The sequence below is a fragment of the Haemorhous mexicanus genome, chromosome 4 (assembly GCF_027477595.1).
Source record: "Haemorhous mexicanus isolate bHaeMex1 chromosome 4, bHaeMex1.pri, whole genome shotgun sequence".
NCBI lineage: Eukaryota > Metazoa > Chordata > Aves > Passeriformes > Fringillidae > Haemorhous > Haemorhous mexicanus.
In genome coordinates, this window is record NC_082344.1 from 6,658,379 (window position 1) to 6,799,606 (window position 141,228).

The 141,228-nt window shown below is 40.8% G+C and overlaps 6 protein-coding genes and 1 long non-coding RNA gene across 10 annotated transcripts; 4 read left to right on the plus strand and 3 right to left on the minus strand.

The window, feature by feature from the left end:
• The first annotated feature begins 8,624 nt into the window (after positions 1–8,624).
• On the plus strand, positions 8,625–27,896 carry HSPA4L (heat shock protein family A (Hsp70) member 4 like). The gene is made up of 19 exons (XM_059843758.1): positions 8,625–8,831; positions 12,142–12,199; positions 12,827–12,967; positions 13,924–14,046; positions 15,369–15,468; positions 16,401–16,534; positions 17,159–17,403; positions 17,489–17,565; positions 18,704–18,855; positions 19,353–19,459; positions 19,825–19,958; positions 21,182–21,384; positions 23,454–23,555; positions 24,044–24,181; positions 24,522–24,647; positions 25,258–25,365; positions 26,267–26,386; positions 26,739–26,900; positions 27,662–27,896. The coding sequence occupies exons 1-19, from the start codon at positions 8,725–8,727 to the stop codon at positions 27,854–27,856; spliced, it is 2,532 nt and encodes an 843-aa protein (XP_059699741.1). The 5' UTR covers positions 8,625–8,724; the 3' UTR covers positions 27,857–27,896.
• A 13,864-nt stretch (positions 27,897–41,760) lies between these two features.
• Positions 41,761–54,138, plus strand: PLK4 (polo like kinase 4). The gene is made up of 16 exons (XM_059843759.1): positions 41,761–41,918; positions 42,385–42,480; positions 42,932–43,027; positions 43,127–43,241; positions 44,039–45,071; positions 46,591–46,691; positions 47,903–48,294; positions 48,732–48,836; positions 49,201–49,303; positions 49,746–49,895; positions 50,216–50,346; positions 50,728–50,819; positions 51,051–51,189; positions 52,015–52,155; positions 53,025–53,131; positions 53,528–54,138. Exons 1-16 carry the CDS (start codon positions 41,889–41,891, stop codon positions 53,661–53,663), a joined length of 2,967 nt encoding a protein of 988 aa, XP_059699742.1. The 5' UTR covers positions 41,761–41,888; the 3' UTR covers positions 53,664–54,138.
• A 546-nt stretch (positions 54,139–54,684) lies between these two features.
• Positions 54,685–65,055, minus strand: MFSD8 (major facilitator superfamily domain containing 8). The gene is made up of 12 exons (XM_059843760.1): positions 64,935–65,055; positions 63,792–63,877; positions 62,812–62,855; positions 61,571–61,811; positions 60,957–61,070; positions 60,210–60,354; positions 59,541–59,599; positions 58,842–58,950; positions 57,658–57,792; positions 57,181–57,284; positions 56,832–57,091; positions 54,685–56,105 (listed from the first exon to the last, which is right to left on the minus strand). The coding sequence occupies exons 1-12, from the start codon at positions 65,027–65,029 to the stop codon at positions 55,890–55,892; spliced, it is 1,608 nt and encodes a 535-aa protein (XP_059699743.1). The 5' UTR covers positions 65,030–65,055; the 3' UTR covers positions 54,685–55,889.
• Positions 65,056–65,451: 396 nt separating this feature from the next.
• On the plus strand, positions 65,452–85,769 carry ABHD18 (abhydrolase domain containing 18). 2 transcript variants are annotated; one of them, XM_059843762.1, is made up of 14 exons: positions 65,452–65,584; positions 67,605–67,754; positions 68,547–68,655; positions 71,216–71,300; positions 71,808–71,908; positions 73,539–73,617; positions 73,708–73,792; positions 74,680–74,707; positions 76,562–76,700; positions 78,465–78,554; positions 78,836–78,937; positions 79,814–80,192; positions 82,200–82,362; positions 82,998–85,769. In XM_059843762.1, the coding sequence occupies exons 3-14, from the start codon at positions 68,564–68,566 to the stop codon at positions 83,047–83,049; spliced, it is 1,395 nt and encodes a 464-aa protein (XP_059699745.1). In that variant the 5' UTR covers positions 65,452–65,584; positions 67,605–67,754; positions 68,547–68,563; the 3' UTR covers positions 83,050–85,769. The 2 variants fall into 2 exon arrangements, with proteins under 2 accessions (XP_059699745.1, XP_059699744.1); XM_059843761.1 differs by lacking the exons at positions 65,452–65,584; positions 67,605–67,754; positions 68,547–68,655; ... (3 more) ...; positions 73,708–73,792; positions 74,680–74,707 and adding an exon at positions 74,749–76,157.
• A 2,212-nt stretch (positions 85,770–87,981) lies between these two features.
• Positions 87,982–114,137, plus strand: LARP1B (La ribonucleoprotein 1B). 3 transcript variants are annotated; one of them, XM_059843764.1, is made up of 19 exons: positions 87,982–88,478; positions 95,190–95,251; positions 95,961–96,020; positions 97,808–97,976; positions 99,377–99,520; positions 101,589–101,732; positions 101,838–102,006; positions 105,809–105,953; positions 106,102–106,276; positions 107,075–107,247; positions 107,415–107,786; positions 108,625–108,745; positions 109,263–109,468; positions 109,858–109,964; positions 110,426–110,583; positions 110,891–111,035; positions 111,528–111,637; positions 111,854–111,981; positions 112,185–114,137. In XM_059843764.1, the coding sequence occupies exons 1-19, from the start codon at positions 88,256–88,258 to the stop codon at positions 112,374–112,376; spliced, it is 3,003 nt and encodes a 1,000-aa protein (XP_059699747.1). In that variant the 5' UTR covers positions 87,982–88,255; the 3' UTR covers positions 112,377–114,137. The 3 variants fall into 3 exon arrangements, with proteins under 3 accessions (XP_059699747.1, XP_059699746.1, XP_059699748.1); XM_059843763.1 differs by having other exon boundaries at positions 110,429–110,583; XM_059843765.1 differs by lacking the exons at positions 87,982–88,478; positions 95,190–95,251; positions 95,961–96,020; ... (2 more) ...; positions 101,589–101,732; positions 101,838–102,006 and adding an exon at positions 102,821–103,027.
• A 3,842-nt stretch (positions 114,138–117,979) lies between these two features.
• On the minus strand, positions 117,980–130,435 carry PGRMC2 (progesterone receptor membrane component 2). Its single transcript, XM_059843766.1, has 3 exons — positions 130,081–130,435; positions 120,238–120,393; positions 117,980–119,204 (listed from the first exon to the last, which is right to left on the minus strand). The coding sequence occupies exons 1-3, from the start codon at positions 130,406–130,408 to the stop codon at positions 119,107–119,109; spliced, it is 582 nt and encodes a 193-aa protein (XP_059699749.1). The 5' UTR covers positions 130,409–130,435; the 3' UTR covers positions 117,980–119,106.
• LOC132326068 (uncharacterized) lies at positions 122,372–130,074 on the minus strand. Its single transcript, XR_009486120.1, has 2 exons — positions 129,537–130,074; positions 122,372–128,954 (listed from the first exon to the last, which is right to left on the minus strand). It is a non-coding gene; the product is annotated as an uncharacterized LOC132326068 (long non-coding RNA).
• Positions 130,436–141,228: the final 10,793 nt, after the last annotated feature.

A 141,228-nucleotide genomic window follows, 5' to 3' on the forward strand; every position in this document is an offset into this window, starting at 1 on the left:
TTGCTAATCAGCTTTCTCCAGGATTTATGGTTCCTAGCAGATGAGCAGCAGTATTTCAGTCTGAGGCCTGCAAATCACAGCAGCAGTGTGTTAGCTCTGTTCTCTGTGTATAAATCAGGTGATGTCAGAGTTACTCTGCTGCACCTCTCAAAAGTCTAAAACACCTGAGGTTTGGGCATTAGATTTCCTGGTGGATGGAAGAAGGAACGTGGAGGAAAGCAAGCAGTCCTTGCTGCAGTGCTTTCAGCTGTTTATCTTTGTGTCCAGGAGAACCTTTAATTTAGAAGAATAATTTACTTCTAAAAATGCCACCAAGTGTCTGATACCTGTGTTAGCTGTCAGGCACTGCTTTAAGATGGAGTGTGAGCACCTTCTCTGTCAGCCAAAATGAACAGGGAGGCTGCTGCAGGAGAGCCATGTCTGCACAGCCCTGTCAGTGCTCTGCTCTCCTGCACTTCCCATCAGTATCCCTAGTCCTAGAAATGGGTGAAGTAAGGAAATTGAAAAATCTAAGCTATTTCTCATATTACTGATGTTTCACTCATAGTTTGAGATCTTCTAGTGCTAACACCAAATTCATACACTGTTGGTAAGTTTCAAAATAAATCCGGTTCTCCAAAAAGAAGTGCTTGAAAAAGAAAGGACCTGAAAAGGAAGATTTTTGGCTTTTGTTGCAGCTCATGCCAAATAGAAGAAATACTGTATAATATCCTTTGTAAACTTCAAAACTTTGGAAATTTCAAAATCTCTAGTTGTTTTTAAAAATCCATTTCTTTCTCTGTAGAATCTCTGGCACTATTTGGCAAATGTGACACAGTATTTCCCAACACAGGCTCTAAAGGTTGCTTTTAAGGACAAATGCAAACATATTTTTATGTCCAAAGGGGATAAAGGAAAACAGGTAAAAATAATTTTGTGCATATTAATTTTAATAAAGAAAATATACTTGGTCAAGAGCTTTGCCCTTCTTTCCCTCAGCATGGCTGGTAATTAGTGGTGGTAGAAAGAGGCAGGTTTCCTGTGTAGCCTGTTGTTACAGCACTAAAATCTGGGGTTTGATCTTAAATGATTAATGACATTGTGAGGTGCCTGCAAATGCCCTTCCATTCAGGTGGATTCTTGAAAGGCACACAGGCCAATACCCGTGGAATTAATGACAAGAAATCTTGGTCTTGGAATATGAAATGTTGATACTGGCATTTGGCAAATTGCATAAAATTCATTCATATCAGCAGAATGGAAAATAAATTCTTCATATCTGGTTTGTTTAATGTGAAAATAGACGGAAAATCTGCTTCATTTGTCCCTGTCTTAAGTTATCTCTTTCAGGATTTCTTTGATTAGGTTTTGATAATGTAAACAAAAATCCAGTGTTCTGTGCTTTCTCTTGTTGACAGTTCTTTACTACAGTGCCAGAAAATTTCCTTGCCACAGGCTTTTCTGGTAGTGCTGACCAGGAGGAATTCTCTCAGTCACTAAAGTTTGATTAATCTCCTGATATCACATGCAAATTCTTAAGCAGTCCTTTTTCAATTACAGTATTTTTTTATATAAAGAGTTTAAGGTTGTTTTCTTTCTTTACTTACAGTGGAAAAAAGTGAAACAGGCATTGTGTAAATAACACTGTTTATAGTTCTTAAAATCTCCCTTCCATCTCCTGGAAGTGCTTCCAGATGGCTCACATGTGTATGAGCTCTTGACTCAAATTTTAGAAACATTCCATGAATAACACTCAAGATTAATTTCCTTAGAAGTACAATATTTAGCCAAGTGGCATATCCACTGTTGAAGCTCAGGGTCTTTGGATGCTGTCTTACATGTCCTGTTGAGGTCAGGAAATGGGATACTACAGCTGCAGAGTTGTTCCCAAACTGGCAAATAAAAAGTGATTTTGGGTACAACCACATGGTCTGCATTTACTGCACAAGATGTACCCCTGATGCAGTTAAAGGCAGCACAGCTCTGTCATAGCTATAAAAAGTTATGCAAAATGTTTCTTCTACTGTGATCTGTTCATACAAGAGAAAAGATAAAAAAACTCATTGTAGGAATTGGTCTGAGACTGCCACGTTTTCTGATTGTTTTGTAAATACGATGTTTTGGACAGATCTTGTTCTTAGTGTTCTGAAGTTTCATTTAGAACAAAGGTCAGTATTCTAATATTGTAATGCTGTGTTTTCATAGCTGTATGCAGCAATCTTTGTGTTTCAGTTTGGGAAGGGCATTCTGGCAAACCTGGCTACTGGCAGAGCAGCAGGATCTGCTGAGATCAGCTCAGATGTCAGTGTGCTGCTCCTGCTGGGGAAGGCAGTGAAACCTCTGCAGTGGCAGTGCCAGCTTTACCTGATGTGCCCCAGGTGTTCTATTTACTTCATTCTAGAGGCAGACCAATGCACAATAATAATAGAATCCTTCCTGTTCCCTAAAAATGTACCAATGTGCAATTACAAGCATAAAAATTATAAGAAATGCACAATCTTTAAAGAAGAGGATGAAGCAGAGTGAAATAAATTTCTCTGGAAGTTGTGCTGAGCACAGCTCTCAGCCTTGCATTTGTTTAGATTCTGTAGGGAAAAGTTTTAACTGGATTTTGCCAACTTTGTGTGCAGAAACCAGAGGAGTTTGGTTTTTCCTGACTTAAGGTGTTATAGGGTGTCACTTAAAGAATTAATGACCATCTTTGTTCTGTATCAAGAATATCAACTGAAGACGATTTCTGGGTAGTTTACATCTCTAGCTACATTTCATTCATTAGAATAGGTAAAATTAATTTCCTGAAATGTGTGTCTGGAAGGTTTTGCGGTACAGAGAGAAATCTCTGCTGTCTCTGGGGCTGCTTGCTTTCCTGATTTGCCTGCAATGGACAAGAGTTAACTTGTCTGTGCAACTGTTCTTGTCTGTGCAAGGTTATCCCAGGAATTGGCTGCTTTGCTTCACCTGTTGCTCCCTGTGCCTTTTACTTGGGCTGAATTAATAATTTTGTGATGCCTTTGGTATAAGAAGGTGCACAGTTTGGAGTTCTTCCTTCAAAGGCTGCTTTATTGCCTGCCATGTTTTCACCTGTAGAGAATCCCAAGAGCTGGAAAACAAAACTCCACACATGCAATTTTAACTTTTTTAACTTTGTCAGACGGATTTTTTAACTTTTGCTCCACTATAGGGAAAAGCTGAGATCTGAGCAAGAATATGTGGGGAGGAAATGAAAGCTTGGTATTCCATAGAAAAAAAATCTTTCCAGAGAAAGGGCAAGAGAATTTGATCCATAAGGATTCTGCTGACTGACAGCAGCATTGGAATGGCAGTTACTTGAGCTGGGAAGTGTTTCAGCAAATGGAAGTCACTACCTGTTTGAATGCTCTGTCTTCACCCCTCCCTCCAGGTCTCTGTGCTTTGTTAGAAATGAGACAAAGCAGTGATCTCCTCTGTTTAAATGTCTCAGCTCTGCAGGCAGTCTGTGCTGAAAAGCAGAGTGTCTGCATGCATAACAATGTGCATAAATTTATTTTCTATTAGGTGCTGCTGAGCAGCAGTTCCAGGAACTGGGGACTGGATTATTAAAATTATAAATACAGATGGGCTGCCTGGCCTGTACAGGGATTGGGTAGTTCAGTACAGGGAACTGCTGTGTGTCATGGACATATTTTATGAAAAATCATTTGTTAGGATTTTTTCTCAAGCTGAGAGGCCTCAGAAATAAAATGTAAGCAATAATTATCTGCTGCTGTAGAATGCAACAGGTGCATCTGTGATTGGTCTCATGTGGTTGTTTCTAATTAATGGCCAATCCCAGTCCAGCTGGCTCGGACTCTCTGGTCAGTCACAAGATTTTATTATCATTCCATTCTTTTCTTGGCTAGCCTTCTGATGAAATCCTCTCTTATTTTTTTAGTATAGTTTTAATATATCATTTTCTTTTAATATAATATATATGATAAAATAATAAATCAGCCTTCTGAAACATGGAGTCAAGATTCTCATCTCTTCCCTCGTCCTGGGACTCCTGGGAACAGCAGCACAACTGTGCACCAAGCCTTCAGTTTTGGATGTTATGGACACCTAAGGTAGCTTTTACAAATAGAAATGAAGACCTTTTAAATATTTATCATCACATTTATTAAGAATTCATGAGGGTGTTAGCAACAGCTTTTCCATTTACAGTTCTTTGTGCCTGACAGACTATTACTGAAGAGCCAAGCCATTCTACACTAGGAGAAATTGATCAAAATTACATTTCTTATCTACTGGATTTGAGCTGCATTTTACAGAACTTGTACAGGCTTCCACTTTGGTTTTGTAGAATTATATTCACTTCACAGCTTAGAGAAAGCTTTTGGTAGAAAACTAGGACTGGTTTTCCTACTCAGAGCCAGGTATTTGGGGTAGGGCAGGTTTGTGGGTAGAATAATTTTACTAGATTGTTCAGTAGCATTTGAAGTATATTTAATAATACTATTTGTTGCTGTGAAGATTATCTTCAAATAAATAATTCTTTAAGAAACCATGGAAATGCAGGAGTTTGTTCCCTGCATCCCTGAGGAAGTTTTGCCACCTGGTAACAAGAAGGAGTTGTTAGTTCCAAAGTGTTTTGTTTCAAGGATCTCCTCTCTTGGTATTCCAGGAAGTCAAAATAAAATCTGAATAAATGTTGGCATAGAACTTGCTTAGGTCATTTCAGAAAATACCAGGGATACTTAAATTCTTACATAATGCCCTGCATACCTCTGGTAATCTGTCCTAAATATCACAAACCTTGAGGTTTACCCCATTAGCACTACTGATGTCTTCCTTTCAGACTAAAGGTGATTTCACTGTTTTATGCTTTATCTGAGCAGCAGGCCTGCAGTTCATGCTGGTTTTATTTCAAAGTGCTGTGCCTCTTGAGGCTTTGCCAAAGAATTGCCTCTGCTTCTGGTCATATTTGCCACTAGGACACAGAAGAGTATCAAGATGACTAAAACCACCAATTATAATAGTTTAGAGTAAGATAATGGGTTTACTAGCATAAAATACAAGAATGAGAGGATGTATATGTGTTGTGGGTATATAAATGTGTTTTGTGAGTGATCCTTGTGTCATTGATGTTGTTCTGAAGGTACACATGAAGCTCATTGGTATGATTCTAACAATTTCTTGTCATGCTGCTTATTCTGATCCAAGTGGAGGCCTTGAATTAAATATATCACCTGTTACTTCTCCGGTTTAGGCTGTGTTTTCCAGATGGGATAACTTTCTGAAACAACAACCCTACAACAATTGCTGCTTTCAGCAAAACTGGTTTTCTGTCAGCTAAACAGCAACAACCATTATCAAATAGCCTCTCGTTTGCATATAATCAGGTTGATCCAAAACAAAATATGCTAAATGCTTTTTAGCTAGGTTAGGACAGTTATTTATATTGATGAACATAAGTATTATATTTATTGTGAACATATATTTCATATGTGTGTATCAGTGGCCTGAATTAGACAAGATTGTCTTTCTGCCATTATGGAGGACACCTAGAACCTTACCTTGACATTGCAAATGGATTTGATTTCAGATCTAGCTGAATTTTAATCAATATTATTTTTTTTGAAAGTGTCTTTTCTCCAATATAATTAGGGATTTGGATTTGTCTGTCCCTAAAAGGAGTGTGCATGTTTTTTGCTAATGAAGACAAAAAAAAAAAAACAGTGCTGGTTCCTAATACAGCCCTTAAAATGTTTTACAGGACTCTATTGATCACTAATCAACTGCAATCTACTTGGTAAAAAACTATTTCACTCATACTAAAGAAGGAAAAAAGTGAGCTGTGCAAGTTTTAACAGCACTGAAAGAATTCAGAGCACCCTTAGGATGGGAGTGACCTCATTTAATTCCTAAGCCTTCTTCTTGCCCAGTAGAGCTTAAAGAAAGCATCAGAAGAAGGATCACAGCTGTTCTAAATTTAGCCATTGGTACCAGCTAATAGAGTGTGACACCAGATAAATATCTAATGGTCAAAAGATCCTCCTTTGGAGTGAACCATTAGGAGAAAAATTCCTTAGTGTTCTTTACTACAGAAAGACCAAGGAATCCAAGAAAATACTTACTTGCTTCTTGTTTGAAATTCTCATTGTTTCCTTTTTTTTCATACTAAAACAACATTGAAAAGGCTTTTACCTGGCTGGCAGCATTTTTATCCAAAACATAGCCCAAAAATACAAAGAGCCAAGCATACAGAGGCCTAGAACACTTAGTAAAGTATTTCTTGAGAAAATTTAAAATGGCTCAGGATCCTTTTCAGTACTGAGGATAAAAATCTTAGCATGCATATTCAGAAAACTCTTATTTCTGAGGTAAAATTTTTCAAGAGGGAAAGACCAAACCTTGTGGAGTATTGATAACTTAGGATAAAAGAAGCATTGAGTAGGCATTTAAATGTCTGGTTTCAAAGAAATTAAGCCCAGCAGTGTTCCTAAGATTTCACCCCAGCCATTAAGTTTGACATGAAACCCTTGGCTCATGGAATTTGTACAAATATTTTTTTTTTGAGCTGCTAAAATACCAGATGTGATCCACAGGCCAAGAACTGGAAAGACTGGGGTAACCTCAGTCCCAAGACTGCACTAGTGGCAGTCCATGATGAGAAGGGGGCTGTGCTCAGGTCAGTCTGTGCCTTATCTGGCTGCAGAGTTTTGTTCACACTCCAGGGCTGGGCATCAGCATGACACTGGAGCACACTTGACTTTTAGGAAATGCCTCCAGGAGTTTGGCTCAGCCTGCTTGTACTCTCATCCCCAACTCTGCACAAAGCAAATAGAAAGTCCATTGGAACTTTCTGGTGGCTGTCAGGAATGTTCACACAAGTCTACTCCTCCCCAGGGCAGCTTCAAACCAGCTGGCTGGGGTTGCACAAGCACACAGGAGCATTTGCATTTAATCTCTTTGCCCCCGAGGTTTCTATCCAGTCAGAGTCAGCCTCAAGTGGTGCTGCCATACCCTGAACCACCTTTTTTCTAACTGGGATGGAAAGAGCAGAGCAGGGATTGGAGCTGGGCATCTGCCTCCCTAGCTACTGTCGATGGGACTGGACCTGGTTTGCCTTTCTGATCCTCATCCTAGCAAGTAAAAATGAGATAATCAAGGCAGGTGGAGTAGTTGTGTTACGAATAATTCTGCGTACCAGTGGTTTTTCTCTTGCCTCTGGAGGTTTTAGAGGAAAAGAACATGTTTTCATTAGGAAAATTCTGGTTGTTTAGTAGACCATTGAGACCGTGATAAATGGGAGAGATAATCAAGCCTCTTGACAGGGATGTTAAACTAGTTTAGTTGTTTTGTGCTTATTTTTAATCTCTCCAGTGGAACAAAGCCGTGCAGTGCAGTGTCACATGCTGTGTCACAAAGACGTCACATTGTTGTGTGAAACAGTGTCATTTTTAGAAGCAAATAAATACTTGGGGAACTTTTCCAGCCTGCAGGTTTATTTTATGGAGTTTCAAAACATAAATATCCAATACCCATAAAAGGCGGGGTAAGCAGAGACACTTGGGGTTCGAGTTGACTTTTTTCCCCAGGGAAAGAAAACAAACAAGGCTGTTTCTGGGAATAGACAGGGCCCAAGCCCAGGCAGGGATGTCTCTTCCATAGGTGTTGGCAATGGGTGGGATGAAGGAGCAGAGGGCTCAAACTCTGCCTGTCCCTGGCCCAGGAGGCACCCAGAGCCGTGCCCACCTCTGTGGGGAGCACAGCTGCCGGGGCCTAGCTGGGCTTCCACCTGTGAAAAACACCAATCGCTTGTTTTTAAAATTTTAAAAGTTTAATAGTAATAAAATGGTTATAAAAATAGTAACATAATTAGAGTAATAAAACTTGAACAATGGTGATTAGGACACTATGAGACAATAGAAACAAAGAGTTACGGATGGTCCGGGTACCTCTTTCTGGGCAACGTAAGCCCGAGAAAGGACCCACATTAACAGAGGATTAACCCTTAAAAGCAATAACCTGTTGCATATTCATACACCTCATCCATGATGCATAAATTCCACTCAAACACAGGATTCTGTCTGGTCAGCGTCACTTTCTTCCTCTTAATCCTAATGCCGTCTTCATGGCTGAGTGAGGCGGGAAGAAGTTAATTTCTTCTGGTAAGAGACTTTTAAAAAAATTAATACACCATAACTTTCTAACGTAACACATACGATATTCCTTTTAATATCTGCGAAAAGCCAATCACAAAACACTCATTTTTCACACACCGCGGGGCTCACCCCCCACCTCGGCCCTCTGGCGCTCTCCAGGAGGCGCCCCCCTCCCTCACGGCGGCTCCTCACGGCCGCTCGCTGCCAGCACGGCCGCGCCACTGGCCCCTATGGCCGCTCTGCACTAATTGCTGCGGATTGTTCTAATCTCATTAACTCGGCCCGTGTGGCACCCACAGCCGCGGACCAGCCGCGCTGCCCGGACCCTTTAAGGCGGCCGGGGCGGTCCCTGCGCAACGCTGACGCTCTGCCGCTCTGGGCGGCGCTGCTCCCTCCCCGCTCGCCCGCATCCCTCCCGTTCCAGATCCTTCTGGAAGGGCAGCGCCGCCCGAGCCCTTCCGGAAAGAGCCGAGGCGGCGCCGGGGCCGGGCGGGCTCCCCGCCGGCGGCGCCTGCGCACGGCGGGCCCGCTGCCGGTTGGTGCCGGCGCTCCGCAGTGGGGGAGCGGCGGGCGCGGAGCCCCAGTGCCGGTCCCAGCGGCAGAGCCAGCGCCAGGCGCAGCCATGTCCGTGGTGGGCATCGACCTCGGCTTCCTCAACTGCTACATCGGCGTGGCGCGGAGCGGCGGCATCGAGACCATCGCCAACGAGTACAGCGACCGCTGCACCCCGTGAGTAGCGGCGCGCCCGGGCCCCGCCCGCCGCGTCCCCCCGCGGGATCCCCGGCGCGGCGGTGCCGGCCGAGCCGGGAGGCGGCACGGAGCCTCTTGCCGGGAACGCGTGTGCCGGGAGGCAGCGGGGTGTGCGGGGTGCGCGCCGGCTCCCGGCCGTGCCGGCGTGCCCTTGAAATCCCGCGCTGCGCCGCCGGAGGAGCCTGGGGCGGCGCGCTGCTCGCTGGGCTCCGCTCTCGGGCAGCCGGAGATGCTGCTGCCCCTGGAGTGAGCGTGTTCGCCCAGCTCCCGAAGGGCTGCCAGGGCTGGGAGCGTTCCCATTAACAATTACACGAGTGGTGGCGAGACTGAGGAGGAGGAGGAGGTTGATTCAGCAGCGGGGAAGCGGCGCGATGAGTTCCCTTTCTTTCAACCTGTTCGTGCTTGCTCCGCAGCTGCTGGCCCTGGAATACCGAGGTCTGGCGGGGAAGGGGGGGCACTGGGCAACGTCCGTGATGATGGGAGACGCAAGAGTAGGTGGAGATATTGCTCCTCTGTTTCTATGGGATACGTCTAGGATTTTTAGAGCTCCATCTGTGCATAATTTTGAAGGAGGATTCAGGGATTCGTGTAACACTCATAAAAATCGGGGGTTGGATGGTGCTTCTTTTTTTACGAAGGGACTTGGAGCCAACAGAGAAAGCTGTTTCTGCTGTGCGAGACTGTAGTAAGTTCAGCACTGCTGCCCTGCTCTCGGGGAAATGCAGGTTTGCTTTCTAAAAAGTTGGTTTTTAAAAGTACAAAGAAGTTGATTGCCGAAGAGCATGCCGTCTGTTTTAATGGGAATACTCTTGGAAATTTTTTTTTGCTGTCTAGATAAATATGCTTCTCATATTAACTCTCAGGAAGTAATTATCCTTGTGCACTAGATATGCAGTGAGAACTGAAATTCTCTGGCCTTTCAAATGCAAAGTGTCCCATGAAATTGTTGCCCAGCGAATCCTCAGGCAGCTGCAGTTTCCTTCTCCCTTGTGATGAAGAGCACTTCCAATTTTTAGCTATTTTTGGAGTGTGTTCTTTGCAGGTAGGCTTACCTGCATTTGCTGTTTTTCACACCAATGTCTGATCACCTGTACTTCCAAGATACTTGCAAAGTGATTATGAAAGAGGTTCAAGTTAGCAATTACAGCATGTGGGGTGCCCATACACTTAAAGACAGTACCTGTCACACTTTAAGTGACATTTTCATTGACCTTTTCTGTCTCAAAATGTAGTAATACAGGGGACCTTGAGGAACATCTTTTCTAGCGTTACCGTCTTGAGAGAAATCAAACAAAGGTAAATAGAAATGTAACAGGTTATTATTGTTATGTAAGTTTCTCATAGAAGCTAAATCTTTACTTCAAGGTACAGATGTAATTCTTCAATTATCAGAACTTTCCTTATTGCACACTGCAGCACAGTAAATGAACTTTTTTGAATGTGGACTTGTTTAAATGGACTTATTCCTGTGGAGGTGCTCACATCATGCAGGTGCTTGAGTTAGCCATTAGTTAATTACATTCTGTAATCCAGTGTCACTATAACCATGTATCATCCTGGAAGCTTTAGCAGGAGCATTTTAAAAAGAAGGGGAAGAGATCCTGCCAATAAGCCATGCATTTCAGTAGAACTTGGATATTTCCTGGCTTTTGGCCCTGTATATCTTTGAAAACTGACACTTGATTTCTCCCTGAGCTGGAGAAAACTTCAGCAGGGCTGTTGAGCACATTTTCAGTGCTTCTGGCACGTTAGACTCATGACACATGGTGCTTTCAGGTGCTCTGCCTCACCACTGTGGTTTTGTGGGAAAACAGCACCGTTGCTGATAGCTCATAGCTTACTTCACACCAGGTGTGATTAATGTGATCACATGCTGTAATTAAGATGATGTAATAAGGAATCTTGGAAACGACTGGATTTTTTGAAGCCAAGGAGGGCACATTTATTTTTTTGGCATCCAAAAGAAGAGAAGCCATCCATCCCCCTGTGCTGGAAGTAATTGAAACAACCTGTGGCAGGAGCTGTGCTGGCTCTGAGCTGCTTCTGCATGGGGTAATGTGCAGGTTGTGCTGGCTGTGAGCAGAGGCAGATTCCTGCCCTGGCAAGGTGTGATGCAATAGCATTCGTTTGTAAATCATTCGCTTGCCTTGGAAATTGCTCGTTTATCTGACTTTCCCTAATTATCACAGGGAGGAATTGGGGAATCTAGCGTGGTGGTGGTGACGTCAAACATTGTAAAAGTTGTTTGTGCAAGCTGAAAATGAAAAGTTTGTGCCTCTTTGAAAATGTAGGGGAATGCCTCGTGTGTTTGCAGCCGCTACATCTGGAGAAGGTTTTGGATTTCACAGAGGAGAGGTTGCTAGAATATCCTGCCAAATTGCAGTGCCCTCATTGATGGAGGGGAAGCAGGAAGCAGTGTGCTGGAGTGACCTTTATGCATGCATTAAACAATTACATTTGAGCTGTGTGAAATCTGACTTTCTCTGTTGCTCCTGGATGGTCGTGGCCAGATCAGTTGCCTTTTGGGGCAGAGTTGTATTTCGGGTGATGTGAAGATGCAGTGTTAGTAACTTCCGGAACAGAAAAGAACATTTCCAAAGGCAGTGCTGAGAGGCCAGATGGTGGCTGGGGCTTGAGGCAGCCTTTCTGATCCAGGGGGGTGTCCTTGGTAACCAAGAAGCTGCAGGGAGCTGTGGCTTACAGTAGTGCCTGGGAGGGAGCTGTCCCCAGGTTCGCAGTAGGGACCTGGTAGTGCTCAGCTGTGGAAGCATTTCACAGCTCGTTCAGCTCCCGTGATTTGTGGGTTTTTAATTGTTGTCTTAGGGTTGTTGCTGAGGGCTCTTAGAGTGTGAATGTGGCCCTGTGAGACTCAAGGGTTGTTGAGTCGAGAGAGCCTGGCTGGTAAAGTTCAGGAGTTTGAATGAAATCTCACAGGCTTTAACCTGTGACCCAGAAGTAACTATCAGTGCCTTTCCATCGTGATAAGAACTGTGGAACATCTCAGCTTTCACAGGATTCCTTAAATGCAATTGAAATGGCAACAGTTGCAGTTCCTTGCTGTTTCTTAGCTAATTTACAAAGAACGAAATAACTAGAATTGCACTTCAGGTTCTGGTGCTTCATGCAGTAATGCTGTTATTTAACACACCATGTCCTGCTGCTTCAATTTTTGTGGGTGTTCTAAAGTACCACAGAAATATTTTATGATGTTTTCTTTTAAAGCTGAATTTTTCATTTTTTTCTTTTTTTTTCTTTTTTTTTTTCCTTTTTTTTTTTTTTTTTTCCTTAGAGCATGTATATCTTTAGGATCCAAGACCCGAGCCATCGGGAATGCAGCAAAGAGCCAGGTAAATGAATCCAAAACTTTTTTAACTGGTAAACAAGTTCATCTTGGAGAAGATTGTCCTGTAGTAGTTTATTTTGATAGCTCTAAGTATTGTGTTCGCTGGGATTTGTTTGTTTTGGTTCTTTCTTTGGTTAAAAGCCTGTCCTGCAAATGACTAGGTTAAAACACTGATGAGAGAATAGGTGTGGGGAGGCTTTACATCCAGATGGGATCAGAATTAGAGGAGAGCTTTAAAGGAAGGGAAATGTGTTAATTTGTTGAAGGTTCATTTAAGGTTAATGTAGGTAATAACTTCATTAGTTCCTGCAGGCAGCCACTGCAACAATATAGGATCTTATTTAAATATTTCATGCTGTATCAGAAAGCTACTCTAAAATAACAAGTACAGTGAAAAATTGATGGCAGCAAGTTAATGGTTATTACAGAGACAAATACATATGATTTTTTTCTAATAGGCCCATAGATTAAAAAGTAGGTGATTCTTTCACTCTTCTCACGCTTTGCTTTTCAGTGAATTTGTGGGGCTTGACAGAGGTCAGTGTGTGCATTAAGCCCAACATGAAAAATTGTTTTCTGCACAGTCCTCTGTATCAGAATGTCATGGGTAATGAAAATATCTTTGCCACAGATCATCACAAACGTAAAAAATGCAGTCCATGGCTTCAAAAAACTGCATGGAAGAGCATTTGAAGATCCTTACATCCAAGCTGAGAGGGCCAAACTTCCCTATGAACTTCAGAAGATGCCAAATGGCTCTGTAGGAGTAAAGGTGAGTGTGAGCTTTGGGTGGCATCTCTGGTGGTAGAGATGAGCACTTAGGGCCCTTGTCACTTAACTTCCTCTGTGGTCACTTGCCTTTTCCTTTAGAAAACTGAACCCATTCCTGTGTCTCTAAAGAAGTCTGTACTTTCTCCAAGATGTCCATTGAGGCTTCTCATCAATCATATTAGTTTTCCATAGTCACATTAGCTTTTCACTTGGCCTTACTAGATTTATCTTGAAATCTGTATAATTACAGTGTGAGATTATTAGTTCCCATCAGACATGCAGAGGCCAAGTGTCAGGAAAACAACATAATGCTCTGAATATCAAATTTGAACAAGTTATCTTTAATTTGCTTCCAAACTAAGTGGCAGGAGCGCTTGGGATTGCTGGAGAGATGATAGCTTGTTAGGAATTCAGGACACAGAACCTCCCATGGAGGCTGAGGATTCAACCACATTTCCTGAGCAGGGCAGGACTGTTGAAATTGCCTGGTTTACACCTTCCCTGCCTCCTGTGCTTGAGTGACTGTTGCAGGAAGCAAATGTTCCTTGGGCTTGCTCCAAAACTTTTATTTTTAGCCTGTGTTATAGCACAATGTGATCCTACTTATATTATGCTCTTTTTTTGCTGCTTTTTTTTTTTTTTAAATTCAAAAAACACAAGCAGCAGAAATACTGTATCATTGTGAATGGTCCCTTGAGATAACTGAGGTGTTAAGCTTCCCACAAAAAAAACCAAAACAAAACCCAAACTGAACTGTTGAAGATTTGTTGTAGGGAGCACAGATCAATAGGGAGTTACTTGTGTCTAGAGCCTGGTGTTCTGTGGGTCTCAAGGCTCAACATTATGAATAATAATTCACGATTATGAATTAATGATTCATAATAATTATGATGAAGTTGCACATCTTGAGAGCAAGGTTGGGATGATTGATCACAGAATCCCAATTCTCTGTCCCAGGTGAGGTACCTGGATGAAGAGAGACTGTTTGCAGTGGAACAGATCACAGGAATGCTGCTGGCCAAGCTGAAGGAGACTTCAGAAAGTGCTTTGAAGAAACCAGTGGCTGACTGTGTGATTTCAGTAAGTTGTGTATATTTATTGCAATCCATAGGCAGCTTTATGCAAGCTAGGATCATTTATACCATGGTAAGAGGTTCAAGTAGCAGATAAAAATCATATCCCCAAAAATGACACCCTTTGTGGCAGGTTTTCCAGATGAGAATCCTTCTTGAAGCATGTGTGAGGAGATGAAAAGGTTGTTAAATGCAGAAAGGACACAGTGCTTAAGCTGATGCAGTCTGTCTGTCTCCAAGGGCTACAGACACTATTTCTGATTCCTGTAGTTCTTGTTACAAATGGGAGCTGTCCTAGGTGTAAGCATTTCCTCCTTGCTTCCAAAGAACCTTCCTAAACTCCTGTCAAGTTTCTTTCTTGTTGCATGGGTGAATACTGTTGAAGTGCAGTTGAGAGTTGCCTGAATTTAGGGATCTGAGGGTCATGCTGATAACGTGACACACCCAAACCACTTGGCTTTGTTTGAAAAAGTCGTTTTATTTTGTTGGATCCACAGTCCTGTGTCTGCTTTTGACATGGTCTTTGTTTACTGGGAAGTTTGGGCATGAAGGATTGCAGTTATCCCTTCTCTGTCAGGCAGAGCCATGGGAACTGGAAAGCTGTGTACTTGAGCTGTTAAAAACCTGCTTTGATCTTTTTCCTTGCTTCCTTAAGCTGGGAGAATACCTCCCACACACCCAGGCATCCTTGGCAATGCCCCACAGTGGTAGCCAACAAAACACACAACAAAATGGAGCTCTACTCAAGAGTGTGCTGAAGAGGTGCCAGCTGATTGCAGCCAGATCCTAAATGGGCTCTGGTGGTGCTGTGGCTATTTTTGGTGGCACTGAACCTTGGAGCACACTGGAAGCTGGCACTGTGGTGGCAGTGATAGCTGAAAAAGGGATGCAGGTTCGAGCTGGATTCCAGCATGGCTGCAGTGCTTCTGCCAGTGAATTACTGTGGGGCTGTGTGGGAGTATTTGTTGGGTTGGCTTTATCCTGCACAAGTGTTTCCAGGAACTGGTGATGATTTTAAGAGGAAAGACTCATTCATACAATCTAGGAAAACATTTTCAGGATTTTTTTTTTGGCGTGTTAAAATCTGCTTTATTTAAAACAACCCTGGATGGAACTTCATTTTTGGCATATTTTGAATTTTTAATTAAAATATGCACTAAAATGAATTAGCTAGCTGTTTTATTCAGACAGCCTTAATAATTTGAGGTTAGCTTATAACAGTTTCTTGTGGTAATGACATTTTTAGGATAGCTTGATGGGCAAGTCTGACTACTCTAAATTAAAAAATCTATATCCTATAATATCCAATGTCATTATTTTTGGAAACAGGTCCCCAGTTTCTTCACTGATGCTGAAAGAAGGTCTGTAATGGCAGCTGCACAGATTGCAGGATTAAATTGTCTGAAGCTGATGAATGAAACTACAGCAGGTAAAGGGCCAGGACTTCTTTTTGTCCTTTGAGGCTGTTGAATGTGAGGGTGATGACACCCTGCTCTTACACAACTGGGAGCTTGGCAGAGAGCTGTCCAGGCTAGTACTGCCCATTCCAGTTTGGGAACTGGAAACACAGCAGTGGGGTGGTGTGCAGTGCTTGGGAGGCACCATGAGAGCTGAGGTTTGCTAACCTGAGCACAGTCACACTTGGGAATACCTTTGGAAATAAACCTGGGATCTGTGCTTAAAGTTGTGGCAGTCCAGTCTGCTGTAGCAATGGCACAACTGTTTCTATAAATTTACTCCCTATATATACTCCCTATATATTTAAATTTCTATAAATTTACTCCTTATATATTTACTCCCTGTCTATAATTTACTCCCCTCTTCTGGTTCTGGTGAATTCTAAGGTAGAGCATAGAACACATAACATTTCATGGAGACTAAAGTTGGAGCTGCTTAAATCAGTAATTTTTTATTTTTCTTGATTCTCTTTGCTTTTACAAAGTCTGAAAAAGCTTTCCAAATGAGTGCTAGTTGTGAAAGCATAGATTTGTGTAAATGAATCTTCCAAAACATTTCCTTTATCTCTTGGGCATGCTTGAATTTTTCAAAGCTAAGGCATTTCAAGGGAGAGGTGTGAGTCTTAATCTGTGCAGTTTCACAAATTGCAGTGTTAATTTGGCTACAAGCAGAATTGAAACACAGGGGGAGTCTTTATTAGTGCTAAACCTTCACTTGACATCTCTTTCTCTCTTGTCAATAAAACAAATGTGTTTTCAACATGGTTTTGACTTTTTAATAAGAGTTAGGAAGGTCTTGAGAAAGGGTGAATATGGGCAGTGTCCCTCTCTTGATGGTGCTTTTAATGCATGGTCTGCAGCTGTGTGTGCCTTCCCCTTACCTTTCATGGGTTGTGTTTTTCAGTTGCATTAGCCTATGGAATATACAAGCAAGATCTGCCAGCCTTGGAAGAGAAGCCAAGAAATGTGGTCTTTGTAGATATGGGGCATTCTGCATATCAGGTTTCCATCTGTGCTTTTAACAAGGGAAAACTGAAGGTAATCTTTTAAGTCATACATAAAAAGCCTGAAGTATTTGAAACTCAAAATACTACTCTGTGGAAAGATTCGTTTTATAAAAAATAAATGTCTATAGAAAATATTTTTAAAATGTGGAATACAGAACCTTTCTGTTACATTTTGGCTATTTCATCAAGTCAGTTTTTGTGAAATGCAGAAGTGTAGCATCCTAAAGTGTGTTCTGGAAAGTGCTTGATAATTAAGGACACTGCACAGTTTTTGTGTCATATCCCTGAAATATTTGCATATTCAGGGAGTTTCTTAAGTGTTGCAGTTTTGCAACTGACTGACTTATGGGAGACTTTTGAACTGTCTTGAGTCGCTCTGAGATGCTGGGGGGTGGGAGGGGAGTTTGTGCCATCCCTGACAGTTCAAAGTCTAAATCCAGTGGGATGTGAAGCAAAGCTGAACAGTCTTTGCTTCCTGGTTGGGAGACATTTTGTCTGTGACCTGCTAAAGGCTGAGTGCTTTTGTGAGCCTGTCTCTGGTAGCCAGATGCCATCTGAAGCTGTGTGGAAGGTGATGATGGCACTCCTTGCTGTGCTGAGTCAATGACACAGCACAAACCTTGTCTGATAACTTCTGATCTTGTTCTTCTGCCAGGTCTTGGCCACTACCTTTGACCCTTTCGTAGGTGGCAGGAATTTTGATGAGGCTTTGGTAGATTACTTCTCTGAAGAATTTAGGACAAAATACAAGCTGAATGTAAAAGAGAATCCCCGAGCCCTGCTGCGATTGTATCAGGAATGTGAGAAGCTCAAGAAGCTGATGAGCGCCAACGCATCCGACCTTCCCCTCAACATTGAGTGCTTCATGAACGACCTGGATGTCTCCAGTAAGATGAACAGGTACTGGGTGTTGTTCCCACTGAGGGCCAGGGGGTTGTGGCCTATGAGCAGCCTGGTAACACCAAGCACTCTCCCTGCCTTGCAGAGCTCAGTTCGAGCAGCTGTGTGCTGCCCTTCTGGCCAGAGTGGAGCCTCCTCTAAGAGCAGCCATGGATCAAGCCAGTAAGTAGAAGTTACTTGAGGTGCTGCTAGTAATCCAGTCATTCCTGATCTCTTTAATGATTATCTTTTCAATGTATTTTTGTATTTATTAGAATTGCAAAGCTAAATACTGAAAAGTTAAATGTAAGTTCCATTCATATGCTTGCCATGAATGCATGATCCCATTCCCGCCTCATTTAGTGCACATGCTACTCTGCAACCTTGGTTGTTGACCCTCATTCACCCTGTGTCATGGAAAAGGTTGGCACTCAATTTATTTAAAAAGAAAAAGAAAAAAAAAATAACCAAACCAAAATGATGATGGTAAAAGATATTATTCTCTACTGCAACCTTTTGGCCAGCCTGTTCCATGTGGTACTTACATGTCCTCACTGACCTGGTAATTTGGCAGTATATTCTTAAATTGAATTACCTAAAGCATGTGCCAATAACAAAGTAATTTTTTTTTTTTTGCCTATTGTAGTATCAAGAAGTGAAGTAGACTTTAACAGGAAAGGTTTTACCCCCACTTCTAGTACCTTCAACTAAATGGGAAGAATTCTGCTGATCTTGTGACTTGGCTCGTTAGCAAATACAGGAATTAAAAACCTTGAGTAACTGAGCAGAGCTGTTCAAGGACTAACAATTGTTTGAGATGCCTTCATACACATACCCTGATTCCAGAATCAAAAAGTTAACCTTCAAGCACAATGTGCTATTTTTTACATATATTGGCTTTAAAGGTTTTCTTTTCTCTTCTGGCAAGCAAAATTCAGCCAAATATAAAATGAGATCTGTTTGGGTTTCGTTTTGTTTGGGAGAGGTGAGATACTGTCCAGTAGTGCAGAAGGCCCAATTTCACCTTTCTGAGTTCATGCAGAGCAGAAAGGGGATGCACATGGACAGCACACTTTAAAGAACAGCTGTTCTCATTGATGCTTGGCTTCTGCATTTCCCAGGTTTATGCAACTAGAAAACTTTGTAGCCTACGGGAGGGACAAAGAGTTTTTAAGATCTTTTCAGCCATGAAATACATTCAGTGCTTGTCACAGTGTCTAGATAATAAGAGAACTTCTATCTTTTTTTCTCTTCTTTTTTGTCCAAAGATAGCTTTCTGATACCTTGATGATAACTTAAGGGCATGCACTCTCTTTTCTAGAACTTCAGCGTGAAGATATCTACAGTATAGAAATAGTAGGTGGGGCTACTAGAATTCCAGCAGTGAAGGAACAGATCTCTAACTTTTTCTGTAAAGAGATAAGCACCACGCTAAATGCTGATGAAGCTGTTGCAAGAGGCTGTGCCTTGCAGGTATAGTTCCTGAAATAAAACTATAGTATTGCTTCTTTAACAAAATGTACTAATGAAATACAGCTAACCACAAGCAAAAGGTACTGCAGCTGAGACAAGATGCAGAGTCTTACTTGTTCTTGCACTAATTGGTGACAGTGACCATATCAGAAATTATTCTGTTACATTCATTAATTTGCTGCTGTGTCATGTTAGAATGATGGGCTAGTTAAAAAAACCTGTTAAATTTGAGAACCCAAATTCTGCTGGTCTACTTCTGTGTTGTCACTACCCATACTTTGCTGGGTATCTTTACTGAAAATCACTGAGGAAATAACATTTATTACTTTAGTTAAGTCTTTCAGTTCAATTAACTCTAGGAAGTTTCTGTTAAAAAAAAAAAGTCTGTGGTTAGCAGGACCTCCATATGACCTATATGATAAGTATTAATTCTTGTACTTGCTATTTATTTGACTACATGGATGTAATGAATTTTTGGTCTCTTCTTTTCTGCCTAGTGTGCAATTCTTTCTCCAGCTTTTAAAGTGCGTGAGTTTTCCATCACAGACGTTGTTCCTTACTCTATAACATTGAGATGGAAATCATCTTATGAAGAAGGAACAGGGTAAGTTGTGCAGTGCCTACAAAACAGTGAGTGTGTGTTTGAATATAAAGAAAAATGTTGAAATTGTAATTTTCATTTTTAGTGTTTTACCTTTTGGGTTCCAGTTCCTGCTTAACAATTGGAAATAACAATTAATTAAAATGTTGGGGTGAAGTTGCCTTATTTTTAATAAGTGTGACATAAAATGCAGAATCCAGCTTTGAGACCTAGAGGCCTTCAACCTCTAACTCTTGTTAAAAACTGACTTAAACCAAATCACTCAGTTGCTTCTTCAGAAGGGCTGCTGATTGTTAACATAGTTTGACTTTGATTATCCATGAAGTTATGCTCAGAGGTTTAATGTTATCTAATGTTTGTTGCTGTAGGGAGTGTGAAGTCTTCAGTAAGAACCACGCTGCTCCATTCTCAAAAGTAATTACTTTCCACAAGAAGGAGCCTTTTGACTTGGAAGCTTATTATACCCATCCACATGAAGTGCCTTATCCGGATTCCAGAATAGGTAAGGACATGGGAATAAAACCTCCATCCCTGACTCCTATTGATACAGGAAAAAGTGGTTCTCCTTTCTTGTTAGATATGTTATTTCCATATTTTCTAGCTTAGAGAAAAGCTTAGGTTCTTTAGAAAGGCTCAGCACAGGCTTCTTGATTTAAGTGTCGTGAGCAAACCTTATTGACATCTCTGTTTGACATGCCTAAAAAAAAACCTCTGCATTCATCCTTCTGTCTGTCTTTACAGTTTCTGAATGCTTCAAAAGAAGTAGGCACCTAGAGTTTAGTGCTCAATTGTCTGGTTCTTTTAGTCTCTGTGAAATTGATTAGGATCTTACGTGCCTGCCAGCCTGTATTTCTCAAAGAAACTGGATCAAAGGAGCTGTGGCCTGTCTGGACAGATAACTTGTCTCATGCTGTCTATCATGTCTCTTTCTGTTAATCTGAGTATATAAAATACAGGTGTTTCCTCAGTTTAAGCATCTGTAGTAGAATCTAAAGAATTAGATGGCATAAATAAGTTTCTTGTTAGCTAATGCTACTTTTTTTGCAGTTATTAGTACAGTCCTCAGGGTCTTTAATTGATTGTTTTATTCACTGATTCATGAATCAGGTACAAATTTGCTGCTATCTGTTTGGCTGTCTATGCAGGAAGTCTGTGGTCCTGAGGAAGAAATAATTCTCCTTTACATATGCATATCATCTACACTTAAATTTTCAGCAAGTTGCAAAATAAACTTTCAACCCCACTGCTTTCAGAAACCTTGCTAAGCACTATTTGTTTTCCAGAAAGTGTAGTGCAGCCATGTTAGTTACCAAATTTGAGCACAATATTTTATCTCTGTTAACGTTTTATTTTTCAGTGTGAAGTTTGAGTTACGTGGACAAAAGAAACCATTTGAGATGAAATCAGAGTAGTTTCTCTAGTGTGGTGGTTTACAGAAGGCAACAGAGAAGTAGAACACCTAGTAAAGTACTGTCTTTTTTTTATGAATACAGATAAAGCAAAACCATCTTATTAATTATCAGTGAACTGATAATAATCGGGGAAGCAGCTTTTAGTTTATCTACCTGCAGCTTACATTGTAGGACTATCAGCTAAATAGAAAATTTCCAAACAGTAAAGTTGCTGTTTAAATGAACACCCTTAAAGGAATGTGTTTGGGGTTTTTTTTCCCCTCTTCCTCTGCATTCTGGCACAACGATTAAAGCCACCTCTGTCGTTCCCAAGGGCGTTTCACTATTCAGAACGTGGGTCCCCAGCACGACGGCGACAACTCCAAGGTGAAGGTGAAAGTGCGAGTCAACATCCACGGGCTCTTCAGCGTGGCCAGCGCGTCCATCATCGAGAAGCAGAGCGTCGAGGGGGAGCACAACGACACCCCCATGGACACCGAGTCAGCAAGTAAGAACCAAGGCAGAGATGAGGAGCTGGTATGTAAAGCTTGTAAACATCTTCACTGTCATTGTGGCAACAATGAGAGCCGATAATTGCAGGGTAAATGGCTGTGCTTGGCTTCTGATGGTTACTGCTTCTCCACCCTTAAATTACTTCTTTGGTTATGTAACACGTTTCTTCATGTTTAGTGCTTAAGTGTGGCAATAAGAACAAAGAATGGGAAAACGGATCCTAAAAAAAAAATAAAGTGGTTTTTTCATTGTTTTTATCATCTACTGGTCTAAGCATTATCTAGTGTTGCTCGCAAAAGGCAGTGTATTTAATGAGATCTGTTGACAAATGAATTCTAATTCTAAAGGTTTTTCCTCACAAAGTATGTTTTCAATGAGTAAAAAAATATATGGAATTTCTTTATACGTGGAAAACTGCACTGCCTCCTTGGAAGTAGCTCCCAGGGGGTTCAGCTGTGCCCCCTTGCAGTGCAGAGTTAAGGTCTGGGTGCCACTTTGGAGCTGGAAACAGCAACACCAGCACTGGCCCTGACAGCCTTTCTCCTAGGATTTGGCCTTAGCTTCTCCCACCTTAGTTGGATATTCTACAGGGATTAGAGCAAATGGTTACACAACTAGCATTACATAAATGCTATAAGCAACTTCTTAAACACTCTGCTGCTTTCCAGGAATGTGGGCATATTTGAAATGCTGAGCGTGGTGCAGATCCTTATGGGCAAGTGCTCCATACATGGTGTTGGTAATCAAATGAGCAAAGGTTGGAGGTGCTGGAGCTGGCATTTAGTGTAAGAGGCATGTGGAGCTTACTGGGAGTGCTGAATTGAGTGTGAGAGTAGCTGCTTCCATGCTCAGGCTTTCCATTTGTAGCACTTCATTCATCTAACACATCTTCTGTTTCACGATGGTGCTTTGTCAGCAATTACCTTTCAGTATTGAGGATGATCCCCTCGACTCTGAGGAGGAGGTTTGTCTTGTCTGTGTGTCCTGTTATCCCCTCTAGCTGTTTCCTGTAGGCAAAGCAGTTCCTTCCAGTTGTTGGCTTTTCTGTGTGAACAGTAAGAACAGCAAGTGAGGATTTAGATAATACTTTTTTCCTACTCTCAGGTGACAAACTTTAAATTTAGCTGAAGCAGTCTTCTTGTTTTCCACTTTAAACTACAGCATAGGCATCTGTGCCAGTTTGGAATCCTTAAACAATTGTTTTTATTATTTTGCAGAACTAGTAGTGAATTATTCTACATGCATATGTAGCTTGTGAATCCAGAAATACAAATTCCTTGTAAATGGAGGCAATCTTGGACCTTTCAGACCTTAGCTACAGCTTGTTGGTTATTAATGCTCTGGATCTCTGAGCATTAGAATCATCCTGAATACATCAGGCTTACCCATTACTGTGTCATTAAAAGTGTTTTTCAGTGATGACATGGAGCTGTATTACTTAAACCAAGTGATCTGCACTAGTAATTTACCAATCAGATAGTTTACCACTTATGCCTTATTCTAAATTTAACATACTGAAAAATTTAAGTGAGGCTTTCTTTATTTTGGGTGACAAGGGGGGAAGATAGTTGCTCATGTACTCCAAGAGGCTGCCACTACAGAAGCTAATTTTTATTGATATCACAGTCTGGTGAGACAGATGCAGGTAATAATTGCAGTGATTAAATTACTTCTGCTTTGGGTTGCACACTTTTAAAGTTTAGGTCAGAAATTATAAAGGTCAGAGTTCTGGCTGTTCCATAGAGAATCCATCGTTGTTTCCTGTGTTGGTGGTGTGTTGCTAGAATGTTCTTTGGTTTCATTTTATATATATTTGTTTCTAATTTAAAGTGAGTATTTCCCAAGGCTTAGTGTAATTGTGTTATGGGGACAGACAGCAACATCAAGCAGCAGAGTAGAATTTTCATTTAATTTGAAAGTTTTAAGTATAAATACTGCAAATACAAATAGTACATCAAAATGTTTAAACATGGTGAACCACAAGTTTTTAAGATTGATTATAAAGTTCATATGTTGTCTGGGATTTACTGTAATTGAGATCAGTCCTCAATCTTAGAGCAAACCTTTGCATTCAGTTATGTAACTCTCTGCAGGATAAAATGCAGGTTGATCAAGAAGAAGGTGTGCAGAAAGGTCAAGCTGAACAACAGAACCAGGCAGATGAGGAAACTGAAAATGCTGGAACTGAAACAAAGGTTTGTATTCAGTATTGGGCATTCAATGATAGGGCATTTTTAGCCCAGTACTCTCACACTTAAATGATTTTGCTAGTTGGAAGACATGGGGCTGTATTGAAATGGATAAGTAAGGAATCCTACCATAGCACTTTATTTTCAACAAAGCATGATCAAGATTTTGAAATAGGTTTCTGCTGTTTAACCTGGTTTTATGATGAAGATGGAATTTAGGGAGATTAGGAAACATTGTGAAGAACAATATGCAGTGCTTTAAGCTTTTGAACAAGTTTACTTAACAGTTCTTTAAAGAAATTAATTTCACCTGTTCAGTTCCAAACTAAGGTTAATAGTGATTTTTCAATACAGAGAAATAAGTAGGAGCTTAACTTACATAAGATTAATTTGCAGCTGTCTTAACTAGCTTCATTTGTCTTTCTTTTTTGATCATAAATGTATTAATACTTAAGATTCCTGGAAGTTTCTTAGTAGTGTCACTCTTTTCATAGGCTGCTTCTGGAGAAAAGCAAGATCATCCCTCCCAGCCAAAGGCTAAAACAAAAGTTAAGAGTATTGACCTCCCTATACAGGCAAGCCTCTGTAGGCAGCTGGGACAAGATCTGATCAATTCCTATATAGAAAATGAGGTAAGCAGCATAAAGAGGTGACTGCTCAAATTAATGTCACTGTAAATAACTATTTAAAAAATATTTGCAATCATTGACTTACCTAATTTAGAATTCTTTGGGAAGTTGCCCATAATTGTAGCAGGTTTCGGTTTTTGGTGAAATGATTCAATTTCTCTGGACTAAACTTAGCCCATTCTGGTTGTGCTTGTAGTGATGCCTTCTACAGAGGTGAACATTTTTACCAGTAATTGTGAATTATCAGGCCTTTGCCAGCTTCTCTGGTACAGTTTGAAGAGTAGTCACTAAGCTTGACACTTAAAAATGCTTTCAGTTTTCAGTGTGCCTTTCTCCACCCTAGGGGAAGATGATGATGCAAGACAAGCTTGAGAAGGAACGAAATGATGCTAAGAATGCTGTTGAAGAGTATGTGTATGAATTCAGAGACAAGCTGTGTGGGGCCTTTGAGAAATTCATCACTGAAGAAGTAAGACTTGCTGAGATGTTTCAGCTGCTGGGAAAAGTTCTTATGTTTTGATAAATTTTGAGTGTGTGTTCTGTGGAGGCTGCAGGGGTCTCTTGGACTAGTTTTGGAATAGGAGATGGCTTGACTTGCCAGCAGTGAAGCTCAGGCTAATGTTTACACCTGACATTTGACTTGTAGAGTTCTTTACTGCCTGAGAAGCTCCTCAGTGGCAAGGAAGGGCCAGGGATGCAGGCAGAAAGTGAAAACCCTATGGTCAGCATAGGAAAGTAGGACAGATCACCACGAGGCTCTGAAGGGCATGAGTGGGTAGGAATAAAAAGGAAACGAGCAGATAATATGGAACACTCTTCAGAGGTGCATGGACTGCCTTAAATAGCCTCAGGGCTGATTTTATAACTCTGGTAAACTTCACCTGCACATCATATGAGTAGGGTTGTCCTGCCTCTCTCATCACTGTAAAATCTTGGCTTTGAAGTCTGTTAATTACTGTTTTCCTTCACTCTCACTTGGAATATTTTAAGCTGATGCAGCAGTCCTTTTTTGAGTAGGGAGAGAAGTCTCATTTGATGTGTTCCTTTCTGACTTGGAGTGTCCATAATTTGCTTTGTAGGATTCAAACAAGCTGACCTTGATGTTGGAGGACACAGAAAACTGGCTTTATGAAGATGGAGAGGACCAGCCAAAACAAGTATACATGGATAAGCTTCAGGAATTAAAGGTAAGGTTTTAAGTTGTTTTCTAGAAAACTCACTCATATTTAGAACTAGAAGTTTAATGTGAGTTGTGTTCCTAATTTGAAGAAGGTTGAAATGAAGCAGACTGTCACTAATGATAATAGATTTAATTGCTATGGGAATTTTCTGTCAGACTTCTTATAGTCTGAGAGAGGCTTTTGAGTAGTCTGACTGCACTCCTGGGTAATGAGAATTGTGTTCCAGAATATATATTCTGTTTTCCCTGTTCTCAGTGATCTTCTTTAGCTGTATAGTAAGACCAATTTTTGAGTCTAATATCCAACAATGAAGGCTCTGGAGTGCTTTAACAGTAGCTTCCAGTGTTTCATTTGATTATTGATGACAAACATCCCCTAAATGCTTCAGATTTTAAGGATCTAATGGGGAAAATGTGAGTTCTGATGAATAACTGCCTAGTTTATTGGAAGTTGAAGTATGTGTCTAGCCCTTGGGTTCCAGCTGTTTTCTCTCCAGTCACATTTCCTCAAGGAGGGGAATAACTAATGGAAACAGCAGTGTAGATCCAGGCAACTGCCTGGATGCCAATATTCAAGAGAAGGAAAAAGACAACAGTGGATAGAATTAGATGTTTTCAAATTAACTTCTTAAAAATTAAAGCATCCCTTAAAGCCAAACTGGTTTCTGTTCCAAATGCTCTTCTTGCAGAATACAGCAAAATACCAACCCTAGAAAGCACAGTCACTATTCCTGTGTTTAAACTTCTGCTTTTTTGTTGTCGTTGGGCTAAAGCAATATGCAAAGACTTGGCTCTTTGAAGGGGTGAGAAAAGGAGTTAAAGGCCTTCCTTCCCATGCTGCATTGTATTCTTAGAGCAGACTAAAGGAAATGCGTGTTTTGTAAAGATCTTGGTGCTTATTATTCCAGAAATTTGGACAGCCTATCCAGGAAAGATGCATGGAACATGAAGAGAGACCAAAAGTTCTAAATGAACTGGGGAAGAAGATTCAACTCCTTATGAAAGCAGTAGAAGCATACAAAAATAAGGTGAAGCCAAATGCTTTAGCTTTTCAATTGATTGTAGGTGTTTTGAGTTTGGCTGTGGAGTGTTTTGTGTTTAAAGAAATCCTGTGAAGTTGCCTTTTACCCTGCTTTAGAAGGGCTGTTGTACTTCTGCTCCTGACAGCTTTAAACTTGTTCAGCATTGCTAGCAGGAAGAGCTGCTTCATAAGAACATAAATCAGACATTTATGTGTTTTTATGGTGGCTGGTACCACCTGAAATGGACCTCTGAACTTACAGCTGTTACTGGTGTTTCTGTAACTTCAAAGATTAATTTAATTGGGTGAGCAGCATATTTTAGTTGGTGATACAAATATACCTCTCTCACTCTCCTTAGGATGAAAAATACGACCACCTAGATCCTGCTGAGATGGAAAAAGTTGAAAAATACATTAATGAGGCTATGAATTGGTTGAACAGCAAAATGAATGCTCAGAACAAACTCAGTCTAACTCAGGATCCAGTTGTCAAAGTGGCAGAAATACTAGCAAAATCCAAGGTAAAAAAAAAAAAATTGTACTTGTTGCATTCTAATCAGTTTTTCCTGAACCAGATTTTAGCCTAGATCTGAGCTAGAATTACATCTGCAGAGATTTTAAAGCTATTAAAAGATCTATACAGAGGGGGCAACTCTTCAGTGCTGGCTCTTGATTTACAGTAGTATCTCTGCACGAGCCTTTTTAAAATACCCAGAGTTACAGCACCAGTTTTCTACAGAACGGGTTGTCATAGAGGTTTGTAACAAATCAGAAGCTCCTCTGGTAGTTAAAGGCATTTTTTGAAGTTTGTAGACTTTGCAGAATAGAGAAGTCTGGTCCTTGACAATGCCGTTCCAGGCCATTAGGTGTTGTGGTGTTGTGAGGTGAGAGATGAAAATTGACTCCAAATTCTTAGAAGGCTGATTTTTTTTAAAAGGAAATTATATAGTAAAACTATATTAAAGAAAGAGAAAGGAGACATCAGAAGGCTAAACAAGAATGATAATAAAAATCCGTGACTGACCAGAGAGTCTGACTCAGCTGGCTGTGATCGGCCATTAATTAAAAACAATTCACATGCTGGGTAAATACTTCTCCATATCACATTCCAGAGGAGCAAAACATGGAGAAGCTGAAGCTTCCCAGCTTCCCGGGAGAAGAAGTCCTGGCGAAAGGGATTTTTCATAAAATATCATGGTGACAATTAGGGACCATACAAGTCAGAGGCATTGTAGTTGAGTGCCACCAAATGACCTTTCTGTCTCACTTGTGTCACAACTAGGAACTGGACAGCTTCTGTAACCCCATTCTGTCCAAGCCCAAGCCGAAGATAGAACCTCCCAGTGACGGGCAGGCCAAAGCTAACGGGGAGCACAACGGGCCCGTGAACGGACAGAGCGCTGCTGAAACCAAGCCCGAAGCAGCCAAGGACAACCCTCAGCAGACCAAACCCCCCGGAGAAATGGAAGTGGACTAAACCTTGCATTTCTTTTACTTCATTAAAATAGTGCAAGTAACCACAGGGTCCATTCTTTTTGTCTGGTACACGCCTCAGATGTTCAGTTATTCTTAGCCAAACTTCTGTCATTCGTTGCTGAGTAGTTTTGGAAGTGTTTTATATTAAGTACACCTCTGATGTTCATTTCCACTGATGCTGCTTATGTGGAGCTTTAGCCAAATGTAGATTGTATAAGTCAGTTGAAGCTTTCCCAATATATTTTATATCAAACATACAGAATTGATATATAAATGGCAACAATCTACCTTATTTAAAGCTTTTATTGTGGATAAACCTCAGCTCCTTTATTCAGGAAAGGATACTGTATTGCACTACTGATGCTCAAGTGTAGATCTAATCGCATCTTTATTTTGGAAAAATATTGGAATCGAAGTGGCAAAACCTGTCACTTGAAGCACTGACCTTTTCTAGTTATTGTATTGTTCTAATTTAAATATTAAAATAGAGGTTAGTTGGCATACCAGTCCATCTTGTTGATGTACCATGAGAATTGTACGGTCTTTTTCATAGGAAATAATCCGAGATTAAGCATTTTTTGGGTTCCCATCCCACTACCAGTCTTCATTGCAGACTGTTCCAGCACCGTGGCTCTGCTGTGTGCTGGAGTCCCTGGTCTCTGCACATTGCTGTACATACCCTGCTGAGCTTAGGACAGGGTGATGCTGGGGAGAACAGGATGAGAGGGGAGAACATTCAAGGCCTGCTGCGTAGCTTTCCCTTGAAAATGTCTTATTGCACATGGAACTATTAATGCTTCTTTTGTTTTGAACTCAATTTACATCTGATTGTATCTCATCCTGGGGAGGAGAAACAACAGAAACAGTGCTGTGCAAACTGGGTATCACCACCTGATTTTTAGGTGGCTTAAATGCTGTTTGGTGCAAACTCGAAAGAAATGCTGAGAGCTTATTTAAGCCTTGATGCTCAGCACGTAAATTTTTTGGTCAAGGACCAAAACAAAAGAGCTTTAAAACTGGATATTATTACCCCAGAGGTGGAATCTACCTGATGAACTTGCGTAGCTTACCACTTAGCTTTGGTCATTTAGCTGTCTGATGAAAGTGTCTACAATGTATTACACAGTAGAATCACCGTTTTCTTTGATACATCTTAAATGTTGTCAAGGTCCAATGTATGTCCCAAATATATTCCAAATGCTTCTGTCAGTCACTGAGGTGCTGCAGCACTTCCTAAGCCAGTCATTACTGACTTCAAAACTCTTCTCTTGTCAGAGTGGCAATGGGCTAGTCTAACTATGAAAAGTGGTTTCTTTACCTAGCATAAGAAACTAAAATAAGTTTCCTTGTAATGCTTCAGTGACTTGAACTCTGTCCCAGAAACAAAATTCACATGTTAACCAGGCACTCCTGCAGCAGTTCTCTCATAGGAGGTGTTGCTGTTGTAAACAAGTGAAGAACCAGGATCTTGTTTCTGGCTTTGGCAGCCATTTTATCTTCAGCCGTGCCCTTCATCTTCTACCACTGTTCATGCTATGAAAAGTAACTCATGACCCCGGGGAGAGGTGAATTCAACTCTCTCATACCTTCACAGAAAAGGGAAGCATCATTCATGGCTGTACAGAAATCTGCCAGACTAGTTCAAGTGCTGGAATTGTATCTTCATGACTGACATCAAGTGACTGAGATGCATCTGCTTTGCTCTCTTCCTCTTCCATGCAATCATTGTGGATGGTCTGACACTGTAAGTTTTACCTGTTTAATGTCCTTGAACAAAAACTGGGTGACTTTGAGGAGAGCTGTTCTGCAGCTCCTCTGTGACCTCAGTCTCGAGTTCTGCCACGGTAGTCACACCTCTGGTGCTGAGGGGTGACTGTACTGCAGCATCAGCTGTCCTTTCAGTCAGCCTGGGCTGGCTTGGGTCTTGTAGGCTCTAACACCATTTATATCCTAATGGCTTTTACCACAGCAGTGTAATGAGCAGCATTCTCAAGTACTGGCTTCCTAAAATCCAGCTGCACAATAATTTGTCTAGGTAGACTTCTTGGTACCTGTGGCAGAAGAGCACAAAACTGCAGAAATCTCCAGTGTCAGCTCTCCAGTAGCTAAAGGGCCATGTGCAAGAGTGTCTTCTGCTCATGGCCATCAGATGCTTATACCACATCACAGATGTTTGAGGCAGTGCTTAGGATAAAAGCTAGAATAATTCTGCACGCTTAAAAGCAGATACTGTTCAGACAAACAGTTATAGTCAAGTTTTCTTACTAGAATAGGAAGTTTTTTTTGCTGTGCATCTGGTCTGTCTCTAGATCCCTGCTGAAGAGGAATGCTGCCCACAGAAGCTGGCTCTGAGGTCTGTGCTAGGAATCCCATTTGGGATGGCAGAGTTGATCTTTCCAAAGTGAGATTGACATTAATAAATTACTTGCTCGTATGTAATCTGGTTCCTGTTACAAAGAGGAGATTTTACCAGGACAGATTTAAGTACTTACACACTATGCACAACTTGAGGTTCTGTTTGTCAGACTCAATGAGCAATGTCCCTCTGCCTCCCCTGACAGCCCCAGAGTGAGTGTCTTTGCAACACAAGGTTTTGGTAGGGAACCAGCAGCAGTCTGCTGCTCTGCATCTTCTGTATTATAACAGCAGGTGTTTGTTGATAATGTCTTACTTGGAACTTTCTGCTGAGGGCAAGATATATTTCTAATATTTGAAAATGTTCCCCTCATGTCCCACAGAAAGAAAAAAAAGGAAGCAACACTATCTTTGTAAAGGCAGTAGAGTTTGTTTAAAACATGAAAGTTTAGTAAATCAGTTACTGAAGTGTCATGTAAAGATCTAGCTACAAACCAGCATAGATATATTGGTTCATTTTACCAGTAAGAGCTTCCTTCTTTCCTTTAAAGAGGACTCATTCTCTCCTGACTGGAGCTTTAATGGACTTGCTCAAGACAGGACTTCAAAATTAATTTGTTTTAATTTTCTTGACTAAACCAAGTTTGGTCTAGAACTGATTCATTCGTTCCTTTCCAGTTTTTTTATTATGGTACTTCAGACTCCAAGGAGTTTCTTTGAACTTCAGATGTAACATAAACAGATTTGTAACACTCAAGTTAGGGTTTTATGCTCTTCTTTCTCGAAGCTGCTGCTTCATGACAAAATACCCCTTGATTTTGAATGAAGGATTTGATTTTGTATGTCTGAATTTGAACTAAGACTCCCTTGCTGGCTTCTGGCAGTGTCCTTGCACTGCTTAAATACTGCCTTTGGGGCATGCTTGCAGAGCAGTGAGCAGCTGGTCCTGACTGCTCAGAGGCATTTGGGAAACACCCAGCCTGTATTCCACAGGCTGTATTCCCTCCCCAGGCCCCGGGGCAGAGCAAGGGGAGGACAGTGCAGCGTCTGCAGGGCAGCTCCAGCATTCTGGACACCTTGTGCTGTGAGGGATGGAGGTTTTGCTTCTTCCACGTACAAGTGGAAGCTGTTAAGGTAAAGCATCCAATCTGTGTGTTGATGAGATTTCTTTGTACCTTCAACATTTGAAATTCCTTAGTATTTGGCAACATTTCTGTGTGCTGAACTCCAGTCTCTCCTACAGATTGCTAATAACAGTCCTCAAATAATCCATATTTAAGGGGGGGGTTTCCTGTAAGGATTGTGTAAACATAATTTCAGGAAACAAGCAAGGAGCTGGCAGAAGGGTTTTCCTCCCAATTATTTTTTGACACCAGTGTGAAAAATGAACAGCCTTAACAAAAGTTGGAATCTGCACTTGTCAGAGCTCTGGTTTTCCATGCCTGTCAGTTAACCAATGCTAGCATCCAAGACATGAAGCCATGTTGCAAACATGCTGCGTTTGCTGCTTCAAAGTAGCTGCCCAGCTGCTGTAGGAAAAGAAGCTAAAATTTAATTCCCATAGATCAGTGCCATCATGAAGCTCATTCCTCAAAATAGGACTTCTCATTGCTGTGTAATCACACTGTAATACTTCCACACTTCTGGGAGCCCTTCTCAAGTGAAGCTCAGATGCCCAAACTTGAGTTGTGGGCTGGTATAAGGTCTTGCCTGCTCTAAGGATGTTTATATTAATTGCCACTAGCTGTGAATTTATTAACTGGATGGAGGAATATTTTGTTGCCTCTTACACTTCTGCTACTCTTAGGTTTTCTCATCTTCTAGGCACCAGGAGACAGAAACTCTCAAAAGAGGTGGTAAAGAACATGTTGCTTAACAAAAGGCGTTAATGCCTCAGAAATTATAATTTCAGCTCCCAAGATAGCAGTTGGAGAATAAACACAAGCTCTTAAAAGTGTGTGGTGGCTGACTCTTAGCTGAATTTTTCATTTTCTGTAGTTGAAATTTGAAGACTTCAGCCACTTACTACACATGTAAATAACAGTGAAAACAGCTAAATCTGACTGTTAGCATTGCAGAATACTAAACCAGGAATGTGCTTGATGTGACTTACTTGATACAGCTGTTAAATTTGGTTTCCTTCTTTCCTGGTCAGAAGGAAAAGCATCAAGCAATGAAAACCAGGGATCTTTGCAATTAAATCCATCAAGAATAATTTTAAACAAAAAGGCAATGAAGAGCTATACCCACCAGCCACCTCTACCAATGTTGAAATAGTTCAATTAAGTTGATCAAAAAAGGTGGTAGTCCCTGAATGTTGCAGTGCTTGGAAAAGTTTCTTTCCATAGTTGATAACCATAACTCCAGGGGATGAGGGGGGAGGAGATGGGAGCATCAGAATTTAAAGCAGTGTTTAAGTATGGAAAATGTTTACCATGTATGTAAATGGGATCCTTAGTAGTGACAGATCATGTGCAAATTGACAAGACTTGGATTTATTTTTGAATGGCAATACAGATTGTCAAGGTTGTGTATAATTATAATAAATATATAAACCGCTACTTGAACCAGAAATGACCACCCAAGACCTCATTTTTGTATCAGTGTTCTTAAAAGCAGCTTTGTCTGATGTTGTGGGTTGATACGATTGGAGTTTGTCCAAAAGGCCACAGGTAAGATAAAGACATTTTTGGTGCCTCACCTGTCCTGCTGTGGTTTCTCTCACCTTCTCTGGCCCAGGCTGCTGCAGCCCAAACACAGCACTGCTTTGCCTCTGGGGAACTGCAGTTATTTTCACAGCTGCCATCACATCTCTGCGTTAGGATGAACACAAATTCCCACGTTCCCAGTAATTCTTCTTTCGTGAATGACTTACTGCAACATACAAGTTCCAGGCAGTTTTCCTGTGCCTTGAACTGCAGGGGGAAATTGATGGCTTTGGGCACAGTTGATTCTCTGAGCAGATGCAGAGCAGCAAACTGTGGGATTTCTCCAGGAATTTCCCTACATGCTAGCAGTGTGACAGGAATCCCTGTGTCCTCCACCAGGATGCAATGACTGTAGAATTCTGCATAACCAACCCAAAAGCACCAAAACAACACGATTGAACATTTTTATATCCATCTTCCTTGGTACACTTTAAAAGCTCCTCAAAGTCTGCATTTCATCCAGGCTTGGCATTCTTAGATCTCAATAAAAAATTAAATATTTCAGCTATATTCATTTCACAGGAAAGGTTTGGAATTTTGGGGTGGGGAAAGGTCCTTCCTATTGAAAGAACAATATACATTTACATGTATATACATGTTCATATACAGTGCATATGTCAAAATGTACACTAGAAATCAAATTCCCCTTATCAGTACAGGGGGAAAATGCTGTCCCCTTAACCTACTCTGCTGTCTCAGCATCTCAGACCACTCAGCTCCTTCACACCCCAGTCTTTACCAGATGTGCAAGGATGTTGTATCCCATTGTCACACAGCAAAAGGACTGTTACAGCAAAATAAGGTGAATGTTGAAAGAATCACAGACTATCCTGAGTTGAAAAGGATCATCCAAGGATCATCCAAGTCCAGCTCCTGGCCCTGAACAGGACACCCCAGCACTCCTGCCAAGAGCATTGTCCAAATGCTTCTTGAACTCTGTCAGGCTTGGTGCTGTGGCCACTTCCATGGGGAGCTTGTTCAGTGTCCAGACACCCACTGGGTGAAGAACCTTTTCCTATGATCCAACCTAACCCTCCCCTGACACAGCTTCAAGCCATTCCCTCAGGTCCTGTCAGCTGAAGGTAGCCAGCTCAAACTCTGAAGGAATTAAAAACACAGCCACAATGTAAGGCTGATAGTATTTCCATCCAAATGCTTAAGTACATTGTGAGGCCCTAGATTCCACATTTTGCCTGAAAACCAGCTTCTCTGAACTGTGATATCCTAACACTGCCTCAAGGGGCTGGCTGGGTGCAGTTTCAGGGAGAAAGGAGCTGCCTGCAGAATAAAAACAATTTATTCACAGGGATGGTGTTTGTCACAGAGCTTCTGAAACAAGAGAATCCCCGTGATCATTACCATGGCTGCAACTAAATATTATCCTTTACTTTCTCAGCTTAACTCTGTCCTACATATTTCATTCTCCCTGCAAATATCAGTGTGCTCTTCCTTTCATAAGGTTAATTAGATTTTCAGTGGTGCTGAGGCATTTACAATTACAAAGAAGAAAATGACACCTTCCACAGCACACACAATGTTTAAAAACTACTGGTCAAGAGCATTTTACTTGCAAATTTCTTCAGAAAATAGCCTTATCCTCACATGAGAGAACTCTCCAGGAATAAAACTGAGCATTTCATAAGCATTGAACAGACAGAAGTAAATGTGGGTTACTAATTATGCCTTTGAAGGACAGTGAAATTAAGTGATCCATTCAAGTCACAAAATATCTACTGCAGGGGGAAAACTTCATACATTCCCAGAAAAGGAGCCAACACCACCAGGAAGGCAACACACACCAGCACAAAAATCCTAGCCAGAGCTTTGAGTTCCTCCTATGAAGCATGGCAGCAACCAGCAGAACTACTCCTGGAAAACAAAATGACAAAACAAAACAAGAAACATTTGTCTTGATAATACTACAGGAGGATGTGGCCCAAGAAGTTTCCTTTCTCAACCAAAAATAACCTTTCCCATTTTATTTACTCTTTTCACATCTTTCAAATGCTCCTGTTGCAATAAATATTCCCCACCTACTCCATCATCTACTTGCACTGCCTTGTCTACAATATCAAGCCAGGACAAAATACTCTTCTGTGGTGATTTTAGCATAGAGAGGGGAGATGGAAAATGTGCAGAGTGTGTGATGGATTTAATGATAATTCCAGACCAAGCTAGGTCTTCTTAATAAACAGGTCAAATACTGAGACCACCCTTTTTCATGGAATTTATTTTGACTTGCAAAAGTTTTCTCTATTAGAAACTATCACTTTGTGCTCACAAGTGTAGTACAATCAAAAGAATCACAGAAAAGGCATCTGGAAAAACCTGCAGAGTGGTTCATGTCCTGCTCAGGAACAGGGCACAATCTGGGGCTGTGTTCCATACAGCAACAAACACAGACACCTTCAAGAGAGGCATCAGCCAAATGAGCAAATCATTCCAACGACCTCATTGTTTCCATAACACAGGCATGATGTCAGCCTGGCTCTGGTGCTGAATCACTGACTAAGCTCACCCTTGGTATCCACAGAGACAGGCTCAACTGTACCACCCAGTCACAAATTCTCTAGCTTCACTAAGATGGAGAGAGGATCTGAGGGGGCAGAAATGGTAAAGTCCCACTGGGCTACCAAATGCTGCCAGTATAGTCCAACACAACCAGTAAAAACAAAATAACCACCTGTCTTTGACAGCACTAACACAAGCAACACAATAGTCCTGTAGCATAGGCTTAAGGCCAGTAACTTCATAGGAGGGTTCAAAGTTGGAATGTCCATAAAAATGTGTCAGTCAGTGCAACAAAGCCTTCTGCCACACCAAGGATTTTACTCAAAACAGATTATATTTAATAACCAGCTTCTTAGAATCATTCTTTCAACAAACTGTTTTTTTCTTCACTTATATTACAATTGACTTCCCTTCATCCAAGGATTAAACATGTTGTCATTTTTACAGATGAGTAAATTAAATCACATGGCTAACAAGTTTGACTTGTTTCTTAAAGATACAGATTTAAATAAAAAATTCCTTCTCTGAAATAAATTGAATTTCACTACCAAAGAAGTAGGGGAGGTGAGGAAACAATTTTTCCACATCTTTTTTCTTGATCAGCACAGTAGTGGCACAGTCAGTTCCAGGATGAAGAAGTTTCCAGTTATTTTCTTCTGCCTGGAACATGTTCCCTCTGGAGAACTCGCCGTCATACAGACAGAGAGCTGCAGCCCTTTCCTGTGTGAGGCAAAGCATCAAAAGTGATCCAGGTCTCAAGATATTTGTTCAGCTCCCAGCCTGTCTCAACACAAAGATTCTGCCATCTGAATTCACGTTTCCTCTGAACATGCTGAAGAGAGAAATGTCATTCTCTTGAGCAGCTATGGTAAATTAGGGCAGCCCCAACGATTGAGTGGAATGACAAGGAGGACTCTATGGATATTAGAAGGTTAATTAATTACTTTATTATATTATTCTATACTATATTACACTACATTTAAACTGAATTTGTACAAGCACTCAATCTCACTCCACTGCTCAGAATTTTGTGACTGTCAGCTGATAGTCCCAACACACACGCATGGATTCAATTGGTTAATGAATCAAAACACTCACACTAGAATCTAGTTACTAATTTCCTTTAGGTAAACAATCTTCTAAAATGTATTCCACTTGTGAACAACAAGAGGAGCAGCCATTGAGATAAGAATTGTTTTTTCTCTGAGTTTCAAATAATGTGAACCTCAGAAAATACCCTTGGGAAGTTGTGCTTTGCTTTTCTCTGTGAAGAGAAATGCGGCTACAAGCAGATGCATGAGGAGTCTGAAGTGGAGAAAGTTAAAAACAAAACAAAACAAAAACCAACCAAAACCTGGGCTACTGGAAGTGAAAACAGAGACTGTACTGCACTGTAGCTATGCTACTGTTAGTCAGACATAAGCAATAAACATGTCATGGAAAGTTCTCAAGGAAACCAGTCCGGTCTCGCTGGTAGGAGAGAATATCAGGGAGGAGAACTAAGAGCTCAATAATTAAAGCTGAGCACAGGCTTTTGGTTAAGGAAGGAGTTTCAAAGCCAAGCTTTGAACACTGCTTCATGTACCTCCATACTCCAGGCACATTGCAAATGTACCCCTGGCCTTTTGAAACCACCTTGTTTGAGTCCTGGTGCAGTCACAGCAGCACAAAGCTCAGCACAGGCTACTTAATCCTCAAACACAGGCCCAGCCTCTGGCTCCAGTAAAACCAGGCACACGTGGTTGTAATGGAAGTGACACAGATGTGAAGCAATTAACTCAAAGTACTTCTGAGAATGGAGAATGTGGGAAAACAAACAAACAAACAAACAAACCAAATGTCAATTTCACTGGGAGGAAAAACCCCATTATTCTGATTTTCCCTTCTATTCAATACGAGCAAGGCTGTTCACTATTGAGGTGCAAATGTCACAGAAGAAATATAACATACCCCCACTTTTGAAAAATTTAAATCCCAACCTAGGAATCAAATTCCACCTTTGTACAAAGCTATGCAACTTCTCCAATTTCAATGGAACTACAGCTGCTTATGTTTAGAGCTGAAAATAGTCCACTACAGTTTCTGTCCTTGGAAAATGCTGTCCTATGATTGCTTCAGAGGAGTTCCATGGTCTAAGCAGGCACTTCAAATTTATTTTCAGCCAAAATGATGGGAAATAACCACATTCATTTAGTTAGTGATTGGTTCTATTGCTAAAACTGACAGAAATCTTATTCTCTTTTCCAAAGCTCCTCTTATTTTAGAGGAAGAGGAAGCTGAGGTACAGCTTCTACAGCAGCTACATGAAAGTCACAGGATGTCTGGGATCCCAGGAATACAGCAATGGTTATTTCAGCTTGTTCACTGCCACAACAGAGCTCCTGTGCTTCATGTGACACAAGGTAATGCCTGGTGGCTGAGTGAATCATCCTATATATTCACAGCACACCTCATACTGTGCTGCCTGTGACAGGTACGGATGATTCCTCCTTTGCTGCTTGTGTGAAGCACAAAGAGTAAATCCATTCATTCTCTTCTGAGAGAAGAGTGAATAAACAGTTCTACTGAGGCAGATTAACTCAATCTTTTTACTCAGGATGTCTTAAAAGAAGATCTGTACTCAATAGGATGTGGGCTTTTTAACTCTAAAAGACTGTTGAGATATGAATGCTCCATTTATTTAATATAAAAACTGTTTCTTACTGTGTCTTCCTGCATGGAGGCAATAAAGTGCCATTCAAAATCCAGTGGTTTTTTTATTCAGAGGTCTTTTTGCATTCTGTGGAATACAGACAAAACTTCATGTGCTCACAGTAAGCTTAGTGCACAGGTAAGTGCTAATCCCTAGTTCTGAAAACAAATCTAAGAAGAAATGCTAATTAAAAAAAGGATTAAAATATAAGACAGTAATTGCTCTCATGACTGTTGCATAGTTTGATATAGCTTGGAAACACCATTACAAAGGAATTGTGCCATAGGGAGCAGTCCACCTTTGCAGGTAAGACTAGCTGTCAACACTGGCAGCTACACCCACTGCTGGCAATTGAATATTCATCAAAGGAGACCAAGGAAAACTCCAGCCAACACCTAAATAAACTCTTAGGAAGGTGGAAAAAATGCTGGCATTGGGCAAGGATAAAAACAGCAGACCAGCAAATCCTCAGACACCAAACCACTCTGAGTGCACCCTTCACCCAATGCCTATCTGCAGGGCTGCATTTCCAGTGACCGTGGCTCTCAGCTGCCACGAGAAAAGGCAAAGAAACACAGGAGGAAAGGTTTACAGAGCAGGAGACAAACACGTAACATTCCACCTGAGGAGAAACTGGAGACCAGCATCACCTCTGGATATTGTATTGCTCAAGATGGAAAGAGAAATAGTAGACTGAAGCCTTAACATGAATAAAATGCATTGGCAATAAATTCATGCTGCAATCTTCTCATTTTTCCAGGCTGGATTCAGCTCAGATTAAGTCTGAGGTGGAATGTGCCTTGCACAAGCCAAAAACAAAGCATTTTTTGGTTTGGTTTGGTTTTTTTCCCATGTTATCTTCTGAGTCATAGAAGAACACTAAATTATTTGGCTAGATTGTAACTTAGAGCACAAAATAAATTTACAGACAGTGAAGGTGTGGATAATACCCGTAAGGAATAGGTCATATACTCCTAACGGAGCACAGTCAGAGCCGAAACTTTTAATGGGTTTTACTCCAAGCTTCAGCATAATCAAGACAGAGAGGTTTTGTTCTCACAAATTTTGGCCCAGTGCATTTTAAGATAAAGTATGTGAGTGGAAACCCCTTTTTCTGCTCATCTGTAAAATGTACTTATTGCAATTATGACATTACTACATTTAACTTAAGGAGGAGGGTATGAAGACTGCAGACCACTGTAAACAGTGAACATCCAGCAAGTATGTTCCAAAATTCATGATCAAACTGCTGAAATACCAGACTGAAACAAGTGCCTGGAAATGAATTGTTGCTGACAGAAATTTTGCTTTTCACAACTCAAGTTTTAATCAGACAGGTGGTTCTAAATGACAAGAGCAGGGTTTCTCATCTCTGAAAGCAAAGCTGAAAGGTGAGCTCCTAGAGCATCTGTGTGGGTGGGCACAAAATAAAAGCAAATTCTCATTTGATAAAATTTTCTATTCTTTGTAGAAACACAGAATTCAATTTAGTGAAAAAGAGACAGAAGCAGCCAAGTCTCCATGATCACGTATTTTCCCTTGAATAAAGTAATTTAACAAAAAATACACAACAAACATAATCTGGATTTGATTCAGTTTTGGTTTGGGTAAATCACTCCTTCCCTGACTAAGTTTTCTAGCATTACCTTCCAGAATGAAGAATATGGAAGAAAACAATCCATAACAGCACCTGGAATGGGCTCCTCTTCCACAGGGTGGTCATGATAAATAGGAAAACAAAACATGCATTTTAATGTTGTTAGGCGTGAAAATACCCCACTGAAATTGTGTGACTACAAAGTTCAATTTTAAAAAATAAATTGCTCTTGACATGAGGAGTTGGCAACAATTGCAGAGCATCTCGCGTTGCTGACACACCTCGGCAGCCTCGGAGGACTGCTGGGTGCTCGTCCTGCTGTGCTGCCCCAGCCCCAGTGCCACTGAAACATGTGCCCTGTCACTGCCATCTCTTGGGCAGATGCTGGAGAAGGCAAAGCACCATTTATTTGAATATTTAGAATACAAGGTTAACACATCAAAGCAAATATGTTTGATGTATTAATTGGTTTTTTTAAGTCTTAGTGGTCAAACAGAAGCCAGGACTGATGGATCAGTACATGCTCACAATTCATCATCTACCCAGGACACACCAGCGATGTTTCCAAGATTCAACTTCTGTTGTCTAGACTGGCACTACCAGATACATCTGAGATAGCTGCCCTGTGTCTCTGAAAAGCAGCAATAAAAAGAAATATAGCTATGGGAAATATGTGAAACTACCAGTGTCATGAACCTTGTGGCCAAGATGTGAGCAAAGCTGTAGAGCAACCAATGATGATTCATTACAATTTATAAAATGTAACTTTATGCTGCCTTTTGCTTTTCATTATCCTTCCTACTCGGTTCCTTTTACTTTTTTTGCCAATCAGACTTCTTCACTTGATGAAGTATGTCCTAAATCTTTACATTTTGGTCATGCAATAAAGTTGAAGGAAGGCCTGCATGCCCTATTTTAAGGGAGTCCTTTTACTCTTAAAACTCTTTTAAAGAAGACTTTATGATAGCATTTCTTTCAATGCTTATGCCTTGAGAACAAGATTAGGTGTGTGTGTTCTCCGATAAAAAGAGATTTGTTACATGGCTGGCCCCACAAGCTCCGCTCACAGCAGATGCTGACCCCTGCAGTCATAAATGCAAAGCAGCAACTGAAGAGTGATTCGAGTTCCTTTGTAACGAGACAGAGGAAAGCATCATTTCACTGCATGGGGCAGGCAGGACAATCAGCGGAGGTGCACCTTCGCTATTCTCCCGGTCAATAATCTAGCCTTGAAATGAAATTAAAAGTCTCTTTTTTACTAATCTTCCACCCTAGTTACTCAAGCCAGTAATGACTGTTCATTCACACAGCTCCTGGTTTATCCGTAAGGATTCTCAGCGACCGACACAAACGCTTATCCACAATCCATTTTACACCCATGAAGGAGAAAGTGCAGCTTGATCACAAGCCCCCTCTGTATTTTATTTCAATGAAATTTGGCAGGTCGTGGGGGAACTGCTTGAGTTTACAGCCACAGGCTGGCAAACAGCGGAGAAGCCGAAGTGTTAAATCACTGCATCTCCTCCTTCCATCCTGGATTCCTCCCGTGGCGAAAATAACTTCGGGAGCATTCCCGGGCTACAGAAGGAGCCAGCGAGATGTTTACGAGGTGGGATCATTCAGGGGGCAGCCTAAACAAATAGAAATCAATAAAAATAAAGATATTTTCCCCAGCCCAAACCAACTCCAATAACTTGATCTAGGGGGTGTCTCCCTGCCCCTGGCAGCTGTGACCAGAGGATCTCCAGGAAAGCCCCCCGATATTCCAGGACTCCGCCACTGAGGAACACCCCCGGGCTGAGGCGCCACGCGCGCCCCTCAAGGCGCACGCGCCCTAACGGCTGCCTGGGCACGCTCCGCCCCGCCCCGCGCGCTCGCGGCGGCTCCTCCCCCTCCCCGCCCGGCCGCGGGGGCCGCGCGCGCGCGCGCGCGCGCCCCTGCGTGACGCGATTGCGTCAGACGCAGCCTCGTCCCGGGTCGGGGCGGGGCCGGGGGGTAACGGCGCGACTTTTCAAAATGTCGGCGGGGGGGGCGCGGAGCGGCCGCCCCCGGGCCCGGGAGCGAGCGGGGCTGCGCCGCGGCGGGCGGCCCGGGGCGCCCTGATGGGTTAACCGCGCCCCAGGCTCTCGGCACGACCGGTAGCGGGACCCGAGGGAGAACGGCCGGCGCCATGGCGACCTGCATCGGCGAGAGGATAGAGGTGCGGCGCGCAGCCCCTCGGGGCGCGGAGGGGCCGGGCGCGGGCTCGTCCCGCTCCCGGCGGGTGTTGGTGGGAGCGCGATTCCTCCCGCGCTTTCCCCCCGTCTCCACGTGTTGGCGGGGAGCGACCGCTGCCATGGCAGCCGCGGGCGGGTGTATCCCGCGTCCCGGGAGCCGCGGCGGGAGCGGCGGCGGGAAGGCGGCCCGGCCGCACCGCCCCGGGCAGCGGCAGCGCCAGTGCGGTGCCGGCAGGAGGATGCGGCGGGGGTGGCTGTGCGGCCCGGCCGGGCCCCGCCGCCGCGACCCGGAGAGCTCCCTCCAGGTAGCCCCGGGCCGCCTCGGGGTTTGTCCGCACCTCGGGGGTGCGCGGGCTCCCCAGCGCTGGTGGGAGGGTCCGCATCGGGAGTGGCGCTGCGAAGCTAGTGACAAAGCCCCAGGCTAACGAGGCCGGTTTGTTGGTCTTGCAGGATTTCAAGGTGGGGAACCTCCTGGGGAAGGGCTCCTTCGCGGGGGTCTACAGAGCAGTATCCCTGAAAACCGGCCTGGAAGTGGCCATCAAAATGGTAAGGCAGGCGGCCGAGAAAGTATCCGTCTCCCTAGAGACCAAATGCAAAGTTGCAACTGGTTGGAGTTTTGTCGTTTGGCACCGATGTTTGGGTTGAATGTTTGTAAATAACGGACACTGAGATCGCGACTCGATCTTACAAGATGCATCACAACCAAAAAGACTTAGTAACTAATTGAAATGCTTTTTAGTGTTGACTCTGTTTAGCGTATCTGCATAGCAAAATGACATTTAGGTTTCTTTGCTTAAGTATTTCAGCAAAAGTATTAATAAATGTCGGTATTGATAATGTTATTGCTTGACTGCTTTCACTTGTGGTGTTCCTCCAATTATCTATTATACTTTCATTAAAAGAGTACATTAAGTTAAACCATGTGAAAACTTTATATTTAAAAATTGTCAGGCAAACATGCCCTGAACATCTAAGTTATGCTGTGATCTACTTACAGATAGACAAAAAAGCCATGCACAAAGTTGGAATGGTACAGAGGGTTCAGAATGAGGTGAAAATACATTGTCAGCTAAAGCATCCATCTATACTTGAGGTAAGAACCATGGGGTTTGTAGAGAGGGCTGTATATGTGACTTGCTGCAGGGTCTACAAAATGGAATTTCATTTTTCCTTGTTTTGTTTTTTTTCCCAGCTTTATAACTATTTTGAAGATAGCAACTATGTGTACTTGATACTTGAGATATGTCACAATGGCGAAATGAGCAGATACATAAAGAACAGAAAGAAACCCTTTTCAGAAGATGAAGGTGAGAATTTTTTTTGGTCTGTGGAGCCCTCTGCATTAATACTCAATAAGTATTTAATTCTAGAGGAAGAGTGTTTAAAGCTGACATCACAGTTTCTATACCTTAAAATCTTGTGGTAAGTGATAATCTAGAGATGGGTTATTATTGTGCATATATTCACTTGCATTTCTATGTACATTTGTTTCTGTTTGAGCTATTTGGAGTATAAAAAGATGGTGGTCTTAGAAGGCAGAGACAGAGAGAAAGTAGAGCTTACTTAGAATTGTGTTTAAATGTGGGTAAAGACTTGGAAGAGGAAAGAAGAAGAACAGGAAAACTGGCAACTTCTGCCTTTACTGCTTCCAGACTCAATTCACTGCTCACCTCTTGCTCAGTTCTTCCAGCTTTCCTGCTTCTCTATCAGTTTCTAATTTAATTCCATGATTCTGCTACAGATAAGGATTTTTTGGGACCCAAGCCACAGGGCTGGATTAATAGGGTATTGCTATAAAGGCATCATTAGTTTAACTTGTATCTGTTTCCAACAGCGATGAGCAACTTTAGCTTTAATTCTTAAGAACCTAATTTGAGAAAGTTTGGGCCAATTGAAAATATTTCCAGTCCTTTTTCCTGTGTTACATAAAGAACAATGTTGTGCCATTTTGCTTAAAGCAGAAAGTTAATTCTAGTTTCACTAGTCTGACACCTAAACAGCTTTGTAAGAAAAAATAGAAGATAAATAGCAGGCTTAAAGCTGAGTTATCTTGAGAGCTAGGATTTCAAATCTAAAGCTGCAACATCTGGTTCTGTTTTGACAGCACGACACTTCCTGCACCAGATTATCACAGGTATGCTGTACCTTCATTCCCACGGAATATTGCACCGGGACCTCACCCTCTCCAATATCTTACTCACCAGCAACATGAATGTCAAGATTGCTGATTTTGGGTTGGCCACTCAGCTGAAGATGCCTCATGAGAAGCATTACACCATGTGTGGAACTCCCAATTACATCTCTCCGGAGATAGCCACGAGGAGCCCGCACGGGCTGGAGTCGGACGTGTGGTCTCTGGGCTGCATGTTTTACACTCTGCTCATTGGCAAGCCGCCTTTTGACACGGACACGGTCAGGAACACGCTGAACAAAGTGGTGCTGGCAGACTATGAAATGCCAGCCTTCTTGTCCAGAGAGGCCCAGGACCTCATTCACAGGCTACTGCGCAAAAACCCCGCCGATCGCTTGAGCCTTTCCTCCGTCTTGGATCATCCTTTTATGGCCAGGGGTGGCTCTGCACGGAGCAGAGATCTGGGAACCTCAGAAGATTCCATGGACAGTGGAAATGCCACCATCTCTACGACCTTCATGGGTTCTTCCAGCATCAGCACCAGTGGTAGCTTAAAGGAAAAGAAGAAGCTGTTAGTTGGACAGCCGCTCCCAAATAAAATTACTTTTTTTCCTACAAACAAGAATTCCAGTAATAATTCATCAGGAGATGGAAGTGGTTCTTTCCAGCAGTGGGGAATTCAGGGAAAGGAAAGTGGAGTAAGTGGCAGGGGAAGAACCACTCAGCCTGCTGAGGAGAGGCCACATTCCCGCTACCTCCGAAGAGCCCACTCCTCAGACAGGTCTGGCACATCCCACAGCCACTCTCAAGGCATATCCAATGTCATGGATCGATGTCACTCCTTGGAAGTGCTTTCCAATCCTAAAATAGGAACAAGGAAAAACACAGAATACTTTTCACCTGCCAACAGCTATACTGATATAGGAGAAATATTTAAGGAGAAGACTTCTAGTACTTCTGGTTCTTTTGAAGAGCAGATATCTCCACCTGTAAAAGATCAACCACAGTAAGAATCAGTTTTTTATTCAGATGAAATTTAGAGCTCCTTTATTGTCTTTTTTCTGCTTGCAGCAAGTTGATTATTTCTTTGCCCACAGTAATTGTAGTAGAGAGCTTGCTGATTGTTTTTTGTAGAAGAGACAGATGAGGGGAGAAGACATTCAAAGTGCAGTTATCAACATTTTTACTTGCTGATCTCTTGGGGTGATTTTTTCTTGTGCTTAGAGAGGAAAAAACCCAAAATTTAGTAAACATTAGGCAATAGATTATAAAGATGGTGTACCAGAAGGAAAGTGTCAATCATAGATAATTATCTGAAATTGAGTCTTGTACTTATGTGTAACTTCTTTGTGAAAATCCTGGCTCCTTTTCTATAGACTTGCTATGAGCAGAATATCAGAAGAATAATTTTCTGGTTTAATATAAGGTCTTCCATATCTTGATTTCTGCATTTCTCTCCACATTAAGAACTGGCATCATTTCCTATGTTTTCTCTTTGAAATCAGTTCAAGGAAAAGACAAACAAGAAACTGTAAAAAAAGTAAATGGAGTAAGAAGTTTTTCTTGACTGTTCTCAGGTGTTTGACATAAGCAAAGTCCAGTGGGCTTGTGCATTCTTTCTACTTTGAGACATGTTTGATAAATCAAAAATTTTTACAAATGTTACTGTAATGCTTACTTTTGTTCCCCATGACTTAACAAAGCCATGCTGAATGTAAACATGAGAGAATATTCATGTGAATGTAGGGATTAACTTAATGGTTACAACTTTTTTTTATGCTGTTGATTATTGGAAAGCCTCTTACACCTGGAGTTAGCTTGCACAGCAATCTTAAATGCAAGTCCTAAGACTTGGATTAGATGGTTTGTAGTCTGTGGTTTTGGGGTGGTTTTGGTGATAAGTGAGCCCTTGCCAATAGCGAAGTGTAGTAGTCATCATCACTACAAGAAAGTGCAGACGAGTTGAGGCTATGGAGATAAAAAAACCTCACAGGAGCTTAGTGTGAATTTAGAGCAGATCAGTGACTCTGCAGTGACTGGTTTTGTGTGTATTCTTTATCCTTCAACACATGGATTCCATCACCTGTGGCTACATATATGTGATCATCTAAAAAGCTAGTAAAAAATCATAATTTTTGGGATTGACTGTATTTTATACAAATTCAAATTATTTTGGGTGGTAGGATTGGCATCTTTCAGCTGCATGTTTGTTTTGCTGAGTGAGATACACAGGGCTCAAGGGTGTCATGTCATCACTGGGTCCTCTCCAAGGCTGTGAATTAAGAGCTAGATACAAGAACTGCTACTGCTGGCAGCATCATCATCATTTTCATTCCATTTGGAAACGATTTTATTTGAAAATAAAACAAAAAGAAGCACTTTCTATACTGCCTGGAGCTACAAAATGCCACCTGCATTTCCTAAATGTTCTAAGTGTTGTGTTTCTGCAGCCGTAGCAGTTTAACTTTTGTTGTGCAAGTGTCTTTGATGCAAACTTGATTAAGTGTGTAACTTTTATTTTGTAGCTCAAATTATCTGTGCCCAGTGAAGCCCCAGGTTGGTTTGTTAGAGCAGAAGTCCCAGGCTGAGACGATGCAGCAGTGGCTTGGAAGCATGCAAACAAATGGTGTGTTACTCATCACTTCTGTATTTTTGCAGTCAAGTTAGAGACTTGTAACAGTTTCAGTGGGATTTTCTATTCTTCTTTTCTTTCTTTGTACATTGAATTCAATATATAGTTTCCTAAAACAAGCTTGGTATTTTCTACTACTATTTAGCAGAAAAAAAAAAAAAACCCAATCCAAACCAAAGAGGAAGCCAGAAAATTTTAGACCCTGACATAGTTACTCAGTTGTGTAAATATGTCAGAGTAAATATATGACAAAATATAAGTGGGTGACTTGGAAGCCCTGTTAATGTAGTTGTGCAATTACAACTAAATAAGAGAACATGAGGCACCTCAATGAATGAGAAAGATAATAAGGCTGCAGAAGGATGGGTGGAGGAAAGGACAAAGACACAGAAGGGAAGGAGGTGTTCTTTGTTGTGCATCATATTACATAATTTGCAAATTAAGTAATTTAATCATAAGAATAAACCATAAATCCATTCTGGCCTTTTTTGGTTGGATATTACTGGACTCCTTCCCTTCCTGTCTACAGGGATTTGGAATCAGAGAACATATGGTCTGAATAATCCTATTTAATTTTTGGTCCCTTCTCAACTGTTCAGCCACACAGCAGAAGGAGCACAATAGTGATGTGGGTGAGGTGAAAGTTGATCAAGTGCTTAAATATCAAAACTAGGGAAGGAGTAATAGGAAGGTTAAATATAAAAACAGGTGTTTAAAAGAAATAAATACAAGGATTTTAAAAATAAAACAAGGGACTTGGAGTATGCATTTAACATTTTGAGTACTAAAACCTCTGGCAGATGGTAAAACACCAGTTAGATCAACAGGAACTTATGAAATTTGCTACTAGTGGTTATCTGAATGGCAAATTAGCTGTTTTTCAACAGATTAAACTAATTCTTATGTAGGAATCTATTTGAAGTCCTAGTATTTTGTTTATAAATTATTCTTAAAAATTATTTGATGTATAAAAACTGAAGACCATCATAACTGCAATGTAGGAACGGCTTAAAGTAGCACTGGAATTTTGCTAGCATTGGTATTGATGGTACTAAAAGGCCTGATGATTTGGACTGAGAGTTAAAGAAATCCCATTCTTCCCTTAAATAAGCCTTCTAAGACAATCCCTTGAAAAGCTATATTAGAATTTTTTCCTTCTGGCTATCACTCTTTGAATCTCCAGTGTCCCTTTGTGGTGCTTTCAGATCCTCTGGGACCACCTGCAGACCTGAGTGGCAAGAGTAACACACAGGGAGGTTTTCGGTACCATCTGGATGTGCAGCAGGAGGCACCAAGGAATGCATGGAACACCTTAAAAGACATAAGGAATCATGGAGCATCTGGGGACTGTCCACATTCTTTAAACCAGAGAAACCCAAAGCAGTGCATCCCTGGAGTTGTCTGCAAAAATGAGAAAGTTCAGCCTGGCCTCTGGCTGAGCTCCAGAATGACATGTGGCCTTTGGTCAACTCCAGAGCAAAACCAAACTTGTGGCCAAGAACCATCAGCACACCAGAAACCTACACTGAGAAGTGTTGTGTCACCTCTCAGTGCTCACAGGCTGAAACCCATCAGGCAGAAAACCAAAAATGCAGTGGTAAATATCAGTTCTAAAAATGGGAACAATTGAAGTGCTTAATAAGGTGTGATTGCCTCTTAAAAAATCACTTGGTGAAATAGAAATATATGTTTTTAGCAAACCGAATCTAGAATAATTTAATTTAAATTCACAGTAATAAGATGCATCTTAGCTTTTGTATAGAGAATACTTAAAGCATAATAGAGCAGATCTGTCTGTGTTTGATTTGTCACTTAAAAAGCTTCACCCTCAGTTACCAGGCTGATACCCTTCAGTCATCTTGAAGTGCTCTGCTTTAAAAAAAATAGCACTAATAACAAAAGTTTTTGTAAGAAGCATTTAACTGTTTGAAGTGCATTTAAGGAAAAAGAAAAGCATTCATTAAAACATTTGTGTGGAAGAAAAAGTGGTATCTACCTTTTGCAGCAAGTACATTCATGTTTAATATATTTTAGGTGAGCATTCTAGATACTGGGGAAGTGTGTATGGAGTTTCTGAAAGAACACCGCTCACAGGAACTTGTGAAAGAAGTTCTCAGAATATCTTGTGATGGAAATGTGGTGAGTACATTTTTGATTTCTTCACTGTTTTATGAAGCTTGGAGCTAGTTTTTTCTTTTTAAGTGATTGTTTCTTTTGAAATCCACTGTTTATATATGCACAGCTGTAAACTCCGCCCCTCCATAATAAAGCCATATAAATATAGGGAGCAAGCAATTATTTCAGAGAAAAAATTGGACTTGACTTTTGGAATAGGTGAAGTATTGGTGAAGAAGTGCTGCTGTTAAATAATTACTTAGAGGAAGAGAGCTTTCATGTTAGATCATAGTAATTAATTAAAATGTGAGTTATTTCCATACCTGTTAAAAGTGCACAGTGCTGTAATAAGTTGCAACTGCACACAATTTTTGTTCCCTTTCTGTAGATTGCAGCTTATCATCCAAATGAAGGAAGAGGTTTCCTTCTTGATGACAGACCTCCTCCTCCTCCTGAAGGCATCTGCACATATAATTTTGACAATTTGCCAGGTAACCTGAAATTTACTTAAAAATTATCATGATTAAAGTGATATTTTAAGTGAATCTTGTGACTTTATAGCTTTTATCTTTTACTTTCCAGATAACTCTGAAGTAAAACTCCTTTCAGAATTAGATTCAAACTACAGTTTAACTGGGAAATGTTTTGAAACTTCATAAGGAAGTGTAACCCACAGGTTTTGATTCCTTTTATATGGGAGCTTTAAGGAGTCTCCCCTTTACAATGTAGTGTACTAAAATTAAAACTCTTGTAATCTTTTCCTCGTTCATACTGGGAGCTGTTGGTGGAAATAAGTCAGTTTCTCTAAACATGCCTGTCAAGTACTTAAATACTACTCACAACTTTCAGCTATCAAATATATAATTTAAATTACTTCTCTTCAAGCTGGTACATGAGTGTTTAATCTGCTAAATTCTAAATTTTCTTTTTTAGAAAAGTACTGGAAAAAATACCAGTATGCAGCTAAGTTTGTGCAGTTGGTGAGAACAAAAACTCCCAAAGTGACGTTTTATACAAGATATGCCAAGTGCATGTTGATGGAAAATTCACCCCCTGCAGATGTTGAAATTTGTTTTTATGATGGTATGTATTCATTTTTGCAGTTATGCAAATAGCTAAATCATGAATTTAGGGCTGCACTAAAATATTACCTAACACTAAACGGCCACCACTCCAGTTTGAAGAAAATACTGCACTGTAAGCAGTTTTTGGACACCCTGCCTTTTTTCTAGCACTTGTAGATTAGTTGATTCTTTAATTCCTTACTGATATTTTCTTCAGGAAGTACATGTTGCAAAAGCGTTATTTGAATTATACTTTGGTTTTATTCGTGAGCTCTTCTTTCCACGGTTGAACTGTTATTTTATACAGCTCCCACTGAAAGTGTTCACATTTTCTTGCAGGAGCAAAGATCCATAAGACAGCTGGTATAACTCGTGTGATTGAAAAGTCAGGGAAATCCTTCACTTTGAAAGGAGAAAGCGAAGCAGGGTTGAAGAAGGAAATCCAGGCTTACATGGATCATGCAAATGAGGTAAGCTGTTTTACACAGACCTTTTCCAAACAATTTCCTGAAAATTCAGCTTCCCTTTCACAAATGTGCTTCCTGTGTTGATTTCCATGTTTTTCATTACACTGTTAAGGAGGGAGGATGGTGTTTTTTGGAAGAGCAAATATCAGAGCAGAGGTAATGATTACAATCCCTCACAAGCAAGACTGAAGGGAAATTTTTATTAGTGTATGAAGCAGGTTTGCCTGTCTGGTGAAAGGATTAAACACAACAAATGAACCTGCTTTATACAACTTGAAAAATTCAGTACTGTTGAAGTTTCCTTGTGTGGCCTTGCCACAGTAAATGTGTATGAAATAGTTATACAAGTCTCAGTTTAAAACTTTAATAAACTCCTCATTTCAGGGACATCGTATATGCCTTGCACTGGAATGTGCTGTTTTGGAAGAAGAAAAAAGGAGTGGAAGTGCTCCATTTTTTCCAATAATTGTTGGAAGGTAATATCTTTCAGTTCAAAATACTGATTCTTTGAATATTTATGTATTTATTGAGTATTTATTGCATACTTATGTATTTGAACTGAAAAACAGTTCTAACAGTTCTGTAGAAGGCTCCTGCCACCAGGTGCTTTGGACAGTCCATGGTAAAATGAAGGAAGAGCTATATCACTTGTTTCTTTAATCCCTTTTGGACAGCCCTTTTCCCTGTTTTTCTCATTATTTTTTCAGAAAACCTGGTAATACCGAATCACCACTGGCTGTAGCACCTCCACTGCTGGACAAGACAAACTATTCAAAAGAAGTTGTGGCATTGGATAGAAATCAAACTGCCAGTTCTACTCCAGTTCAGACTCCAAACTCTGCTCCTGTAAGTACAGAAGGATGTACCATGGAGACCAGTCTCCCATGTTGCTGTTTTGCTTGAATTAATGGAATTACATTTGTATGGCCACAGGCTTTTATTAGCCATTTGTGAGCATACTGACTAGAAATGTTAGCTTTGATTTCAGCTAACTTTTGATATCTGGATTTAAGAGCATCTGAAAAATCAGAACACTCCAAAACTTTACCACAAACGCCTCCTGGAAACAGAGTTTGAAAATTGCTTATTTGCGTTAGGCAGCACAGTGTTTACTTTGAAAGCTCTGATGTGCCATCAGTGCTGTATAACAAATGGTGTCACAGAGGGTATTGGCACTTGTTGTTGTTGTTCTGAAATAATCAAGTTTTAGTGTGTATATAAGAAAAGGGTAAGTGAGAATATATGTGTAGCTAACAAGGCTTTGTGAGCAATTTTATCTGGTTTGTTTAAAAGGCCCAGCAAGCCTTTTAAACAAACCAGTTCCTCATAAAACTTCCTCAGCTGACTGAATTATACTGGGGTCTTGGCAGACTGAGTTTGTATTGTGAGCTTCCTTGAATATACCTCAATCTACATTTGTAGGATCTGCATCTGTTTGATTGTGTAGTTCATGTCCCTAGTACAGAATCTGACCATTTCCACCTGACTGAAGTGAATTGACAACAAAAACTTGTGTCCCTGTGGGGTTTTTATACTGTAATGCTGTGAAATGAAGCATAGAGGCTAAATCTGCATACATGAACAGGTGGCAACTGACCACTACAGCTCATCAGAAGGATAAATGCCAGGGCTGTTATAATTCTGTTAATTCTGTGCCTCTCTGGATTTTAGGTGGTGCCTTGTGAAAAGCCTACATTTCTGACTAACACTGTTGAAAAGACCTGCTCCTCTGTTCATCAAACTGAATGCAGCCCAAATTCAGCCCAACTTGTCAAATCTGTTTTTGTGAAAAATGTTGGTTGGGCTTCTCAGGTGAGAAATTAATAAAGGAGGCATGTCTATTCTTTTTCCTGCTAATTTGAGATATGTATTTTTAAGTCATTAACTTGAAACTTGATTTGTGAGGAATCATTTAGTTGTGCACTACAGCTTAAGTCTAAAATTTGTATGCATAAAATACTTTTAAAAAATGCCTTAGATAAAAACCATGGTGAACTACATAAGTAGAAGAAACCAAAATAGTTATCTCAGTTACCACAGTTTTCCTATTGCTATTACTGCCTATTTCAGTGTCCTTTGTCATTTAAATTTGAAACTGTTTAACTTCTCTGTTCACTAATACAGATGCAAAGGTGTCATGACCAAGTTTTTAATAGCTACGCACCAAATCTGTACAAGAGAAATGGATCTTCCTCTACAGCAGGAAAAGCTGTTCCCTCGCAAAGCCATCTTCCCTCTGTTTTTCTGCTGGATAAGCTTTAGATTTAAAACATTGTTCTTGGCTATCCAGATAAAGAAAGCTTCTTACCCTAACAGAAAAAGTTCTCTTGATGAATATAAACTTTAAATTGTGTATAGCTGTGAACTCTCACAAATGGGCCTCCTTTTAGAGTTTGGCCCTTCATAAAATTTCTTTAGGAGTGGTAAAGCTAAAGGTTATTCTTAATTTACCTGACATTGACAAGGATAACTAAAGCCAAGCCTCTGAAACCTGAGGAAGTCAGCATGAGACTGCTTCCTCCAAAGTAATACCCATGTAATCTTTATCTTTAAAAGACTGACAAAATACCTAAGTGCCTTCAGCAGTTTTGAAAAGCTTTCAGCTTCCATTATTAGAAGAGTTCTAGGTTTGTAATTCTGTATTTCATATGCTCAAACCACAATCTAACTTCCCTCATCAGCTGACCAGTGGAGCAGTATGGGTTCAGTTCAATGATGGTTCCCAGCTGGTGGCCCAAGCAGGTGTCTCTTCAATCACTTACACTTCTCCAGATGGCCAGACAACCAGGTGAGTCTGTTCCTGCCATAAAAACATCCAGCTAACTCAGTACAAGGCTGCTGTACATCAGGTAATTTCATAGCTGCTACTGACTTTGGTTTGTAAATTTTAAACCTTAGCACTGCCATCACTTCACAGCTGGTTAGCTTATGTAAGCTTATTAAATAAAGAGAAGCACCCATAGCCAACTGATAACAAATAAATATTCATTTGTTATCTGGGTAACAAATGACTAAAACAAGCTGGGAATGCATCTACTTAGTCTCCAGAGTACAGCCACTGTTCATGTGTAGTATTAAAAACAGGGAGCTTGAGGAAAGTAGTGTTTTGAAATAACTATATTGTCATGAAATAAAACGAATTATTTAAGCATCTCAGTTTTTCTATGCTGCTTTGCCACTTTAGGTATGGAGAAGATGATAAGTTGCCAGAATACATCAAAGAGAAGCTGCACTGTCTGTCTTCTATTCTTGTAATGTTTACCAATCCAGCTGGTCCTCAGTGTGTAAAGGAAACCGGGTGTCATGGCACAAGAGCTTAATAAACTCACTCACTGACTTCCCAGTTAAGTGACTGATCTTACTCAGCTTATGCAGAGATTGTTCCAAAATCTGGTAAAAAGCTAGGAAGGGGAGGGTTATGTGTAGCAAATTGTGTGTGAAGTCTCATACAAAACATATTTTTCATTAAAGTGATGGATAAACTCACTCAAGCCAAGCTTTGAGAAACTTAGTGTTCTTGACTGTGTTAAGTCTTCGGAAATAATCTGAATCTGTTGTATTTTTTTTTCTTACTCCACTGCTTACTCAGTGCCAACAATCAAGGAAAATGCATCTGTGCTGTTCAAGTATTTGTATTTGTAAATAACTTATATTTTTATGTCTTACAAGTAATATATGTAAATATGTATATGTTTTATAAGTCTGTTTTTATTTTTTGTAGCAGCAGCTTAAAACTTCCCTGCACAAGCATGTTATACAAAAAAAAATAAATGCAGTGGTAATTGCCTGGATCTATTTATTTGTTTCATGGTCAAGTAATGGTTAAAGAAGAAGAACTAATAACTTTAGGTGGTTTTACCTTGCTTTACACATTGAGTAATACTTACAGCAACTGAAGTAGCATTAACTTGAAGCATTTGGCTTCAAGTGTGCTAACAGTCCTGACTGTGCTTGTATCTGTATTTAAATACTCTATGACCTCCTTATCAGGCAGGGAGAAATCTTAAATGGAGTGGGATCTAAAATCATGTTGAAGGGGGGGAGGATGAAGAGTTTCAGAGGAGCTGGTGCTGGCTGTGTGCAAGCACAGCTCAGCTGAACTGATTCAAGCCAGTTCTGCTTGTTCAGGTGCTGTTTAAAAGACAGAACTTCGGTTGCTTTGTCATGTCCTAATCAAGGAAATAGCTTGCAAATAAAGAATTTAGTACTAGGAACATCAAGAACAACATACAAGTAGCACTTACTCTGAATCAGCTTATAAAATTGAAGTCCTTCTTCACAACATTTTGTGATTCTGTAGCAGTAAAGCCCATGAGAATAAAACTTCTGTATCCCCTTCAGTTAGTATTGAAAAAATCATCTTTTAATTCAGTAGTCTCTTAGTGTTTGAACAATTGAGTACATAGGAATAATAATTACATTTATTAAATTCAAATAGTAGAGACATTAGACAGCAGCCACAACTCTCATACTGGAGTTACTCCAGAGGTTTTTTTCCCCAGTAGCATTAAAACAGCGAAACAAACCCGTTCAGATGAGCTTAGGCTCATTATGAAGGAAAATTAGAGTCTCACTTTTTAAAATAAAGCCTGAATGACTGAAACAGTTTAAATTCCTGCTTCTATTACCCTAATATCAGAAGAAATAGAAGTCTGCAGATAATAATGAACACCCAGGAGCCGGTTTTCTCCTTCCACTTAATTAACCACCACTGCTCACACAGTGCATTCATTCTCACCAAGCACAAAAGTGTAAATTATTGTGCTTAGACTTTTTTTCTTGTAGTTAAGGAAAACTGCCTATTTCAATGCTGCAGGTTATCCTTGCTACAAAAAGGCATTCAGCAAAATAGTAGAGGAAAAATTGCACATTTGGTTCACTGTAGTTCAAGTAACAGCTGCTGAAACTGATTTTCAATGGCTCTTGGTCAACTTAAAGACCCAAATCCCAAATCAAGTACCTGTATGGAGGGCACCTCCCTTCCTCTATGTTTCTGTCATCTGTCATTAGGAATCCTGGAGGAGATTAAACAGGTTCCAGTACCAGGTGGTCTCTATTAACCAGTGCTTACAAGCCAACAAAATCAACACCAGAAGGTTTGCCCAAGTAGTGGCATCTCCATACAAAGTGCATGCAGGTCAACTAATCTTGTAGTTACAAAAGAGTTACTAATCCTGATTCACAGAATCAAGATAATATTTCATTTACTTCTTTCTGGAAAGGATGCACATAACCTGTGACCTTCACAGCTTCACTCAGTGCACATGTACACCACATAAACTGTACACACTTCAAATGTGCCATGGTATTGCTTTGACCCCTCACATTCCTTCCTCTGCTGCTAGAAAAGCAGGACACAGAAGCCAACTGCAGCAGGTATTGGGGTATGACCAAGTTAAATGTTCTGTCAATGTGTAAGTACAGGTGTACAGTTGTTAGCACACATCCAGCATGGTCAGTGGTTAGGTACTCCTCATTCAAAAGCAGTAATAAACTAAGTATTACTTCTGCTTGGTTTTACTGTTTGGGTTTTTTTAAATAGGTATTTAGCAATTCTCTTCCTGCATCCTCCCATATCTGACAGAAAAGGCAATTAGTCTCTTGTATACTATCTCCAAGAGTAAGAGAGAGACTACAACTACTCCACAGATCAAGCTGAATGCCCAGCGTGGCCCCAGGTGAGTGTAGATTTGGCTCACAAAAACAGGCCCAAGGATCCGTGCTCCACTTCCAGAGGCAGTCAACCATCCCATGTAGACACCCTACAGCAGATCAAAAGCTTCTGTAAGTGATACAGGCATTATTTAGCTTGCCATTAATTCCAACCCATTAGCCTAACTACAAAATGTAGAAGTATTTAAACAACCACTTATTTTTCTTAACTCATTTAAACACTGATTACTCTGTTTCCAAGAGTACTGCTCAGCCTCTCCAAGCTTTAATTCCAAGGCTCCACTCATAGGTACTCGACTGCTTTCTAACAAAACATGTTCTGGCTCAGAGCATTTAGTCTCTTTCACCAAAATATAACAGGAAAAAATGGGCAAAGGGGGAATAAAAATTTTTGCTAAGCAATAATGTAAGTTTGCTAAAGTGTTTCACCACTAAAAAATGCCCATACTGGGGGTCTAGTAGTAGTCTTTATAGTAGTCTATTTGTAGTCTTTATATAATAAACTTACTAGGAGACATTATTCCATGCTGGTATTGCAAATATGTAATTGGTAGTTACAAAAAGGACTCTGCCAGAACAGTCATGAAATTTTTATGTTGTAAGATTTGCATAAAAAGCATAAGCCTTGTTTTCTAATTCCCCTAGAGACTTGCCTTGGATTTTGAAAAAGATTGGAGCTCTTGCAAAGTTCTGCCCTGCTTAAAGCACAGTATTATTTGACTGATGACAGAAGAAATTTTACCTAGACCCCTCATTCTAATAGAGTGTGAGTCTTGCACAGCAAATGACATAAGCTGTTTAGGGATGGTGCTTACCTGAGGCTTTGGTCCTAGGACTTTTGAGTATAAAGTGTAGGACATGACATTGCAAACAGGATAGCCCAAGCCTATGAGCACATCAGAGCTGATGTACTGGGCCAGGTAGATCATGGGAGTGTTCAGGCACCAGGACTGTGTGACAGGGCAGCCCACGGGTTCTGCTGTGTGGTTGGATGGCAGCTGCAGCTCTGGCAAACTCCAGAAAGGTGCTAACATTTCACTGGGGGCTGTTCTGGGAATGGAATTGTTCTTTATTTCTGTAAAAATAAATTATTCATCTCATTAAGAACAAAAGTGCAATGACAAGCTTTCAAAAGAGGGTGGTCTAGTAAGACTTGAACTATACCTTGCCACTGGATATTTGGTAGTTTCTTCCCCCAAGGCAGTAAGATAAAGAATCCAACCAAGACAATCAGTAAGCCTGCATGGAGGATGGCACGCTCACCAGTCCTACCAAACAATGAAATTGCAATTAAATGTATCGTTTAATTAATGTAAAATTTAGGCAGCTGCTAATGACATAACCCATTAGTTTGTGGAAGTGATATCTGACCAAAACACTGGCAAGAAAAGTTACAAAATCACAGTAACTTAAAACCAGCATTTCTTGTGATTCATGGGTAAAAGACAGTCAAATAGGAGGGGGTTATGTTAACAGAATAAAGGACAACCACAACATCAAGGCTGTGCCAAAACTGGAAGTATTTCATTGTCATAGTAAACCCAGACTCATTTCTAATTAAAGACTTGAGTAAGGGATTTGGCCTTGCCATAAAGCTTTTTACATTTAGCCAACATAAGAAACAAAATCCCAAAAACTTACTTTTTTGATAGTGTTTTAACCACCATGAAAACAATAACTGATTCAATGCCTATCACACTAAGGATTATTCCATTATAAAACACAGCTTCTTTCCTGGTCCAGGAATACATATCCATTGTCAGTGGAGTAGCTATACTGGAATGACAGAACAAAAATACAGTAATCATAAAAAGCTTCTTCCATACATTAGTGTCCATACATGCATCATCCCAAACACCAATGCACTACACCAGACATACTCAGAGGCATCATTAATCTATTTCTGATAGTTCATGAAAAGATGATGGAGTGAAAGCCAAGCCAGGGTAATATAGACACAAAAAATATCAGACCCTGTGAGAACAAAAATAATAAACTTTTGATAATGTTTAAGTTTTAGCAACTAACCAGACTCTAAAACCTCAAGTTTTCTAAAAATAACGCAACTCATGACAGAGCCAAATTGTAAAATAAATTTTAACTACATTAGAGCTCAAAAAACATGCAGAATAAATCATATATATTCAAAGTATTTTCTAAGTTAAAAAAATGAAGTACACTTGAGCCTGAGATAATGATGCTATGTTTTACTTTTTTTCTTATAGACAGAAAATTGGGAGTAAATGACATAGCTCTTTAAGCTAAAAAAACTCCACTCATATAAAAGAGTGTATTTCAGAATACAGCTGCATTAACTCTATCAAACAATTGCTTTAATCATTACTGAAATAAAAGATGCACTGAAACTTTTGGAGATAATCAGAATCATACTAAGAAACCACACAAAGCTAAAACAAAAAATAAAGAACAAGGTCCTCAACTGAAAACATGTTTTCTCTGAAGATTTTAGGCAGCCTAAGTTAAGCTTTTTTTTTTTTTTCTTGATACTTAAAAAGCTGAGGATATGGATTTGCCTCCATTCAAAAGCTTTTACATTAATGATTTCTCTACCACAAATGTGGTAGACATGGTAAAGATATGCACTATTCTGTACATATTTTTAGTTATTGCTGACCTTTAATTCCCTCCTTTAGTTATCACTGACCTTTGATACATTATCAGCACACATCAGCTTGATTGGCTGTGGTTTTGGACTTGTACTTAGGAAGTCAGGAAGATGAGTAGAACAGAAAAGCCTTTAAATGCACCCCCTCTCTAATTACTCTACATGTCTGAATATTTTGAGAGAAAATAGACAAACTTACGTTTCAAAGACAGCAAACACAAACAGGATGACAAAGAAGAGAACGTTGAGTGCCACCACAGCAACGTGGTCAATGCTTCCTTCTGTGTTCTGATCCAGAACATCACTTCCTGCAGCAACACAAAAGAATTACCTGAACTGCACACTGAGCTTTTGCTTATACCATCACAAAGTACAAACAATAATGATTCCTTTACTCTTCCAAATATTTAGCATGGAAGTTGGTGGGCAGCTAGGCAGTTATACTTTGACAGGTATAAAAGTGTAAAGGTTTTACATCAAAATGGAGTTGTTCAAATTTCTATTCCACTGTCAATTAGAGAAAATTATTTCCAAACTGATTACATGGCCTGTTTTCCCAATGAATCTGGAGTGACAGCAAAATAAGCAAACTTCTTGAAATATCTGAACAATGGAAACCAAAAAATTCTCTTCAAAGGTCAAAATTACATAGCAGAATTCTCAGGGTGAAAATATGGAAGGATCCACACTTGTTTGTTTGGGTTTTTTTTCCTTCTTTGCAACCAGACAGCACTATGGGCACAAAATGACAAATGAAGCAATTTCTGGAGATGCAGCCCATTTTCCACATCACCTTCCCAGAGCATCAGACTTTAAAATACTTTTAAATGTTTCTAAGTAATAAGAGAGCACTTGAAAATTATAATCACAGAATAAGTTTTCAAGGAAACACTGGTACCTTCTCCATCAGAATTGATACTTTTGTACTGGCGTCCCATGTCATCCACTCGATGCTCCCTAGAAATGTAGAACTTTTTTCATTAATACACATATTTATTTAATCTATTATTGAGTCAAGTTTCTATTAAAATAATTGCAAATGGTATCATCTATAGGAGAATTATTTGCAGCTCCATTAAACATCATCTACAAAGCTGGTACCTGACTGCAGTGAACACTATTCAAGAAAGGAAATATTCTAGTGGGAGCATATCATATATCCATATGCATTTGCCCCAGTGGGATAATGAGTAAAAATGCCCCTTGGGAATCTTAAAGGAAAGACACAGACAGTGAGATTCCTACAGACAAGCAAACCTTATTCCTCCTTAGAGAAAAAACATGGACAGCAACATTAAACTATATCAAGCCTAATAGTCTAATATCTTTAACTTTTTAAATTAGTTTACATTCTAACCATAACATCACCAAGATTCACTTATGAGCTTCAGAAAAATACAGGTATTAAAGAAGGTCAAAACACTGAAAAAATGAATAACAATTTATAGCTTTAGCACTCTAGATTTCACGTTTATTACTCCTCCTGCAGAGCAGCATTTATTTGCTACAAGTCACCCACAAAAACAAGGTAAGGTATTTATAAGGTGTTTTTTTTTTACTTGATTACCTGAATATGGCAAAGATGAGAATAATATTAATAACTCCTAAGAGAGCTCCAAATAACACAGGTGTTGTGTACATGTTCAGCTGAAGACAAAGGAATTTCCACGTTACTCCTTCTTCTCCAATAAGCGTAAAACATGTCTGAAAAACTTAAAAACATCAATGTTCTGTGAAAATCTTGAGAATCATTAAGAAAACATTAGAAAACATAAGAAAAGTTGTTTTAACTGCCATGTAAAATTTAAGTATTGTACCTGGCAAACCTTTTAAATTTTGAGACTTCTACTCTAAATAAACAAATGGATACCAGTGGGATCTCAGTTAGCCAGGAAAGTACTTGATTACATAAAATAAACCGTATAAACAGCATCATGACACTTATAGAACTGAATTCTGAGTGTACCAATAGTTCATTTTCTTGGCAGACAGATAATTTTTTTTTTTCCTCTTGCTCTTAATGGAAAACATTGGTCCTGGGACTGGATTATCCCTTGTGTTAAGGGCAAACTAGAGAAAAGATGCAGTAGGGGGTGTTTAAATTAAATTTTAAATTGGTGCAGAGCAATTGGGTAAGAATTTTTCATTTCTACTGGCTTACAGAAGTATAGATTTGTAGACTCCATGTATTCAAATGTGATATCACTGACATACTATGCCTTAAAATCCCACGCAAACAGCTGCTGAGGATTCCTACTTCCAATGCCCAATTTCAACCTAGTAAGAGGAGTGAGGAAAGAAGATTTTGCTTTACCTGGGCCTAATATGAAGCCAACTGCTTGGCAGGCACTGGTATTGGCCATGGCACTCGTTCTTTCCGTCAGAGAAGTGGCACCCGCAATATACGATCGAACTACAGCCACGTTTCCTTCAAAAAAACCAAAACCAAGCAAGTGTTCATGTAATTATCAAGTTCATACTGTTAAACTGCTGAGTGACATTTATTGCAGGGATTTGTTTGCTTGGCAGGCACTGGTATTGGCCATGGCACTCGTTCTTTCCATCAGAGAAGTGGCACCCACAATATACGATCGAACTACAGCCACATTTCCTTCAAAAAAAACAAAACCAAGCAAGTGTTCATGTAAATATAAAGTTCATATTGTTAAACTGTTGAGTGACATTTATTTTATGGGTTGGTTTCTGATTTTGCAAGGTAATAAAAGCCAGCACTCCCTCCGGTATTTTTACACAACAGCACAATTACACAATTTTGTTATAAACCACTGTGGGCCCACCCTTTGCTTTGTTAAATATTAAGTTCTCATTCACATAATGGTATATCAGGTATTAAAACTTAATGTTAACCATCTTACACAAGACATGGAATGCAATAATTTCCAGAAATGTAAATCCTGCTGTGTTTACCTGCTCCAAACCCCACGAGAGCACGGGCAGTCAGCATGTAGTACTTGTTGTGGGCATGGGGCACGTGGACGTAGGCATAGAGACAATTAGCAGCTACTGAAATAGCAGTGGAAATGACCAGAGGCTCTCTCCTGGGCCTGTAGTTGGACCACAGGCCAAAGAGGGGAGAGGCAACCATTTGGCCAATGCTGTATGAAGCTATAATCCAGCCCAGGAAACTGGCATCTGCTGTTGGATCAATCTGCAGGAACACATGAGTCAGATCTGTGGGTAAAGCACTGCAGTGTCTGATACTACCTGCAACACCCTTATAGAATCAGTACCTGGGACACCAAGGACTCTGTACTGTCATGCTTTCTCTGGGGTAATAAACCTTGTCTCACTCCCTCCAGCAATGCACCCAACCAATAAAACCCTCCTTGCTTCCAAGCCTGGGAATGGCTCACTTGCAGCAAACTCCAGGAGTTTTTGTACAGCACTGCTGATGTTCTGGGCTAGAGACAGAACTTGAGCAGCAAGGCAGGCACCTTCGGTGCCAGGAGCAAGGAGTCACTTCCACTGTCTCTGCACATGCCTCAATCTGTCCTGATTTACAGGGCTGGCAATGCATTTTCTTGTCTTCTGCAAGAATTCAGCATCAGCCTCACCTTCAATGACACCTCTAGGTCCCTGCCCAGGTTATACTCTTCCAAATTTGCATTTGAAAACTGCCTTCTACAGTTCCAGGGGCACTAAAATCCTAGCACAGATTAAACTGAAGTCTTAGGGACTTTTGTGCTGCTTTTAAGCTCTAAGAGGTGAAAACCCCAAATAAACTATAATCACAGAAACTATAGCTATCCCCTGTGAGGAATACCAAGATCTACGTGCAACAATGTGACATCTACAGAGCAAAGTCTACCTTCAGTTTCCTCTTTTTTTTTTTTTTTCAAAACACAGACAAGTCTTGTCTACTATGTTTTAATAACAAGACTTCTATTGATCTGCTGTCCAGAAAATCTGATATTGGAAAACCAAACATTTCTGGATTATGATGTACCTTTATCAATTCTACCTTTATCAATTTTGCAAGAAATAATAAAAGCTATCCAAGTGGATGGTGGAATAAAAGTCTCTTAAAGCCACACACCTCCCTCTACTTTTTATTTTCCTAAATAAAATGTCAGGTTTTGTATTATCTACTTTCTGAGCAGGAGTTTTCTGTTCTTAATTATTTTAAAAAATACCCCATATTTACAAACCTTTTGGAGATACGGCCACACAGACATAATTACAATTGAGAAACCTGTAACACAATAAAAAATGAAGTTATTTTATTTCCCATTTTTATCAGTAATTTTCTTTCCTGAAACTGTTATTACAAGTCCATTTTTCTGCCTCTAAATATATTGCAGTATTAACCTGTGCACTTCCTGTTTTTTTAAGGAGTGCTAATTCCTCCTATCAGGAGGAACTATCTTCAAAAGATCATTTTAGAGGTGCATGCACACTAAACAAAAAACTTATTATGTTGTCCTCCCAATGGAAAGACAACAAGGTCTCCAAAGTAAAAAGCATTTCTTGATATACTGACATATATGTATTCACTAGTCACAGAGATTTTAATTAATAATAATAAAAAAAAGAGTTACTGAAGTATCCTATCAAATTCAAGATAATTTTTAGGCCCACAGAAAATCATCATATGTCAAAACTTAACCTCAGTGATTGGTCAAAAATCAATTCTTGTTTCTGGGGGGAGTTATTTAGGAATAAAATTTCTATTTGTCCTGCAATGGAGATGCAAAGTCCAGTAGGAAGAAACAAGTTTTGAAATAGACAGCATACATTCCCATAAAGATTTTACCTCTTAAGAATGCCATGTTATTTCTGTTTTCATTCCCTAGAAGTTTCACTCTGGATGATAGAAGTGCAACCTTTGTTTTGTTGGGTTCTGAGCAATACCCTTACCTTGCCACTACCAAACTATTAGGGAGTCACAAGCCACAGACTTATGTAATCCATCACTTTGTGTAAAAGCAGTTTTATTACTTCTCTCATCAGGTGTAACTTTCTGTTTGATTTGCTAAGATTCATACATTCTCTTTTGAAGAATCAAACAATGCACCTTTCTGAGGTTAGAACAGTAGCTCTCTAGTTGGAATTTAGAAAGCTCTGTCATTTTCAAACCAAAGTATATTAATTAAACAAATAACATCAAATTCCACATGCATTTACTCACCTACACTACTGAGAAACATTGTCAGGTACATGATCCAGATGGATCGCCACCTGCTCTTATAATGCTCCTGTGATTCCACAACATCCCTGGTTTTCAAACAAAAAGCAAGAGGGAGAAAGAAATCATTATCAGATCCTCCTCTAGTTGCTCCCACATGACACTGAAAACATTTTTCACCAATCACTCAATGCAATTGTGTAACTTGTTAAGCAGGAGTGGATTTCCACTTTATAGCAAAGACTATAAAGAATTTATTTTTTGCTGGAAAAATTCTAGATTCACAAATGAAACAAAATAACAGAAATTCTACCACACACCAAATGTCACACAGAGAGATCTTGATCTAGGCAGGTCTTCAATTCTGTAAAGTCTTTGTATAGACACTTTGGAGCATCACAGATCATATAAAACCTTTAAAAAGTGGGTGTTATACCCCTCACAGCTGTAACCTTAAAAGGTTAACCACAAACCTGAACAACTCTTGATTTGACTAAAAGCTACACCCAGTCTGTTTTTATGATGAGAAAATAACAACGTACAACGTAAAAGTTGTGCGTAAAAGATACTGCTGTAGATTGCAAGGGCTGGGAAAAAAATTAAAATAGAAGTTACAAACAAAGTTACAAAGTAATGTTTATTCAGATGATGCAGACTCGGGTTATAGATGTAGATGCCTAAACATAGTTTACAAACGCTGTTTATGCAACTTGGGCATAACTGCGATTTTAAGTTCAAGACACTTGTTTTGCTGTCAGAAGGGGGGAAAAAACCCCAAGCGACGAACAGCTGCCCACACATGAAGGCTGCTATTAAACACCCAGACTTCTGCCGCACATTAATCCCGTTCGGCGTTCTTTAGGCACTTCCCAAGCCAGTGCGTTTGTGTTTTCCCGCAGAGGGAAGGAGCCCCCGGCCCGCTCCCGCAGCCGGGCCCGGAGCGGTCCGAGACACGGGTTCCGAGCCCCGGAGCGCTGGGGACGGCGGCTGGGGCGGGACCCCCGGCCGGGCAGCGCCCCCAGGCCCGGGCTGCCCGTGAGGGGCGGGGAAGGACCCGGCACCCACAGAGGGCTCCTCGGCTCACCCGCGGCGGCTGCGGCGGCGCCCCACCTCCCGGCGCCGCCTCACCGCGGAACCAGCCCCTACCTGCTCTCTTCCTCCTCCTCCTCATCCCCCGCGGACCCCAGCAGGGGCTCCCTCCCGTCGGGAAGCGCCTCCGGAGCGGAGCCCGCCGCCGCCATGGCCCCGCAGCGCCGGGCCCCGCCCGCGCCCGCCTCACGCACGCCACCAGGGGGCGCCCGAGCGCGCGCGCTGCCGCCTGCCCGCCGCTGGGGGGCGCTGCCGGCCGGGGCCGAGCCGCTGATGGGCGGGGCGGGGCGGGGCGGGGGGCGGGGCGGGGGGGCGGGGCGGGGCGGGGGGGGGCGGGGCGGGGCGGGGGGGCGGGGCGGGGCGGGGGGGCGGGGCGGGGCGGGGGGGCGGGGCGGGGCGGGGGGCGGGGCGGGGCGGGGGGCGGGGCGGGGCGGGGGGCGGGGCGGGTGACGCGCGCGACGGGGCGGGGCGGGGCCGGCCACCTCCCGCGCGCGCGCGCTCCCCCCACGCCTGAGTGCTCCGCGCGCGCGCGCACGCGCGTTCCCCAAGCCCGAGCGCGTGAGCCGCGTCCCGTCCCGCCCGTCCCGTCCCGCCCTTCGCCCTCCCCACCTCCTCCTCCTCCTCCTCCTCTTCTTCTTCTTATTCTTCCTCCTCTACTTCCCGCTCCCGCCCTCCCATGTGGTGCCTCAGCACCGGCAGCGCTTCGGGTGAGCAGCGGGTGACCTTCGCGGGTCGGGCCGGGGGAGCGGCGCCAGAGCGGCTCCTGCGGAGAGCAGGCGGGAGCTGCCCGAGCGGCTCCCCCTCACGGCTCCCCCTCACGGCATTGCCCGGCCCCGGGGAGCTGAGGCGGGCGGGCGGAAGGGTCGCGGTGGCCGTGTCCTGCCTCCCACCGCCCCTTCCTGAGGGCGCTGGGGCAGCGCCGGGTCCCGCCCGGGCGGGCTCGGAGGGAGGGATGGCGGAGGTTTGGGATCGGGGGGATGGCGGAGGTTTGGGATCGGGGTCGCACCTGCCCCCTTGGAGTGCTCGGGTCCTGCTCGCAGCCCTGCTTTAGGCCCCGTTGTTTATCCTGCGGCTCCTGTGTGCCCGTCCCGTTTTGTGGAGTTCTTGTGGGGCTTGTGTCTGCCTTGGCGTGAATTCCGTGTGATTTCTTTCATTCCTAAGCAGTCGTTTCTTCAATCAGAAAAGGACCTGGCGTTAATTGTAGGAGAGGTTTTTTTTAAATAGGGAGGGGAGAGTAGGGAAGTTGGCCACTCCGCCTTCTAAAACAGCCGCGGTGGTTTTTTCAGGTTGGCTGCTGGGTGGGAGCTTTTTCACATCCATGTATAGAATAGAAACTACACTGTGGGCCTTGTACTTTCCAGGGCTGATTTTCTTGTAACTGAAGCTCTTTGCACGGATAAAAAGCCAAGAGCTGACCTTTTACGTGTTGGATTTTGGATGAATTTATGTGTCTGTTTTTGTGTTTCTTCTTAGCGTGCTTTTGTATCTGCTGCCGTTTCCATTCACAGATCACAGTTATGTAAAGCTTTCTGTGTTAACAGTATATTCATTACAGATTCATAACACAGATCCTGTATCTCGGGCCACACAACTCCACAGCATCGTTATCAGGTCACTGCTTCCAGCTGACCTGTCTCACAGTGGGATCGGGATGTGGCGTGTGAGCTGTCAGGTGGAGGAAATCAAGTTGAATTCTGAAACAGCCTTTCCTGATTCTCGCATTCATTTCAAATCCTCACTGCCTAAATACTCCTGTTAACGTGAAATTATAAAACTTCAGCCTCCTGCAGATGGATTTGCCTTTCCTGGCACTAAAAGTGTTTGTAATTGTCTTGCCATGCAGGCATGGATGGGCAGTGACTGGAGCATGTCCTGCCCTTTTGTTACAGAGATACAGTAGGGGCCATCCTCCCAAATTTTTTATCTCAGTGGTATTTCTGAAAAGCTCTATGCAGCATGCTTCACATACTAGGAACAATTTTTTTATTTGATTTCATGTTTCCTGTACTCTTTCCAGTAGTGCTTTTATCTTGATTCTGATTAATTGAAATATCCTGAGTTACTTCAGAGTCTCCATTCCATCAATGAAACAGAAGAGAGGATGAGACAATGCTTTTGCCTCAATCAATATTTGATTTAAATGTAATGTGCTTGCCTAGAAAGTTGTTTTGGCACTCCCTTGGTGCAGCAGAGGGCTTGTCAGACCAGACTTTGGACTCAAAGCAAAATCTACATCTTCATGTTTTTAAAACAAAGCATCCCCACTATGACTTTCTGCTCATTTCATGTATTTATTTTTACCCTGGAGTGATTGAACCATCCTGGAGCCATTGTGGCTTTCTAGCATGCATTTTCTAAAATTCAGATGCCTATAATTTCTCTAATGATAGTAATTTATTCTAGGTTTTCTCTAGAAAGAGAGTTCTCCTCTTTATTCTGCATATTGATTCTTAAATGTTGGCTTTCTAGAAGTGCAGGGGAATGTTTTTGTTAATCTGACCACAATTTTGACTTGTTATAGTCAAACAAGTTTATTTTTAAAAGTGACCATATTGGAGTGTGGCAGAATAAGTGCTTTTGGATGAAAATAAAATTTCAAAAACCCCATAAATTAAGTTACACTGTTATGGAATACATTTAGTATGGAGGGATCTGGAAATACTAGAAAATGCCTGAAGTGAACTCACTAGCCAAAGTGTTTGATTATTAAATCTGTTGTTTTCTTAGGTGCACACAGATCCTGGACTTTAATTGAGTAACCTGTATCCTGCTGACCAAGAAACCAGATTTAAATTCTTTTTAGTAGTGTTTGGGTTGGTTTTTTTTTTTTTTTCTTCCTCCTTGGAAGAGCTCAGCAGTGGCTCCCTGTTCACTTCAGTAAGTATTGCTTTGAAAATAATACTCAGCTTGCCTAAAATCACATTAGATTTAGCTCTGTTTGAGCTGGTGTATTTGTAGAAAGAGAAATGATCCTGGCAAGGACTTTGAGGGTGTGATATCTTCCCAGAAAGGAGTGGGAGGAGCAGCAGTTTGAAACCTGTAAGAAAAATCAAAATTGGAAAGGAACAGATAAAATAAGGATTAGGATATATGTTTACCACACCAAGGAAGGCAAGATTACAAAAATGAGCTTTCTGTGCAGCAGTGACTGGAATTACATTCTTTACCTCCTTCTCTCTCTCCCTTCTTCCTCTTTCTCTCTCCTTCTCTCCTTCTCTCCATTAAGAAGACAAAGTCTTCTGGTGGTTTAAACCCAACCATTGTTTCAAGCTCCCATTCTGAGATGTGTTTATGACAGCCCACATTGGCTGAAGAGTTTTGCCATTGTAGCTCTACTGAGAGGACAGAGATCAGTGCTACTCTTGGTTTCATCAGTTCAAGTACAGCACAGTTAGGACTGCTTGAAGATGTAGTTTTCATGTAGTTCAGATGTGCCTCTTCAGCTGGCTTGTCATCAGTGGTGTAATGAGTATCTGGTTTTAATTAGCATTTAAAATTCCTACATGTTGTATCAAAAATTCAACATCGAGGTTAGCTTTCTTGGCATACATTAGATGGCTTTTCCTAAATGCAGAAACCAGAATAAGAAACCATTTTGTGTTACAATCAGTGAATTTGCCACTCATGTAGACTTTAACTGCCTTGTTTTTACCTCTGCTTTTTCCCTAGATGACAGTGTGCTGCTAATGGGTGTAAGTAAATTAGATGTCTTGTACCGAAAGCTTCTCCTCACTAAACTTTTCATCAGAGGATGGGGAAAGCCAGAGGATCTGAAAAGGTGACTTGTTAAAAAGTAACAGCATAAATGATATGTTACATTAAAAGAAAAGAACCCAACCCTTGAAGTAGCAACAGTAATTGCTATCCTGTATTTAAAATACCAAAAGTGTTTAAGTTGGCTCTGTTCCAGAAATCATGGGTTTCTATACCAAGGGAGGAACTGGATTTAAAAGAAGCCTTTAAAGGTTTTGCAATTTTTTTCCTGTTTAAAGAGGCTCTTCTTGAGAGACTGTCTGTACAACTATGTTTTTACTTGTGTTTTATCTGATGACATACTTGAAACAGCATCTCTGAAGTGTTTTCCAAAAGCAAAACTTGATGAATTTCTGCAGAAGAATTGTTTCTGTTTAACATTAAAGTGATTCTTGCTATCTCTTTGTTACTTCCTAATTAGTTTTAAAAGTGTAAGATTTAATCAGAAGTTTCTCTCACAGCCCAAAGTAGTAAAGCCTTTCTTTTTAGTTGTCTTGAAAATAAGAAAAAATATTGGAGTATCTCTTAATTTTTAAGCATTTTATTGTTTTTATTAATTACTATTAACAGTTTGAAGTTGAGCACTTGGTGTTTCTTAAGTATAAAAATGAAGTGACAGTATATACATTCTGCACTGTGCAGTATTTAAATAGGAAATGATAAACCTGCATTTAATAAGCTCACTCTTATGTATATGAAAATCAATAAAGAAACATTTGAAAACTACTGAAATAAAATTTTGTGCACTGGATAGCAGTGGAGTTTTATGGGAGCTTGTTATTTTTTTTTCCAAGTCCATGTGCAAGATCTGATGTGGAAATGGCTCTTGGATTGCTTTGTGTGTCTGTCTTTAATTGATATTTCTCTTAAGAAGCAGCCTTCCCTGCAAAATGGGAATGTTGGCTTTGGTTGGAATACCCAAAAACAGTGGGGTTTTTTTGATTGCAGCATTTCTGTTTTCTATTCCACGTATAAATCCAAAATGGGATGCTTTAATGTTATCAAACCCCTCTCTTTTGAAGACCTTTGGGTTCTTGGTGAGACACAGGGAAGTTTCAGTGCCCCCATCTCCCTCCAGTCCAAATGTATCCCTATACAGGGAGCCTCTGACTGATGCTGCTGCTCCCCAGTTTAAGGCTTGGCCTGGGCTCTGAAGGGTGATCACATCCACACCAAACAGCAAGAGGGGAGTATTGCTGGTGGTAACAGTGATATCAGCTACAGTTCCTCCTTCATTCAGGGGAAAAACCCTCTCCCACCAGATGAAAAGTGGGAGGGAGGAAGGAGGAATCAAGCTTGCTGGTCTGAAAATGGGAAGAAAGTTTTGTTCTATTTTGCCCCTGACTGGGATGAAGATGAGCTCTTCCCCAGCAGCCTGGCTTCACCTGCATGAAGAAGGAAGAATGCTACCTCCTCCTGACCCCTCACACTGCCTCATGGGAGGAGGGGTTTTATTTTCACATATTAACTCATGACTGTGATGATGAGTGATCATTATTCAATCTTATCCAAGACTGAATGACAGACTACTCTGCCTAATCTGAAATTTTGTGTGCACACCCTTGATGTGATGAATGGTAATATCCAACCTCTTTCTCCTCAACTCATTAGGAAGTTGAGGACCTCACGTCAGTAGAGGTGAGATTTAGCCTTCAGTATGCTGAAGTAACCTAACTCTAGAAAAAAGACATAAATGCAGTCTTTTTAGAAGTTTTATTGTCAAACCAACATCTCTTCATTTAGCTTACCCTCCACATCTCGCATCTTTACCCTTGCTTTCTCAGAAATACTTAATGCAAAAACTTGCAGTTTTCCATACGAAAAGCAAAAGTTAAAAAGTAGAGCTATTTTTTGTGTGCTGATAAACTGGGTTTTCTTTCCATTCTTTGGGTTTTCTGTAGTGTTGGAGAGGTGAACAGGTCCTTCCTCTGTACTTGTCACTCAAAACTTCTAGCTTGTCAGGTCAAGTGTGTATTTATGAGCATGGGAATGAGCAAGTTATGGAGTATTTAAGGTTGAAAGGGCCAATGTGAGGACATCGAGTCAAAATCCCTGTTCCAAACAAAGCTGCCTTCTTTGTTTCTTCAAGTCACTTGGCAGTTCATCCCTTGAAGGATGAAGATCATTTATAGTTTCCCTGGGCTATTTTTTCATGTGCTTAACTGTGAAAGCAATCTTTCACTTTGCTCCAGGAGGGATTTCTTACACTGCAGCACACAACCATTGCCTCTTCAGTGTTCATGTCCTTCAGTAATCTTGTCCTCTCACTGTAGACCTCTGAGAAGAATTTTCTCTCATTTACTCTGTGTGGCTCTGCAGCCCATTTAACTAGCAGAAGAAAGCAACCAGATTTGCCCCTTAATTTTCTGTTTCCCAGCAAGGTACCTGAGACTTTTTTTTAACCTAAAAGCATCCTGTGGCAGCTACCTACCCTATGGTGGCCTGATTAATCTGTAAATGCAATGCTGGCTTCATAACTTTAATTTGTTTGTGGCTTACTTTAGCTCCTGAAATTTTATATAAATGTGTCTCTTCTTTTTTTTAGATTAAAAGTTGAATCTTCTCTACTTGTTTCCTTTCAACAGAATATTTGAATTCAGAAAGATTATTGGAAACAGGGAAAAATGCCAGAAGCTGGTTTCCAAAGATTACCCAGTGTTCATTGACAAGGTACATCAAAGCAAGAGATTATGTGATTTAACTACATTTATTTTCCTAAGGGTATATAAAGGTGAAGTAACTTGGTACTTAACACCAGGCTACTTTTATAGGCTACTAGAAGAGAATGAAAGGAAATAGAGACTAAAGCAGTGCCTGTACAGATTTTTTTTTTCTCCTTTTTTCCCCAGTAGTACAATAGTTGGGCAGTGAGTTGTCAAATGTTAAAACTCAAAAAGTGTTCAAAATTTACTTTGTGTTATCAAATGTATTTAAAATGGGACAGCATTACACCTTTGTTTGATTCCTGTAAAAGGTTATTTAATAAAAGCAAAGTTGGAAACAAGTGTTTTGACCCTGTTGATGACATGTATCCCTATTTTTAGGAGTAGAACTCAGCTTTGGTTTTTTTTAAACAAGTTTTTTATGCTATAACAAATTCTACTGTAAGAGATTTGCTTTTAGAGCAAAGTTGAAGACTGATATAATATTTATTGGATTGTCCCATTCTTTCTGCAGGTTGAAGGGCAATCAGACTGTAAAATACTTGAGGGGCACTTCATTTCTCCCTTGGCTCATTGTGTCCCAGGTATCCTGCCAGTTGAATCTCTTGTAGCAAGGTAAGAGAAACCAAGAGGTATTGCTGAAATTAGTGCTGCAGAGAAATAATGGCCTGTAAGTAGTTTTATTGTGCAACTAATTGATTGCAACGCAAACAATCTGTAAAAATCTTATTCATGTGATAGTTCAATCTATATATTAAAAAAATATATCCACTAGCAAAGTATTAATTTTTTTTGTTTGGTGGTTTGTTTTGGTTTTTTTAGTGTAGAAATTATACTGCATAAAGCTGTGGAATACCCTGAGTTTTTTGAATTATTGGTTTGTTTTTTTTGCAAATGAGGGAGATTCTGGAAATGAAGAACAGTAGTTATTGTTTTATATGTAGCAGGAGAAGCTGTTTATATCAAAGCATATTATGTTGTAATTGAAGGAGCCTTTCAGCCTTTCCATTTCCATTGAATACAAAAATTTTGTATGTGTGATAAAGTAACAAGCCAGAGAATCTGATTCCTTTAGCCAGAGAATCTGGTTCCTTTCTTACTTGGCAGAAAAAAAACAAAAAAAGATTTTAAAAAGCATTCTTACAGAAAACTGGAGGCTCCCTAACAGTACTGGTTTCACACTAACACTTCTTTGCAGATGAGGAGTGGGTTTGCAAATGGAGCATAATTTCTATTTGCTTTTAGTTTGGAGCTGAAGTGTCATGATGAATCTTTTTTCCCAGACTTTGTTTGTTTAATAACATAAACATAAAAGTTGGGTTTAAACATGATACTGATGCTGTAAATTTCATCAGTAATGCTGGTTGGTGTTTTTTTATGTGTGCTTAAGCATGTAACGTTAAGGAATGTGAGGAAAAAGTTGATTCAAGAAATCAATTCTGTTCTACCTCTGCTGGTTAGAGAAAGAAACTGTTTGTTAATATTTTATCAAACTAATTAGTGCCACACTGGACAATGCAATATGCTCATTGTTTCCTTATCTCTATCCTCTTGTGCTTTGTAGCCAAGTTATGATAGTTGTTACTTTGGCCGGTATTGTGACAGTTTGGAAAGTTGTACAAATTTCCCTCAAGATGGTATGAATGTATTTCCTGTAGTGTAACACTTGTAGGGAACAGTGCTCCATCTTGTGGGGAAAACAGTGGTGGCTCAGAAGGGATTTTTTTTTTCAGTAGTTTAAACTGTAAATAAGTAGCAGCAGAAGACATTAATTGATTGATGTTGAGTGTATAGAATAATTTCATGGTTTGTATGCTGAGGTTTTGATATTTTTTTTAATTTATTACTCATCTTAATCTTCAATTTCAGCTGTTGTGCCTTCAGGAGAAAAATAGCAATGATGCCTAGGAGATCTGGACATGCTTGTTTAGGCTGCTCTTTATCTGAAGTTGCATTTCTCCACTCTGCAAAGTTTAAATTGTGATGATGAGGTAGTAGTCTTTTTTAGGAACATGATCTTTCATCTTGGCTCCTTTTCTTGTTTGGCCTTTCTTCTGTCCTACTTTCAGATTCCTTTGTTTGCTGAATGTGTTCATGAAAAATGATGTTGCTGAATTGCTGGCAGTTTGCCTGCATGGGTTACAAATACTTATGTTGTTTTGATTTTGCTTTTTAATTAATTTCTCTTGATGCAGCTTGTTACTAGATATTCTTACTCTGCTAAAATAGATGTTTTTTCTCACAGATTTCAGTTCATCATACCCAGAAGATGGAATGGCAAGCACAGACCTGTGTGCATTCATTTAGCAGGCACTGGAGACCATGTGAGTGTGTAAAATGTAAAATTGATTGTTACTGAGAACTGAAATCATAAATTTTGCCTTATCTCTGTTCTTTGTGCATCTTGTCTTTAGCACTTCTGGAGGAGACGCACATTAATGGCACGGCCAATGATTAAAGAAGCCTGTATGGCTTCCCTGCTGCTAGAAAATCCTTACTATATCCTTTTGTGGAAAACACAGTAGTTACTCCTAATGTCCTTTCTGGAAACTGGAAGAGTTACCACACTCATCAAATATCAACTTTTTGGTACCCAGTGGGTAGAAGCAAAGAAACTCTGGCCATTATGTGAAACACAATTCTTTGTTAGCTCAGGTAACTTCTGAGAAACTTGCTGTTACCACTTCAGATTTGGGTGGGTTTTTTTAAAAACAGTGAAATTTTGTTCTGTCATCTTGTATAGCAGTATTATTCTGTTTCATTAAATAGGATCTCAAGTTACACTTTTTTCCTACCTATATATCTGACAATAGTAAAATGTTGCAAATTGCATCATTGAAATAGATTGTGATGATGTTCCCAGGGGTCCCAGGGCAAGGGAAGAGATGAGAATCTTGACTCCATGTTTCAGAAGGCTGATTTATTATTTTATGATATATATTATATTAAAAGAAAATTATATATTAAAACTACACTAAATAATAGAAAAAAAGGATTTCATCAGAAGGCTAACAAGGAAAGGAAAAGAATGATAATAAAATCTTGTGACTGCCCACAGCCTCGACACAGGTGGCTGTTATTGGTCATCAAGTAATAACAATTTCACATGCTTGGTAAACAGTTCTCCAAATCACATTCCAAAGCAGCAAATCATGGAGAAGCTGAAACTTCCCAGCTTCTCAGAAGAAAAGATCCTAATGAAAGGATTTTTCATAAAATATGTCTGTGACATTAGATTGAATTTAATTTAGTGGCAATTAAACACTGGGAGTTTAAATTCCAAATTTCAATTAATTCGTGCTATTTATGCATATTATTTATCTATTTTTTTTAAATGACCAGTTTTGATAAAGTCTTTTTTACTTTCTTTAACTGGAGTCTTTTACATGGCTGTAGAAAACCTAAGGATCAATTGTAAGTATTCCTATTACAATTATAGATACTGTGTTTTTAAAATACTGCTTTTCTTCTCTTTTGAGCCAAAAGTTGTTTAAACTTTGATAGCTTATTAAGAAAAAAACATTTCAAAAACCACTTGTAACCTGCCAATGTGAAATTATCTGCTCTTTGCTAAACTGCTTTGGGTGTTGTGTTAGGAGATCTCAGGGATCAGGAAAGTTTGCACAAGATGAACTTGCAGTATGGAGTGAGATGCAAACATTTTGTGTGAGTACTAGCCAGGGCCATTTTATTTTCCTGACTCACAACTGCAGTACAAGTGCTGCTGTTATATTTCAGTCAGCTCTGAATAATCTTTGCTCAGACAGCATATTTCCATTATAATAAATTATAATTTATATAATAAATTATAATTGCTAGGATTTTGCTTTTCCAAGATCTTTTAGCAATTTACAGGCGTATGAATAAACCTGGTGTTGATTGGTTGTTAGTCAGGACACTATGCAATATTCAGTATTTTTTACAGGATTTATTTCTTCAGCCAGTTTCTTAAATTGGGATTGGCATTTGGCAGCCTTGGTTTTTTAGTTTTTACATTTTCCAAACCACAGAAGTATTATCAGAATTCAACAGGATACGTGTCCGAGGCAAAGCTTTGTCTCCCAATATTTCTGAAAGTTCAAATATAAGTTGATGTTTTAATCCTTTTTAATCCTAACTCAGACATTTAACATGACTAGAAGACACAGAGAAGGTGTTTTTTGTAAGATTATAGGAAAATGACAGGAGAAAGCGTGTGCTGGAATACATCCATTGTTAGGTTAATTTCCAGTTATGGGAAATCTGATGCAGAGGAATCAATTAAATAACTCTGTTCTCAGTTGTCCAGTGTGTCAGGATTGTTTCAAGGGGGTGCTCAGTCTAATGCCACAGTAGGTGATTGTCACTCTCCAATACAGGGTTCCACAGCACCAGTGTAACAGGTGACAGTGTTCAGTAAATACAGCAGCTGCAGAGGGCTGAGGAATCTCACTGAGCTGTAGGAAAGAATTGCATTAGGCTGTAAATGCTGCTCTGCAGCAGCTCTGTTCATTTCTGTGTGACTTCACAGTGAGCTTTGTCCTTGTGCTTCAGAGTGTCGCAAATGTGACGCTGGCATGCTGGCAGGAGAGGCCAGGAGCCCTTTGTAACCTGGCTGTGGTACTGAAAATATTCAGCCCCCCTCCCCAAGGTAGAGGTCTATTATTTTTAGAGTCCCTCTGATGGCTCAGCCAAATAGATTTCTACTTGTTTTGTGTCTTCTGTGTTTTAGTGCTTTGCAGTACACTGCCTGAATTTCTCAATACCGTGACAAACTTCCCACTTTACAGTTTCAGTCTTACAGTGACACTGATGAGTGCTTCCAAAGCTGACATACTGATTGCTCTTCAAATGTTGTGTGCAATTTTTCAATGATGTAAAACAGGTAAATAAGAAAAAAAAAAAACTTGTTTCTGCAAACAAGCTAGTGTATGCCTAGGACTGTATTACTTTGATTCTATTTCTAAAATATCTGTTACAACTTCACAGGACAGAATATTGCTGCTAGTGAGATGCTAATGTTGGTAATTGTTTACAAAAGACCAAGCTGTCAGTGATATTTTATTAAAAGCATAGGCAGGTGTCTATTTCTAGTCCTTATTTAGACAAAAATTTACAGGTGTCAGAAAATCTGGGCTTGCTTTTTCCTCCTGTTGATTCAACAGGAGTTCAGCTCCAAAATTCTCTGGGATTGTGCTGAAGCTGTGTATAAATGTATAGAATGATAAGAACTGTCAGAGTCTAATCTTAGAAAATAAACCCTCTATTTTCCTTTTCTGGGGAGAAAAGACGGTCATGTTTAAAAAATGTCTCGGACCTGTTTGTGATGGGAGGAGCTCTAATTCTAGAATCGGCAGCTCTTTTGCACTGGCTAGAGAGAGAAGGCTATGGACCACTAGGGATGACTGGAATATCCATGGGAGGACATGTAAGCTTTTATATCTCCTCTTCAGTAATTTTTGTTTTAACTTCTCATTTGATCGTGTAGCATACGGAAATAATTTTTTTTACAGTGTTGATCTCAGAAGTGCTTTAAAATAAACACTTACAGTCATGAGAAACAAATTGTTGGCAATTCTCCTGTTCTGTGGTGCTGAATTAGTATAATCCTTAATATGTACTGACAAATCATAGAGCCCTTTGTCAGCCATCTCCAGCAGGCTTAATAAGAATATAAACTTCCCACATAATTGTTTTTTTTTCCACAAGGGTGGGGGGCAGAAATGTTTGCTGAAAGAAAGTCTGCACTGATCGATTGCTAATTCTCCCTCTTTTCCTCCTTTCTTCTTGTTTAAACCTGTGTGTTTTAATGCATTGTGTGAAATACCCCCTCTTTGTAGGCATGTTGTAATTGAGGTGACTTTTGGTGTTAGTGATCATTGGTACTGATCAGAGATTTCTGTGGTGAGGTGGATAACATTTTCTGTGTGACACTGTGCATGCTCAAACTAAACCAGCAGTGTATCACTAAGGAAAGAATAATACACAGTTAAAATGTTACTGCTTGTGTCTCTGCAGATTATCACAGCTCTGTGAGACACAGGTGCCAAGCTGATTAAATCAACATACCTTTCTTTGTTTGTCAGGAGCTCAGTAAATAATGTTGGTAATGGTAGTGTTTCCCAAAAGGAAAATATTCCCCTAAAGCACCATTTTATAACTGTAAATGTCATAAATGTACAGATCACCTTTGGTTTGCATCAACATCACCCTGCTGAATCAGAAACTTCTGTGAAATAAGTGATATTTGGTGTTGATCCTCTCTAGAGTGTGTTTTACAATGGAAGGTTGTCAGCATTGATTCAGTTCCACTAAAGGGGAGAGATTTCTACTGCTGGAGAGAATCAGAACATAGATGTGTGGTTTTCTTGTAAATTTTTATTAATAAAAATAATTAGAATAGAATAATTAGAATAGTTCAGTTGCATAAATCCACTTATTGGAACATCTAGAACAGACATGAGGTGTTTCATATTAATAAAATAAAATTTGTCAAGAACATATCCTATGGGGAACTTCTGTACATTGAACTTACTTGCTCTGGCTTTTTCTGGGACAAAACAGAATAGTCACAAAAACATGTTCTGAGAACTAATGCAAAAGTAAGTAATAATAAAAAAAAGTAATAATTCAAACTTAAAGGACAGAAAAAGAGTGCTCTTAACATGTTGAATTACTCATCCCTCAAATTTTGTTTCCTGTGTACAAATTTTGAAAGTATAGAATTTTAAATAGTCCTTCTCATAGATTGCCTGTGTTTTGCCTAGAAGTAAACTGGCAAGAGCTTGGTGGAAAATTTTATAGAAGTTTTTTATGGTTTTAAACAACTAATGGCTTGTATTAGTTTTTATAATTATAATGTAATTAATGGATTAGGAATATAATTCATTGAATTTTAATTGTAATAAATGGAATATTTAGTAAATATTCCATTGGGAATTCTTATAACCAAATCACATTCAGCCTTGGAATGAGTCCTTTCCAGAGCAACATTTATTTTTAAAAATATCGTTGGAGACTAGATAGTAACTTCTAAGTAGGTGAAAGTATATCCAGCTGCTACAGTCCTTAACTCTTTGGCACCACATGTTTCATAAATACCATGTCAACAGAGAAATAGAAGATGAGAGAGTTCTTCTTACTATATTGTGAATTCAATATTAAAATGTGTAATAAGTGCCTTTGATTCTAGATGGCTTCACTGGCTGTGACAAACTGGCCTAAACCATTGCCGTTGATTCCATGTCTTTCCTGGTCAACAGCCTCTGCAGTCTTCACTACGGTAATTAGCAAATTACAAAATACATTTTTTGTTAATATGTTAAATTATGATCAGAAATGTAAATTAAAGTATTTGGGCTGGCCACAAGGGAGCTGGGATTCCATGTCTGGTGTTATAATATGTGCTTGTGCTTTGATTGCATTAATTCTGAGGGCTGTCTGGGAGCAGAATTCCACTGAAAAAATCAGGAGAGGAACAAGTCAATTTCCTGCATGTATCATTATTTTAGAATGACCTCTGGGTTTTATTTGTGTACTGAGTGCTTTTGTTTGTCGTCTCAGGGTGTGCTGAGTAAGGCAGTGAACTGGAGAGAGCTGGAGAAACAGTATTTCACACAAACTGTGTATGAAGAAGAAATCATTCAAATGCTTGAATATTGTGGAGTAAGTATGGTTTATTTTACCCAGCTGCTAATATTTACATGTGAAAATCTAGCAAATAATGCAACTTCTTTTTACTTCCACTAAAAGCAGAAAATTCTTAGCTAGAATGTGTTGTTTCTTTATGCTTTGATGAATTTAGTCCTGGAAGGAAAAACCTGAGAAACAAAACGAATATTTTGGTTGTATAACGAGTTTAAAGTGTAGCCCTTGCTACAAGTTTTTCCTTTGATCACACTTAATGTAATATACAACATAAAATATATTCTATCAAAATTCAGATAAATGCCTTTTTTTTTTCTTTTTCCCCTAAGACTCTTTCCTTTGTGATAGTTCTTTTTCTAATACCTCACAGCAGGAGAAGAGGAGCTGGGGTGCAGATAGTTGTTACTTGGGCACTTGCCATTTTTAAGTCAAATATATTCCAACAACACTGATGGAGAAGACAAAATGAAAAGAAGAAATGTTTTTCAAGATGTTCAGCTTGTGTCACCCTAGTATTTAGAGACTGTCAAATTTTCAGTCTTAACATTAGACCTGGTTGCATATGTTAATTTTTCTATAATTATTATTATTAGGTCATTTAAGCTTCAATGACTGTACTTACAAATTCAGAGTTTAATATAGAAAGAAAAACAATTGTTTATATCACAAGCTTCTGTATATGTAAGTACCTGATAGAAATGTACAATGATATTATCAAGAGGTTATGATATTCAGGATTTAATTGAATGACCTGCAAGCTGAAAATAGAAGTGAGGAGTGCTGGTAGTGTCTTTTTAAAATTTTAAAAAAAATTTTTAGATTATGAGTTCATCTTAAAAATAAAATTAGCCAACTGGTTTAAGGGAGAAACCCTTAACTGCTGTCTTTCTTTAGACGGATTCTTTCAAGATGGGACAAGACTTTGTGAAGAACTTCCCTGACAGTGTGGACAGTCTGGCAGACATGGACATGACTTCCAGAATATTCAGCTTTGAGTCCTTGAATGACACTGTATCTAAGGAACCTGTTCACAGCTTTGCCACAAATAGAAGTGCTCTAAGTGCCTCTTCAGAAGGACTCTTAATGCAAGATGCTCCTAAAATGCAGTGCATAAATCAAACCTTTTCCACCAGTAGCAGTAGCAATAAAAACTTAACCAGCCCACAAGGACACAGGATAAATACAAGGAGAAGGAGTGACACTTTACAGAGAGAATCCTTAATGTTCATGAAGGGAGTAATGGATGAATGTACCCACGTAGCTAACTTCCCAGGTATGTATCTCTTTGTTTCAATGTGGAAAACTGAATAAAATACAGTGGGAAGAAAAGTATTTTCTTCATTCTCCAAGTGTAAACCTGCTGGCACCTTTGCTGACATATGGAAATATTGTGAGCATTATTCTGTGGTGTCTATTTACCACTCCATTTCCTAATTGTTTTTCTGTTCCTTCTTGATGGCCAACTAATGAGAAAGTTAATTAAAAATTTGCCTCTCGGTATCTTTGCACATTTTTCTCCTCTGCCTTGCTGTGGCTTTTTTTCGGACATGAGTTAGAGCAAATTTGTATTCTCTAAAGGAAGAAAACACCTGTGTGATGTGAGTAATACCTAGGTGTAATTAATCTTAATTAATAAGGGTTTTCAAGCAGAAATCTCATCCTGACTTCGGATAGGAAGAAGCCTGCATAGCTGAGCCCCAAGCTTGAATGATATTGCCAGTAAAAGCATTTTGGGGGTCCTTCTGCAGGCTGGTGAATGCTGTTTCCCAGGACAGGCATAGCATCTAGGGGGAGCTGTAGTCCAGCATTCCTTGGCATTCAGGACAAACCCTTTGCAGCAATGCTAGCAAGTGATTGCTTCCTAGAGCCGCCTTAAAAGGTTCTGCTGGAGTGGGGGCTCGGGATTCCTTTTGTGGCAGCTCGTGGTTTGGCTGTGCATGAACCTGCTGCTTAAGGCATCTCCTACAACGTGCTTTGACTTCAGACACAGTTGTCTTTTAGTGTCAAAGCTTTCTTGATACTGAGCCTCTGTGCCACCTCATTTCTTAATCCTGGCGTTCTGTACTCCATTGTACAAGTGTTTAGATTTAAATAAATGTTAGAAATAAATAAAAGGAAACACACAATAAAAGGAATCTACACCAGTGTAGATTCTTTCACTGCTAGCCAGAGATGTTTTGTGATGGATACCAGTCAAGTGCTTTCCTTAAAGCTTTTAAAGTTACTTCAGTAGACAGAAAAAGCCCTGTAAGTTTTATTCCATGTGCAGACTTTCTTGTTTATCTAGACTTGTCCAGGTATCTCTTAGCTAAGCACTGACCTTTCTTGGAACTTTAAAGGATCTGTGACCCTGATGCACTTGTCGAAGTGATGGAGTCCATTGTGTCAGTAGTCTCCCAGGTTTTGTCATTCTCTGGGAGACTTTGCATTCCCTGCCAGGGTATCCTTGGAGTGAGGCCAGAGAGGAGCTTCAGAAAATCTGCCTAATGCTCAGATTTCATGGAAAATTGAATGGAAGACTTGAATTTATCTTAGCATTGCATATTCACTATATATGATTTAGTATGAAAGAAGGAAGGGTTTAAATTATTTGTGACACCCCACTGCCAGACATCTTGGCTGGTCACCCTGTAACTTATCATATATTTTCTTTTTGAAGGGAGAAATGTTCTGTATTCAGCATAATTTTGGTGTTACTTTTCTCAACATCATATTGATGTTATTCCTGCTAGTAATCTGGTTGGTGCAGTTCTGCTTATGAGTAATAAATATGTATAACAATATGTTGGGGTTTTTATATTGCAAGTAAACGGTGTAGGAAAGAGAAGAGAAAGTGAACATAGGCTGTACTTTCTGACCTCTTGTATGAAAATTTGTCTTTTTTCCTCCTTGAGGGGAAAAAATATATGAAACTTCTACTCTGTTGAGTTTCATAGTTCTTTTTGCCAGTAAAAAGGGATCTTAAAGAACTGACATGAATGGTAGAGAGTTTTGTTGAAAAGAGGAAAGAGAATTCTCCTGTCAATTTCTCAAGTCTTTGAGGAATTTCTGCTCTAGGGGTAGGAAGGGTAAGGGCTAATTTGTTTTTCCACTGATGGCCTCACCACTGTAACATCAAAAACCAGATAAATTCTGCTGGACACTTTAGAACATGTGGTTTTATTAAAGCTTTGAATAATTTAATTTTTTGTAAAAATAGCATTTTGACCACAGAAATCTCAGCTGTTGTGTTTCTATTTCCTAGCACAGATGAATTCAGCTGTGCTTTGTTTTCCTTTAGTTCCAGTTGACCCGAGTTTAATCATAGTAGTACAAGCCAAGGAGGATGCGTACATTCCTCGCACCGGCGTGCGCAGCCTCCAGGAGATCTGGCCAGGCTGTGAAATCAGGTATCTGGATGGAGGTCATGTCAGTGCCTACCTCTTTAAACAAGGACTCTTCAGGTAAGGTGAACAGAAAGGTTTAAAATTAAATTTTAGATTTAATCAAAATTAAGTAAGTATTATTTGCATGAATTTGCGCCTTAGCAATATCAGGCGTTGATTTCCTAAAGAGAGTTATGTAAATCAGTTTTATGAGTGCAGTTCTGTAGTTTTCAAAAAGTTAAATACTTGTGCTGGTAATTTTAAAATACAAGGAATTACAAAGACTATACACACAATTTAGGATGTCTAAGCAAGAACAAAAAAGAATAGCACTATATCAGGTTGATGTATGCTAAGCAGTAGTTTATTGTTATTTAAAACTTCAGCCTCATTTTTATGATAGTTGCTCAAAAATTTCAATGCATGTCTCTCATGTGTTTGAGTAGAAAACTCCTCATTCATCTTTCCACTTGCAATAAACTTGGAAAATAGTCCCACTCATTCCTGAAACATAAATGTATTACTAGATTGAAGTGAGAGATCCCAGAAGTAAAGGAAGGAGAAAATACCACCTGATACCACATTTTTACTGAACACTGTTTTGAAATTGTGGTGATAGCTTTGTAAATATATTTGTAAATATATGGAAAAATGCCACTTCTGTCTGCCTTTTCCCAGATTATACAAATTCTGTTCTATTTTCCTCGTTTCAGACAAGCGATTTACGACGCGTTTGACCGCTTCCTCCAGAAATACACCATGTGATCTTTCTAATGCATTCAGACTGATCTCATTTGTAATTCGGCTTACTGGAACTCATGTTTGGAAAACAAGCCTCTTGTAGTGTTGAGCAGATGGTCACTGACTGTTGTAGGTAACAATTACCAGAAGTGGTAAAGTACCAGCATTGCTTTCATTTCAACTCAGTGCCATTCTGACACAGCTGCTTCAGCGTTACCTGTGAAGAAACAACAGCAGCTTTTGTCAGTGCATGAATGGTTCATGTACTCCATGTCTAATCAGATGGTGTGTTCCTTCAATTCTGAATAAATTCTGAATCGTGTGTCAGTAGAAAACAGAACAATCAAGTATGGGAAGAATGTAAAATGTGCTGTGGGGCTAAGCTGCTCTCTTGTGTTTGGTGTAGTTTTGGTTTGTTCCAGATACCTCGGTTACCTCTCGCTTCCTCATGGCCTTGCTGTTCTTATTGTGTTGTACCGTGGCTTTGCCAGCACTCAGCCTCTTGTGTTTGTCACTGCTTTTCTCTTCAATTATGAATTGAAAATGAGTCTTAGCAGAAGGCTCAGCACCACATCTTGCAAAGAGAGACTTTGACAATCCAAGGAAAAGTGAGAGAGAGATGTTTTCATTCAGTACGTCTGTGAAGTTTTCCTGCCACTGAATTAAACCGTGCCATTATAGAAGGATCATGTAGCAACTCATCAACCGGGTTCACAAAACTGGAATAAGTGAAAATCAAGTGTCTGGTAATTAATTGTTTACATTAATTCATTTGGATAACATAAGCTTTCAGGTTTATTTTCTTTTTTTGTATTGATAGATGAAATAGAAATATCATTTTACTTTCTAAGCACTGGCTGATTCTAAGCAGTTAAATTGACAGCAGATTATATGGTGCTATAAAGACCTGTGGAAATACTTCAACAGATGTCCTTTCTAAAGTGCACTCAGTGCTGATATGCAAAATACACTTGCACTGTATAATTTAAAAGAAACGTGAGACTAAAGGTTATTGAAACAGTTAGGTTTGCTCCTTATTTTTCAACACTTGTCTTTTTTAATTGGATGGAAAATAAAGAAACTTGGATTTTGAACACATTTAAGAAAATCCAAAGTCTGTTGTTTCCTCTTTGGGGATCAAAAATGCCGACAAATTACAGCAGAATAAAAGGTTGTGATGTACCAACTGTGTGGGTATCTCTCCACAGCTTTTTTTTTTTTTTTTTTTTTTTGTGGTAATCTCCTATAACATTCTTTTAAAACCAATCTGCAGAGAAATTGAAAACTGAAACACTTCAGTATTTAGTTCAGTTACAACCAGGATTATTCTGAAACAAACAGAAAAATCCAGCCATTTCTCAGGATGTGTGACTTCTGCACCTTTCCAATCAAGCACTTTTCATCTCCATGGTTACTGTAAAGGTTTTTAGTAGGCAGAGTATGGAGCAAACAAAGCTCAGCTTATATATTCTCTTGGATTTTAGTCAGGTAGATAGGACTAGTAACTGTGAGGAAATCATTGTTCATTTGAAAATCAGGTGTGTTCAGATAAAACTGAAGAGAAACAATTGTGAATAAACCAAATGATGTAACGTACAAATTTACTGAAAATGTAGAAGAGGCTCTAGTCTGTTGGAAGTTAAATTGCTTCTTTCAAGTGGTTTTTCATTATTTCTTTGGAGAGTGTTGGTTTTATATGTGGGGAGCAAGTGTAAAGTGACTAGCACATTTAAACACCAAATATTTGGAGGGTTTGAAATTAAATATTAGTAAGCTTACACATTTAAAACTGAAGTCTTGACTAGTGTACTCAAAGATTCACAGGGTTTACAATCATATGCATCAACTAAGAGTGCTTTACCAGAGCACTGTCTGCTGTTCAGCAGCTTTTGGAGCTCTGACATTTTAAATGTAATTGTGTGCTTTGTGTCCTGCTTCTGTTGCAGCTATGAGAAAGGGAGATAACTGGTGGCAAGGGAAAGGGCTTGAATAAATGCAAGAGAGAAAAGACAGATTTTGTAAAGGCCAGGAGTAAGCACAAAAAAAAATCAACTCTGCTACAAAGTATAACATGCCAAAGTAAATATTTTCAAAGCGCACAATACTGGGAATTACACAACTGATGGGAACTCTGCATCCTGAGGTTAGTGTCCCAATGGTATTACTAACAAGGTTTAACCTACCAAAAGGGCACAGAAGGAGGTTTGGGCTAATACCACTCCTGCTGTGAGAGTGTCTTTTGGGACAAATGCTACTCCTGGTTCTGAGAGTGTCTTCTGGGACAAGCACTGAAAGACTGGTTTCTGACAAGAATAAGGAATTGCACTTTGCTCTATACTGAAGTCGTGTTGCCAAATATGAAAGCCCAGTAAGCATTATTTAGGAAATTTCTCAGGTTAGAATAACAAAAAAAGCAAAAATGACCTCAGTGGTCTATTTCTGCCAGTTATCAGACATAGGGAGATGGTCTGGGAAGAAGGGAATCTTGCTGTGTACGTGTTTTTAACCCTTGGAAAATCGACTTTTTAAATCATATTTTAAGGTTAAATCCTAAGAAAGTATAAATAATCCATTTTGATGTTAAATGAGAATGTGGTTTTAATCCAGGAGTTGCATGAGAGAAATATTGTAATAAGGTTTCTTCTGTGTAGCAGGCAAACCATTCTGTATGTCTTAAATTTATTGTAAAACTGGCCTTGGTAATTTTTTGGTTTTAAATTTTTTCAATAAAAGTCCTAAAAACATTTAGGTGTGAGGGGGTTTTTGTTCTCTCTTGTTAACAGGTGTTCCAAATGCATCCTGTAATCCTTTCTGTCCCTACTAGGGCTGTAGCACGAGGAGAGCAGGTAATCTACAGGGCATGATAAAAGCTTCTCACAACAAACACTGGTGCTGCTTTGATGTTTGCCTACATGCCTAGAAACCTAGCAAAGAAAATCAGCTTGTATCAGCTAATTAAGATACCATTGTGATTCCAGTTTTACACTTGCCTGTACAGAACTTATCTAATAATTGTCAGATGGGTCAGATGGAGCATTTTCTAATTTTTTTCCCCAAGGCAAATAAACCCCCCCAAACAACTCAAAATGAACCACTCAGGATATTTATATTTTTTTTAGCAAGGATAGATCACTTGTGTTTTATTACTCCAGAAAGGAAACACTATATGAAGAAATGGAGTCTTGCTGCTTTTTCTTTTTACTGGAATGTCAAGTGCCTCTCATTGAGATACTTTCTAAACAATAGAAAAGTGAAAATCCTTGGATCCTCGGGATACTATTTCTGCTTGGTAGCTGCTAACACTTTGAGGCAGGTTTTTTTTTTTTATTATTTCTCTTAATTGTTTCTGTCTTGTGTTGGTTTTTTTTTTTGAAATGTTGATCTGAACTACTGTTGGTTGGGCAGGGAAGTTTCTTTATCTCAGCCTGTCAGGTTCTCTGCCAGCTTGGTAGTAGTGATAAGTTACACAGCATGGAAAGGAGCTTGGGGGTGGTCTGTAACCCTGTAATTCCTCCTGAATTTTTACCCTATACAAGTAAAATACTGCTATTCCATGCAACCCTGGAATTTGCAGTGTTCCTTGGTAGGCTTGGATGCTTCCACACAAGATAAAACATAAAAATTAAAACATAAACAAGAATTGTTATTCTCTTGGTTTCATTTGGTGTAAATCAGCCCCTTTTCCAAACTGGAGCATTTTAAGGAAGGTGTTCTGGAAGGAAAGAGAGGTTTGCCCGAGAAGTCTGACTTGCAGTGCTAGAAAGTGACAAGGAGGATGATACAAGTGGACAAAATGTGAAGGATGAGTCCTAGCAACTGTAACAGCTTTTTATATCCTCTTCAGCCCCAGTCCATCCAACAAAGTCTGCAGGAGGCTCCATCCTACAGAGCAAAGCAAGTATGGACGAAACCTTCTCAAGTACCACATAACTGATCAACTTTAGTGTCCCCAAGTAATTAGCCCTTAATTCGTTTCCTGCTCTCTTTAGGTTCCTGAGCTGTAGAATTCCTCAAGTCCCAGCTGGCCTGGGACTGATCTGCTACTACTGGACACACAGTTCCAGAATAATCCTAAAAATGTTTCAGTGCCTGAAGTGTCAGCTGTAGTGGGAATTGATTGAGGTTTTGGTTGATTTGTGGTGGATTTTTTATTTTTTTCTGATGAAGGTAAAACTCCACACAATCTCATTAGAGCGGAAAACAGCATTACCGCAACCAGAACATATTTTAGTGCTGCAAAACCCAGCAGGAAATTTGTTTATTTGTGACACTACCTCAAAAATATTTGACTAGCTGTAATAGAGGCCTATTTGGGAATTTGCTTAGTTAACTAAAGAAGCATTGGAAGTGAAAAGTGTTATTTTTTGGAAGACGTTTTGCAAGAAAGGGAGTAAAATATGGCTGAGAGATGAATGAAAGAAATGGGAGAGGAGCAGGTGTCTTAAGGTGTAATCAAGGAGAATTGTGAGAGCACCAGGAGCTGGCAAAGAGGGAAAGGAGTGATTAATGTCGTGCTGCGATGGCTTTCCTCATCCTGTGACTGGAGTAAGGCTATAACCAGTGAGAGCGGAATGAGTGCATGTGCTACTGTGAGGTGATTTTCTGGGAGATTTTTGGCAGAGGACACCTGGTGTGATGGCAGAGGTACCTGTCTGTTGGAATGCTTAGATGACACGGGATTCCCTGGCTGCTGGGACCTCAAGTACGTTCTCCTGCGCCTGCTGAGCGTGTTCTCGAGGCTGTGCCCCGGGGAGCCCCCTTCGCACCAACGAGACGCGCTCATCCTCCTGCCCACATTATCCAGACCCTCCTCGCGCCGTGCAGGTGCGGGCGAGGCCTGCGGAGCCGAAATGTCCGAAAGGGCCTGGAAAGCCTCCCGGCCGCGTGAGGTCACGGCGCACGGGAGAGCCCCGGGTCCCTCCCCCGCGCGGGCGGGGCCGGGGCGGCCGAGGCAGCGCGCCCGGAGCGCCGCCCGTCCCTCCGCAGGCGGCGGCGGCGGCCCCGGCGGGTCGCGGTCGCTGTCCCTCGCTCCGCGCGTCGCCCCCCACGGCAGCAAGCGAGCGGCCGCAGCGGCAGCAGGGAGCCGGCGGCGCTCGGCCCGGCCGGGGGGCGCTGGCAGCGGCTCCGGGGCGGGGCGGCGAGGACAGGAGGCGGGTTCCCCTTCCCCCGCCGCGGGCTCCTCGCCTCGGCCGCCCCGGCTGCGGCCCCTCCGGGGGGCGCACGGCCGGGCATGTCCGCGGCGCAGGTGTCGGAGCGGCGGGGCTGGGGGGCGGCCCAGGAGCCCCGGCAGCCCGAGCCCGGCTCGCCCCGCGGGGAGGAGGTGGCGGAGGAGGGCGGCCGGAGCAGGGAAGCCCCGGCGCCCAAGGAGAACGCGTGGACGCGGCGCAGAGCCCGGCGGGACAGCCCTTCCCCGCCCGCGGGGCCGGACGGGCGGCTCGGAGCGCAGGAACCAGGTGCGGGGCCGGGAGCGTGTGCGCGGCGCCTCGATGGCACCGGGGCGGTTTTGGTTTTGGGGTTTTTTTGGCGTTTTTAGGAAGCAAAAGCGCGTGTTTGCCGGCGGCCGCGGAGCCGGGCCCGTGCGCAGCGCAGCGCGGCCGGAGCCGGGCCGGGCGCGCTGGGTTTGACATACATGGGCACGGGAGGCAGCGCTCGGGGCGGGGGACACGGCCGGGGACAGCAGCGCCGGGCTGGCTGCAGGTCCCGGGGCTTGCGAGCGGCCACCCCGGGCCGGCGGTGACCTCCGGCCGGCCCCTGGCGCTCGCAGAGAGCGCTGCTCGCCCACTCGTCTCGTTCAGCCTCCTTTAGAAACGCCGCTTTGCCGCAGCTCTTTTTTGGCTAATTGTGCGGCAAGGCCCTGGGAAGGATCCGTTAGCTGGGTTTGGTTTGCAGGATGGGCTTGCGGAGGCTCTAAGCACTGACCAAAGCAGACAGTTCGCTCGCTGTTGGGATTTGGTGTGTTTACATAGGGAGAGGAGCCACGGGATAATTTCCTGGCCTTAAATCACTACATGGGAGATAAAGCTGCTTTATGGGCACCACGCTGACTGAACGGGCATATGGCTTTACAAAGCTGGTCGTCAAGGACCTAACTTGAAATTGCTAGGCTTTGTGCTTAGGCCAGCAAAGAGTTCCTAGAAGTTTGAAGCTTCTTGGAGTATTGTTCTTGGCTGCAAGTAAACTGCTGACCTCAAAATAAATACTTCAACCGGCGCTTCCCGAGAATTTCAATCTCAGCACTTGCTCCCGAGGGCACCTGACAAACCTTTTTTGTGATCTCACAGTCACTTTTATCCTTGAATTAAACACGTACTTCCTTGACAAAGAGAAATATATAATTTACAGTTTCAAGTATACAGGTCATACAAACGGAGACCACATTCCAGACCACAAAATCTCTACTTGGCTGCAGAGCAGAACTTTTGGCAGCATATATATACCCATCTTTATTATCTGCACTGTTTTGTTTAGGTGTATTGACGCTCTCCTAAGTACCTGTTTGTGCCCAGCTCCCGAAATCCAGCTGGCTGGGCAGAAGCTTGTGGTCTGCTTCATGCATGAAAGGGGACTTGTCACTCGTTTGCCTTGCTGTGGCAGCAATAGCAACAGTGCTGCATCAGAAGCAGTGGGAAAGCTGCTTCTGTTGTGTTAGCACCTTGAGTGCTTCACCTCTGTAAAGTTTGCTTTCCCAGCAAAGATAAAACACTGTTGAAGGAAGGAGGAGGCAGCAAGCAGTGCACTGTGTGCATTGTTTGCTTCATTTCGTGGTTTTGGAGAGCCTTATATTGTTTTTCTCCTGCAAGAAGTTGTGCCTGCCATTTGTGGAATTAATAATTAAGCTGAGGAGTTGTACTAGAACATAATTTTCAGCGGCCAGGTGTGTAACTGAGCAAATAAGGGAGTCAGCATTGCTGGCAGTGGCACTGGTGAGGGACACACACCAGGGTGTGTGTTTTGGTTTGGCCACCTCCAGAAGCACGGTGAGGAAGCCACCATTCTTACCCTTGTAAAAGGCAAAGGAGCTGATCCTTCCTGGCTGTTTGAAGGAAGAAATTGCCATGTGCCTCCACCCGCAACAAGGGATGTATTTGGGAGAAACTAATTGCACGTTGGCAAAGCAAAATCTGTCACACTAGGCCCTTATGAATGTTGTAGTATGGAAATTAGTCATGTGAAATAATAAGTGGATGAGCAGAAATACTCCTGGGATGGAATGTAGAACTATCCGTAAAGAGGATAATAAAATGTAACACATCAAAGCAGGGACTGGATCCTGCTAGACTTGTTGATCCTGGCGTAATTTGTTAAAAGTTTCCGAGACGTGCACCCATGGTATGTTCAGTGATAGTTACAGACTTGAGAAAATTGGCTCCAGCCTGTCATCTTTGGACCTTCAATTTAGCATGGGATTGGTTTGTGATAGAGGCAAACCTGGCTCTTGTTATGAAACAAACTGTTAATGTCACCTGATGCTACCAGGAAAATGTAAAATTTTGGCTGAAGAATTTGGTCCAAGTGTTGTAGAACTGATTATATTTTTGTCTCTGATACCTTGGTGGGTTTTAGTCATTGCAGTGAACCAAACACCCAGTGCAAACATACCTGAACTTTTCATGGTGTGTTTCTGACCAAGAGTTTCATTAAACTTTGCTTTTAAGCAGAATAACTTCAGAAGCTACTTTTACATCCTCATCTGCTTTTAACTTGTGAGGAAAGACTCGTATCAGGTATAAAATTGCTAGTGAAATTAACAGGCTTCTCTCTAGTTCAGGAAGAATTGTTTCCCTGAGAGAGTGGTTGAGCTTTGAAACACACTGCCCAGGGAGGTGTGGAGTGTCAGTGTCTGGAGGGGTTCAAGAAATCACTCAGTGCCAGGGTTTAGTTGACAAGGTGGTGTTTGGTCAAAGGTTGGACTTGATGATCTTGGAGGTCCTTTCCAACCTTGGTGATTCCATGATTCTAATCCTGATGATTGTGGTTGGATGGAGTGAGCTTTAACAGAATAACAAGTTCTCAAGTCTTTGTGTGATTTGTATAGCTGATATGGGTCTCTAATGACTTATTAGATGATTATTTAAAAGTTGTTCATGAAATGAAATGAAAATATCCAGTGAAGCAAAATATTTGTGCTGCTGAAGTGGTTGAAGTGGGTTTGCCTATTAGTGTGTGCTTGAATGATGTAGTTAATTAAAATAAGTGCACACCTCATTCTTTTATTTTGTGCTTATTGTGTTTATTGTGGGGCATCAAAGAGTACATTTTATCTGTTTGATGTTTTGGTAGCAGAACCATTTCACTGTAGTGCTATTGGATAAATCAATTTGCTTTAGCCTGATGGGAAAACAGGTTGTAAAGGTCCAGTTTGGTGAAGATCCACTGTGTTGCTAGGAATAGCAAACCTTAGATGAGTAAATTCATAAATTATCTGATTATCAAATCTTTTGGGTGTATTTAAGTCAGGTGTTCTCATTAGCTCTTATGAATTCTTGGAGTGTTTGAATAGCAGTGCCTAAAAATCATTCAAAGGTTTATCAGAAGTTTCAGCATTGACAATTTTTCCAACCCTAAAGGGATTAAAAATGTTATCAATACAAAGCTGCTGCCTGTATTTTAGTTGTACATAACAGCATGTGTAATTTTTTGTGGCTGTTTTTTGTCTGGGGTTTTTGTTTCTAAACTGGAGACTTGTTATGAAACTGAAACCCACCTCCCTGTGCTATGGCATGTGCTACATTTAACCATGAAAACTTTGGTAGAAATTGAGTCACAGCTTGCAGTTTTCTATGAAGAAGCTAAGAAAAAAAGGAACTGAGAAATTAAATCTAAGGAAAATAAATAGCATCATGGTGAATCAATCATGGATTTTTCCCCCCTGTTGCTTGTTGTATTGAAAAATTTATGGGCATAAATAGGTGGAAGGATGCAGGTGTCATAACTCACTGCCTTGCTTAATTGTTCAAATGTTGTGGAGATTGTCAATCTAATGTAGTTTTTGCTGTAAAATGCTAGAACTCCTGTAGGGCAGAATGGGAGGATAGTAATTAGGATTTTTTTTTATTGCTTTGCAGAATCTCTGCTCTGTTCCGTGCTCGGGATTTTAATTAATTATATTCTCCAAGGGATAATTTTTGTTACTTTTGCAATAATTCATCTGTTAAAACAATAGACATAAGCATAGCTTACCTTGTTTAAAAATGGAATATACTGTCAAGTTTCAAACAGAGCATTGAAAGAAAAATGTTGTACAACTTCAACACAGGCTCCAATTGAGTTTTGAAGAGCTGAGTGATTTTATCTGCTCCCTGGAGCACTTCTGGTATTTATGTGGTGCTGTTCCTTCACAAAAGGAAACACACGTGCAGTCCAAGTAAAAATAAAACCTGAGCATTGTCTAGAAAGCCTCACAGCATAAACAGTGTTTGTATCAAAAATTAGAATGCATTCCACCTATATTAATAGACTTTGCTTTTAGAAGAAATTGGCAATATCATCTTCTCTTTCCATCAGAAAAAATTACTTGCTGGCTATTTATTTGCAGATCTTCAAACCATCCTTTCTGAAGTCCTATAACTTGTGATCCTATTGTCTTGTGACCCTGTTGTGGTTGTGATCAGGGATATTTTGGTGAGATATCTTATGGACAAACTTTGTTCCTTGGCCATCCAGTTTGCTTTTCCTTCTCTGTTGCTGTTGTCCCCAAGCAGTTTTGGTGCTTCCAAAATTCATCTTTCATTTTTCAGACCTGTTGTCTTGACATGCTGCTCATGGCATGCTTATACAGCCTTGTCTTTCTGCAGGAACTGCCTCCTGTTAGGATGTGGTCTGTTAGGAAACTTGGAAGAACCCTAATAAAAATGGCTTTGGAGGCTGATTTCTGTTTTCATCTGAATGCCATCTCTACTGGATGGAGTTCAGTGATTGCAAGATGATCATTGGCAATTAAACTGCTTTTTCCTTGAGGCAGTTTAAATTCATAATTCATTTATTTCTCTCACACCCTCAAAACTCTGAAACCCAGTGAGTAAAATCATGGAAGATCAGAGAATTCTTTCATCAGCACAGCACACTGCTTATTAGCAGGTTCCTTGTAGCATACCACAGAATAAATCATTTTAATGCAGTTGTGTTGGAATTAACGAGTGAAATAGTTTATTTGGACTAAAGATGCCATTTTGGAGTACCCAGTGCTGTTATGGGATGTTAAAACCAAACTCCAGGGTGATGTTAAGCTGGGGGCTTTTATCTGACCCCTTGTTTTGCCTGTGTCCAGATGCTTTTTCAGGTGTTTTGTGGTTCTAGGCCTGTTCATGACATCAGAGCAGGTGTGAGCTGGGTGAAACCTTTCAGTGATCTCATGTTATGTTCTTTTACTCTCCCACCCTCCTTCTTGTTTTCCTTCCCCTTTATCTTCCCTTTCATGCTTCACACTGAAGTCCAGCTCCCACGTGATAAGCCCCAGAAAGCTGGCCAGGAAGGACCTGTTGGTAAATTTGGTTGTAAATTTGGTTTTCAGCACGGCTTTTTTGGGATGACAAGGAGCTTTGTGGATGTGGGGAAGCACAGAGTGAGATGAAACCTCAAGCCCTTTGAGTTCCAAAAGGGCATCATCCACCAGGCGGTGCGTTGCCCAATATTTTCTTTTTGTTTAGCTTGCAAATGCATCTTCCAAGTCTTGGATTACTCCATGCAGATAAGAGAGATTCCTTCAAACGAGTTGAGTCTCATTCTGCTCCATTCAGAAAGCTTTTCCTGCCACCTGGAATAAATTTTATCCCATGACTAAGACGGTGCAGCAACAATGAGTCTTGCACTTCTGGGTGCCTCGCTACGCCCTGCTGACACACAGAGCAGCAGTTCTGGCAGAACAGTCCTTCAGCAGCAATTGAAGTAAAAGTGCTGTCAGGTGGAAAAAGGGCTTCAGTCAGGTAATTGGACAGGGATGTGTGTTTACAGCCACGCCGTGGCCACTCAGTTTACCTGCATGGCTAATTGGCAGCTCTCTTGGAGAGAATTACAAATTTGTTTGCTGCTCCACCCCTGCAGTTGTTTGTCTTGTTTTGTAAAAGGGTAATTAGTTTACTACTGAGTGGCAAGTAAAAATTAGGGTTACATGGTCACTCTGTGCTTCTTAAAGCTCTCAGTCTGAGGTTAATTGAGATGTGTGTTTTGTCTTGGTTTTAAAAGCAGATCTGTAGGAGAGGCAAAAACCTGCTGGCAAATGGTGGTCAGGTTTCACTGGATTCGTGTCTGGTGAGATGTCCAAGTTGTAAGAAGCACATCCATGACATTCATTGCTTACATGGCTATAAATGATGTTAAAATTGAGGCTGGAATGTGGAGTAAGCATTAGTTTGTGCTTGTAACGTTCGCTGTGTATTCCAGGAAGCAGACAGAGAGGCTTTCCAGAGTCACTGGGGCACAAGGGTGGGGTTCCCAGTGTGGAGCCCTGATAAGGGAGATTAGTCACTGGATGTGAAAGAGATAAGGGCTGAGGAGGTGATGTTATCCCCGTATAAAAGAATCCACTTGTGATTTCACACACGTTCAGTGTTTCAAGCTTGCCTTGCAATAAAACACCGATGGGAGGTTTCAAGGAATGCCTGTGACTCCCATCTCTGTGGGAAGGCATGCACTGGGAGAGCCAGGGCTTAACAGAAGAAATTAAGAGATGGTTTCCTCCTGCTCAGGAGATCTGATGGGATCATTATTATAATGCTTAGGTTTTAACTAAGTAGTATTTTTCTCTTTGCATATTTTCCTTTGTTGTTTGGTTGTTTGTTTGTTTTTTACTTTGGCTTGATTTTGAGCTATATGGCTAAACTCTATTTGGCATCTGAGTAATTGCTTAGGAAATTACTAGGAATTTGGGAATATATAATTGTTTTTTTTTCCCCTTGCTTGCATAATTATATATTGCATAAATTCTGCCTTATACATATAGCTTTTAATAGGAGGACTTATTAAATGTGTATCAGGGGTTTTCTTAGCCACTTGTACTATTAGTGACTTTATTCACTAAAATAAAGTTCATTGACTTTGATATCAAGCCCTCAGAAACTCTTTGATGGGGTATGATAGAGCATGGCAGAGTTGTTAGCACACACCTGCCTTGCTCATTTAAAGTGCAGCCTAATTCTTCACCTGAAAATGTTTTTCTTCCTTTTCAGAACTACAAAATTCCACTAAAGTGATAAAAGCAGGAAAACCCAGGACAAGAAAAAGCAGCAAGGTCTGTATTTTTGCCTGTATGATAAATAGCTGATACTGCTCTAATAAAAAGATAGAAGGTATTTTGGAGCTCCAACCAGAAGTGTTATATTATGCCTTGGTAGTAGACAATTTTGAACACAGAAACAAATAAAAAAAAAAAGAAAAGGGGGAATTAAAATTAAGAGTTGCTAAATTGGTGTATGGACGAGGGATAAGGAAAGGCATTATTGATTAAAAAATCAGTGGGATTGCATAAAAATGTGAAGGGGCTGCAAAACATGGCTTGTGCTCAAGCATCACTTGGGCACAAGCCATGCTAGATTGGTTTTGGAAATCCTCTTTGCATCTTATGTGGTGAGTGTCCTTTATGTGCATAAAGTTTCCATTGCAACAGGAGACGGCGAGTGCTTTTATTGAAACATTAAATTCCTAATATTTTGCACAGCCACCCCTTTTAGGTTGTTTAATAGCTGTCAAGGTTTTCAAAAAACTAAAAGCCTTGAGCAGTAGACACCTTTAAATCACATGTGTGTAGGACAACATTTAATCTGACAGTTGTCTGATGTGAGCTCAAAACTCTTCCAAAAGTTGTGTGTTTGTTTTCTTGTTTTTTTTAAAAATTGCTACTTTTGACAGCTCTGCTCCAGGGGTTAGTCTGGCTCTCTGAGGCATGGCTGACATCTTTCCTGTGTCAAGGAAGGAATATAAACTGTTTGTCACCCTTGCAGGCCGATGATTTGGGCGATATCGCAAGCTGGCCGACCCCGAGCGAAATAGCGAACAATGAAGTAAGTGTCCTTTGTAATCCTCAGGATCATTATTTCTTTTTTAAACCATGCTGGCTTATCTGTTTCATACTGTACCCCCCAGAATGTGCTTTGAGTGTTGTAGGGTTTCAGCAGCTGTTTTGTCAGTAATTCAGGACTCTGATGTGTGCTTAACTCTCTGCACCAGTACTGGAATTTGGTAGTGCTGTGCCACTGACATGGGCATTAAACAGTGCCTTATTTTTTAACTCTGCTCTTTAAAAAGTTTCATTTACCTTTTCTGCTGTTTTCATCTGTTTAGGCCTTTGGAGTTGTGAACATGCTGCCCTCTCTTGTGCCTCAGAGTGCTTAGTGCCCATTGTCTGAACACAATTTAGTTATTCTTAGTTATCTTATTCCTCTGTTATATTTTCCCCCTTCTGGGTTTTAAGCTAACATCTGTTCTGTCAAATTATTCTCCTTTCTCTTTATCTCAAGTGATAAGTGCAGGATGTATTTTATGCTATTTAAAACAAGAAGAGAGCACAGATTATTGCAAGTGATGAGGTGCCATTTCACAGTGCTGCAGCTCTGCAGCAGCATCCCTGAGGTGCTTTTACTGTGTTCTTGGTCAGGAAAACCACAACAACTGGGTTCAGCAACGTGCATTTTATACCTGGAAGGGTCCAAATTCATGTAGTGTCTGTAAAACAAAATAACATTCAGTTTGTACTTGAACTTAAGTTTATTTGTCTAGGGGAAGGCTTTGTGTTCAGATTAATTAGAGCACAGTACTGCAGTATCTACTGTATGTATCCCAGCAGGTTCAAAGCTGTCTCCACAACATAGGAAAATTCTTTCTCTTTAGCAGAAATGTCTGCAAAACCTCTCATGTTGCAGGTGAAATTATATCTGATCATAGAATGATTTGGGTTGGAAGGGACCTTTAAAGGTCTTTAGTCCAGCCCCCACCCCAGCCCGAGTGGAAGGGACATCTCTCTTCCACTTGATCAAGTGAGCTTCATCCAGCATGGCCTTGAATGTTTCCCAGGATGTCCCAGGGACATCCAACCACCTCTCTGGGCAGCCTATGCAAGGTTTCACCACTCTCATCATGATAAATTTCTTCCTATACCTTGTCTGAAACTCTTTTATTTGAAAGCCATTCCCCCTTGTCCTGTTGCTACAGGCCCTGCTAAAAAGTCTGTCCCCATTTTGTAATCCCTCTTTAAGCATTAAAGGCCATGGAAAGGTCTCTCTGAAGCCTTCTTTTCTCCAGGCTGAGCAATCCCAGCTCTCAGCTTTCTTCATGTGAGAGCAGCTTCAGCTCTCTCATCATCCTTGGCCTCCCCTGGACTCTCTCCAGCAGATCCATATTTTCATGTTGGGGATCTCAGAGCTGGAGGCAGCACTGCAGGTGGGGTCTCACCAGAGAGAGGCAGAGGGGCAGAATCCCCTTCTTCCTTTCCTCCCAGGATTCTGTGAGCCCAGCTTTTTAAAGATAATTACTCTGAACAGTAGATCCTAGTGAGAATATTTCTTTCTTTCTTCCCTATAAAATAAACTTTCATGTCTGAAGTCATGATTGTTGTGCACGCTTCTGTAAAAACCAAAAACTTTCTTAATCTAAAAATTCATTTGATACTCTTGGCATGTTAGCAGAAACTAAAACTATTTATAAAAAGACCTTACAAAACAAGACAATTCCTAAAGTTCACCCTGCTGAAGAGGCTGAGAACAGGTAATAAAAAAGGAATTTTAATAGCTGAAGGAAATGTGCACCTATCAGCAGCTGTACTGCCAGAAATAATTACCTGTGTCTCTGACAGTGTAAGACTGGAAGTCACAGTAAGAAGCCAACAAATAGAAGAGAAAAGGAGGAGAAATCTGATCAAAAAAGCAATAATGGGATCAAGGACAATCCAGAGGCAAAGCCAGATGGTCCAGCAGATAACACTAGTGAAGATGAAGCTCAAACTAATAACCAAAGGAAAAAAGGTGAGTTTAGGCTCTGGGTATAATGCAGTAAGTCCCTGTTGATACAGCTGCATTGATTCCAGTTGGGTGACTCAATAAAACTTCTCATGATGTGCCTTTGCTGGGTGAATACAGAATCTATTGGTGTCTGCATGGAAGCCTCAGCCAGGCTCCCTCAGGGTTTGGAGCCTTCTGTTCAAGCCAGATTTCTGGGGGAAAAGCAGCTCATGCTCTGCTGATGGTCCTTGGAGCTCTGAGGATTTCTGGAAGATTTTATCATGGCTGTACAAGCCATTTCTGTCTCTGATATCTTTGTTTCCCTCGATAGGTAGCACTGTGGTAATTTAATTTAAAATATATATATATGTGTGTGTCTTACTGCATAAACGCCAGCACTTCCATTTTCCTGCTCTACTATTAGTTTGCACATTGAAGTGATCATTTGAAAACAAACCCAGGTTATTTGCTTCCTTTTGATCCAATCTGTTACACTAAAAGTGGGAAGCAAACCTCCTTTGGTCAGGAGATTGGAATAGGCTGGAGAAGCAGCAGAAAGAGTTTCAAGATCAGCTGCTTTTTTGTCTTGCTTCTCTGCTGGTGTTCTCCCAGATCCTAAAGACCTTTGCTATTCAGATTTATTAATCTTCCTATATACACAGATATATTTAAAAAAATAATATACTGCTTTAATTTTTTTTCAGTCTAAGTGGAAATCTAACCATTCCACAGGTAAAACATGTTTTTCTTTCCCCCACCCAGTGCAGAGAAGACATTTTATATACTTGCTTATATTTCTTAGCCACAAAAGAATGGATCCCACAATACCAATCAATATTGTAGTTACATAAATTGTTAGTGGATCTTTAGACCAGCCTGCAAATAAAACCAAAAAAAGCTTTGCTAGTAATTTTTGATGCATGTGAATGAACTTAGAATATCTTGAGGTGAAAGTACAGTACCACAGCTAAATTCACAGGAAAATTTGTACGATTTGTGATTGAAATCTTTATGGTGGTGGTTTATTTTATATGTTTTTCTTAATCTCAAAGTTTCATATACAAGTTGTGAAATTATACAGCAAGGAATTTACTGTCTGTATTTAACAGTTCGGTGTAATGTGTAGACATAGATGTAAATTCTTGATTGTGGAGCATCTAAAAAACCATTAAATAAAATGTTTGCCTTTATTTCTTATATTTGAAGCTTAGGTGAGGTTACATTTCAGTTTCAGAAATTCTTGTTTACTGCATTTATTATTTAGTCATTTGTGATATCTTAAAATTTCCATGTTACGCTTCTCCCGCTTTTTAAAATTTGAAATTAACTGTTGCTAGTTTTCCAAGGAAAATTCTATGGAGTCTTTCCAGGAGCTGAAACCTCGAGTATTAGTCTAATAAAGGGTAATATATTAACTTTTCAAGGTAACAAGCAGAAATGGGTGCCACTTCACTTGGACGATGTGAGGTCAGACAGTCAAGACAGAGCAGGCTCTCGAACCAGCTCCAGATTTCTGCTGGAAACAAACAAGTTAATACCTCATAACAACAGAAGGAATGAGGCAAGAAGTAAGTACTTCTCACTCTCTGGGTCTTGCTGTTGGTGGCAAATAAAGTGTAATATCACATGAGCTGGCAGTTGGTGTAGAAATTTAGGTAAAACCTGGTGTTTATATTTGCTGGTGACCAGCAGGAATAGAATTTTTATCTTATATTCCTCTTCCTGGTGCCCTACACCATCTCATCCCACAATTTTACAATGCAGAAAGTTTGGAGAAGCCTCAGAAGGTGTCTGCTCAGTCCTGCCTGCTGCTATTCCCACAGCTTGTTGCTACCAGAGCAGCTGCTTGTGGAGCTACACTTTGAACTCTGCTTTGGCAGTTCTGCTGATGTTGTTTTTCCCTTTGAGCTGGACCGATTCCCTCGGCTCCCTGACCTATTTCTCAGCACAGCTATGCAAAAAGCTGTGCTAACACCACAACTGGTGCTGCTTCTGCTCCACAGGTGCTGTGAACACAGCTGGTGAGGTGGCAGAAATCCTAGGCTGAGTGGAAGTTTGTTGGTTTAAGTTTGAAAATTGCAGTGTGCGTTCCCAGTTTGAATGTTTGCTCATTATAATAAGCACTGGATGCTACTGATCTGGAATTTATGAAGTCATTTTAGGAACGTGGATGTAAGAGTTTGATCTGGATGTCTGAAGGATGGATAGAGGTGGGAGGAGGATTTTTACCACTTATCACTACTCCCTTCAGCAGTTTTTTCTTAGGGTTGCTGAAAGCCACACACATACAGATGATATTCTCTGTAAATTCAGAGCCTTATTTGACAGGACTTGAGTGTATGAGCATGCATGTGTAGGGTTCACTAAGAATTGTTGCTAAACCAAGATTTTTAATACAATTTTTAGTACATATCTTTAGTCAGTCCTTTGTTAAATTTCGCAGCTCTCAGTTTGATCCAGTAGGGTTACCCAGGAAAGCTGTGGATGCCCCATCCCTGGAAGTTGAAGGGCAGGCTGAATGAAGCTCTGAGCAGCCTGGTCTAGTGGAAGGTGTCCCTGCCATGGCAGGGGTGGCTGGAACCAGCTGGTCTATAAGAGTCCTTCCAACCCAAGCCATTCTGCAATTCTGTGATTCCCATCTCACTCCAGTAGTGGTGGGAGTTGTCCACAGGAGGAGACTGAGCTGTTGGGATCATTCCTTCCATCCCTGAGCTGATCATGGGTACTGTGACTTCGGAGCTGGCATCAGGGTATCCACCTGTGGAAACCCAGGGCACTGGGAATATTTCCCTGTCTGCTCTGGAGTGCCCTGATCCCCAGGGGAGGAGCACTGACTTTGACCCTCAGTCATGGAGAAAGTTTCCTAAACTTCAAGATAGACTGGAATCCACAAAAGTGTGAAATAGATTATAGAGAGCAGTGTAGGTGTTATCACTTGGTGAGAAATTCAGGTTTTGGGATTTGTAGTATGTAGAGGATGGAAGTAAGATGGAGGGCACAGGGTGTCGTCCTGGGTTTCTTCTTCATGCTTCTTCTTCCTTCTTCTTCTTGGGATTGGGTGGCATTTTGTAATTGGGCAGAAAGTCAGCATTGGGGGCTCTGTGGGATCAGTTATTGGGTTAAAAGGGAAATAATCCAGGTGTCAGTTCTGAATTGGAGAGTTTAGTCTTAAAAGACCTTGTAACAAGAGATTGTTGGCCATTTTGTGCCTTCTAATGAAAAGCTGCTGAACTCAGAGCAGTGAGACTGTTTTAGTAATTAGAAATAATAAACACTTGAGTCTGAACATGAACTGCCATCTCATGTACCTTCAATCCAGACCCGGAGAGAAACCCACAGCTGGGACCCCAGCATATCCAGCTGCTTCAGAAGCATTTGGCATTGACTGCCAGTCCATCCATTACCTCCATTACCCTCTGGCAAGGCTGGCACACCTTTCCTGCTCCTCTCCTGCACCTTCAGCTTCTGAGGTTTCAGAATTCCTGAAACCTCAGCGCTGCTGAGGCTGTGGCTTGCCCGGGCTCAGGCTGAGAGCTCTGGTACCACGAGAGACCGTGCATGGCATGGACTTGGAGCCAGCAGGATGTTTCATGGTGATTGCAGGTATTTATTTTGTGTTTTCTTGTTCTCTTGCAGGCTGGCGCCGCGACAGAGACAAGAGGGAGGACCACGACGAGGTGTGCAGCGTGAGGAGCGAGGGCAGCAGCGTCCGAGGCTTCTCCAGAGGCAGAGGAAGGGGGAGGAGCAGAGGAAGAGGACGAGGCAGAGCAAACCCCAGCAGTATGCTAATCCAACAGATGCTTGGCAAAAACTACCAAAACTATGGTGATAATGTTGTTTTCATTTTCTGATGTTGTTGTTTTTATGTTCTCTTTCATGTTGAAGTGAACTTTGACTATTCAGTTGGTTATCAAGAGCTGTATGGTGAAGGAATTGACCAAGTGTTTCAGCCTGAGCTTAACCCTGGTGTGATTTATTACTATGGGGACGGAACAGGAGTGCAGATGTATTCTGTGGATGAAGCACTTCTCAAGGAATATATCAAACACCAAATGTAAGTAGATTGCTTAACATGTAAATATTTTCAGAGGTCTCGTTAAGATAAAATTACTCATTTCAAACAGTGTTGAATCCTTACTATCCATGTCAAATTGGAGATTAAGGGACTTCAGCTTAACTTTTTGAGTTCACTTTGACCATTACTAGTGTCAGCTCGAATTTATTGTCTGGTGGGTGGAAAATCTTGAGTAATGGGGAGGAGTTGTAAGGAAGCTGTTTCTACATCTTGTGCTGTAGTCTGGCTCTAACTCGTATAACTGCTTTATTTATGGTACACAGCCCTCTTTATGTTGTCATGTAATTGAGATATGGATGTCTCTGAGCTTGTGCTTTTGAGTACTGTTGGTCTGTTTGCCTGTAAACTCTTCTTGGGTGATGTTTTCCCCTATTTTGCTCTCAATTTCACTCTGAGAAGTCTCGTTAGTTTGATGTTTTCAGTGTGTTTCACCTGAAACATGTAACTGAGAGAGAGAGAGAGACTGGTTTTGCAATGACACTTGATTTTTCAATAATCTGAAATGTTTACTTTCTCGTGTATACCATTAGGCAATGAGAAACCATCTGGAAGACTGATTGTCACCAGGAGACAAGTCAAAAAGGGCCTGGAAAGCACTAGTTCATTTTAAAGAGACAGTTTCCACCACGGGCAGATATTTCATCCTCTGTACTTGCATTTCTCTGCGATGCCTCTGTGGTGGTTTTTGATTGCCCTCGTGTTCCGTACGGCAACTTGCTTATGTTATTCTCGCTTCTTTTGTTACAGTTGACGCAAAAAGGAAGAGAAAAGCCTCTTTAAAGGGCAGAAAGTATCTGACATGTGGCTATCAACTTCAAAACTTCTATTGCAGTCTTTTTTTGCTCTTGCTGCCAGGCCCCTCTGAGACCTGACAGTGGACATGTACCCCCATGTCAGGATATTCGGCCTTCACTGTCCTCAGACAAGTGGGGGAGGATCACAGCCACTCCACTGTTGGCCACATTTCTGGGCATGCAGTGTAGAATCCAGACCTGCTAAGGTAGGACATGGTGATGTCCCCTCTGCTGAGAAAAATGTCAGTTACAGCACTGGTCACATCTGACTTGTGGGTATATTGGTATTCCCCGTTGGCACCCAGAGGTTGGCAGGCCTTGGCAGAAGACTTGGCATGGCTGGGCAACCACGGCCATTGGTTGCTTGCCTGCTGTGAGCTCCTGAGGCTTTTGGTTATGGAGTTTGCTTTCCATGAGAGGGAGATTCCTGAGCAGATTTAGAACAGAACTTTGCTAGTTTTATTCTCCCCAGACAAAAAAAAAAAGTGCTTTTTATTTATTCCCTTCTTTTATCACATTAGTAATGATGGGAAACAGACTTTATTCTTCAGTTGCCTATTATTAGCCTCTAAATTGGGGTGGCTTTGTCTGCTTTTCCTAATTTAGCTATAAAATATGAAAGTGACTATGCCAAAGAAGTAGATACAGAATAAAGGTACACAAAATTGTTATGTATCAGAGTTCCTATTGGAGTCCAAGATAAATCAGGACATATTAAAGAAGTGAGATTGAATCATATTAGATGAATAAATTTTAAAAGTTTACCTGCTTAATAGAGAAAAATAATTAGACAGTGTCCAGCTGAGTTGATGTGTATTTACAGGAAGAAACACATTGCTATCAAGCAATTTATGCTTGTCCCAAGAACCAACTCGATGTACAAGAGAGTAATATTTGGATTGCATACAAAAATATCTTCCATGTTTTTATTCTCAGGCTGAAGTTGTCAGCCTGAGAAGTTTCAGTGCTTAGCAGCTCGTTCTGCAATGTGCAGCAGAACTCTATTTAAGAAGTCCTTTTGCTTTAGAAAATAAATAAAAGTTCAAACATCAATTCAAGAATAAGGAAAGGGACTCTGAGGAAAAGGAAGGAGAGAAAAGCTGGAGGGGGTGTGTGTGTGTTTAGGTTTGTCCCTCTACTTGGAGCAAACTTGTGCATTGTCTTCATTTATCATTAATGGTCTTTCACATTCCTTTTTCTAGAGTGATGGACATCAAGTGAGGCAGTTTGAGTCAAGTTCAGTCATTGTCCATTTCTGCTTGTGGAATTTTTAACTAGGTGAATCGTTACAGGATTTTACCTTTACTGTATGATTGTAAAGGTAACACTAGTAAAATGTTGGTTTATGGCATTTGTGCTTGCTTGTCTTCTAGCCTGGGAGGGGAAAAGGAACGTAGCAGCTCAGAGCAGTAGTCAGGATATTCTTGAAAGAAACTGTCTCTTGGTGCCCAGTTGCTTCACTGATCATACTTGGCTCTGAGTAAGAGCTTAATTCTCCAAAAGCCTTGTTCTCTTCTCTGTTTGCTTTGATTTAATAGCAGTGTTTCCATTTGTCCTGTCTTGTCCAGCATTGAGACTTTAAATTCATTCTGTCTTGGAGCTGAGTGTTGGGCAGAGCACGGTGCTGATACTGCCAAGGTCTCAGGGTCCATCCCTGCATGGGCCGTTCACTTGGGAGTTGGATTCAAGGATCCTTGTGGGTCCTTCCAGCTCAGAATATTCTGTGTGTGATCTGTGTGTTTCATAGAGCCAGCTTTTCCTTCAAATTTCTTCAGCTACAAAAAATTAGAGAAAGAAATGGTATCAAGGTGCTGCTTGGGTCAGTGGTGGCATCAGAGTGCCCTGCTCTTGGAGACTTTGGCCTTGATCCCAGCTTCAGTGGAGAGACTTGTTTTATTCTTTTTTGAAAGTAGAATGATCTTTATTTACATTTGCATGTGCAGCTTTTTTCCTCAGCATTTTAATACCCTCTCATTTTCTTTTGTGTGCTGCCTCTATTTTTGTCATACAATTTGAACTGCTTTCCATGAAGTCTTTCCCTACCTGTGTTTTTCTGAATGGGATGAGGAGTTAGTATTCCTTGGAGGTACTGTGCAAAATCATGCTATGATGTGTAAGCTCTATGAAAGGCCTAGATTTCAGTTGTCATGTAAATGGAGGGGGGGTTTCCATTCTTTTCCATAGGACCTTTTCTCATTCCCTTGCTCTGTGTGACAGATCATGATTCGAATTCCTTAATTTTGTCTTCACTAAATCCAAACCATCTTGACACCCGGATTATTTCCTAGAGCGGCTTCAGTGTTGAAAATCTGTCTTTCTGCTGTTTGTCCCTTGTCTCTGTGGTATGACCAGATTCCTGAAATGTCCTTGTCCTTCAACATCATCCATTCTTTAAGGCTTTTTTCCTCCATGAACTGCTGTGCCTTTTTTTTGGTACATTTTCATGCCAAATACAACGTGGCTGGTTTTGTTTTCTCATCTTCCCACGAGCATGCTTGATGGTTCAGGGTATCTATCTGTGCCTCAGCACTCAGATAGGATACTTAAGCCTTCCAGTGCACTGGAAACTGGGACAATCAAAGATGCAGTTCAGGATGAACTGGTACTGCTGTGTGGGACATAAGTTATGCTCTGACTGTGAGCAGTGCTTGTCCTTCATCTCTGTGGGGGCCAAGACAGTGTTCCCTTCTGTCCATGTAAGTAACGAGGGAGGGCGTGGGTGAAGGAAAACTGGAGAGTAGATTTTGGTTGTGCAAATGTCACAAGGCTTTGATTTTTACCCCTCTGTGCTGCACTGAGTCATAAATCTGTCTTAACCTGTCGAGCATGCTTGCTGCTCTCTGGGTCTGCTGCTGAAGAATGGTTTTGTTGATGTCAAAATACTCTGGTTTTTTTAATGGAAGCCTTTAACAAGGAAATCTAGGTTGCTGCTTTAGGATTTTCTTTAGCCATAGAATAAGCTCAGGTTTGTGTGTTTCGTTCTGCAGTGAGTATTATTTCAGCACAGAAAATTTGGAGAGAGATTTCTTCCTGAGGAGGAAGATGGACCAACAAGGATTTCTGCCCGTGTCACTGATCGCCAGTTTCCGTCGGATGCAAGCTCTGACCACGAACGCTGCGCTCATTTTGGAGGTAAAATCATTCAGAAGGGTGTGTTTGAAAACTTGGTTAATTCTGTGCTGCCATAGCTTCAGAGTTGCCATAGCCAAGTTGATGTTTGGGTTTTTTTTTTTTTTCCTTTTTTGATGGTTTTTCATGTTATTATGTGCTTGTCACACAGGCCCTAAAGGACAGTACAGAAGTTGAAACTGTGGATCAGAAACTAAGAAAAAGGGTTGATCCAGAAAAGTGGCCAATTCCAGGTCCTCCTCCATGCAACCTGCCTCCAACTGACTTTTCTCAGCTCATCAATTGTCCAGAATTCATACCAGGCCAAACTTTTGGCTCTCATACTGGTAAAGGATTTATTTTACAGAAACATAAGTTTAGGGCTGTCTGTCTAGCTTAGGAAATTTGCCTCATGATACTGATTTCATAATAGAAGTTGTACTTTTGGTAATGGTTTATTCAGCTGCTCTGCCTACCAGCCTTGCACTTGCCAAGTCACATGGCTGATGAGAAGTAGATAAAAATGTCTCTTGTGTTGTGGCTGTGACCATTCTCCAGGATATAGAATGGTGGGCTACAGTCCTACAGTGGAATTAGTAACAGTAATCTTAAACTAATCCTAAACTCTGCTTCATTTTTGTGGCAGCTGGGAGTTCACTCTTTATTTGGGGCATCCTTCTTTTGGATGGGAAACTCATTCACATTTTTAATAGGGAGATGCATTTGTTTGCTGACAACCCTTGGCAAGGGAATCTTTTCCTAAAATGTTGGCTGAAATTAAATGGGAAGAATGAAGATGGAATTAGGCACCAATCCACAGAGCTAGAGAATGACATGGAGAAAACAAGATCCTAATGATGCTGCTCTTTTTTTTCTCCTCAACAACACGTAATGTCTCACAGGCTATGCAGAAACTTTCCATGGAAATAAATTCTTAGAGTTGATTTTGTTCTGAAATGTTGAGTGAACTGTGAAAAGTTGTCTCTTAAAAATGAAAAATTCTTTGATCAGTGTTATGTTTATCCAGAGAGGTAGAAAAATGGTAGCTGTGGTTAAAAGAAAGACCAGTGAAACATTTGAAAAACAAACAAAATAGAACCAAAGCAATCCACAACAGGAACTGAGCTACTGTTTTCTACTGCTAGAGTCTGCACCAAGTTCTCCAAGAGTGGGGAGCCCTCTGAGTCCAAAGGAAAATGCTGAATCAAGTAATTTTCAGACAATGTCTAAAGGACTGTCGACAAGTTTGCCTGATTTGGACTCTGAGCCTTGGATAGAAGTGAAGAAGAGGCATCGTGCATCCACTGTCAGGCTAAAGGTAAAATCAAAAACCTTTCTGTGCTGTTTAAATAAATAATGCAAAACCAACTTTGAGGTTGCACTGTAAACCAAGGTTTAAACATCCTAACGTATGTGGTGCTTGAGAATGCAATAAAGTTTGGAAAATCATTATCCAATTCAAATATAAGACCTTTTCCAACTTAGGAGACTGTTCCTGTACCTGATCAAACACCAGATCAACACCAGCCACCCCCACCTCAGGAGGAACAAGAACAGGAAGAACTTGAATTTTTGTTTGATGAAGAGATGGAACAAAATCAGTGTCGGAAAAATAAATTTACTGATTGGTCAGATAGTGATTCTGATTATGAAATTGATGATCAGGATGTAAACAAGATTTTAATTGTAACACAGACACCACCATTTGTGAAAAAACCTCCTTGTGGAGACCGTGCTGGCAACCGTGTGTGCCGTGCAAAAATTACATCAGAACTGGCTAAAGTCATTAATGATGGCTTGTACTACTATGAACAGGATTTGTGGATGGATCAGAGTGAAAATGATGCCATGATGAAGGTAATTCTCTTGAATTTTTGTCTAGAAAACCATGCCTGTCCAAACAGTTTCCAAATTCATTTCAGCCTTCTGCTAGCTAGTTGTAAAATGCTGCAGGCAAGTGACAGTAGTTTGCAGGTCTGCTGAATTGTCTTTACAGTTGAAAGCAAACCCAAGTTTTGCCAGACTTGACCAAAAACACTGAATGAATATTTTTTTTGTAACATTTTGGAGATTGTTCAAGTTTTCCAATGTTTTCTTGTTCTGTGAGTAGTTTGTTTCATAAGAACTGCAAACCCTTACCCAGAGGGGAAGGGGGTACGTGTTAGAGATGAGATGATGAGAAGGAGTAATTTTAAATTAGTTTTATATTAAGGCTCTGTTGGCCTTGTAGTTTGTTGGAACAATAGTTAGAATGAAGTTACCTGAACAGTGAGTGGTGAGGGAAAGGGGCTTCATCTGTGCAGAAAGAGGGGGAAGGAGCTGCATGGCCAAATGGAGCACGTCTGCACAAAAGCAAGAGGAGAAAGGTGGAAGTGGTTCTTGGGAATAAGAGCAAGAAATAAAGGTAGAATTTAGAGTACAGATTAGAATGGACCAAGAAAACCAGCACACATGAAGAGGGCAGTGAGAAATAGCAAACTGCAAGGAAGAATTTTTCCTTTTTTGTTGTTGTTATGGACTTGACAATGATTTGATGAGATTTTTCATGGCCAGCATGCACATGTCTCACCTGAGACAGGTGTGTGGGTACTTGTGTGTCAGTTCTGGCTTATTTTCTCTTCATGAAATGCATCTGTGTCTCAGGATGGTATCTATTGCCCTGCTTTGCATTTACAATTTGCTTCCTCTAATTCAGCAAGAGATTGAGAACTTTAAGAAGCTGAACCTCATTAATAAGGATGAATTGGTTAGTCTTGCACAAGAAACTGCTGATCCCACCCAAGAAGTTCCTCCAAGACCTCCAGGGTTACAGAAAGGTAAGCATGAAATTGTTTGTTTTTTAGAATTTCTGTGATAAAGAACAACTCTTTATAGGTGTTTTGGCTCTTTCTGCCTGTGCAGTATTTTGATTTTCATTCAGTCATCAGTCTGAGGGGGCTTTTTCTTTGCTAATTTTTCAAATTGCCAACTGCTCATGGGTAGTATGGTTTCAGTTGAATGACAAGAAGCTGGTGCTTGTTCTCCTGTGTGTCACTCTCCACGAGCACCAGGTGCTCTTTGTTTGGCTTGGAATTTACAACGTGTAAAGTTAAACCGATGCTGTGAAACATTTTATAGAAACCAGCACTTTTTATGGGATACAGGGATGGAAGGAAATGAGATTAGAAGAATTTACTACTTGTACCATACCGTTACTGAGCAGTCACAACATCCAAATCTTATCTCTGGTGGTATTTCTGATACTATTAACATTTACTGGGTTACATGCTAATAGCATCTGTAAAGTAGCTCAGTAAAACCACCTCACTTTCTCCTTCCTGCCTCCATATTTAGCAGAGGAGCTGGCCTGTAATTTCCTAAGTGCTGAAGCACTTCCCACAGCAGGAATGGCTCGATCTCTGCCAACAGCAGTCCCAGATTCCCCCCGATTCCACCCTGGCTTCATCCCACGAACACCTCGCACCCCAAGGCTCCAGGATCCCAACAAAACACCCAGGTTCTACCCTGTTGTTAAAGAAGCAAGATCCTTTGATGTAAAGGTAAATGGAAAAGGATATTTAAAAATAAAACCAAAACAGCAAAAGCCTATAAAACTCATGTTTGTTTGTACAGTTTAACAAGAATGAAAAGGCAAAAATTTAAATGCCTCTACTCCTATTGCTTAACTCCAAAATATTTACCAGATTCACTTTTTTATTTCTATTAAATGATTTCTGAGTCTTCTTCCTTGAAAGTCCTTACTGAAAGAAGTGTAGTGCTTAAGACTTTTGATTAGTTACATAAGTCTAATCTTCAGGTTATGAAACTGTGGTCTTGTGGCTTGCAACTTGTTAGATAACAGAATAGAAAACTATTAGATGTCTGTTTTAAATGAGAGACAACGAGTGAAGTCAAATTAGGGAAATAAATCCTTCATTTACTTTCTTAGGCTCCAAGAAAAAGAAAAACTCGCCACAGTACAAATCCTCCCTTGGAATGCCATGTTGGTTGGGTGATGGATTCCAGAGACCACAGGCCAAGAACTTCCTCTGTGAGGTAAATGCTGTTGCTGTTATTCAAAATTTATTTGCAGGTAGCTCTCCTACTGATGGAGAAGCAGGCTTTAGAAGGCAATTTATAAATACAATGGAAGCAGAAAAGAATGATCAGGAAAGACAAAAATGTGGAATACAGAGCTGTCTGGAAACAAGCTAGGCGAATTGGTGTTCACAGTGTTGTCTGATCCATGATACAGCAGCAGTAATGTTACTTGAGGCACTGATGTTCACTTCAGTGGTCATTTAAAATCAAGCAGGACAGTAATGTTTAATTATTGTCCAAAGCTGTTTTATTTTTGACACATTTGGCACAAAAGCTGATGTTCTTGAGGTGCACCCAAACCCAGGTGCACTGCAGCAGTCCCCAGGTGACTCTTGTGTGGGTCAGGGTGGGTGAGAACTGATGCTGCAGAACAGCTCTGTTTACAGGGCACAAATATGTTGGGTTTTTTCCTCCAGCAGTTCCAATGCCTCACCTTCAGAAGGAGCTCCACTGGCAGGTTATGGCTGTACTCCAAATTCTCTTCCCAAATTCCAGCACCCATCTCACGAACTGTTAAAGGAAAATGGCTTTACTCAGCAGGTGTACCACAAATACCGGCGCAGGTGTTTAACAGGTAAGCTGCTCCATGCCCTTCCTAAAACTTTTAGAAGCTTCCAGGTGTTGTCTGATACCAGTTTTCTTCCCACTGTTCCTCACCCTTAATTTTTCTTGGGAAAGGCAAGGAAAATTTATTTGGTGCCTCTGTTTTAGGAGCCCCGCTTTCCATTTAACTTCACGTTCCCTCACAAAAGAATCACCCTCAAATCTGAAGTTACCAGAAAATCTGGTGTGTTTTTTTACTAAAGACAAGGCACTTAAAAACATTCTGGTGAAAAATTAAAATAGTGGTTTTGTTCTTCCCTTTCTCTTTTTTCTTCCAGAGAGGAAACGGTTGGGAATTGGCCAGTCCCAAGAAATGAACACACTTTTTCGTTTCTGGTCCTTTTTTCTGAGAGATCACTTCAACAAGAAAATGTATGAAGAATTCAAACAGCTTGCTCTGGAGGATGCAAAAGAACACTACAGGTATTTTTTCCTGAGGCCTTACCATTCCTTTCAATGGCTATGAAGTTTACATACATCCTCAGTGAACATTTTTAGTACTGCCTCTGACTTGTTGTAAATCTTTAAAATAGCAGTGTGTGTGAGTTATTTTAATAGCAAAAATCAGTATATAATTGTGCTTTGCAGATGAGTAGCTGACTGTGCAGCATTTCCTCACCTGTAATCAGTTGTGAATTGTACAAAATCATGTAGCTTGTTGACCATGACGAGTCAGTTCTGTACTAACACTCCTCAGATTCTTCCTTCTGTAGGTGAAGACATTCTGAAACCTCATTTTCCTTGTTCAGACTGGTTCTTCTCTTATAAAAATACCAGAAAAATTACCACAAAGGAAATAGTCACTGCCCTTCAGTTCTTGGATATAATTCCCTTCCTTCCACCCAGTTCCCCCACCTCTATTTCTCTGAGCCAAAGAGACAGGGTGGATTTTTGTACCTCTCTGTTCTGTTCCAGGTATGGCTTGGAATGCTTGTTCAGGTTTTACAGCTATGGCCTGGAAAAGAAATTCAGGAAAGAAATATTCGAGGATTTCCAACAGGAAACCAAGAGGGACTATGAAGCTGGTAATTATCACAGGCCTGTCACACTGCCCTCAATGTAACATTAGTTGAAGATAATCCCATTTCCTTGGCACTGACTTGTTAAGTAACCAAGAACAGCTTTTATTCATATTCTTTTTATCTTCAATTCTCTTAAAAATATAGTTACCAGTGAATAATTAAGTTTATAATTAAATTTGACCTTTGTAAAGCAGTAAAATTATCTTTTTCTGTCACTAGGTCAGTTGTATGGACTGGAAAAATTTTGGGCTTACCTAAAATATTCTCAGCACAAGACTCCAGCTGTTGACCCCAAACTGCAAGAATACCTGAGTAAATTTAAGAGACTGGAGGACTTCAGGGTGGATGTAAGTTTCAATGCCTATTTTAAATAATATTTGGTGTACTAATATTTTCACAAGGTAATCTGAGAGCAGTGTTTGATTTCATGAAATGGCAGCCTGATAAATTCGAAGAGCCTAATCCTTTCAGTCCTACAAGTCTGTGGGGAGGCAAAAAATACCTGGCTTTATGGCAGAACACCTAACAGGCTGCCCATGTTTCTTTTCAGCCTCCTATTGGTGAAGAATCTGGCAGGAGGAGAGCAGGTGAGGATTCAGGACACCACAGACATCAGCCCAACTCTTCTAAAACCCTTCCCGCCACCAAACCCGCCTGCCAGTCCCGGGCACTGGGAAGTGTTTCCTGTGGGAATACTGTGCAAGCCACAAAATCTATAGAAAGTGATGTACCAGAAAAATAGACTTTGGATGAGCTTGTGCCCTCTAGAATCAACTTTGGCATCACTCCCCTAATCTGGAGATCTTCAAGGCCAGGCAGTCTCTGCTACGTGATTACAAATGTGTGGGAAGACAAAGGATGGGATGCTCTTTTTCACAGGATATAGTTCCAAAACACTTGCCCTAGGAGAGTTGCTCTTGGTTATGGGATCATTGGAAGGATGCTAGGGAAGATTCTTTGGCTTCAGTATTGCTTTCCTCAAGCTTTTGTTTACAAAGAACTGCATTCCTTGCATATGCAAAAAATACTTTGAGGGATGCCTTACATTTCAGCTCAGATTTCTTAAAAAAAAAGGTATGATGTATACCCATGTTATTTACTGTGCTTTCCTTACCCACATTTCCCTGTTATTTCTATTTTACCAAAGCAAAAAAAAAAAAAAAAAAGATTACATTATATGTAGAATATTAAATGGAAAGGAAGGATCTATGTGACAGGCTTGCTTTCAAGGCTAACTATCAAAAAGTATGTTTTTCTGCAAAAGAACATTGGAGAACATGCAGCTGCATATGAAACTGCATTTCTGGATTCTATTTAAAGATAGAGTTTCTATTTTTTTCAGGGTCTCCATAGTTAGTATTTTATTAAGTATGGAGTTTGAGTGGACATCACTGGGATAGTTTTGCAGGTATTTCCTTCAGTGCTGGTTCTTTAATAACTCAAGCAAAAGAAAACTACAGGGGAAAATTGAGCTTTTGATTTTGTAGCATCTTAAATTAACATTCAGTATCTAGAGTTTGTGCAGATTGTTAAAATAGCCAACTATTCATACTCTGGGCTTGAGAGGTGTCTTCATTTGAATTCTCTTATGATTATGAAGTCTAGCAGGAGAGGCATAATGTTGAATTTTATTTTTTCTCCATACTTCAAGTAATAATTAGTTTGGAGGGAAAGGAAGTATTCCTTGTAAATTTTAATTTTAATTTGCTTTGTTTTGCAATATCTGAATGAAGTTCTGCTTAAATTGTGCTCGCTAAGCCTAAATGATTTCAAACAGGTCTAAAGACAATTTCACTGAATGTAAGTTACTCAAGTACAAATCCATTTTTGTAGCTGAAAGAGGGGGATGTTTATAACCTGTCATGTCTTATTAACTTCACTACTTTGTTTTTAAAGATTCAAGAAGTACCACGTGAATAACTTCTCTTCCGGGGTAGGTGAGAGGAATTCCAGCTTTTGGTTAGTTAACTGCAGAATTACTTCAGTTAATTAAAAAAAAAACTTACAAAGTGATGTCTAGCACAGATGCCTTAAACTGACTGCACAGCCATAGATGGAGCTTTAAACTAACAGCTCTCAGAGGTTATAGTGAATCTGTTAATTTTTCAGTCATTGTGCTGTGAATCTCACTGAAACAAATGATGGGTGTTTGCATTGAAAGGAGTGGATGGTAGCAGTGACTTTCCCCACAGTTTCTACCATTTCAGCACAAAACCCAGCCTTTTGTCAGTGGCCTGTTCTAAATAAATTTAAATGAACACATACCACGATTTGAAGTAAATATCCTATAAATATGCTGAAGTGACACATCTCAATCCTGTGTTTGATCCATGCCTTTTGCTACCCATGAAAATGCGAATGTAAATTTGGATTGAAATTGTATATACGAGTAATAAATTTAAGATATTTCAATTTTTCATTGGAAAATGTGCAGATTAAGCTTTTAGTGTGTGTAATTTTGTGATATCTTGAAAAATTTTATAAAAACAACAAAAAACCCTAACAGTGTTGTATATCAAGTTTTTTTTTCCCCCAAAAGTGTGAAGAAAAACAACTTGAAAGAGTGGAAGGCTGTAGATTTGCATGGGAATTTGCTGCACTGAGGTGTTGCCTGGTAAAGGCAGAAGTGCTTCTTGGAATGCAAGCCAGCTTTCTTCAAAAGAATCCAGAGAAGAATATTGATTTATTTTTGTCATATGATTGGGTATTTGTAAAAAATATGACAGGTGAATGATAAATACGAGGCAAGGAAGGAGAGTGAATATTTCACCTGCTGGCCTCTAGAGCTGCTTGGTGTCCCTTTAGACAAAACCACCACCCCATCCATCCACAGCTCTGGCTGCCTCTCAGGGATGCCCCTTTCACATCCTACAGGCTTGAATCTTCCCTCTCTTCCCTTGCAGATAGTGGAAAAACCAATCCTTGCATTGCTGATGGTTCCACTGTCTGGTTCATCACCTCTCAGGAATTGATGTGCCTTGGTGCCAGGCTTAGTTGTGTATCCAACATCTTTTCCAGTGCCTTTTAGGTGCATTTATTCCAACCTTAACTATGTCTTAATAGAGGTCTATAACTGACCACTTTGCAAATCTTGGACCTTGTCTAAAAATTCTCCCATGTGCCTGCTGAACAATTTTTAGGTTTGTCTTTATTCCTTCTGTTAGCAAATAACTGTACAGACCCTTCAAAACGTTACCCTGCCTAAACCCAGATTTTTGTCATGCTCAAAACACTGGGTTCTAAACAGCTTTTTAAAATGGAAGATTCAAGCTGGCTCTTGTTCCTGTTGGAGAGCAGATCATGTTTTCCTACACTGAGCAGCAGTAGCCTGTCTGTGTTTAAACAGGGATTTGGATTTCTGTGGGAGATAAAGCATTAGAATGGATGGAAAGGAGTTTGTATTCATGGCAGCCTCCACGCTGCAGCCTTTGCTTCAGGCACTGCTGAGGTGACAAATGACACTCCCTGGGAGAGGACACTTCAGAGTAGCCAAGGATCTCCTCCTGACAAATCCCACAGCTACACCAGGCTTGATCTGTCACCTCAAGAGCTTTCTTCTCTGCTGTCTTCAGCCTCTGTGCTTTTGGGATTTCAGGTAGACAACCCTTCACCTGGCACACAGGTTGTGTCAAAGCAAGCTTAAACCCAAGCTGTGAGCACCTGTTAAGAAACATTCACCTTTAACCATAAATTAAAAGCCAGGAGAAGGATTTGCTTTCCATCTGCAAGGCCAGAGTTACATTATTGCTGATGTTTAGGGGGAAAGGAATAAAGAGCCAAATCTTTTGTACTGTTCCAAACACAGGAATAGTACCTCTTCCTAGAGGAAATAAACCCCCACAAACTCTTACTGTGTTGTCAAACAGAATATTGTCAAAGAGACTCAAACAAAGCCTATGAAAGGTTTAACTGCTCCCTGCCCTTTGCAGCAAAGACAGTAAAATCAAACTGATTCTGCAGGAAGGAAAAAAAAAATTAGAAAATAGCTCAGCACTGAGAAATTTCAAGTGCAACAACATCCACAGCAGAGTGCCAAACTGATTTTATATGCTGTGTCCAACTCGGAATGATAGAAAATTTAAGCTTTAGTCAAGAAAAAAAGTAGGTCTAGCTCAATAAAAAGATACAAACAAGTACAAGCATGTGACATAATTCTGTAGTCCTTACTGGAATTCAAAATGTTCAGATCGAATAACAACATGGTATTTTTTTTTTCCTCTTTAAACCAAGAAGGTTTGAAAATCTATCTACTGCCAAAATGAAGCATTTTTGGGAAGTGGTGTACAAAATGAGGCAGAAGTGTCAAAACAAATGATGACTAAAACTAATTTAACACCAAGTCTAGCCTAGGAAAACAAGCCTTACATTAAACTGGAAATGTATTTTGTTTCTGAAGATGAGACATTCTTCCATCAAGACCCTCATGTTGCTTAAACAAAATTTACCACAGCATCAATGTGCCTGTCATTTTACCCAACAGTGAATTTTGACCAAGAGATTGACACAAATGTTCCAAGGTTGAACGCCTCCATCAAATTTTTATAATTGCATTGAAGTTTGGATGGATCTGATGTTATGCTAAATTATGCTGTGTGTCAACTTTTTATAAATATGAAAGATACAGTGTGCTTTAAAGCACTTTTTTTAGGTTGTCAGCTTTAGATCACTAGTGACTTTGTATGTAGGATGGATGAGGTTAATTTAAATCCACCAGACATTAAGTCTATGCAATGTTCTGCTGCCATGGGACAAGTTTTGTATCCTTCAGAGTTACCATTGAGGTGCTTCAAAGCAAAACTCACCCTGTACCCATCTTGTTGTTCCCCTAATCCTGAAAGTTAAATTTTAAACATTGTTCTCCTAAAGCAATTTTAAAACCCCAGCAACACAACTACATGTAATTTCACTGTGATTAACCTTCACTGCCATTCTGGTAGCAAGGGAAAGGAAAAGAATGCACTTGGGCTAGTAAGTCACTGCAGGTACAAAACTACTCTCCCTTCAAAAGTTACCTTTCTTGCACCAGTAGGAAATTAGATACAAGCATGAGGAGCAGCTAATGCTACAGCTGCACTGAGTGAAGAGCAGAGAAACTCAGAGCAAGGGTCAAGAACTTCCAGCTATGACTCTGTACAGTAGAAGCTGTAACACATACATGTATTTTCATGTGGAAGCCCAGGGACAAACACTTATCTGATTGTCCTAAGGGATGGTTGGGCAAGCTGCCTTTTCTTGTTCCACAGCTACACAAGCTGGGTGCCATGATGAACTGCAACAGCTGTGCAATAGCTAAAAGTGAAAGGCATACTGTAAATGTACTGTAAGAGCTTTTATAGTGAGACTTACCTAAAAGAAAAAAAATCCCTAGTGAAGCATCCAGATATAGAACTGGTGTTTAATTACTCCCAGCCCTGTCCTATGCAAGGAAGCTTTTATTTATGCTGTTGGTTCCCACTGCTCCATCTAAACCACATATTTCTGTGGTTAGTTACAGCAGCATGCTCAGCATTTCAGCAGAGTTAGATGATTAACAGACACTCAATCCAAGCCTGGACACTACTCAGCTTATAAGGACGTGACTCAAACAGAAGCCAGTGCTTACTGAATTCACACCTCCCAGGAGTGTCCAGCCTCTACAGCAGCCTGCAAACACTTCTGTGGAGAAACAGCTCCATTTCTGTTACCTCTCCCAGGCCAAAACAATTCTATTTCATGGCTGGAGATGAAATAAAGAGATGAAATAAACCCTCCCTCCACCTCTAGGACATGTGAGTTACACACGATTCCACAGAGGAGTTTTTGTTTATTTGTTTCATTTACATAGATATGAATCTCTTTATTTGTTTCATTTTGTTTCATTTACATCCATATGAATCTCTCAGTCAAATAGGAATAAAAAAAATAGTCATCCCTGGAATTTCAGTTTACAGTTCAACAGAATGTATGTATGTATATATATATATATATATATATAAACTGTTACTGTAGACTTAACACAGGTCAAATCTGCAACCAGAAGTACAAACACAAGCCACGAGGCTGCTGTTCTTGTCCTGTTAATGCCATGTGACATATTCCTTATACTCTTATGTTGCACTCAGTTACTACAATGCTTTATTTGTATCACTTTTTCCCCCCACCATAAATTCACTGGCATAGGTTTAGTTTCTTAAATACAGCTTACCTGAGTAAGTCTTTGAGATTCCTCAACAGCTGGGACTTGAAAGGGAAAATACCTCCACCAGGACAAAGAGCTGCTTTATCTATCCAAGACTTCTCCCCCTTTTTATTGCATCATATTCCAGCTCTGCTTACCAGCTTCTACACAGAGTCTGACAGCACATGTGGTATTGTACATGCTTTATTAAAATGGTACTCGTATTTACAATATCTGCAGAAACAATCCCTCCCAAGTCTTGCATTCAGATAGACACACACACGGACACACGCGCGCAACGCCCCTTCACTCTACGGGGGTGTGAAGGCTATGCTCCCAAAAGTTAGGCAGCTTCTGGAAGAGGAGGAAGGGAGACTTTTTTTTTTTTGTGTGTTTGTAATTCCTTAAAAAGAAGCATGGGAGTATGCATTTGGCCATCACAATGCTAATTTAAGTATATGTAGTATTAACATATGGCAGTAACACTGAGTGCTCCTCTTTTACATTCTATACACAGAATGACATCAAGGTTTTCCAGTCAACAGAACATTCCAATTCAGTCTCACTGCTGCTTGTAGTGACTATGAAACCGCAATTTGGGGGCTGTCCCTTAAAACAATTCAAGTCTATGGAAGCGAAATAAGGCACAATTAATATTTGATTTGATTTAGAGAATGGGAAAAAGGGGGAGAGGCAGGTTACAGATAATAGTTGTTGTAGAAGAAACTTTTTTTACCCAATCCTTTTGAGAAAAGGATGAATTTTATCCCCATCCTAATCTATGTGGACTTCTCTTAGAGAACTGAAGGATTCTGCCGGGCTACAGACGCCCACACACAAAACAAAACTGGAAATTCACATTTTTAACACCGGCTTCAGTAGTCTCACCTACTGATGCTGATGTGGATGAGTACATCTTTCTTTTAATGCTGAAGGAGAAGACACACACGAAACAAGATTCAAACCTTCCTCTGAGCTTGAAGACTCACATCTTTTAGAGAGCTTGTAAGGTACACTAGCTGAAGGCTTCAGCTTACTGATAAAAAGGAATAGCATTTTTGCCTTTAAATCCCTGGCCCCTCTTCACTAACGAAGCCTAACCAGACATTACAAATAAACTGCAACGAAAAATTTGGCAGCACAAAGAATGTCTAGTATTCAAATCTTCATTTGTGAGTATATTATTTTCCTTGTACAAAACCTGTTGAATGTTTTTTCGCAGCAGATGAACTGTACCCAAAGATGCAGGACATTCTGTGATGGGGAATAAGAGGTTGCAGTTCCGAAGGCCCCTGACTTTGGTTGTTTACAAAGTTCATTCCTGTTTAGTGTGATCCTTGGTATCTTCCTCATCTGTGTATTCTGATGGTTCTTCCCCTGGTTTTAGGAGTCTACCTACGTAGTCATATTTTTCTGAAAGAGATTTATGATTCCATTACAATTAAATACAGCTGCATTTGCTTGCTAGCCCATATTACTGTAAATTCACTTTTTCTCCTACACACTACAGTTCTAAATCTCGATCACTGAAACTGATGATAATTTAGCAGCAAGCTCAGTCTCCTAAAGCAATCTTTCTACCATTACTTTCTCTAACTGTGAGTACTTTGTTTCCATTCTCCTCCAGCTGATCAGGCAAAATTTATCACCCAAGGGCTAAAAACCAAAGCTTTTCAATCCTTCAGCCTGTTTTGATTTCAATTAACGTGAAAAATGATTCCCCCTCCCTCCAGAGGCATAATTCCTTATTTGTTAGCATTTCAAGACAAACTCATCCAACCCTTCATGTTAAAACAACTCTTAGTCCTAATGATAATTCCATGGCATCCAAAGCCAACAACCTCGAGCAGGAGTTCCACCAGCTAAGCAGATGAGATTTGGGAGTGAAATTCTGTGCCAAAGAGCTAACAGAACAGTTTTATTGTACAAAAATAAAAGGTTAAAAAAGCTATAGTGACTTATAGTGAAAGCCTCTGTGAAAGATAGCCCTGAAATCCCTGGTCTGGTCTTAACAGTTAAGTGACACTGCACACACATTAGAGGGGACCTTGCTGCAGTCCACACCTCCCTTTTGAGGGGACAAGGAGGGGCAGACACTTTGCTGTGGTGACCCCCAGGTTGTGTCAGGGGAGGGCTAGGCTGGGTATTAGAGAAAGGTTCTTCACCCAGAGGGTGGCTGGGCACTGGCACAGGCTCTCCAGGGTCACAGCACCAGCCTGACAGAGTTCAAGCAGTGTTTGGGCAATGCTCTCAGGCACAGGGTGGGATTTTTGGGGATGGTTCTGTGCAGAGCTAAGAGTTGAAATGGATGATCCTTGGGGGTCCCTTCCAACTCAGCATATTCTGAGATAATATTACTGTCAACACCTCTTTAAAAGCTTCCCCAAGCCCAAATCAGTCATTTTTATTAAAAGCATTTCCTTAAGCTGATAATTTCAGAATTTACCTTTAAATTGCATTTCCCACTCTCTTACACTTTCCATCTGTACAGCATTTAAGTCCGATAGGTCATCATATTCATCTCTGAGTGCATCTTTATCTAGACAGAAAGTTGCTAGTCCCCTGGAGGCATCTCTGCCAGCAAATATTCCATATGGACCCTCTGAAAACAAAAAGACAAAATTGATACCTTCATGTCTTTGCTTATGGTGACCAAAGCTCAGTTCTTTACGTAGTCTGCCAAAGCCATACATTAAATTTCTGCAGTGATGGGAACAGCAGCAGTTTCAATGCCATGGCTGTTTGACATTCAACAGCACTGCAATTCAATCTTTAATATCACTAGGAGATAAAGTCTGCTGAGAGAAGCAGAACCAGGAAAATAGCTTTGAAGGGATATCTGGAAAAATCCCTGTCAGTTGATGCAAGCCAGTTGATGCAAATTCCAAAGGGACCAGAGGCTGGAATTCAAAAGAAATACACTTCTATTAAGCAACACAATTGAATATTTGCAAGTCAGATATGAACAGAAGCAAACTGCATAGACATCTAAATTAGAAATCCATTATTATAAATAAATAGAACTTAAGGGCTAAGTAATGATTTCACTTCACTTACAGAATCACAAGAACTTTCTACATCTTTTGTGACATTTCTTATTTCTGAGGAAATCACCTCACTTATTTTGGGCAGCAGATCCCCTATACCCTTAGCCTGTAATGCTCTTGAAACCAGCACAAATTGCCACATTAGCAGTATAAAGCAACTGCTTCCTCTGTGCTTTTTGACCAGTGCAAAGCAGCACAAATATCCCAATAAAATTTTGAGCAATGACTGTGAAATAAATATTATTATTGAGAGAAATGGATGGTTTATAAACCAACAATTTGCAGGGTAAGATTGGTAACTGGCTTTCCCAAATTTTAATTAACTGAAAGAACTTTAAGCATATTGTTATCTTAGATTTTCTTGACCTAAAACCAAATACCTTAAATTCGGATCAATTAAAAACCTGAAACTAATACAAAAAAACCAAAAAACAAAATAACACACTTCAAAATTTTCTGCACTAACTGCAGCAGCCTAGAACCACAGGGATACCCAGCAGAGTGCTCCCTGTGTGCTGGTGAACAGGCCAGAACCCTTCTCTGGCTTACCTCTCAACGGTGGCCATCAGCCTGAAGAAAAGGGCAAGAATGAACACAAGCAAGTGGCAACACACTGTCCTTCACCCCCTCCACTACCTGCTGGAGCACCTCAGATCTCTTCTGCAGCAGGATGAGCCATGGGGAATCATTCCAAAAGGCTGGTTCTGCCCAGGCTGCTCACTGCAGCCACCACACCTATCTACTCCTGCTGGGCATTGACTCCAGGGCTGAATGCAGCAGGGACAGCTCCTGAAGCAGGGAACCTGAGCACCATATGGATCAGAAGAAAGGATGTCCTCACCAGAACTGGTGTTGTCTCTCCACCCAAGAGTGCTTGGCATTTTAAGCTGCTTACAGTCAAACCTGAGAACAGAAGGTTGTCCTGTGTGCCAAAGACAATTCCCTCCTTTCTCTGGAAATAAACCAACTGATTTCAAAGCACAATTTCACAAGATGTAGGTATTAGAGAATGAATTATCAGCTGGAAGTTTGCACTGTACCAGTGGGACCATAATGATGAACAGCATCTCTGTGCTCATCCTTTCAGGTATTTAGCTCTAAGAACAGCACTCATGAGAACTGCCTCAGGAATCAGGGACTACAGGTACAGTACTTCAGGGAAACAAAGCCAAGAGGAGGGCTACCTTTCCTATTTGCATCCTGAATTAGGTATTTATTTGAAAAGCAGGATTTAGAGACTGAAATCAATCCTATACCAATGCACTCTGCATGCTTGGTCACTTCCACAGGACAGGCTAAGAGGCAGCAATGACCATCATCTGCAAAACAAACAGAGTTTCTTCAAATAAGAAGTTCTGCTTCAAGCAAAACTCAATGATTTCTCATTCAAGTGATCTCGTTTTCGATGTTATGAATAAAGAATGTGGGAGCTATAAACAGCCCTTACCAACACCACAATCAGTAAATCCTTAAAAGCAATTAGAAATTGTTATGTAGTGACCCCACTAACAGTATTCTGTCCCCATTTTTCCCTTTCTCTGAAGTGTTTTCAAGCAAATATGTCCATAAATCCTACTATTTGCACAAGGTGTTTTCCAAACTCTGGCTAATCAGAGAGTAGCACCCTGCTGCCCTTCCATTCTACCCTGCATTTAGTGGTTTATGGAGTTCCACAGCACCAGCTGAGATGCCACCTCTTGGTCCACCAGCTTGATTCCAATTATTTATATTAAAAAGAGAATGATATTATATTTATCTGTATCAAGCACTGAATATTCTTAAATCTCAATAACACACTTAACTGAAAGCATGAAAACTTTTAGAATGTATCAGCTTGCTTTAAGATTAATGTATGCAAAATCTCTATAATATCTTGTAATCTCAGGTGCTTTTACACCAATACCTTTTTTCTTTCCTAAAACTGAATTTGAACTTTAAGATTCCAGAATGTTTTTTACAGAAGTATTCAGAAGTCACAGAGGACTCATCAAGCCACGTCCAAGCACTCAGTGGAATGCTAACTTGTAAAAAACCAACCTTTGGACTCGGCAGACAGCATTTTAAATTCCAGCTCGGCAAATGTAACTTAGAAATATGTTCTATTCTTTAATCCTACACTAAAAGGTAAATATTGAATTGTGATTATTAGTAAATGGTGCAAGCTTGGCTTCACCTTAGTTCCTAAAGCAGAAGTTCAGCGATCTCAGTATGAGCAAGATCTGCTTCAAGATTTAAAGCTTCCATTTAGGTGCTTCTGCACAGAGTTTAACTACAGTATTTTATATTAATACAAAACATACAGCTCTGGGGTTCTGCTCGAAGCTCTAGCCTATTACTCACTTTTATATAAAAAACTGGTCTGAAAAAGCTATTTTGCATATCAGATTTCACTGCACTTGGGGAAGTGTCCAGGAAGGTGCCAGCACATAAAATCCTAGGGAGAAAATATCTTTCAGGAACATGATTGAGGTGGAGACATCAGTGCAATCCTAGACACACTCCCACAGAGTTCTTTCATGGCCTGATGCAATTTACTCTGCAGGCCCTACCCACAGTCCTTCTTTCCTTTCCTTTTGTCTGCCCACCTATTTAGCCTGGCTCCTGCTGTAAATAATTGATTGCAGCATGACATGACAGACATGCTGAAGAGAGGGCAGGAACAGTGGCTTGGAGCACAGGTATGTAAACCAAAGCAAGCTTCTGAGACCATATCACAACATTTCAGTGGGCTTTTTTTTTTTTCTGTACCCCCAAATTAGCCACTTCACAGTCAAATATGTCTTTAAAAAATTCTCCTCCCACTCCCATTTGGGACAGTAAAACAGCAAGAGTCAGGGAAGTGTTAAAACCAATTAGAACACATCTGCTACATGTTACTTGGGTATATGGAGGTACAAGTCTTCCATAAGGGAAAGCTGCTCCTTGAAGAATGCTTTTATTCCCACCATTGCTTTCACATTTAAAGACCTCTGCTCCAGAGCCTTTGCTTATTTTAGTCCTGAGACCAGTTATTAAGCCCACACATTTGCCTGCCTATCTCCACATCTATACCTCCACGTTCATACTCTGCATTTCCCCTGTATAAAGTCCTCATCTACCTTACAACTCCACCTTGTATAAAGCACACCCTTCTCTAAGCTACAACACAAGCAAAACATTGCTACCCACCACCTGCAGAGCTTCACTTCCTTTCAGAATCCAGTTAAGAATTTAGCAGCCTTGATGAATTTGACATCCTGTTCAGCCTGATATTTGTCCTTATTCACAATAAACTTTGAGAACTGCTAAAGTCAAAGTCTCTTCAGACCATAAAAATACATTCAAGATTTCTCCATCTCCTAGCACTGGTTTGATTCTCTAACAAAGATTTAATTTCACTTTGCAGACAAGGAAAAAAATCTATTCAACCTAAAGCAACATATTAAAAATTTTTAACCACAAAGTTGTTATTTGGAAGTACTGCTTCTAGTCACTTCCTCCAGAACAGGGTAAACTGGATCTTGGAACAGCACCTATTTCAATTTTCAGCCAGTTTGGCCAATAGTTCCCCCAGCAAAACCTATGCTGGATCCAACCTCAGGGTATATTACTGGCTGCCAAAAGGCTCCCTGAGCATTTCAGTTTGGTAGCAGCTTTGTGGAACATCCCAGACTTTTGCTCCAACAGCAGTAACGTTGTACACTGAACTTTGGATGGCTCCAAGGGGCAGCACACAGAATACATCACAGATAGCCACATGTGGACTTTATAGCTAATGAAGTGAGAGGTGAGCTAAGAATTGTGTTCCTTTTCACAAGGTCCATGTGATCTCTCTAAAGACCAATCTCACAGGTTAACAACAAAGTTCAGTTTTAAACCAGCAGCTTTGGTTTCTTCAACTAGTCAAAAAGCACTTCAAAGCAATCACCAAATGTGCATCTGTGGGCTACATACAGCTACTGGAAACAAACCTCAGTTTTGTCTGAAGTTTAGATACTCAGGGACAACAATTGTTAATCTTCAGACAAGAATCAGGACTAATGTCCCCTTTAATGTGAGTTAGGATAAAGGGAGACAGGCTACAAAATTATTAACAATTATTAACATTATTCTATCACTTTGCTTACTTTTTCCACTCCAAACTGAAGTGAAACATTGACTGGCTGTTTCAAATTTTGTATCTGAATCCTAACATGTGTTTGCTCAGTGTTGTATCTTTCATGAGAGAATGAAAATCTGAAAGTTAGACTAAGCCATTTGAGATGTAGCTTGAAAGCAGAAGGTTTCTAATAATCACTGGGAATTCAAGGTGACATAATTTTAACTTTACTGCTCCAGATTTACATGAAAAGGAAGATGTGGGTCAATTTTGAGTTACAACTTGCATGGAAAGTATGTGTCCTTAGGAGACCAATCCACATGCTAAATGGGAACTCTACAGATGTGAAGTCTACATGCTAAGATGGAACTGCCCAGAAACAGGGGTCTAAACCTGACTCCTAAGGCACAAGGCCAGAGAGTCTCACTCTCTCTTTTGCTTACCTGCTGTATAACTCTGTGGAAAAAAAAAAAAAAAAAAAAAAAGTGCAAGAATCAATGACCCAATTTCTACTAAAGGGGCAGACAACAAGCATTGGGTAAGAGAGCCCACAGGCCAGCAGTCAGGAGCTCTTGAGAAGCACCTAGATTCCACATCTTGGTTTAGTGAGAAATGCTCTGACCACCAGTTTATTTCCTAATAAGACAAGCAAAGCTGGCCAGGTGTTTTCACTCAATGACAGCAATGCTGCTGTGTACTGGACTTAACATCTACATGTAACAATTCATATTAACTAACTAACAATTCATGTGATGTCACTATCACATTCCATATTATCTTGCTTTGAGCACACCTGCTTGATCAGACCCCTCAAATGTCAGGTGACTCAGTGATCTCAGAGGTCTTTCCCAGCCTAATCAATTCTGTGACTGGAACATGATTGGTTTAAATAGGAACTAGGAATTTGTACAGACCTCTTATGAAACACACAGTTGTTCAAGTTTTAAGGGATATACTGAGGCTGTGAAAAAGGTAAAAAGAAATTTAAAAAACAAGAAAGTGAGACCTGACAGACACACAGAGCAGAAGCAGAGGAGGAGACAGAGTGCTGATCTTTCTGCACAAAACCACTTTACTGCTCTCCATGAGCATGGCCTGGAGGCTCAGAACAACCTCTACCCTGGTAGCAAAGGCACTACTCCCTTTAACCAAAAGTATGGAAACAATCTCTCACCAATATGTGCGCATACACCTTTTAGTTTTACTGCTTCTGGCTGGAACTCCCCTTTTCTGTCCAGAAAAGCTATTTGTCTGAAAAGCTGAATCCCAGGGCAAGAGACACTTCCACTACATAGACAGCCAAAGAGGTGACAAACATCAGAACCACTGAGAAGACCTTTCACACTTTACAGAAAACACTTCTTTCCCCCAGCCTTATCCTCTGTACTTATCTGTAACCCCTCAGCCTGTTGTGTTCTTAAGATAAGGCCACCCTTAACAGTATTCTCCAAATACAACATATGTAGAGTCCCTCCTGCAACATTTCACTCTAACCATACCCTTGGAAAGGATGTATGGAAAAGCACCATTGCCATGTGGTCAACAGAGACACAGGGAAATTTATGGCACTGAATTCCAAAGAAAGTCTAACAGCATCAGATTATTTTTATACAAATTATCAGAAAAAATGATGGCTGTTTATTACAATGAAATAAAGGCAGTTTTCCCTTCATGGAAAATGAACTATGATGGAATATTTTATGTGGAAGGAACTACTACTATCTAATCTATTCTTCTTGGAAAATAAGAGATCTTCATGACATGGTGAAAGACAAGTGGGATGAGAGATGAGTTGACAGTGACAACATACTGCAGTGAAGGAAAGTCAGGAAATTGATTTTTTTAAGATCATGAAACATTAAGAAATAGAAGTGACGTGAACAGTTGCATACTCAGGGTTGTACATAATCTTGCTTTGTCATGCTCAAAGATGTGTATTTTTCATAAGTACACAAAGTACTTACTAAGCTAAGCAAAACCTGTTTATGGCAATACTTCAGCATGCAAATTTAACTGCTAAATATTAAGATTTGCTTACATAAAGTACACTAACTCTTACAATGCTCTTCTACTGACAAATACACAACCAGAAACCTTGATGCAAACAAACAAACAAAGTTAAATATTACAATAAATGAAAAGTAAAAAACTGTCTCTCATTGTAAGATATAAAACCAACACAGCACACACAGAAGGTATTAATGACTAGACCCTAAGTCATGAGATGTGATTACAGATGGGAAATCATCCCAACAGAGGTTCTCTAACATTCTGCTTATGTGATATTTTTATCAGTGTACCACTAATTGTTTACTTTATCTCTTTTGGAGTTTGTGGATGATAAAGAGATTATAAACCAGATTTAATAATCAGTCAAAGCATTCTAGGTCACTTATGCATCTGGACACAAGCAGAGGTGGAATTTAATACACCTAAGTGAAGTCTTGAAACAAATGATGTATTTGCAGGACAGGTCAGCATTTTGGAAAAGAACTTGGCAAGTAAAGTTTGAAATTCAGAGTCCAATGTGAGCAAAGTGGTTTTTGGAGGCACAGACTGTTATATGTGCAGTGCAGCCTTTCTTTACTCTTAGCTAAAATACATTAAGAGATACCAGAGAATAACAGGATACCAGTGAAATAAACTGCAGAAGGCTTAAAGAAAAAAGCAAAACAAAAAAAAAAAACCAAACTGGGAAACATTTGGATTAAATGTTCAAGAAAATGAAGTTTTCAGTCATGGCTGTTTGAAGGGAGGGCTTCAACACTCTATTATTATTTAAAAATACCTTTACAGTATGTATGTAAAGGGCTCTTCAATGAAATGGACCAAAGTATAAGAGGATTCACTGGATGGAAACTCAAAAACAGGAGAACTCTGAATAAAATCAGAAGTTTGGTAGAAGCTTTAATGGAATCTCAATTGTTGGACAAAAATCTGGACTAGATGACAATTTTGTGCATTTTAAACTTTCTGCTATAGGTAGAAAAAAAAGGAACACCTTGGCATCCAAACTACACCGAAGAAGGAAAACCAGACCTTTCAATGAAGACATGAGAAGCCACCTGAGGCAGCCACGTTATTCAGCATTAACCCAGGCCTGCAGACTTGCTGAAGACTGAAATGAGCCCTCAGCCACTGCTTTCCACTGCCCTCAAAGCTGAAGCACTCTCTCTTCACATCAGTACCTCAGCAATCTACTAAAGGCTCACAGTCAGAGCCTGAAACATCAGCAGAGCCAAAGTCCTCAGCTCTTCGTTCTGTTAAATCTGGCCATGCTTTGCTGGTATGCTTTGCACTTCCCCTGCCACACTCCAGCTATGAGACATAAAATTTCCATGAGAACTGCTGTGGACATCTGGATACTCTGGCTGAAGCCTTTCTGAAAGGATCTCAACCAGCTGTAGGAGACTTTTCCACTTGAATTCTTCTCAGGTTTTTAAGGCCTGCAAACTATCTACTAGTGTTCTTCTTTTCAGCCAAAAAACAGTTGCAAGAAAAAATTCCCTGATATGTATCCAAAGAGGGAAACCACATCAGCACAATTCAGAAATCATCATGTTTGGCAGAGAACACACAGCTGATGATGCACTGCTTGAGCTTTACATGCAACATCCCGAGTTACAGATCTGACACGAAAACGATGTCACTCCTGTTAGAAAAAGGCAACCTTTCACTACAGGGACAAAAAAATAAAAAAAGCCTTTGTCCCTCTTGATGAAAAGCTAGAAGCACTGCTTTTAAGGAAAACCAGCTGCTACCAGTTATCAAAAAGCAGACTGATGTCCTAGAACATTAAGTTTTAGCTTCCTCACAATAAGAGGCCTCCAAAGGTTGACAGTGTGAACCACTGATGGTATCTGGAGAGCCTAACATTCAACTGAAGTTTGATACACAAAAGGGAGAAAGTCAATGTTTAGATCAGGGTTCAGTATTATTTCACAGAGCACTCTGGCAGCTTACTGGTGTTTTAGGTTTCATGCAGCATGTGTATTACCTGCATTTTATGTCAGCACACAGGTCTCAGTTTAAAAACCCCTAAATAAGAGAGACAAAAGAACTAGCCTGATTAAGTGGCATGAAAGCTGCAGCTCACCAGGCTGCATTTTCTCAGCTTTACTGGTTAATAAACAACATAAAGCATGGCAAGGTACTTCGGATTCCACTGTGAACTTTTATAGTAAGAACCCAGCCAAAAAGCATTTCAATTCAATTACAGCAGGTTCAGTTTCTGCAACTAGTATCACCAACTTTGAGCATAAAGTAGTTACAAAATTCTAGCCCAGTTCAACCACAGAACTGCTTGTCCCTTCCCCGCCAAGAACCAAAGGCTCGTAACACGCCAGCTTTGTATTTTTCTTTTTCTAACCTCAATTATTAAATAATAATAAATGATTACTTAACTTGAACTATTTCCTGGGGGAGTGGGAAATATCCTCTCTCCCCTCCACCCCTCTCACAAGAAAGATTGCCACGGTTATTATGAAAACTCCTGCGTAGTTTGATTAGACCAAGTTTTCCAAACCACCATTGTTTAAAGAAGAAAATTATCAGCAGTCATAAGGCTCATTTCCTTTGGCATCAGTCGTGAACACAGTGCTCACCAGTAAGTTTACCCACCTCATTATTAAGAATGCTGCTTATCACGAGAAAGTGTGCTGCAGTTTCACAGTGTACAAGGTGAATACAAAACCAGAACATTTCTCTGAAGCCTGCTTTTCTGAACCTTCGAAATACACATTTCCTCTCCGAAGAGGAGTGCTGGCTGGCTGTCTGTTTACGAGATTGGCTTGATTTCTGCACTCTTCCCAACAGCAGCACCGTACTAGTCCCAGAGCTCTCCTTGCCTATCTTTACCCTGACTAAAAGTCACACTCAATATGGCATTTACACCTAAATAAATAACCAGCTGGTCGGCTTCCTCTCCTGAGCCGTAAGCGCTAGAACGAAGAAAGTACTGCTCAGCTGCACTTGGGAAACCTACTAGAAGAGACAGAAGGGAAAAAAAAAAAAAAAAAAAAAGAATTAACCACGGCACATCCAAATCAAGGCATCTGGGAAAATGACGGCTGCCTGAGGAGAACCCAGACCCGCTGAGCATCACCAGTATAACAGCGCCGGTGGGTCCCCGGCCGGGACTCCCCCCATCCCCCCGCCGTCTCACCGGGCCCGTAGAACTTGCTGCCTTTGGTCACGTCGAAGACTTTGCCGTTAACAGCCAGGAGGATGCGAGGATTGCGAGCGCCGTCGAACTCGCGCAGCTGCTCCAGGGAGAAATCCCGGCGCTTCATGCGCGGCAGCGCGGCGGCCTCGCCCTGCCGGGCCGCGCCCCCCGGCCCGTTCCGCGCTCCCCAGCGCAGGTACAGCCGGTAGGCCGCCAGCAGCGCCAGGGCCAGCAGCCCCACGCTCAGCAGCACCTCGCCGCCCGCCAGGGCCGCGCCGCTCGCCCGGCCCTCCTCAGTCCTGAGCCGCCCCTGCCCATCGTCCGCCATCGCTGCCCGGACAGCGCGCGCCCGCCCGGGACACGCCCGGCCACGGCCACGCCCCCGCCCACCGCCCCTCCCGCTTCCCATTGGCCGCCGGCCCGAGCCGGCCCCGCCCCCGCCCGGCTCGCGCCCCGCCGGCGAATCGGGACGCGGGCACGCCCCGCGCCGGGCCCAACGGCGCGCGCGCGCCGCTCGCGCGAGAGGCGCCGCGGCACCCCAGCGCGCGTGCGCGCGCACCGCCCTCCCCCTTTCCCCCCCCCCCCCCCATTCCCCTCATCCTCATCCCCCCCGCCCCCCCCCCCCCCCATCGCCCCCGCGCGCCCAGGTGGCGTTGGCGGGAGCGCGGCGCGCGGAGGCTGTGGGGGGTCGCTCGCGCCGCCGCCTCACGGCAGAGGGCGGGAAGCGCCGGGAGCCGCGGGAGGCTCTGAGGGCGCCGCGGTAGAGCCGCGCGGTGCTGGGGAGCAGCGATCGCAGGAGGCGCCTGTCCCCGCCACCGGCCAGAGGGTCGAAGGCCGGCCGGCGGCGTTGGGCCACCGCGGTGCGGCCACGTCGTGCGGGGCCCGCTCGGCAGTTGCCGAGCGAGCGACACGTCTGCCTGCGCAGGGCTGTGGGGCGGCGGCGCTGCCCGCTCGGGTGACACAGGGCCGGTCTGTGGGGCGGAGGCGGCTCAGGGGGCTGCTCGGTGCGCTTCGCTCCTTAGGGTGAATGTGCTCTTCCATTTTTGGCTGTCAGAATACGGGGTGCTTGCTGGCGTAGGGCTGATGCAGTAGGATCACCTCCCGTGCTGTGAAATGTATCACTGGCAGCACATAGATGGCTCTCGTATACCTCGTTACGTACTACCCGTGCTCCTCAGTTGTTTGTTCAGTTACGTGAGGAGAAAGACTTAAAGGTTTTGTAATTTCCAGGGGTTAGAGATGATACGTGTAGCTCGTCTCAGGAGGAGAACACCTGTAGAGAAGGCAACGACCTGGCAGCAGAATGAAGCCCTTGTGCACCTCTCGCTTGGTGAACGTGTTCCCAAGCAGCACCGATCGTCTCATCGGGTAATACAGAAGAGCCTCTCTATGGATGTGTAACAGGGCTCAGGCAATGTAAGCCTGGCTCAGCACTCTCCCTGCGGCTGGAATGCGGTGCAGGGAGTACTTCGGACTTGAGAAACGCTGTTACTCCACGTAACTCCGGGGTGCTGAAGCATCCCTGCCTAATACTTTGGGAGTAATTTGGGAGCTTTGGGAGTAATTCACAATCATGTAACTCGCTTGTAAAACTCAAATGTTTTCACAAAGCTGGGAAGGCAGCGTGGGGGACTAAACCCAGTGGGAAATAACATTAAGGATACTTGGTGTTTTCATAAAGCCCCAAGTTTTCAACACCCTATGTAATGATTAGGTGTTTAATCTTCTGCCCTCTGAGCCGGTTCAGTAATGACTACCTCTGTGAGGAAACAGGATAAAGTTCTTGCTAGTTAAAGACCTGCAATTAAAATACTTATCACTATTCTCCTTAACCTAGCTGGTTCTATTTATTACATGTCTAAGTAAACACTATTAAGAAAGTCCTTTTATCTGAACAAGTCACAGCTTGATTGTGGTTAACAACAGTTTTTATTACAGAATTATAAAGTGTAAGTTGTCTGGGCACAGCTATGGTGCAGATCAGAAAAAGACAGTTGCAGTCTTAACTCTGGATTTCCTTCCCTCTTTAGTTTAATACAGATTTTCCACATAATCTTCTTTTATATTTCAGAGATGGGTTCAGAAAACAAAAACAGGTGGTAAGAGATGTGAAGTACTTTTACTCATCTTCCTAGAAAGATCTTGCCTCTAAATTCACCCAGAGTGGCTAAATCATTCTACATGTTCCTTTGAAAACCTGTGGTTTCCCACTGCATGAATGTGGTGGTGTGGTAAATCCTGGCAGGAATGCTTTAAAGAATCAGTATGGCAACTCCAACAGTTCCTTTTAATCTTCATTTTTTCCTGTTCTGGATGCTTTCTTAAGAGATTATATTGCTACCTGGGCTTGGCTGGGGCACCTTGGCTTAGTTCTGTGAGCCGTGGTGGCTCTTTTTGATCCCCAGATAAGAGTTGGAAACCAAGAGGAATTTCAGGAACCCGCCCTAAGGACATGAAATAATTTAAAAGACCACGTTTAGAAGAGTTGTACTTGAAATAATTGAAGCAGTAGAAAATAGACAAACACTAAATCGGGATTAGACCATTTCCAAACCTCTCAAATGTTGTTACAGTGCTGTTAGCTTGACCTGCCAAAGAAATGCCAGAAAAGTTTCTCCTCTAAGACTTTTCCCAGCGTTTCTTCCTTGCCTGACTGGTTTGCCGAGACAAGAAGTCTGTCCCTGCACAGTGTAAGAGTTACACAACTGATAAATAGTCTCCAAAAGTCTCTCAGCATTGCTGTGCTGCTTCTGCTGTTCTTTACCTGTCCTTCTCAGTGGTTATTTAGGTGTGAACAAGTTTTATTTTGATCTGATTGACAGCCAGCTGTTATAGATCCTGATCCGTGATTGGGAAGCCCGGGTTTGGCAAATGTATGTAATTGCAGGTGTCAGAGGAGTAGTTGCAGCAATATGATTAGAGGAGTGAAAGTTGGGCACTGTGGATTATCTGTGGGGAAAAAAACCCTCAGAATGTCTCAAATTCTGAGATCCATGCACAGCTAGTTCATTCGCATGGATTTGATCTGAAGAGCAAACACAATAGTAATAATATTTACATATGACAGTTTCCCATAAAGTGCTTAGTAAGCCCTGAAAAAAATGTATGAAAGAAGTTTCTAATTATAGATGCTATAGCTTTAGTTGTTCTTGAATAATTGCTTAATTTTATAGGGTTTTTTTCCCCTGAGAAAGTACACCTAGAAAGTGAATAACTCATCACTGCATTCACACAGTTTCACCTTGTTCTGCTTCCTCATCTTCTGGATAACTTATCCATTAGGAGGTGAATGCTTGGACTCAGAGTGATGCTGTTCACTTTTACTTTTCAAACACTGCCTATTACAGCCTCTGGAAAGAAGACAACTCAGGGAAGAGCACAAGGAGAGCCCAGCTTTAAGGACAGAAACTGAACTCTGATGCCAACCTCTCCCATGGCTGAGGCCTATTTTCCATTGATTTTGAAGCTGAAGAGACATCTCTTGTTGTGCAAGGACAAGGCCACAGGATGGATTAGGAGGTGGACTGTGTGTGAAGGAATGTGTAAATCTGGAGTCACAGAAAAATCAATCAGCTCCATTGATCCAGGGTATTTTTAAACCCAGCTTAATGTATGGGTTGCACTGACCATTTTGTTTTAAGCTGATACAGCTTGGAAACACTGATGAGGTCAATGCAATGCTTGAGGTCTTATTTCAAGATAGTACCTGCCTGAATTCCTTTGCATGTATTTATTTCATATTTATTTCAAGTTCTACATGTAGACCTATGAAAAATCATTTAATATCATGTCTTATAATGAAGAACTGCTGAATTGTTCAGGAATTTCATTTAAAAAATTGAAAATGCAGTAGGAACAGTCACGTAACAAAATTCATCTTGGCCCACTGTGCAGGTTTGGGCTAGGAGAGAGTTAATATTCTTCAGACTTATTGGTCTGGGGCTCAGTTTTTCACTGGTACCAAGTCAATGTTATTTCTCAGTCTTTACAAACCGTGTTTTTCATTTTAACTCTCTCTTGGGCTTATCCTTGTAAAATGCTGTTGTGTTTACATGTTTAATAGAATCAAAGTGGAGGAACCCATGTCTCAAGCCAACATTCATTTTTTTAGCCCTGTCTGTTACAGTGTTGGTTTTTCCTGGAGAGATCAGCTTCTGTAAAGGGCAAAAGCCATTTGAGCTTACTCAGAAGTTTATGGCCTCTCTTCCATCTCAAAGTCCTTCTCATATTGGAGGAGGGAGAATGGTAAATACACAGCCAAGTGTAAATGTGTCACAGTAGTGACCTATATATTCGAAATAGGCACCATTCATACTGTTAGGTGCCTTTGCTTTTGTGTGCTGTCATAATCTACAACTGCATCATTCACACATAAGGCAAATAGATTGAGATAGAGTTGTCATGATAATTAGACTTCTTCATTGGACAAAGCCTGTCAGGGTTCAAAGTCACCAAAAGTCAGTCTGTCCTTGTCTTTTTTTTTTTTTCCTTCTCCTTTTTGGGAGGGGTGTGTGTGAAAACTGCACACATGCAGCTCCTGTTCTTTGGCAAGCAGTCCTAGCAAGGAGTAAATTGCTGCAGTCCTCTGTGGCAAAGTCCATGTTTATTTCAGGGTTTGCCCTTTGTATTTGCCTATTTTTGATGAAGAAAGGGGAGGAAGTTGAGGAATACAGTCACGTTTTGTGTATCAGGTAGGATCATTCAGCACCTCATCAGTAGCCTTTGCCACTTTCTAATAAATACTACCTACAAACTTATTGCACAGCCAGAATTTTGTTTGGTTTGATTAATAAGGTTAATTTTTATGGGTAATTTCTGCTGTTAGGATTCACATTCACTGGTACATGGTTCTGTCACCGGAGTTTACAAAACTTTTCACTGGCTCAGGACATTCCTGTACTGGAACACAACACCTTTTCATTTCTTAGACAGCACAGCCTTTGTGTTACAGTTTGTAAACTGGGGCCTTTATCAGGGAGAAGCCTGACAACATTTTTCATTGAAATCTCAGATTAACAAATCCTCTTTCTCCAGTTTTGCAGGTACTCAGAGAATGGAAGGGCCAGTTAGGAGGCCGAGCAAAGCCTCTGCTACAGATAGCAAGGGACTGTATCTCATTCTCAGTGGCATTGCTGTGGAGATGCACGAGGGGAACACCAAATTCCAAACTTGCAGCAGGTACTACAGGAAGAAAAGATAAGAAACTCTGACAATGGCATGAGGAAAAATGAGGGAATAAGGCACTTGCTAGAAGGGTAACAAAGTGTTTCCAGCATCTAAAGTTTATGTGCAGATACAAATTCTGTCAAGACTAATTACAAGGTCCCTGAGCAATAACTGGTATAGTGTAGCACATAAAAGTTATGACAGTGCATTTATAGAGTTTATTTTCACAGATTTCACTTTAGCTTTGGTCTGCCAAACTCCACTAGGTAGTTAAAACCAGGGTTTTGTCAGCTGACAGGAGGTTTGATGGCCTTGTTCTTAAACATTTCCTTTTAAATGTTTTTAATATTAATTAAGTTGTTTGTTTAGACATTTTTGTTCCCTTAATCATAAAGAAATGGCCATCATGCCATTTTCAGATTTTTTGAAGAGAATTAAAGCAACTAACCTGCGAGATCAGCTATAACCGCATCCTGTGCTCACAGAAAAGCACGCACCAAGATTTATGTTTAATTTGACATGCCATCTATAAAAGCAATCAACCCTATGGAAACCTTACAATGACTCTGGCACCATAAAGCTGAAATTTATGGCCATCTAACCTAAAGCTTGTTAAAGAATAAGCACCACAGGCTTATAAAGGCCTCATAACATGCAGGCATGGTGATTCCAAACTATTTTTCTAGCACTGAACCACCTTATCTATCAGCCATAAACTGTTCCCTAAAATGGCCTCATCTGAATACACGTAGTCGTTCTAATTTTAGTCTTCCTGATTTCTTTTCAAAAGCATGGATGCTTCCCAAAAGTGTGAGTCAGCTCAAACCAACTCCCAGCAAAAAGTTTACAAGATCCAAACCTTGTCAGAGTCCTCACTTTCAGTTTCTCAAGTGAAGGTGCAAAATGAAGCAGGCTACAAGCGAGTGTAAACTGTTGATAGCATAAAAGGATGTGTTGTCCTGCCTGCCAGACCTGTGTTTTCTTTCAGCAGTGGCTGAGAACAATAGCTGATTTTTCTCTGCAGGTCTCACATTGTCTGGGACTTGCTCCTAAAATAATGTCAGGAGAAGGTAGATGAGGTTGACCCAAGTATGTTAACAAGTGCTTATTTACTGCAAGCAATGCCTCTGGTTCTGAGCAAGGCTCCAGTTTGTCCTTTCAGTGCTTGACACTGGAAAATAGTGGTGTTGACATAGGTGTCACCAAATTCCTCAAGACATCCAGAACTGGACATATATTTCTTCTGGTGTTAAAACTTCTGGGAGGAAAAATCAGGCCCAACTTTTTCTCAGGGGGAGTACTTCCTATGGTAGTTGATGTAGACAAGCCTTATTTGAGAAGCCACAACCACATCCTTTTGGGAGTAATCTAGATCCTGTGATGAGAGGAGTGTAATTTTGTGCATATAATAAATACATTAAGTATTTAAAGATTTGAAGGACAACTGGAAAGAAGAAGAACATAATTTTTGAGTTTTGTTATGTTTTGTTGACTGTACTCTTTAGTCTGAGAATACCCAAGGCTGGATTCAGAGTTTCTAATTCACAAGTGAGATACACTAGATACCTTGCAAATCATTGGTTATTAAAACCTTATTGCAAATAAGTAAATAATACAAAGAAATTAAAATAGGAGCCCTTGTCCTGTGTTCTGCACTCACCTAGCAGGCCTGTGTGTGACTAATGAAAACACAAGACCCTGAAAAAGCAGGATTAGTGTGTGTATATCCATCTGTTATCTCTGTACCCCTGTGTCTTCCTTTGGATTTTGAGTAATGACCAGGACTAGGCTGAAACTGAGTGAGAAATCCATGTTCCAAAGAGGCAATGCAATATTATAATTTAACAATCAGATTGTTAGAATTGGAAGCTGGGCAGACATTAGACAGAAACAGCCTGGAGAGAGTCAGAGAGGTTGTCTTTAACACAGGTAAGGATTTGGGAACTTTGCTGTTAAAATCTGTGTTTGATGCAGACTTGAAGCAATCTCTAAGCCTAAACTTTTCCTCCAATGGTAACAGCAACCATGTACTTGTATTTATTGGTGCTGAAAAGGGATTCAAGTATGCAGAGGTGCACAGGAGAGCTCAGACACAGCATAAAGCCTGTGCAGGACTTTGAGCTGTTGGAAGTCAGAGTAACCTGTTTCCTCTATTCCAGTGCTGCTCGTGGCTGCAAAGAGGTGAAAAGTAGCCCAAAAGAGCACATGAGTTTGTCTCCAGTGGTGCAGATACACTGCCAGTCCAACATCTTTTTTGCAGAGGGATGTTACAGCTGGGTTTGCTGTGTGAGTTAATTTCTGTACAGACCATAAAGGTACACAATCACGTACACCAGTGTTATGAAAGGTACATTGGGACTCTCTGGAAATCCTGTTTTCCCTACTTGAAGAACCATTATGCTGTAGTAGACTCACTCCAAAAAGTAATTATCAGGGAGATTTTCAAATATTTTTTTCAAATATCTGTATTCTTTATTTGTGAACATCATAAATTAATTAAAACTCAATTAATATGTAGAAGAAAATAAAGCAATGTAAGGCTGTGGTTCTGCAGTAAGTCATATAAAATTTGTGAATGTGTGATTTCCTGGCAGTTGAAATTTGATCTGTATTGGTGTGAGCACACGACTGCATTTTTACCAAATGAGCCAGAGCATATGTTACATTGTTTATTCAGGGTTTATGCCAGCTTTCTGTCAGTTGAGCTGGATAAATTATGCTTGATCCAGCACAAAGTTAGAGTGGTCCAAACAGACCAAACAGTATCTCATCTGATAGGACCTCTCCTGGGACAAAATTATTTCTTCAAGCTATTTACTATCACGCAGAATGATAGCCTACCACCCTAATATGCTATAAACCCTGCATAGACCTTAGAAAAATCTGTTTCAAGTCAAAGCATGTCTATAGCTGATTAGCTGTAAATAGACTGACAATTTTTTCCTCAGAGGGAAAGAAGGGGAAAGTGACAAATTCACATTATATTTTACACCTTAGGCAAGTACAGAAATGTTCCAGAATATGATTTGTATAGAAATTTTGAGTGTACTCATGTGTAAGTGTAAATAATGAGGTGGGAAAAAAATGAGTCACAGTGATAGTTAGAAACATAATTCTTAAAATTATTTGGTTAGGTTTGGGCCCATGTTGTGAAAGAAAAAGGATTCAATGATATGTGTCCCACCATGTTTCATCTTTTAAACATGTAGCTTCCATGCCATATTATGAATACTTGGCATTTCATTCTGAAGCTGAATTGTCATGACAATAGTTGTGGGAAGTAAAAATAGCAAACTAGAACATTATAGAGTGAACCCAATGATTTTTGAGATCTAAGCTGGAGGGCTGAATCCATCAGCAAGCATATGCAGGTTTTACTAATTTGGATATAAAATTGGCTGAGGGTCCTGTAAGACTTTTGTTGGGATTTTGTTCATTTTCCTTTAAATTTCATTAGAACTTTTTAACTTATTTTTGTCACTGCACCATTGTCAGTCTTTGGCCAGGAGTTGTGATGGACTGCAGTGCAACATTCAATGACAGCACTGCTTAGCATGGTTCAGACCAGCCTGTCTACCTTTTTTTGTACTGCAGCCTTTACTGGGCTGGAGCAGCAGTTTTTTGGGGGCTTGTTAGACCAGCCTATGGAACTGATTTAATGGAAGAATAGCAGGGATTATGACAGCTGGCACTGCCACTGGTTGTTTTTTGTTTTTTTTTTCTTCAAACTACCCAGTCTATGAAAACGAATGGATCTGGGAACTTATGGCAGACCTGGCAAAAGGGTATGATGGCAGTGTGGAATAAACTGAAAGGAGTATTATCCTTGACAAACTTGAGGTAAGAGCATACCTGTACCTCCTTCCCAGGAGGAAAAGATATCCTGAAGTAGATGCACTCATATGGATGCAAGAACACTTGAAAAGCACAGCATGCACTGGGGGCTGTGTGTCACATTTGTTCTTGTATGACTACATCTGGTATAATTGTTAATAAAGATTTCCTCCTAACTGAGAGAGTGATGCTAATGAAACTTTTACAGGTACAACACTCCTAAAATTTGGAATCAGTAATCAATAAATAAAATACTCATCTACTATAAACATTGCACACCCCAATTAAACAGGAATTCCCATTATGCAGGTCTGAGTTTGTAGAGCTGCTATTCTACTAAGCTAGCACTGTGGGAGAATGCAGAAGTTACCTTTTTGAAGTTGAAGAGCCATTTGACCTCCCTGCATACATTTAGGTGAACTTTCCAAAATCAGTCTTGGCACAACTGAAGCATCTTTAGCGTTCTTCCATTACTACTACTTCTACCCCGATTACCTCTTAAAAGCTTGTGTTTGTTCTCCAAATGGGACCAGACTGTACTGAGAGATTGGTATTTCTAACCCAGTTTCCTGTGCAGGAATAACCTGGCAGCACCACAGTTCAACTCCTACAAAGCACTCCCATCTCTCACTCCAGACAGACACAGGCTTGGACCCCAGACCATTCTGATGTAATCTGTACCAGCAGTGCCATTTTAGCTGCAATCACTTTACATTATATGCAAGTACTAAAGATATACAAGAACTTTAAACATCCTTTGGGGTTGAATTTTGCAAAAAGCTCATCAACAGAAAACACATCCAGGCAATAGTTGGTGAAATATAACAAGTTAAGGGCTGATGATACATAGCAGTTTGCTGCATATGAGGATACTTAACCCAAAAAGTGATTTATATATTTGACTTCTACCTGCAAGAGAAACACCTGCTGTGCTGTTTGTGATTCCAGTGCACTTGGGATGGAATGGATCCAGCTGCTGAGCAGCAGGCCTTCTTATAGGAGCACTCTCTTAGGCTGCTGTGGATGCTCCAAGTCTCAGGACTGACCACAAATCCTTAAGTAAAGGAACTGCTGAAGATTATTGAGTATGGCTGGCCCACATGCTCCAGGAGGATCCAACCTCCTTGAATGATAGGGCCTGTTAATTTGGGATAAACCAGGTGGGAATCAGAGTTGTTAAAAAAAAAAAAAATCCTCCATGCATGGGATTTCTCTTGGTGCATTTTCCTGTAAAATAAGGCCAAATTTGCGTAAGATCACACTCTAGGAATCAGATTTTTCCTCTGCCTCTTCAGTGCCCCAAGCTGAACTCCTAAGTGTTCTTGCTTTTTGCGTAGAAAAGGCAAAAGTAAGGGAGGACTAGAATTCAAACTTTTTGAGGTCACTTGTGAACTGAGCTTAGTCACAGGCCCTGGTACAGCATTGTATTAGAGCAGAAGGTGTGAAGATACCCAAAAGGAAAACTCACGCATGCTGGGCCTTTATCAGAATTCCAAATATACAGGATATTTAAAAAATACATTGACAGTTTGGGCGTGGACAATATGTGAGAGAATAGTGGGATGTGACTGAGGAATGTACCAAGGGATTTTTGCTATGCTTTTAACATGTCATGTGTACAGGTTTTGTATAGGTCTAATTAGCCTTTTTTAGATAGAAATCTCTAAAAACCCCATAGCTTTCACATTGCACTAGTGAGGCAAAATACACAGAAACATTTTACACAATTTATAATTATATACAATTATTATAATTGCTATGCTGTTAACTCCCAGTGTGCTTAGATCTCATTGCACAGCAATGATAACGACATACCTAACTTAGGCTTTGCCCACTGATGATAGGAAAGGAATTCCCCCAAACAAAATTGCTTGGAAAGGCTCTAATGCAAGGCAAAACTACGTTCTGATTTCCTGGGTAGGTCTCTTAAGGTCTTCCAGCCTTATAGAAAATAATAATATTGTTCTTATAAAGAAGTATTTATTTCACTTTTTTTTTTTTTTTTTTTGTAGGCACACAGTTTGTGGTGATTAGGAGTGGGGCTGCAGCTGATCCTCATCCCCAGTGGGGACAGGTGTGAGCAGCAGGTGAGCAGCATTGACAGCACTAAGCCATGGAGTGCTGTCCAGGGGCACTGACCAACCAGCC

What these genes read in the sequence shown, in the direction of transcription:
- HSPA4L (XM_059843758.1), top strand. Translation starts at nt 8,725, where the DNA reads ATGTCCGTGGTGGGCATCGACCTCGGCTTCCTCAACTGCTACATCGGC. An exon ending in GATGAATGAAACTACAGCAG is followed by an intron (nt 15,469 to 16,400) that starts GTAAAGGGCCAG and finishes TGTGTTTTTCAG; the next exon opens with TTGCATTAGCCTATGGAATA. An exon ending in GTCTCCAGTAAGATGAACAG is followed by an intron (nt 17,404 to 17,488) that starts GTACTGGGTGTT and finishes CCTGCCTTGCAG; the next exon opens with AGCTCAGTTCGAGCAGCTGT.
- MFSD8 (XM_059843760.1), bottom strand. Translation starts at nt 65,029, where the DNA reads ATGGCGGCGGCGGGCTCCGCTCCGGAGGCGCTTCCCGACGGGAGGGAG. An exon ending in TGTGGCCGTATCTCCAAAAG is followed by an intron (nt 61,812 to 62,811) that starts GTTTGTAAATAT and finishes GTGTTCCTGCAG; the next exon opens with ATTGATCCAACAGCAGATGC. An exon ending in TGGCTTCATATTAGGCCCAG is followed by an intron (nt 60,355 to 60,956) that starts GTAAAGCAAAAT and finishes GATGTTTTTAAG; the next exon opens with TTTTTCAGACATGTTTTACG.
- LARP1B (XM_059843764.1), top strand. Translation starts at nt 88,256, where the DNA reads ATGTCCGCGGCGCAGGTGTCGGAGCGGCGGGGCTGGGGGGCGGCCCAG. An exon ending in CAAGAGGGACTATGAAGCTG is followed by an intron (nt 111,638 to 111,853) that starts GTAATTATCACA and finishes TTCTGTCACTAG; the next exon opens with GTCAGTTGTATGGACTGGAA. An exon ending in TGGAGGACTTCAGGGTGGAT is followed by an intron (nt 111,982 to 112,184) that starts GTAAGTTTCAAT and finishes GTTTCTTTTCAG; the next exon opens with CCTCCTATTGGTGAAGAATC.
- ABHD18 (XM_059843762.1), top strand. Translation starts at nt 68,564, where the DNA reads ATGGGTGTAAGTAAATTAGATGTCTTGTACCGAAAGCTTCTCCTCACT. An exon ending in GCTGCTAGAAAATCCTTACT is followed by an intron (nt 73,793 to 74,679) that starts ATATCCTTTTGT and finishes GGAGTCTTTTAC; the next exon opens with ATGGCTGTAGAAAACCTAAG. An exon ending in AGAAAACCTAAGGATCAATT is followed by an intron (nt 74,708 to 76,561) that starts GTAAGTATTCCT and finishes TGGGGAGAAAAG; the next exon opens with ACGGTCATGTTTAAAAAATG.
- PLK4 (XM_059843759.1), top strand. Translation starts at nt 41,889, where the DNA reads ATGGCGACCTGCATCGGCGAGAGGATAGAG. An exon ending in AGCATCCATCTATACTTGAG is followed by an intron (nt 43,028 to 43,126) that starts GTAAGAACCATG and finishes TTTTTTTCCCAG; the next exon opens with CTTTATAACTATTTTGAAGA. An exon ending in AGAAAACCAAAAATGCAGTG is followed by an intron (nt 48,295 to 48,731) that starts GTAAATATCAGT and finishes AATATATTTTAG; the next exon opens with GTGAGCATTCTAGATACTGG.
- PGRMC2 (XM_059843766.1), bottom strand. Translation starts at nt 130,408, where the DNA reads ATGGCGGACGATGGGCAGGGGCGGCTCAGGACTGAGGAGGGCCGGGCG. An exon ending in CAGCAAGTTCTACGGGCCCG is followed by an intron (nt 120,394 to 130,080) that starts GTGAGACGGCGG and finishes TTTTGTTTTCAG; the next exon opens with AGGGTCCATATGGAATATTT. An exon ending in GTGGGAAATGCAATTTAAAG is followed by an intron (nt 119,205 to 120,237) that starts GTAAATTCTGAA and finishes AATCTCTTTCAG; the next exon opens with AAAAATATGACTACGTAGGT.